This window comes from Phoxinus phoxinus (genome assembly GCF_949152265.1).
Source record: "Phoxinus phoxinus genome assembly, chromosome: 6".
In the NCBI taxonomy this organism is placed as follows: Eukaryota; Metazoa; Chordata; class Actinopteri; order Cypriniformes; family Leuciscidae; genus Phoxinus; species Phoxinus phoxinus.
This window is the reverse complement of record NC_136881.1, coordinates 21,221,891-21,366,069: the sequence shown is the minus strand read 5'-3', so window position 1 is coordinate 21,366,069 and position 144,179 is coordinate 21,221,891. Positions and strand designations below refer to the sequence as shown.

Genomic DNA, 144,179 nt, shown 5'->3' with positions numbered 1-144,179 from the left:
CTATCCTTGGCTGACAGCGTTACATTTTTTACCATTCTTGATGCTTAGATAGTTAACTGTTTATTGAAGTCAAGCGTTTTGTTTAATTATCAATGGCACATTACAACATAAATTTGCTACATTCGAGTAGAGCCGCTGCACAGACGAGAAAACTGATGAAGGAAGATTGTCAGCCGATCGCGTCAGAAAATGAAAATGATGAAGCCATCTTTAATCTGCTAAATTATTGTTTTGTGAATCATTCACGAAATTTAGATGACTGACATTGATACCCGCAATAGCAAACGAAGAAATTTTTAAAAACAGATCCTGGACATTTCAAGGTTTAAATAAAGTGTCGGGGGCAGTTTATTTATTTAAAACAGGGTTGCATCGAGTTAGAGTTTATTTTCTAAGTAAGAAACAGAATCTTATTCTTGCGACATTTTAAATCTGTTTTGCCAAATAAATTGCAGCTAAATAAACAATTAAAACAGTAGGCTAGTCTACAAAACGAAAATAGTTCAAAGCAACATAAATTAAGATCATGCGTTTTTCTTTGCTTCTCTCTCACGCTGGATCTCTTTTATTTTAGTTTATTTAGTCTCCCTGCACTGCGCGCGCCGGGTCTCTCTCGACCCATCATACAGCTGATAATACTGTATGTCGCTGTGTGTCATCCATACAAATCACGAAAAAAACTGTAACAAATGATTTAGCCTTTGTTGCTTCAAAGACACAGAATGCCTGGTTGAATTCACCGTACAATAAAACAAGGTGGATCGAGAATAAAATAGCTCGCATTCGTTTAGTTGGCAAGAACGCGTTTCGTCGATAGTTCATGTTTAGATAATGCCAGATTATTGACACACACACTGCTCAAACATGTTAAAATTCTACAAAACCAGTTGAAACAAATGGATTGAACTTCAACTGAAAGTGTGTGTGAAACCCCTTTAAATACAATACATAAAACTACAATATTTATAATTTAAGGGCCTACATTTGGACACATCGAGAGATTTATCTTTAAAAGTATTTTGCCTTTGCCTGGTCATCAGACTTAGGCTACTCTCCATATGAAAGACAGAACATTTAACACCTCCTGAACCCCCAACCCCCCACAGGCTATCTGAGTTTGAGACCGACTTAAAACAAAGAGAAGTCGCAATTCACACTTAATTCTATAGACATTAGCATTAGGCTATAGTAAAGTGTTGATAATGAAATAATTAAATTATTTAGGCTACATGTAGGCTAGTAGGCTAATATTTCTGTCATAAAAGTTTATTACTAAACATTTAATTATTTCAATAATTGAAGAAATAAAACGGTACCTCGGTTTGGGCCAGCTTTTTCCAAGCAAACCTAAATACAAACGCATGTTCATTTGTTGTCATGAATACAATGTTCAACTCCATGTTAAATTCAGCGGGGATCTTTGGATCCTTACAACCAGGGTGCATGCGATTTGTGAATTAGTCCTATTATTTTTTTTTATATATAAATCTCGAACCACAGTGCTTCGTGCTGCTGCTAAACTAAATAACATTTATAGAATAATTATGAACTTAAATGAAACAATATCGCAACATTTCGACAAATAAATTATCTGATCTGTTTTTACAATTTAATTCAGGGCGATTTAGCCTATTTAATTATAGCGAGATTTTCACCCTTGTCCGTTCATCATTGGGAAGCGCTCACATAATAGCTAGTTTGAGTAGATCTTCTGCACCTTTAGACATAGTCGATTTCTTATCGTGACTGAGCGGAGGCAAGTGGCTTTCGGTTCATTTTTGTGACGCGCAGTTCCCGGAGACAGAGACGACAGATAAACTTTTGTCGTTAGCCTAATATGAATAAAAGTTTACAGTTTTGAACGATGTAGGCTACTCTACTCTGATCTATATGACTAAAAAACTACGGAGTAGCCTAAAGGGCCTAAGTTATTTTGGCTGTCTGTTATGAGAAAAATAAATCCAAACGAACGCGCCGCCGCGTCGCCGAACTCAAATTCAACATGCCAGAATAAAACCCGACTTTAGAACAATGGATAGCGCCACTCGGCGTGGTGTGCCAAAATACTTAATTATAAACTTCAATATTTCATTCAAAATAATCTCAAAACGCTTTGTGACATTTTGAAAGCCGTGCATGCATTAAGGCCACTGGAACCATATGAACAACTGAAACTAGTTCTGATTTTATTGTTTGTCGTTTAAACGTGCCTGTTGCATATCTTTATTTTATATATTTTAAATGGTCTATTGGTTAAGTAATTTATAGCATTGATTAATGTGGAGGGAGGGGGGATTAAAATAATTCAGCAGAAGCAGGGATGTTTAGACCAGAAGGAAATCCCCGTCCCCCCTGGCAAATCGCACCATGCTTAAAAAAACATGCTTTATAGGCTAGGAACCAAAAAAAAAAAAAAAAGGCTATCCTGTATAAAAAAATGTTTTTGTTTGTTTGATTGTCTGCATTAATAATAGGCTATGACATGCATTAATAGGCTAATATACAATGTACAATAGTCTATGTTTGTTCGGGATTTGAACCCGTGTCATCCAAATGACCGATACGTAAGTTCTACCACTCGGCCATGAATTTACTCACTGAGAAATGCCCAGTTTCTCCAGAGAAGGGCTCATCATTCGTCTGTCTCATTGACATTAACCCCACTTACATTTCAAAATACAGCAATAGCTGCTGTTTTGCACAATGTCCCTCTGCGCCACCTGGCAGTCATTTCGCGAATTACTTTGAAATGCAACTGGATTATTTTTGCCGCGGTAGTTTCGCCGCGGTGCCTGGCGCGGCGGTAATAGGCATTCTGGTTGAGTACCATCTGTACGTGCACAGCCGCAGATGTGCAATATGTGCATACACAGCCACACAGGCTCTCTCTCTCAAATATAATGATAATGATATATATATATATATATATATATATATATATATATATATATATTTATTTTTTTATTTTTTTTATCATCATTTATATCACAAAACTGTTTTGCGCATGTGCTACCGCTCTCTCGCGCTATTTCAGTCACAATACAGACAGACAGCAGACAACAACAAGCAAACCATGCAAAAAATTACTGAGGGAAAACTTATGACAGTTCCAAATGATGCAGGAAAAGCTGCAATCTGGAAGCATTATGATCTTGTCGTTTCAACCAGTAAAGAGCCCAGTGGTTACGTGCAGTGTAGAGCTTGCAAAGCTGTCTTGGCGTATGACAGCAAAAAGACTAATAAAGACAGGTAATTGGTACGTTTTTTCTCTTACTGCTGTGCTGATAGGGCCGCTGCGCCTACATGTGTTTGTTTAATATGTCAAGCAATCATTAAATAAAACATAGCATATTGCAAAAATGGTATTTGCTGTGAGAAACAGAATGGACCTCGGGTTCGGGCTTAATATGTAAATGTAACTGTCGGGTCGGGTCGGGTTAAATGATCGCGGGTACGGGCCGGGTTCGGGCTTCAGTTTAAAGCCCGTGCAGACCTCTAGAACAGTCACTGGTATACAGGGAGTATAGCAGAGGGCTGAGAACACACCCTTGTGGTGCCCCTGTACTGATTTTGATGGTGGAGGAGAGGTGGGAGCCCAGTCGAATAACTTGTGAGCGATTAGTGAGGAAGTCTCTTATCCGAGTGCAGATAGGGGTTGAGAGGCTCAGATGGAGCAACTTAGTGATGAGGATGTCTGGCAGGGCCGGAGTGGGACACATTTTCAGCCCTGGAGTTTCATAGACCGGCCCACTTTAGTTCCCAACTGACTATATTCAAATAATGTAATTAAACCCTCAGTATATAAGTCTGCTATAGTGCACTGTTCTGTACAGCCTTGTAATTCATTGTATTTTTCAAAAATAGAATTTTATATTCAGTGCAATAGCCGTACACAGGGTTTTATAAATACAAAGGTCCCAAAAGTGATCTGGCTAGGGGGTTCGGGGGCATATTATTTTCCCACTGTCATTGTCAAAGAACATATGTATATCTGTGTTAAATAGGAATCCATTGTAATAAAGTTATTCTCATTCTGAGCACAGTATGCAATAGGCTATTCTTCTACCTGCTCCCCTCTCTCATCTCCATCTCTCGTTCTTCTTCTCTGTCTCTTTATCTTTACCTGTAAATCTCCCCTTCCCGAAGCTGAGCTTTGATTACAGTCTTTGCAAACTGATTATTTGTCGGTTGTTGAAAACTTCTATCGTAAAACAGCTGTTTAGTTTAGCCACTTGCATCTTATCTCGTGAAGCGTCGTGTTGGGATTCGCGCGCGGCCGTGGCTCGCGCTTCTGTGAACAAATCCCGCTTGCTTTGATCGGTCATCTCAAACATTTTGCCACTGCCGACGAGCGGTGTTTGAGCGCTGAAGCAGCTCAGATGATGAGGTCGGTTATCGTCGCGATATGCGAATCATTGCAGCACCAAATTAGAGTTAATATTAGGCAATTATTTCACAACGTTATACACTCAGAAAAACCGGCTCTGACTCGTAGGCTATTTGGCCGCTTGAGTTTCTAGAGATTTTTATTATTCTGGCCTTTTCAGCGCCTATTATCCATGTTTTGTATCTCTTATTTTTTGTTCGCACATCTCTAACAACTGACTTTATTTTTTGTGGGGCTGCGAGAAAATAATAAAAAAAAATAAGTGGGGCTGCGCTGTGACTGGAGCCTATAGGAAAAGCATTCAACCCAGTGCCATGACAACACCGGCCCTCCTGGCCAATAAAACAGACCGGCCCATCGGGAATTCTCCCGGTGCTCCCGATTAGCCAATCCGGGCCTGATGTCTGGGATGATGGTGTTGAATGCAGAGCTGAAATCCACAAAGAGCATCCTTACGTAGGTGTTTTGGTGTTCTAAATTGTTTAAAGCCACGTGTGTCGTTATGGCGATAGCATCCTCTGTGGACCTATTTGAACAGTATGCAAACTGATGGGGATCAAAAGAGGCTGGCAGGCTAGATTGTATGTGTCGTAATACCAGTTTCTCCAGACATTTCATGACAACTGGTGTCAGTGCAACTGGCCTGTAGCTTTTAAGGTCATCTGGAACTGGCTTTTTTGGCACAGGGATAATAATTGATGATTTCAGACAAGCTGGAACAATGGCCTTTGACAGTGGGCTGTTGAAAATTCTGGTGAAGACTCCTGCTAGCTGGTCAGCACAGGAATTAAGTACTCTGCCCGGCACTCCATCAGGTCCAGTTGCCTTTCATGGGTTGATGGTCTTTAGTGAACAGCTCGGTTTTCCAGGCACTCGTCAATGACGTGCTGAGAGACATGGTAGACCAATTCATATATGTCTACCTGGATGACATATTGATTTTTTCTTCGTCTCTCCAGGAACACGTTCAGCACGTCAGACGAGTGCTTCAGAGGTTGCTAGAGAATGGGCTTTTTGTCAAGGCGGAGAAATGCGCTTTTCATGCACAGTCTGTCCCTCTCTTAGTTTACATCATCTCGTCTGAGGGAGTGCGTATGGACCCTGACAAGGTTAAGGCTGTGGTGGATTGGCCAAGTCCAGATTCCCGTAAGGCCCTACAGAGGTTTCTGGGGTTTGCCAATTTTTACCGACGTTTCATACGTAATTTCAGCCAACTAGCCGCTCCTCTGACAGCCTTGACCTCCCCCAGAACAACGTTCAGATAATCCGATGCAGCCGAGGCTGTATTCGCTAACCTGAAGAGCCGCTTCGTTTCATCTCCCATCCTAATAGCCCCTGATCCTTCACGTCAGTTCGTGGTGGAGGTCGACGCGTCAGAGGTGGGGGTAGGTGGAGTTCTCTCCCAACGCTCTTCCACAGACGACAAGATGCACCCTTGCGCGTTTTTTTCTCACCGTTTATCGCCTACTGAACGTAACTATGACATTGGTAACAGGGAGTTGTTGGCGGTCAAGTTAGCGTTAGAAGAGTGGTGACATTGGTTAGAAGGATCGGGGTACCTTTTATCGTCTGGACTGACCACAATAATCTGGAATACATTCAAACTGCTAAAAGACTCAACTCCAGGCAGGCTCGGTGGGCACTTTTTTTCGGTTGTTTTGAATTTACTCACTCGTACCACCCGGGTTCCAAGAACATCAAACCCAACTCTTTATCTCGTATTTTTGACCCATCCGAACGCCCGTCTACTCCCTAATGGTATTTTACCCGAAACTCTATTCATCTCCACACTCACATGGGAGGTCGAATCGCTTATAGCGAGCTGATAAGAGAAAAAAGCGCAGTGGATTGAGCGCGCCGCGGCACCGAAGCGCGAGCTGGTCGAGCGTATCAGACGTCAGTGGAAAGTTTGTAGTTCAGTCGGATATCAATGGCAAAGAAAGTAAAACGAGGCATGTAGCTTATTATTAACATTAACTGACCAGAGAGAGAGAGAGAGAGAGAGAGAGAGAGAGAGAGAGAGAGAGAGAGAGAGAGAGAGAGAGAGAGAGAGAGAGAGAGAGAGAGAGAGAGAGAGAGAGAGAGCGCACTTCTGTTGAATGCTCTGGATTGCTGATCGTTCACTCGGCACGTATATTTGGATTAAAACTAAATCGTATATGTAAGTAAAACATGAACTGTTACCTTATTTATGTTTAACGACATTATTACAGGACATTTGCAGGTCAAGAAGTTACATGAACTTCAAACATCCAAAGCGCGCGCCCCGAAAACCATCGCCTCAGACAGCGCGCGAACACTGAGTGGAATTATTTCACTATTGCGCTTGTACGGATTAATTCACACAAAACTATGTAAAAACGCCCGTCTTGGCGAGTATCCTAGTAAACAAAGTATATTATATGTCAAGTGAACGTAGACAGTATAATTCAAATGGGGTCCGTGCGTTCGGTCTTAAAGGGGCAGCAGTTGAATTAATCTGCTGCTGTGTTTTAATGTTAACCAGACAAAGGATTAACTCTTGACTAAATAGGCTACCTTTTTTTGTAACTTCACAAAAAGATCCATCTATATTTAATTTATACAGTAATGAATATGCAGTGCATTAAATATATTTGATGAACAAATTAAGTTTACATTTAATAAACAAATATGATTTGACATTCTTTTGGTTTCTCTACCAATACATTTAAAAATGACAAATGCATGAATTAAATTAATTGAAAATAAAAATACAGGTATCGGTTACCGTATCGGTACCGGCGAGTACCAAAAATGAAAGTATCGGTATCGGACTCGGCCTGGAAAAAGTGGTATCGGGCCATCCCTACTCGTAAGAGTTCTTTCTTTAATGGCTACTCGTTTTTCCAGTGATCTGTACATAAGGTTCCTCTTAATTTGCTGTTCAGTGTCTGCAAGACATGTCTATGGAAGCTTGTTTTCGCCACAGAGTGAGAAATAAAAAAGGTAATTGCAACTTTTTATCTCACTATTCTGACTTTTTATCTCAGAATTGCGTGATATAAAGTCGCAGTTGTGTGTTATTAAGTCAGAATTGCGTGATATAAAGTCGCAATTGTGTTTTATAAAGTCAGAATTGTGTGATATAAAGTCGCAATTGCGTGTTATTAAGTCAGAATTATGAGATATAAACTCGCAATTGCGACTTTATATCATGCAATTCTGACTTTATATATTCCAATTGCGTATTATAAAGTCAGAATTGTGAAATATGAAACTAGTCTGAGGTTAAAAAAAAAAAAAAAATGTTCCTTTGGAATTTATAACTCGCAATTGTGAGTTTATATACACAATTCTGAGAAAATATGTCAGAATTGGGAGATATAAACAGAATTGAATTTATATCTTTATAAATTCAATTATAAAGAATTCTTATATCAGAATTCTGACTTTATATCTCGCAATTCTGACTTTATACCATGCAATTGATACTTTATTTTACGCAATTCTGAGAAATAAAGTCAGTATGCTAGATGTAAACTCGCAATTGTGAGATAAAAAGCCACAATTATTTTTTTTATGTTTTATTCTGTGGCGGAAAAGAGCTTGCATACTCAAGTGACCATTTATATTTAACTTTATTTTTCTTGGAAGATCAAAGCACCTGCGACTGTTCACCAACTCTACTAGTGAGCATGCATATATGACGTCACCAAAACACACCACCGCGCATGCACGTAACAGCGTCCACTACGTATTGGACCATCCAGCTATGTCATCGTGCTACAGGCTGCAGCGAGGACCTCTTGGATGGATCTGGCGTTTGTGAGTAGAAGGCTTGGCAGCGGAGGTCTGTGTGGTAGTTTCCTTAGCCGGGTTAGCAGGCCCGACCAGCATCCTCGCTTCTGCTTCCTGCTTCCAACACCTGAGTGTGATGAGAATCACTGAACTTGAGCGGATGCCAAGCAACAATGAATCGCATAGCCGCTTTTTAGAAGGCTCACTGGGGATTACGCATTTCTGCGGGGCCCCAGGTCCAGCTGAGAGCCAATGTCTGTCCAAGGGTTGTCCGCTCGGACAGAAATAACACCACTGGCAGAGGAACAAATCTGGAGAGGCAAACAGATGTAACTGTGCGGCCCCGAAGTGGTCCCTGCCCAGCTGGAGTCTCCACTCTCCCTGGCCATAGGCTATCGTGAGGCTCTTTGGCGGCACGATTGAGCAGGCTGGAAGAAAATAGCAGAATGAAGCGACCTCAGAAGCTTCTGACTCCAAGGAGGAGGTGACATGTGAGGGAAGCTTAGCGCAACGGTCGCAATGTTGTCTTTTCAGACTAGTACCAGCTCGTTGAGCAGCGTGGCTCAAAGCGAGGTAACTGCAACAACTCGAAGTAATGATACCAATGCAGAGTTAAAGCATGCCCTTTGTACGTGGCCCCTCAGTCGGTGTTACTGGACCTCATTCTTGGGGCTGTTGACCCGGAGAAACAAAAGGACTGATTACGGACTGAGGGCTGCAGGCCGGGGTGATCTGTTGTCACACCGGGCATTCCGCTCTGCCACGGTCATCTCAGGACTCGACCTTAAGCCAGTGCTGAAGTAGTCTCCATATGGAGGAAGCCATGCGACTACATCTGCCATATGCCCCAGGAGTTCCGGTTGGTTGAAGGTTGGTTTCCACGTGCTGTTTGATCCGTTAATAACGGAGAAATGTGAATGTTTCTCTCTAGATCTCGCAGCGATGTTATTACTTCAGTGGCGAATTCAAATGCTTTCTTTACTGGATCTCGCTGTGTAGTAACAGCGTCGCATGATCACAATCGGCTCGCGCTGCACTGGTCCAAACTGATAAACGGTCCGTCAACCACACAATAACGATTTGCCATTTGATGTTGGGCACTGTTGTGGTCGCGCCGGTGGATCCACTTGTCCGACACGAATGTTGCGTGGTGTCGCGATGCCTCCTCACATGTGTACGTTGATGGGCATTCCTCTAGTTTACCGCTATGGGCGTGGTTTTGAGCCAGCGGCCAATCTAGAACAAAGGACCCGCGAGAGACTTCCCCCCGTCTTCATGTGCTTGCTTCTATTGGATAGCCGCGTCGCGTACAACGGAATTAATTTGCATAAAGATGGGCATCGGCCAGCTTTTTGACGCGCGGCATTGAAGCGCCGTCTTCCCGGAATGCTTTGCGGGCGCGTCAAAGTCGCTTGACGTCACCCATAGGAATATAGTGGAGTGCAGCGCAACAGAAGTGTCGCACGGACAAGTGGATCACCGCCATTACATTATGAGCGCGCTTGCCACGCGCAACGCGCCTACATTTGAAATAACGAATTTGTAATTGAAATTTGGACACAAATTGGGGCCCCCTGTCAGAGACCACGTCTGTCGGGAGGCCATGTAAACGAAAGACGGGATCGATGAAAGTCACCGCTGTCTCCTTGGCAGATGGTAATTTAGGCAAGGGGATAAAATGAGCCGCCTTCGAGAACCGGTCCACTACGGTTAAAACAACCGTTTTGCCTTGGGAGGGCGGGAGGGCTGTGATAAAATTTAGCACAATGTGGGACCAGGGTCTCAAAGGGACTGACAGCGATTGGAGTAACCCATCTGGAGGACGATTGGAAGTCTTACCAGTGGCGCAAACCGAGCAAAACAAAATCTCGAATGTTGCGAGCCATTAACGGCCACCAGAATCGTTGTTTAACCAAAAAGCTGGTACGGTTTACTCCTGGGTGGCAAGCTACGTTAGAACAATGACCCCATCGAATAATGTCAGACCGTAATCCCTCCGGCACACAATCGATTCGGTGGGCAACCGGGCGGAGGCATTACCCCTTCTAAGGCCGTCTTGACCTTCGATTCGACCTCCCATGTGAGTGTGGAGATGAATAGAGTTTCGGGTAAAATACCATTAGGGAGTAGACGGGCGTTCGGATGGGTCAAAAATACGAGATAAAGAGTTGGGTTTGATGTTCTTGGAACCCGGGTGGTACGAGTGAGTAAATTCAAAACAACCGAAAAAAAGTGCCCACCGAGCCTGCCTGGAGTTGAGTCTTTTAGCAGTTTGAATGTATTCCAGATTATTGTGGTCAGTCCAGACGATAAAAGGTACCCCGATCCTTCTAACCAATGTCACCACTCTTCTAACGCTAACTTGACCGCCAACAACTCCCTGTTACCAATGTCATAGTTACGTTCAGTAGGCGATAAACGGTGAGAAAAAAACGCGCAAGGGTGCATCTTGTCGTCTGTGGAAGAGCGTTGGGAGAGAACTCCACCTACCCCCACCTCTGACGCGTCGACCTCCACCACGAACTGACGTGAAGGATCAGGGGCTATTAGGATGGGAGATGAAACGAAGCGGCTCTTCAGGTTAGCGAATACAGCCTCGGCTGCATCGGACCATCTGAACGTTGTTCTGGGGGAGGTCAAGGCTGTCAGAGGAGCGGCTAGTTGGCTGAAATTACGTATGAAACGTCGGTAAAAATTGGCAAACCCCAGAAACCTCTGTAGGGCCTTACGGGAATCTGGACTTGGCCAATCCACCACAGCCTTAACCTTGTCAGGGTCCATACGCACTCCCTCAGACGAGATGATGTAAACTAAGAGAGGGACAGACTGTGCATGAAAAGCGCATTTCTCCGCCTTGACAAAAAGCCCATTCTCTAGCAACCTCTGAAGCACTCGTCTGACGTGCTGAACGTGTTCCTGGAGAGACGAAGAAAAAATCAATATGTCATCCAGGTAGACATATATGAATTGGTCTACCATGTCTCTCAGCACGTCATTGACGAGTGCCTGGAAAACCGCAGGGGAGTTGGACAGACCGAAAGGCATGACCAAATATTCAAAGTGCCCCCTGGGGGTGTTAAATGCGGTTTTCCATTCACCCCCCTTCCTGATGCGAACCAAATGATAAGCTGTTCCCGCGGCGGTAAAATTGCGGGTGTGTATTTGCTGCCTTTGACCGCTAAGAGGCGCTACAATCGCAGACTTTGAAAAGTGTCAATTTATTCTCTCTATTCGGTAATCTGCCGCCGTGCCGCGGCTCATTGAGAAGGATTGAAATGTGGTAACAGATCAATTCAAGTGAAACATGTAGTTAAATGAATTCATATAATCACAAGATTGAAATTAAATATAGGCCTAATACATTTAATAAATAATGAAAACATTTCAACACAAAACATTGCAATAGAAAAATATTAGGCTACATCAATGAGGCTTTGCAAGAGCAACGTCTTATCAGCGGACTGACGATAGCGCAGTGGACAACGCAACAGCACTAGCTTCACGGAGCTTCAAGCGATGCGAGATCGAATCTCATTAGCTTTGGCTGACAGCGTTAAATGTTTTACCATTCTTGATGCTTAGATGGGTAACTGTTTATTGAAGTCAAGCGTTTTGTTTAATTATCAATGGCACATTACAACATAAATTTGCTACTTTCCAGTAGAGCCGCTGCACAGACGACAAAACTGATGAAGGAATTCTTGTCAGCCGATCGCGTCAGAAAATGAAAATGACGAAGCTATCTTTAATCTGCTAAATTATTGTTTTATGAATCATCCACGAAATTGAGATGACTGACATTGATACCCGCCATAGCAAAGGAAGAAATTTTTAAAAACAGATCCTGGACATGTCAAGGTTTAAATAAAGTGTCAGGGGCCGTTTATTTATTTAAAACAGGGTTGCATCGAGTTAGAGTTTATTAGAGTTTCTTATGTAAGAAACAGAATCTTATTCTTGCGACATTTTAAATCTGTTTTGCCAAAGAAATTGCAGCTAAATAAACAATTAAAACAGTAGGCTAGTCTACAAAACGAAAATAGTTCAATGCAACATAAATTAAAATCATGCGTTTTTCTTTGCTTCTCTCTCGCGCTGGATCTCTTTTATTTTAGTTTATTTAGTCTCCCTGCACTGCGCGCGCCAGGTCTCTCTCGAAATTAAACAAGATTTCAGGGTAAACCCCCATCCTACAGCTGATAATACTGTAGTATGTCTCTGTGTGTCATCCATACAAATCACGAAGAAAAAAAAACTGTAACAAATGATTGAATCTTGCTTCAAACAGAATGCCTGGTTGAATTCACCGTACAATAAAACGAGGTGGATCGCGAATAAAAAGCTCTGTATCTGCTGCTCACTTGCATTCATTTAGTTGGCAAGAACGCGTTTCGTCGATAGTTCATGTTTAGATAATGCCAGATTGTTGACAAACACACTAGGCTACTCAAACATGTTAAACTTCTACAAAACCAGTTGAAACAAATGGATTGAACACTTCAACTGAAAGTGTGTGTGAAACCTCTTTAAATACAATACATAAAACTACAATATTTATAAATTTAAGGGCCTACATTTGGACACATCGAGAGATTTATCTTTAAAAGTATTTAGCCTTTGCCTGGTTAGCTACTCTCCATATGAAAGACAGAACATTTAACACCTCCTGAACCCCCAACCCCCCACAGGCTATGGTTTGAGACCGACTTAAAACAAAGAGAAGTCGGAATTCACACTTAATTCTAGACATAGCATTAGGCTAGTAAAGTGTTGATAATGAAATAATTTAATTATTTAGGCTATGTAGGCTAATAGGCTAATATTTCTGTCATAAAAGTTTATTAATAAACATTTAATTATTTCAATAATTGAAGAAATAAAACGCTACCTCGGTTTGGGCCAACTTTTTCCAAGCAAACCTAAATACAAACGCATGTTCATTTGTTCAAACGCATGTTCATTTGTTGTCATGAATACAATGTTCAACTCAATGTTAAATTCCACGGGGATCTTTGGATCCTTACAACCAGGGTGCGCGATTTGTGAATTAGCTATTATTATTTTTTTATATATAAATCTCGAACCACAGTGCTTGCTGCTGCTAAACTAAATAACATTTATATAATAATTATTAACTTAAATGAAACAATATCGCAACATATCGACAAATAAATTATCTGATCTGTTTTTACAATTTAATTCAGGGCGATTTAGCCTAGACTACATTTAATTATAGCGAGATTTTCTCCCTTGTCCGTTCATCATTGGGAAGCGCTCACATGATAGCTAAACATGTTTGAGTAGATCCTCTGCACCTCTCAGTTTCATACGGATTACCTAATCAGATAACATTTATTAAATATTTAGACATTTAAAGGCTTTAGACATAGCCGATTTCTTATCGTGACTGAGCGGAGGAAAGTGGCTTTCGGTTAATTTTTGTGACCCGCAGTTCCAGGAGACAGACGACAGATAAACTTTTGAAGACTCGAGGCATTTCTTTTTCTCTTGAATTTATTTTAAATTATATATTACCCCTGGCTCATTTTATTTATTTATTTATTTTTATATTTTGTTATTATTACTTTATTTTTGCATTAGCCTACTTTATATTACTTTATAACTCTATCTTAGTGTTGTTCTTGTAGGTGAAACTATTCTCGCTGTTATGTTTATTCAATAAAAAAAATAAAAAAAAAATAAAAAAAAGATAAACTTTTGAATAAAAGTTTGAATATGAATAAAAGTTTACAGTTTTGAACGATGTAGGCTACTCTACTCTGATCTGTATGACTAAAAAACTACGGAGTAGCCTATTAGGGCCTAAGTTATTTTAGCTGTCTGTTATGAGAAAAATAAATCCAAATGAACGCACCGCCGCGTCTGCCGAACACTAATTCAACATGCCAGAATAAAACCCGACTTTAGAACAATGGATAGCGCCACTCGGCGTGGTGTGCCAAAATACTTAATTATAAACTTCAATATTTCATTCAAAATAATCTCAAAACGCTTTGTGACATTTTAAAAACCATGCATGCATTAACCTGTTAGCCTTCAGCGCCACTTTTGAAAAATCCCCAGAAATAGCATACCCAACCTAAAAAAGATTCAATTAATTGACCCTTTGTCCTAAAAGCTCAAGTATGGTCTCATTTGAAAGCTGACACCTACCACTTTATTGGAAATGTAGAATGAATTATTGTCATAATGAAAAAAAAAATTATGAATAGCTTCAAAGTTGTGTAAGTTATTAGAAATTTATTTTTATGAAACATCTTCATGAAAATTAAATTGAAGTTGGCCCGTCAGCACTCTAGAAATGCACTCCAGCTAAAGACACACGTCTGACCATGTTATATTTAAAATTTGAAGGTGATAAGTCTAAAACTCTGTATTTTGTTAAATGTTTTTCAAGATCATCTCAAATGACTTTATTTTGAATTGACTCTAAAATGCAAACTTGTGTTTATTGTCATCTATTAGCATCTATTCAGTCTATTGTCTCTATTGTTTTGTGGTGCAAACGAGCCCCATTCAGTGTCACTCTCTCCTGCACACATTTACACCTTTCCAGCCGGCTTATGGCCATAAATATTATTTTCCTTTGTCTCCATTATAATCGCTAACGACTGGCTAATCACGGTGTTTCACCCCCTAATTTCTTTCATAATCTTCACTTCACATTTGAAACTGTATCAAATGCCTTTCTTAAATAAAGAAATATTTCAGTAAGCATTCCGATTTAGAAAAAAATCATAAAAAAATAACAGCTAGATGGCAGGTGCAACTAGAGAGCTAGCTAGCATGTTAGCTTAGCACACCATCAATACACGACAATTTATGAGATTAAAACCCTGTTTGTGCTCCAAACTTACTATAGTGCAAGTCGAGTGTTTTAAATAATCTTCTATGAGCTTATTTGGCTTCAGAAAAGAAAATCAGACAGAAAATATATGATTTGATATTATTCTGCACTATTGTAAAGTCTATACCGATTAGCATTACATTATACATATAATCTATTATTATAAAAATACCTGACATGGCTCGAAGAACACAGGTAAATCAAATATCATTGCAATCATGTTTATTGTCTTCAAAACATCTTTATCTGCATGTTATAGCGATCTCTGAAAGCTAACGTTAGCTGTGTAACATGATATGTCAGTGACGTCCTGGAAGGTCACAGGTTATTTCTTCTTCGTGAGCTTTCATATTTGGAAAAAACTGTGCAAATGGCGCCCTCAGCCTGCTGTATGGATTGAAAACACAGTACATCAGAGTATCCAGCGCTCTTTATGTATACATCGACGCATTTGGATATAAATTCAATAAATATTATTCCTGTCTATAGAAATATGATGTAAACCTATGATAATATATAAATATTTCTCCAAATCTGCACATTTTTGAGCCAAAAGCCCTGAGGAACGTTGTTTTGTCACGCGTTCTCAAGACAACAGCACCGGAGTTTTTTTCTGAATGGAGCAGCTGACGCTCATAATTCATATTAAAGGTATCGACTCATTTTTTCATTACATAAATCCTGACACAAATTAAGACATAACTGTCACTATAAGTTTCTCAGAATACAATAGTGGTCAAATACTGAAACGTGAGACTTATATATTTTTAATGATGTATAGTTTGTCAAGGTAATAACATTAAATCTGATAGTAACTTTGAACTATTTAAAAAAAAAAAACGCTTCAGAGCGTCCTCGCTCTGGTGAAGGTTAACAGGTTAAGGCCACTGGAACCATGAACGTAACTGAAACTGGTTCTGATTTTATTGTTTGTCGTTTAAACGTGCCTGTTGCATATCTTTACATTATATATTTTAAATGGTCTATTGGTGAAGTAATTTATAGCATTGATTACTGTGGAGGGAGGGGGGATTAAAATAATTCAGCAGAAGCAGGGATATTTAGACCAGAAGGAAATCCCCGTCCCCCCTGGCAAATCGCACCTTGCTTAAAACCATACAAACTCTTTATAGGAACCAACAACAAAAAAAAGCCTATCCTGTATAAAAAAAAAATTTGTTTGTTTGATTGTCTGCATTAATAATAGGCTATGACATGCATTAATAGGCTAATATAAAATGTACAATAGTCTATTTGTTCGGGATTCGAACCCGTGTCATCCAAAAGATCGATACGTAAGTTCTACCACTCGGCCATGAATTTACTCACTGAGAAATGCCCGGTTTCTCCGGTCTTATCCAGGGAAGCGCTCATCATTCGTCTCATTCCTCAATAGAGTAGTAAACACATAATCAGCTTCATTGCACCTAATTTATTTTTGTTTGTTATTTTTGTTATTATTATTATTTTATCACGCTGCTCCCAACGGGCAATAGGCTTGTCGCCCACCGACGTCTAGGCGGAGGCTACAATATGAAATAAAGGCTATATTGTTCTCGTCTCTATTTTTAAATTATGATTCTATTTTTCTGTCCTAAACAATGTTCTATAGTAGCCTGTTTCATCTGTTAATTGACATTAACCCCGCTTACATTTCAAAATACGGCAATAGCTGCTGTTTTGCACAATGTCCCTCTGCGCCACCTGGCGGTCATTTCGCGAATGACTTTGAAATGCGACTGGATAATTTTTACCGCGGTAGTTTTGCCGCGGTGCCTGGCAGAGGTTCTGGTTGAGTACCATCTGTATATTAGCACTGTTTGTTATTTGTTTTTGGCATCTGATAAAGCTTTTGGATTTGGAAACAGTGACGTCAGACTTAACAAGCTTAACAAAACTTAACAAGTTAAGTGAAGATGCACATTTTTAATTAGGTTAGTCAAAATATTATTATTATTCGTTTTTTTTTTTTACATTGATTTATTACATGGAACATATGCATTTTGTTGAGATGTCTTTTCTTGTATAGCCTACATAGCAACAACATGAAATTAATAATAATAAAAAAATATGGTTCCTGGAGGCACCCAAAACAGTTCAACACAGTGCTTAATATAAGAGTTCCTCAGGAAAACTGTGTGGTTCCTCAGAGAACCGCCCCTTTTTAAAGGGTGCCTAGAGGATCTACAGACATTCCGCCGGTGTGGCAAAGTGAAGAACCCCAAAAGGTTCCTCCAGGCACCTTTTATTTTTACAATGTATGGTGATTAAGGTGATAAATGATTGATTTTGGCCTTGAACGTGAATACCCGGTTTGCGATACCTGTCAACAGAATAAATGTATTAATGTAAAATTAATCAAATTTATTCAAACAGATGATTAAAATAACTTTAATCAGAAGAGCTCTAAATTAATTTTTGAACTTTTGTTTAGAACTTTTATTTCTAAAGGAAATTATGTTAAATGAAATCACGTTGACGACTCCATTGCGACCATCTACAAACGTCAAAATCGCCATATAAAATGTTTTGGTTTCCACTGCATCTGTCTGAAAAAAAGTAGCAATGATTGATTTTATTATTGTTGTTGTTATTTTCAAAGCTTTCATTGTACTCATTGTTTATTTAGTTCTAACAAGTTTATTGGTAAAAAGGAAAATGGTTAATGTATCAGCATCAGTTATTGGCAAAAATTAGTTGAAAAATATCAGTATTGTGCATGCCTAATGAGTAAGTACAAATAAAAAGGATTATATACCTGCAGCTTACACATTGTTTTCATTACAGTCCTTGCCCACTAAACAATGGATGTCGGATAGAAATGCAGATCATGTCTATATTGGGTCTGTCGGTCCAAGACCAATTCTGGACATCTATGGTCCAATTCTTGGACGTCCAACCATGACCCAACTTGGACGTCATATTGACATTCAACATTTGACCTTTGAACTGGGTATTTTTTTGGACGAGGTGCAGGAAATTGACATGATTAATATATAATATTTTTTATTTACAAATATCAACATTGTTGTTATCAACATGATGCTGCAACGCATTCTCATCCTTGGGCGTCATATACAGACGCTTTTGACAAATCGTCTACATCCAACGCACATGGCACCCTTTAGCGTCAATATGACACGCACAGAGCTTTGTTCGGTTATGGTTGGGTTTAGGTCTGGGGTAGGGTTAGGGTTAGACCGCTAGGAGGCGCCTTCTGGCCCATATTTATCTGCGTCTCATATTGATGCTAAAGGGTGCCATGTGCGTTGGATGTAGACGATTTGTCAAAAGCGTCAGTATATGACGCCTTGGGATGAGATCGGGCTGGATTAATACATATGAATTCAGATTATTAATAATTATTTAAGATCGTTTTCCAAAAACTCCAAAGGGATGTTTACAAAAAATAAATCTCAGCACCAGGTGATAACTGGAGACGCAGTTTAATATAGTTTTCCTGTAGCTCAAACAGTAGAGTATTGGTGCTTGCAAAGCAAGATCACGGGTTCAATTCCCAGGGAAAGCAAGAACTGATAGTAATATAAATGTGTAATGCAATGTAAGTCACTTTGGATAAAAAGCATCTGCCAAATGCTTAAATGTAAATACAATGGTACAGAAAACACGTCCTTCACCCATTTGAAACATGGGACTACAGTTATAGAAGTTGTATAAAACAACGTAAAATTTGTCTAAATTTGATGTTGAAAAGACGACCACATTTGGACTATAAATAACTCTTACACGGAGGTCCTACGGATGTTAACATTAGACGAGCGGTAGATGTCGAAAAAAGGCGTCTTCTGGCGTTACAAAACAACCCCTTCAGTGGACCGAAATTGGACGTCCAAAAATGTCATAGAAAAGACTCTGACGCCACATTGCGCAGTGGGTGAGCTCAGAATTGGCACAGGCCCGCAACGATTCCAAGAAGACCCAAAATTACGTTTTGCATGCAGAGAATGTGAAGGCTGGCCGGGATAAATACAAGACCCTACGCCAGATCCGCCAGCGCAACACCAAGCAGCGCATTGATGAGTTTGAGTCCATGTGAGTTCTATACCATCCCCCTTAATCAACCTATTCTCTACCTTGTAGTCCTAATGGCTTGATGGGTGGCTTACAAGCACTGCTTCTCCCTGCACTCCTCACCTATAGACCTATAATCCTTGACCTTTGACCCCTTCAGAGAGATTTGGGGGACATGGCTGCCACTCCCTCAAGCTTTACCAAAGCTCTCTCCGCCTGTGATCAGCTTTGTTATGCTGTGTACGTGTATTGAGCTCCTCATAGCCCTACTACAAAATCGTCCAGTTAGGAACAAGTGGTGTATCCTATCTTTATAAACTCTTAAATTATGATTTACTAAAAATATTTGTTTTAGAAGAGACTGAAATTAGTTGACGCAAAATGTATGAGTGTTTTTATGAAATAGCCATTTTTGTTTGTTTTTGTCATTGTTTGGTTGTTGTTCGCTTTCGAGGGAACTCGCGATGCGTCGATGACGCTTTGGGAACGCGTACAGCGTGAACGAATCTGAAGCAGCTGTGTCAACTTAGTCCAAAGTAATGAATGAACGAGCGCCACGTGCGGGTGACGTCATGACCAGGATACAAAAGCGCACTCGGTGAAACCGGCACTTCAGCTTTTTTGCCTCAGCAAAACAATCTGTGTCTGACTGTCTGTCTATTTACTGTTGTCTGTGATTTATATTTATATATATATCTTAGGTGAAATGGCGAAACAATTATACAGGCTGTGTGCTTCTCCTTGCCCGCGTTATTTAACGGGTGGGGACACACACGAGCTTTGTGTAATGTGTTTGGGAATGGAGCATGCGGTGTCAGCCTTCGAGGGGGCTGACTGCCAGCATTGTGAGAAGCTTCCGCTTCGCATGCTCCGCTCCCGTCTGTCACTCTTTGAGGAGAGTGGTCAGGCTCGCGATCCTCAGGGTGCAGGACCCGCTGTTGCCGAGGCAACACGGAGAATGCATTCCTGGGGATCGCAAAAGGATCTCTCAGAAGGGTTGGAGACGGGTCCGAGGACCTTATCTCCTTCCTGTCCTGGGAGATCCAGCGCTCTCTCTCCGGTGTCGGAAGCCCGCTCTGCGGCTTCTTCCGCCCGGGTAGAGAGCCCAATGCTTCAGTGCTCTAGCTCCGAGGAGGTAGATGTACTAAGCATTGGCAGTGACACAATCACTGGAGAAGGGGACTCGCCATCCTCTTCTCCAGCATATGAGGAGCTGGTGGAAGTGATAACTCGTGCTGTGGATAAATTACATATTGAATGGCCAGCCGAGAAAAGGGGCGCTCGTCCGAAAAGCAAATTAGACGAGCGCTTCTTACCATCTAATGTTTCACTTCCACCACGAGGTCTTCCATTTTTCCCTGATCTTCACAGTGAGCTGTCTAGATCATGGGATAAACCATAGTCTTCTTGGCTGTTTAGTCCTCAAGTGCATATTTATTCGGGGATTAGAGGGCTGAGAGAGCATGGTTATGAGTCGATGCCCCGGGCTGAACAGACGCTCGCGAGTTATCTGTCACCCGGTTCAGCATCGTCTCTGAAGACCTCGGCTTTGCCCACTAAGCCATTAAAAACTACATCTACGTTAGTGGGCAAAGCATATACGGCAGCAGGTCAGGCTGGAGCGTGTCTGCACACTATGGCACTGCTCCAGGCATATCAGGCTGAGCTGCTGGGGGATTTGGATAAAAGTGAGGGAGTTGGTCCCGAGGAGGTTCGAGAACTTCGTCGGGCCACAGATTTATCTCTCAGGGCTACTAAGGATCGTCAATTCGGTCGTCGATAGATTCCAGGAGGTTAAGAAACAGTCAGAGGCTTTTAAAAAATTTCTCCCTCGCCGAGTCCAACCCCCTGGGGCTGCTGTGCGTGAGCAGCCCCAGCCGTCAGGCTCCTCATATAGAGGTCAGCAAAAGGAGAGTGTTGCGTCTCGTGCACCTCCGCAAAAATACTGGAAGCAGACGCAACACTCTCAATCGAAATCTTCTAAGCCGAAGCCGGATCTGAGGACCGTTCTTCAGGCTAAGAAGGCGCAAAAGAAAAGGTCCTGACGCCAATGGCGTCAGACCAGTGAGGGCAGCCCCACCCGGGGTGCAGCGGGTCACACCTCAGAATACGGTGTCCGTTCCACCTCGGTGTCCTCAGGGGACCATTCTGCCAACCCCGCCACCCTTGGTGCTTCGGGGCGCAGTGGTTCCCAGCGAATGTCTGGCGCAAGGTCGACCCGACATTGCGTCGGAAATGAACCTTCTGAGGGGGGTTCAAGAACAATCAGTTCGGGTAGTTCCTGCCGGTATGTTTCAGGTCCCCGAGCTGAGTGTCTCAGTTACACCAGAGACCAGCCCCGAGGGGCTGGTTCCCTTAGTAGATTTTCTGTCAGAGTGGAAGATTCTGCCAAATATTTCTCGATGGGTCCTGCATATTGTAGAGAGAGGATACAGAATCCAGTTCGGTTCTCGTCCTCCTCGCTACAACGGGGTGTTGCTCACGTTAGTGCGTCCCGAGCAGGCTCTGGTGATGGAGCAAGAGGTGAAAGCTCTGTTAGCCAAGAAGGCTATAGAGCAGGTGTATTCACCCGACAGGGAATCGGGTTTTTACAGCCGCTATTTCATCGTTCCAAAAAAGGATGGGGGGTTGCGTCCCATTTTAGATCTTCGTCTGTTGAATCGTACAGTACAGAAACTCAAGTTCAAGATGCTGACACTCAAGCAGATTGTGACTCAAATCAGATCCGAGGACTGGTTTGTTACAATAGATCTGAAAGACGCTTACTTCCATATCTCCATCCTCCCTCAGCACAGGAAGTTCCTGAGGTTTTCTTTCGGGGGCAAAGAATACCAGCATCGGGTACTTCCGTTCGGTCTAGCACTATCACCCCGCACGTTCACGAAATGCGTAGATGCAGCTCTGGCCCCGCTCAGGCTGCAGGGCATACGTATTCTGAACTACATAGACGACTGGCTGATTCTAGCGGAATCAGAGCAGATAGCGGTTCGGCACCGAGGTGTTGTTCACGCTCATATGCGGAAATTGGGGTTGAGGCTCAACGCCAAGAAGAGTGTGCTGTCTCCATTACAGAGGACCACTTTTCTTGGTGTGGTATGGGATTCAGTCACGATGCGGGCCACTCTATCGCCCGCTCGTGTAGCTGCTATCCTGACAGCCACGAAAGAGCTAAAGCTAGGCCAGTCACGCACTGTAAAACAGTTCGAGAGACTGTTGGGTCTCATGGCAGCGGCGTCCAATGTGATACCCTTTGGCCTGCTGTACATGAGACCTTTGCAGTGGTGGCTCAGGACCAGAGGGTTCTCCCCGAGGGGAAACCCACTTCGGGTAATCAAGATCACGCGGCGGTGTCTCCGCGCCTTGGTTATGTGGAGGAAACATTGGTTCCTGTCCCAGGGTCCGGTGTTGGGAGCTCTGTGTCATCGAGTTGCTATCTCGACAGATGCTTCCCTCACCGGCTGGGGAGCGGTAATGGAAGGCCGCTCAGCTCAGGGTCTGTGGAGGAGTCATCATCTCTCTTGGCACATAAATTGCCTGGAGATGATGGCCGTTTTCAATGCGTTGAGGCACTTCCTCCCAGACCTGAGAGGCCACCATGTGCTTGTCCGGACAGACAACACATCGGTGGTCTCTTATCTGAATCGCCAAGGAGGTCTACGGTCGCGTCCACTGTACAAGTTGGCGCACCAGATCCTCCTATGGTCCCTAGGGAAATTACGCTCTCTGAGGGCAGTGTATATTCCGGGGGTACAGAATATTGGAGCAGACGTCCTGTCGAGGCAGGAGCTGAGGCCAGGGGATTGGAGACTCCACCCCGAGGCGGTGGAGAAGATATGGGAGTTTTATGGCCAGGCTCAAGTGGACCTGTTTGCGTCTCAGCACACGACGCACTGTCCACTTTGGTTCTCCCTTACTCACCCAGCCCCTCTGGGGCTGGATGCTATGGTACAGACGTGGCCGAGGCTACGGCTGTACGCCTTCCCCCCTGTTGCTCTGCTCCCAGGAGTTCTGGAACGAGTCCGCCAATGCGGAGTAAGCCTTTTACTAGTAGCTCCGCGCTGGCCGAGTCGAATCTGGTTTGCGGACCTGATTCATCTCCTAGACGGTCCTCCCTTGGAGATCCCGATTAGGAGAGACCTTCTGTCTCAGGCCGGGGGCATGATATTTCACCCCCGACCAGAGATTTGGAAACTATGGGTTTGGCCTCTGAGGGGGCCCAATTCGTAGAGAGTGGTCTCTCAGCCGAGGTTGTTGAGACCATTCTAAGCTCCAGAGCTCCCGCTACAAGGAAGTTGTACACTTTAAAGTGGAGAGTTTTCACTTCTTGGTGTCACCAGCGACAGTGGGATCCAGTTTCCTGTTCAGTAAACACAGTACTGGAGTTCCTGCAGGAGCGCTTTGCGTCAGGTTTATGTCCGTCCACCTTGAAGGTTTATGTGGCGGCTATTGCGGCTTTCCACACCCCGGTGGGTGGTATATCTTTGGGTCGAGACCCCCTGATTACTCGTTTCCTTCGTGGCACCCTGAGGCTAAGGCCTGCAACTCGTACTAGGATGCCGGCTTGGGATTTGGCATTGGTTCTAGAAGGCCTATCTGGGGCTCCGTTTGAGCCCTTAGAGTCGGTCTCAGAAAAATTTCTTACTTTTAAGACTATTTTCCTCCTAGCCATTTCTTCCCTTAAGAGAGTCGGAGATCTTCAGGCCCTTTCGGTATCTCCTACCTGCTTGGAGTTCGCTCCAGGCATGGTTAAGGCATTTTTATACCCTAAGCAAGGTTATGTCCCTAAGGTACCTACCATCACTCCTAGGCCTATTGTGCTGCAGGCTTTCTGTCCTCCTCCGTTCACTTCATCGGACCAGGAAAGGTTGAACCTCTTGTGTCCAGTGCGAGCATTGGACACTTATGTTCATCGGTCTTCTTCTTGGAGGAAGGCCGACCAGCTTTTTGTTTGTTTCGGATCACCCAAGAAAGGTCTTCCTGCTTCTAAGCAGACAGTTAGTAAGTGGATAGTTGAGGCTATCACTCTTGCTTATGAGTCCTCTGGCCAGCCTTGCCCTTTGGTGGTCAGGGCTCATTCCACTAGAAGTATGGCGGCCTCTAAAGCCTTAATTTCTGGAGTTTCTCTCCAAGACGTTTGTGATGCGGCGGGCTGGTCCTCTCCGCTTACATTCGTCAGATTTTATAGCCTGGACCTGGATGCTGCCCCAGGGTCCCATGTTCTTAGTGCTTAGTGTTTTATGGATGACAGTATTACACTCAGGCATTTGTAACTATGGCGGTTTGGGTATTCTCGTTCCCAAAGCGTCATCGACGCATCGCGAGTTCCCTCGAAAGGGAACGTCTCAGGTTACGTATGTAACCATAGTTCCCTGAGAAAGGGAACGAGACGATGCGTCGCCCTGCCATACTTCCTGCATTCCTGGGATTGTCTTGCTTTGGCAAGTTTATGCTGAAGTGCCGGTTTCACTGAGTGCGCTTTTGTATCCTGGTCATGACGTCACCCGCACGTGGCGCTCGTTCATTCATTACTTTGGACTAAGTTGACACAGCTGCTTCAGATTCGTTCACGCTGTACGCGTTCCCAAAGCGTCATCGACGCATCGTCTCGTTCCCTTTCTCAGGGAACTATGGTTACATACGTAACCTGAGACGTTTTTTTGCAACTCACTATGTGTAAAACATCATTTTTCTTCTTTCATCTATTTTATGTAATATATATATATATTAATATATTTGTTTCAAGATTTGGAAGGAAAGTCCTTTTAAGGGTCATGTGAAAGTTGTGTGGTACTTGGGAGTCACAGTATCACATCCACATACACTGAAGAGCACTCATAGCACCTCTCCACACCAGATATATCATGCAAATTCGGAGCCACAAATGTGAAGCAAAGAATGTAGGAACAAAGGCACTTGTCTTGTAAATTAACTAAAGGGAAACTATTACTCTTGCTAGCAAGTGCATTTATGCTAAATTACTGTGGATTTAGATTGGACAAGTGCTTCATTGCTAGTTTTATTTATTCAGTGCAAGACGTGAAATAGTTAGAAAGTTATATTCTGTTCATCTGTGATTTTGGGTAGGCATTATTGTGTGAATCTATTTGTACAACTGCATACTCATATCATGTGGTTGTTTTGTAACACACGTGGCCTTTTTAGCTGGGGAGCATTTTATAACATCAGTCCTGTTTTCAGGATGGCTAATCATTACATGTAAAATGTACAATCATTACATGTAAAAAATTGTGACTGATTAGTTAAACACTTGGTGCATCGAATGGCAGAGAGAGGCAAGTGTTGTAATTTAGTTCATTTTGAGTTATTTTTATCCAATTCTTAATATTGCCTTTTGCACTTCTCGGTTTTGGACGTCTCTTGGAAATTGTATTGTAGTTAAATATCATCCAACAATAATGCTTTGGCTGGTTAGGGTTAGGGTTAGGGGTGGTATGAAATTGTGTTGTATTAAGCAGCCTAAGATATGTGGATGATAATTAATTCTATAGATAAAATGCTATCTTGTCAGTATTCTCATATAACTTGTGTTGACAAAAACACAACACAACATGACAAAAATTGTGTTTTTGTCTGATCCAACCGTCCGTTTCATAATGAAGCATATCTGTTTAGAACATATCATGTTTTTTTTTTACTTTTTTACCCATTATTTTTCTTTGCGAGACTTCTTTCAAGATGTGATGATATCTACCCAGATATCTACTTACCCAGATTTTTTTTTTTGTCCACCTTTTCAAAGTTATTATCAGGTCTTGGTTCTGTTGACTCTATTCTTTCACCACACAATATTTTCTCTGCTCAGCTGGTACGTGTGCGGTATTGCAGAAGAAACCCTGTGATACTCAGTATCCAGGACCTCTACTCCTTTTATTTCACAATTTTGCATGATAAAATATCTTCAGCATATCAGTTAAAACATTTTGTTGTGAAAGCTGGCCAATAAAATAATTTCCTTCTTTTCTTTTCTGTTAATGTAATTCCAGTATGGATGTCTAAACATCTTTAAATAGTACAGTATTTCTACCAAAATATTAATTGAACAATTTATATTTTTGTATCAAAAAAAGGAAAGACCAAAGTGGAATGTGTAAATAAAAGTTTGAATATTTGTAGAGGCACATGGAGTGGTCAAAAACAATTGAGTTATTGATATGTACTTTGCATAATGTGTCCTAGATTGAAATGACAGGGTCCGTTAAACGTCTGACTCATATAGATCCTCAGTAATGGCATTGTGAGTGAAAAAGATAAAAATCTGGTGTTTCTTGATTTCAACAGCTTTAAACTCAATTATGATAACCCTACAGTCAAATAAAAGGACAATATAATTAATAAGAAATGGGCAAATTAAGTTTTTCTTTGTAGTTTATTTAATGTATTTATTTTTTTCAAAAATTTGCATATTTAGAGACAACAAACAAAATCTGTAGCATTATTGAACAAGTCATATATTTATCACCAGGATAACCCTTTATAATAAACTACGCTTTAAAAAACTAAAGAATCATTGGCAGAGGTAATTAAAATGACAATGTTAACTACCTAACTTACAGCTTATTTTGGACCACTGATCTCAATGCGCAAGACCTATACGAGTCTGACACTGCTTCACATCCTAAATGTAATGTGACATTAAATTGTGTCCCAAAGCATATTATGTTGAAATGAGTATGCCACAAGTCCCAGAAGAGTCTACTATTTCCGGTAGATTTAAAGTGTAGATCCATGCACACTCTAACTGATAATATTGCCCACAACCCTTTGCACTTTGGAGAAAGATTGGGTGTAGAACTACAAACATAAATAAAATGAACTACAAGTATGGTGGTACAAGTATATGTGAGGCAGACAGTTGAGTAAAGATGCCCTGAAAGGTGTTTAAGATATAAATAATCAATATCTAACCTGATGAACAATATTTATTTAATGTTATCTGTGTTATATTTAATCTGCAGCAATATTGCAAACTTCTATAAAGTTACAAATAGCACAATGGCCTAACAGATACTTTTGGCCACTGTACATTATTATGCAAAACACATCAACATGTTACTTGTTTTCTCACCAATATGGTATGGAAAATGTTATTAAATATAATGTGTGATGTATATATGAAGATGTTAACTGTGACAGGATGATTGATCGGATGGTTTACAGTGACAGGATGCACTTAACTATGCACCAGATTGCAATTTTGTAAGTCCCAAAGCTTTATTACTCTTTCTTACTCACCTGAACAAGTAACTTTTTATTTTTTTTTAAAGAAAAGAAAACTTTCCTGAAAAAGTGTACATACTTCTAGGGCATAGTATAATAGGCGAATAAAGATGCAGCATTGGTGTAGATTCTAAAAATCGTGCTTCCCCCATAATTGTTGAATCACGGAAGCTACACCTGATATCTTGCCAAGAGATTTATTATTTGAACATGTGTCATGTGTCAGACAGAGAGAAACACAGGCATATAAGAATAAGGCTACATGAGAGAAGGTCTTCATTCTAGATTTCCCTATTCCCCATTATCTATCTTCTCACCTCATCATGCTAGATGTAAATGGTTTCTGGGTTTCTCCTTCCTTACCCCATAATCTCTATGTTTCAAAGAACATGTTACATAGCACACATACCTCCAAGCAAAATATAGCCCTACCAGCTCTCTGCTCAGTACACATGTACAAACATAGTCTGACTTCACAAAATACATTATGAAATTATAAAGAAAATTAATAAAGAAAAATAATACTAAAAAATAACATTAAACAGTCAATTTTCAATCGTCAGTCCCTCCACTGGAACTACGACAGTCAGTTCCACACCTTCACTCCACCAGTGGCCACCTAATGAAGCGATAGTAAGGAAAAGCAGACCAAAGAAAGATACGATAGAAAAACAAAATAAACAAAATAAAGATACAATGGAAACAAAAGGAAAACACAAAACAAAAAACATAAATGAAAACAAAACAACAAATAACCCCAACCCATGTTATGTCCCCGTATACTATGTGTCATTTAACCCCAATCATCTAAGAAAAGAAAAATTAATAAGTCTTCACCGATGCCTTGACTCGTTAAGTAAGTACTTAACTACTTCAAGTTCCCGGCTCCAAAATAATAAACAAAAATAAACGTTGATGTTAAAGGATCCTATCCCTTGGGTTGAAAATCAGTAAGCGGGTGTTCATTGTTTGTGAGGTTGTGTTTTGTAAGTAATGTAGCATTTGTAAAATCTCCTATTTCACTCCTTATGTCCCATTCACGGTTTTATCAATTTGTTATCAAAGGAGCATTTCTAAAGTTATCTTTAATTTAAATAATGAATGAATTGATCCCCTGTTATCCAGACCTCTCTTGAGTTAACAAAAACAATCTTCATCTTTAACAACACCATGTCTTGTAATTGTCCAAATGCCATGTCTAATGATCTGCAAAAGTGAAAACTATGCTAGACATAATAATTCACAGATGATTCAGGATCTAAAACTTTAGACAATGTTGTCCATAAGGCAAATAACATTATATTTCTAAAATAAATGAACAATGTTTGTTTTAGTCTCCACAGAATTAAAGACAATCACCCTCATGGTCTCAGCTAGTTCTTGAAAACTCTTTCCCATCAGCTCTTTTGTAAATAATCTCCTTGACACTTGTCACATCCAAGGAATGCGGTTTCTGGTGATCAGGCATTGGAGAGCTCACATTTTTGGGCAGACTGCTGTAACCCTCAATGATGCTGTTGGCCTAACAAACATCTGCTCAACCATACCCATCTCACATAAACACCTCCCTTCAGGGTTGGTGCCCAGTGGCGGTGACACCCTGCCTAGGAAGTCCTTCGTTGGCCATTAGAGAATCTTGCCCGTCTTTGAGAAATCACCTCATGCTCACTGTAACCGCTCTTTCCTATTAGGAAATTTTAACAGGTATTTTCTGGAGCTCAGGAAAGTTCATTCAAGAGCCATCAGAGCCATTTGGAATGCCTAATAGTGTAAACATGGAGACAAAATTAATGACAGTATTTAATCACCAAAATCCATTCGACATCTTCAAACATCAACATATCAATGCTGAGTTTATACTTGGTGAATCTAGTTATTACAACCGTCCATTAAGTGTAATGTTCTGTTACATCAATAACCGGTACCATCCGCCCTGTACATGGTGAAGACAAAGATGAGACAAAGAAGTTACTGGTCATGGAATAAACAAATAAAAATGCTCACTTCTATCATTCAAGGTAGATTATCATTTCTTAAAACATTTAACTCCCAATTGAATGTATCATTTCTTTTAAAATCTCTGTGTCTATAATCTCCAACTGAGACACTGTGCTGTACTATGAATAGCTTGTTACTTATGCCACAGGCTCAAATATCAGAATCTAACTGACTTTGAATGAGAGAAAGACTCTGAGAGAAAGTCCAGAATGCCTCAGAGTAATTCTGCATTTTCATAACTTTTATAATTTCATTCTACTAACTTTTTACTCTGACTTAGTCAGAAATGACATGTTTTCCAAATAAACATCTTCATTATATCTTTAATTTTTCCTTATATATTTTCCAACTCACATTCTTTTGGAGTCATTATCTATAATTTTCATCAGCTTGTACTTGTCAATTAACTATACAACTATTATCATAGATCTCTCCTCAAAGTAATTCCTAAACTTTAATCTTATGATCTTATTTTTTTCTCTTGTTCTTTTTAGACAAAAACTTAAATTTTGTAACGTTAAACAATTATTTACTTTTAATCCCACATTAACACCAGAAAATTCTGTTCAAAAGCTCAGCTTGTTTCTGTTCTTCTCTTCAAATACCCCGAAGATAATGTTTTGCTATACAATTACTTTCGGTCATTTTACCACTCTCTGTGTTTACTAGAGAAGCAACAGGCTTTCTATTTATATCTCTGTGTGTCTGTGTGTAAAGGAGGGTATAGATTCCAAAGGAAGGGGCTGCTACTCCCTTCTCACTCAGTTATCTTTTCCTTCCTTTTTCAGTTTAACTCAAATCAGTGTCTTTTTTCTTCTTTCTTTTTTAAAATTGTTATCTCAAATGAATTTCTTTGAATTTTTCTTTTTCTTTAAGTTTAACTCAGATTAGCATCCTCAAATATTTGAACAGCTTTACGGTCAAAATCAAAATTGCCCACGATTCTAGCTCCTATTTTCATCGATACCCTTCTTCTAAGGGTTCAATCCTCTGCGTATTTAAACGTTTTAGGGTTTCTTCGTATCTCTATATACTGCACTGAGCTAACCCGGAGCACAGACCCGCCACTTTAAACCGCTATAAATCACCGCTTGTCACACTATCCTCGTTCCCTTCTGAAACGATTCTTCGGTGTGTTGGAAATATGTAGAGATAAATCTGCCATCGTTTTTACAGTCTCATCATAATCCAACCACCTCCCAGTCATAACAAGCTAATTGCTAAATCGCTTTACAGCTAATTCTAAATATTCTACTAAATGGTCTTCTTTCTAAAAAAGATCCATCTCCATCCCAGCATATCAAATAGTTTTAGAGGTTTACTTTTCAGAGAAACTCAAATAAGTCAAATTAAATTGAATAACTTAATTTAATTAAATTTTCCTTAATTTTAATTGTTTTAATTTATGTCTGACACATATATTCTTTGGCAATACATCTGGTACTTAAAATAACACAGTTCTTTTAAGCAGTCTCAGTCAATGTCTCAAATCATCCGGCAGACTTAAACTTTTTAGAATAGAAAAAGTCGGTAACGCTTTAGATTACAGCCCGGAAAGTACTGCGTAATTACAATGAAATTACAGTGTAACTTTCGGTAATTACAGTGTACCTATAAAGTACTTATGTGTAAGTATAGGGGAACAATATGTAAAGTCTTGGGAATAAAGGGGTAACAACCAGGAAAATACTGCGTAATTAAAACTAAATTACAGTGTAACTTTCGGTAATTACAGTGTACCTATAAAGTACGTAAGTGTAATTATATAGGGGAACAATGTAAAGTTTTGGAATAAAGGGGTAACAACCAGGGAAAAAAATTTTACTTAGGCAAATTATTTATAATGTAAGTATTTTAGAACTACGGGGTACTTATACTATAATACAATCTTACTTTTGGGAGCAATTTAGCGAGTAGGCTACATACACCTTTTTGTAATAATAGTGTATACAAATACATAAAGGCTTTTTTCAAATTACGGGGTAGCCTATATATCAGTGCATTTATAAAGTAGGGCAATTTGTTTTTATTGCAAAGGTGTGCTGATTAAGTTGTTTCAAGGCAAGTAAAACTACAACTTTTTTTTTTTTAAATGCTGGGGAAATATACTCTTGTTTCTTGTAGTTACAGGGTAAGTATGACATTGCGGGCCGTAAATTAAAGTGGTGCTTCTTACCCTCTTGTTTCTTGTAGTTACAGGGTAAGTATGACATTGCGGGCCGTAAATTAAAGTGGTACTTCTTACCCTCTTGTTTCATGTAGTTACAGGGTAAGTACAATAAAAACACATGTAAACACACAATCTGATATCACTTGGAAAACTTTATTTGAAAAACAACTTATTTCAAAAAAGGACTTTATTCCTTTTTTAAAATCAACTTTTCATTTCAAATACTAAGGGTCCTGACAGAAAGTATAAATTTTTGCATGGCTTCCTACTTCCTCCTCCTCCTCTTGTTCCTCTTCTTCTTTTTCTATCATTCCACTGATTAGCCTAATCTTAAGAATGAGTCTTTTGCTATTCTGTATTATGTATTAAAAGAAAATACAGTACACCCAGAAATGTTCTCGTAATTTACTCATCTTTTCGCTACCGACCAACTGTCACCAGCGTCCAGCGAGTGTCACGGAACACACACAGGAGAGAGAGGATCCAATTGCAGTATTTATTAAGGGTAATCCGTACTCACAGTCAGTCCAGGCAAAGGTCAAAATCCAACAAAGACAATCCAAAGAACACAAGAACACACGAACAACAGGAACAGAAGTGTGGGGACAATATACAAGGACTCCGTGACAAACACTGAAACTGACAGGGTATATATACACAAGTGCTAAACGAGGTGACGAGAAACAGCTGAACACAATGAACACTCAGTGACAGACAGGATTATGGGAAGTGTAGTGAAAATGCCTAGACACCGTGAAACTGAGACCTCTAGTGTTAAACCCAGGGAACCACCAGACACTGTGACATAACCTCCCCTCTACGGAGCGGCTACCAGACGCTCCAAGACCACAAGAAACAAACAAAACAAGAGTCCAGGCGGGAGGAGGAAAGGTGGAGGATCAGGGGGTGGGATGGGGGGCCAGGTCCATGGAGGGGAACAGGAACAAGAGGGAACGGCTTAAGCGGCGGCCAGGGCGAAACAGACAGTCCATCGGGCGGCCAGGGCGAAGCAGACAGTCGGGTGGCCAGGGCGGAGACGACCCCTCGGGCGACCACGGCGGTGAAGACCCCTCGGGCGACCACGGTGGTGAAGACCCCTCGGGCGACCACGGCGGTGAAGACCCCTCGGGCGGCCACGGCGGTGAAGACTCCTCGGGCGGCCACGGCGGTGAAGACCCCTCGGGCGGCCATGGCGGAGAAGACCCCTCGGGCGGCCACGGCGGAGACGACCAGGGTGAAGACGACCACTCGGGCGGCCATGGCGGAGACGACCAGGGTGAAGCCGACCACTCGGGCGGCCATGGCGGTGAAGACCAAGGCAGAACAGAGACAGACCCTGGCTCAGGAACAGTCACAGACACCACCGGCTCAGGAACAGTCACAGACACCACCGGCTCAGGAACTGGAACAGACACCACCGGCTCAGGAACTGGAACAGACACCACCGGCTCAAGAACTGCAACAGACACCACCGGCAGGCGTGACGTGAAGCTCAGGCTCGGCAGGCGTGACGTGAAGCTCAGGCTCGGCAGGCGTGACGTGAAGCTCAGGCTCGGCAGGCGTGACGTGAAGCTCAGGCTCGGCAGGCGTGACGTGAAGCTCAGGCTCGGCAGGCGTGACGTGAAGCTCAGGCTCGGCAGGCGTGACGTGAAGCTCAGGCTCGGCAGACGTGTGTCCCCTCCATGCATGCACTACAACCACCACATAAAAAAGAAAGACAACCCTCTTGGCTGTGGCAGGACTGATGGTGGATGGCTCCGAGACGATCTCAGGGATGACCGCAGGTTGCATGAGCAAGGCCTCCGGGACAACAGCGGGCTGCACAGGTACGACCTCCGGGACGACAGCGGGCTGCACGGCGGAGACGGCCTCTGGAACGACAGCGGGCTGCTCGGAGGGGATGGCCTCCGGGACAACAGCGGGCTGCTCGGGGACGGCCTCCAGGACAACAGCGGGGTGCACCGGGACGACCTCCGGGGCGCGGCCAAGGCTGGAGGTCCTCCTCCTCCGCCGCCTCTGATGGCGAGGAATAGGCTCTGGGCTTGGAAGGAACAACGGAGAAGGGAGCTCTGGGTCGAGCATCACCGGCCCAGGGTGGAGGAGAGGCTGAGGTGGAGAGTGGTGCTGGAAGTCGCCTCTAGTACCTCCCTCCCTGCGGCCCCCACGGGTCCCAGAAAACTTGGCCAGGCGGGTTCCCTTAAATGAACCTCCATGGGCAAAGGCGTTGGCTGACCAGGCGTCTGTGGTGCCAACGGAAAAGGGCTCAGTGGAGGCGACCGCCATGGTCTCCTCAGTCCTCCGAGCCCACAGCGCGAAGCATTTGAACAGCGTCATCCGAGGCTCTGACTCACCAGATGACGGTCCTTGCTTCTGCTGTCTCTTCTCCCTTTTCATAGTGGGGGGAAGGCTACGGGAACCCATACTGCTGGATCCTTTAGTGACGGAGTCCTTCTGTCACGGAACACACACAGGAGAGAGAGGATCCAATTGCAGTATTTATTAAGGGTAATCCGTACTCACAGTCAGTCCAGGCAAAGGTCAAAATCCAACAAAGACAATCCAAAGAACACAAGAACACACGAACAACAGGAACAGAAGTGTGGGGACAATATACAAGGACTCCGTGACAAACACTGAAACTGACAGGGTATATATACACAAGTGCTAAACGAGGTGACGAGAAACAGCTGAACACAATGAACACTCAGTGACAGACAGGATTATGGGAAGTGTAGTGCAAATGCCTAGACACCGTGAAACTGAGACCTCTAGTGTTAAACCCAGGGAACCACCAGACACTGTGACAGCGAGTGCATGAGAGTCGGCTTGGCTTCGTGTTTGGTGAAGCTTCACGCGTTCATTACGTTCTCGCGGGAGTTAGATGTGAAACTCGCGCGAGAACTGCCATCTCTGTTCTTCTGTATTGTTTGTTTTTCATTATTATTATGTGTTATTGTTTGTATTTTGTTGTGAGCATTAATAAAAAATAAAAAAAATAAAAAAATCGACATTCGGTTTCTCGCGCGCTTACGTCACGCGTGTCAAGCGTGAACTCAACCCTCTCATGCACGTGCAAGTGACAGTTGGTCGGAACGGAAGCGATAGTCTTTAAAATGTTTAAATATTTGGTATTTTTCTTACAAACACTTATCGTCTCACTTCAGAAGACATTGATTCATCCATTGGGGTCGTATGGATTACTTTAGTTATTGCTGTATGTGCTGTTTGATGTCAACTTTTAGGAACACATGGGCTTGCATTATGCATTCACAGAGATTATATATTTTTCTAAAAAAATAAAATTGTGTTAATCTGAAGAAGGAAATTCATATACATCTCGGATGACATGAGGGTAAAAGATGAGTAAATGGTGAGGACATTTCTGTACTGTATTTTCTTTTAACACATAATACAGAATAGCAAAAGACATGGGATTCCTTCTTAAGATTTATCAGTGGAAAGAAAGAAGAAGAGGAACAAGAGGAGGAGGAAACCAAGCAAGAGAAAGTGTTGTAAATCCGTTTTAAAATAAGTTGTTTTTCAAATAAAGTTTTCCAAGTGATATCAGATTGTGTGTTTACATGTGTTTTTTATTGTACTTACCCTGTAACTACATGAAACAAGAGGGTAAGAAGCACCACTTTAATTTACGGCCCGCAATGTCATACTTACCCTGTAACTACATGAAACAAGAGTATATTTCCCCAGCATTTAAAAAAAAAAAAAAAGTTGCAATAGTTTTACTTGCCTTGAAACAACTTAATCAGTGCACCTTTGCAATAAAAACAAATTAGCCTACTTTATAAATGCACTGATATATAGGCTACCCCGTAATTTGAAAAAAGTATTTGTATACACTATTATTACAAAAAGGTGCAGTGTATGTAGCCTACTCGCTAAATTGCTCCCAAAAGTAAGATTGTATTATAGTATAAGTACCCCGTAGTTCTAAAATACTTAATAATTTGTCTAAATATTTTTTTTTTTTTTCCTGGTTGTTACCCCTTTATTCCAAAACTTTAAATTGTTTCCCTATATACTTACACGTACGTACTTTATAGGTACACTGTAATTACCGAAAGTTACACTGTAATTTAGTTTTAATTACGGAGTATTTTCCTGGTTGTTACCCCTTTATTCCAAAACTTTACATTATGTCCCCCTATACTTACACGTACATACTTTATAGGTACACTGTAATTACCGAAAGTTACACTGTAATTTAGTTTTAATTACGCAGTATTTTCCTGGTTGTTACCCCTTTATTCCCAAGACTTTACATATTGTTCCCCTATACTTACACATAAGTACTTTATAGGTACACTGTAATTACCGAAAGTTACACTGTAATTTCATTGTAATTACGCAGTACTTTCCGGGCTGTAATCTAAAGCGTTACCCTCTATTCCCCATTATCTATCTTCTCACCTCATCATGCTAGATGTAAATGGTTTCTGGGTTTCTCCTTCCTTACCCCATAATCTCTATGTTTCCTCCTTCCTCTCACCCCTATATCATGCCTTAATGCTTCTCTGAAGTGGTGCAGTAAGATCTAGCTTATATACATCACAGAGAGACTTACAACTTCCATGTAAGGTAACAAAACGTTGCTTTGAGCTTCTTAAAATTGGAACGTATATGTCATTTGTACACATCACCCTTGTTGTTTACTTTGGTGATATACTTGTATCAGTGGAAACATTCCTTTCCCTGCAAAGAACATGTTACATAGCACACATACCTCCAAGCAAAATATAGCCCTACCAGCTCTCTGCTTAGTACACATGTACAAACATAGTCTGACTTCACAAAATACATTATGAAATTATAAAGAAAATTAATAAAGAAAAATAATACTAAAAAATAACATTAAACAGTCAATTTTCAATCTTCAATTGGTCAGCTGGAAATGGTGATGTCTATATTATTTAGAGTCACAAGCTTACCGAGTGCAATAAATTCTTAGGTGGTTGAAGGCTGTTTTATTGTCAAGATGTGCTTGAAGCATTACAATATTGCAGAAAGCAAACATAATTTAATGCAATGGTAAAGCACAACATCAAATAACTTGTCATGAACACTTGACCAACTTAATAAAGCATCCTCTAAATGCGCATTTACATGATAAACATCAAACATTAGCATACATACAACCTGATGAACTGCATGCAGAACATTATCCACACTTAATCCTAAATCTAGCATATCATGTACTTGGAAGCATTTGCAATACTTCCTTGGAAGTATATTGATAGTAAACACACCAAAAAAAATGGAAACTTGTCAACATCTTTTTATATCATTGAAAACTTGTTGGCTGAACATGGTTCAGATTTTTCAGATGTGTCTTAAGCATATTACCATGTAGTGGCAAATACTCTATGCCCACACAACAGCTAATAATGGCACACTGTGCCACAAGGCGAAAGGGAAACGCTCTTCTTCCCTCAAATTAAATAAAAAGTATTCCTATAACAAACATATTTCAGGCAGCATTTTATCCCCATAGCTTAACAAAGCTCACTTAATGACCTTAAACCCAGCCCTCTTAAATGTATCAAAATTATATCTGTATACATCTGTCACGATAGTTTTTAAAAATGATTAGTTTAAATTTATATTTCAGATAAAAAAAAAGTTTAAGAGCAGAAGCAATAGCTTGCAAATCATCAGAACTGTGTGTAAAAATAGCAATGCTTAAAGGGCACCTATTATGCTATTTTAAAGTTCCCTAATGTTGTTTTGGAGTCTCCTACAACAGGTTTACATATGCATCAAAGGTAAAAAAACGGTTTCATTTTCTCATAATTTACATTTGCACATCACCAGATTTTCAATGATTCTCAAACAACTCCCAAATGAATCGATCCCTCCTTTCCGCGAGCTACTCTGCTCTGATTGGCCAGACGGCTCAGTCTGCTGTGATTGGTTTACCGCGTACAGCACGCATCGAAAACAAAAACTCCCATTTGCCAAATCAACATCGGCTCTGCATGTCCTGAAGCTTCCTACACCTTAAACTACAAACAATGACGTCGATTTTACCATATCAATCCGAGCGTGAGTCCGATGATGAAACTAGAAGAACTAGTTATTAAACCCGAACCTCCATCGCAAGGACGACTCGAGCAGGACGTTTCAGTGATTCACTACTCAGTTTGAGGTAACGTTACATTATGAGATGTTGCAATTCCTCACCATCAGCATTAACAAGTGCATGCCCATCAACCGATTATTTTACTTGTAATTTATTTACAGAGTGTTTCTAATATATTGCGGTGAACACATGGAAACTGTATCAATAACAGTGCATGTATGCAATGTATACATTAGCCGAGCTCTGGCTTGAATGACTGATGTAACAAACATTGGTAAAACAAATCTTGCTCCATGCTTAAAGCTGCAGTCCGGCACTTTTTTGGGTTTAAAAATATAAAAAAAGACATTTTTGAAAAAAAACGTAACCAGCCAGTGTTCAAAACGATCTGCTTGCCTTACCTCGATTCAAAACGGTAAGCTTGTAATAATGATTTTAATTCCAGTGGTACTGGTGGATTTCCGCGGGAATTTCGAACATGTCTTTGCGTCATTACGTCACTTCTGTACACATAGAGAAGGAGTCCCCGGCTAGCGTGTGTGGATGATGGAGGTGGAGATTTAGCTTAGCACTTTGTATGGCGGATCCCGAAAGTTTAAAGCGACAATCACCAGTGAAAACTGGAGATTCACCAGTTGTAAAACCCAAAGACTTCGGACTTCAGAGTGGCTACAGAAAAAATATATTGTTCACGTTTTGACGTGATATAAGCAATCGTTAGATTTAATCAGCATGATATAGCCTACTGCAATGCTTCCCCCCACCCCCCGAATTTGGTCAGAACAAAAGTGAATGTTACTTACTTGTTCAGATGAAATTTTCCGATGAAAATTCTAATGTTGACACTTTCAAAAAGTATACTCTGAGATTGCTGATGACAGTAGGCTACAGTATCCACAGCGACGCGGCAGCCTCAATACATTGTGTTCATCCGCGCTGTTTCATGCCGATTTACTACCCACGCACAGTTAATAATTCCGCGAATAACTGCAATTGCAGATTTCTAACAGAGATGGCGACAAAGAGGAAAAACGACGGACTGCAGCTTTAATCTTACCTCAAAGTAGTGAGAACGACAGACAATCTGCATTAATAGACAGCGTTTTATGTAATAGTGGCCCACAGCTGATTAGCAGAAGTATTTCATTAAGACAGTAATAACTAGAGTTAGCCAGTTAGCAGGAGACCTACACAATGTAAAACTCAAAACTAGTATTCTGAACACCGTCTTTCAAGAGCCATTGTAGAGCACAGCGTCTACTCGACATGCATGTCCATATCCACAAGAATCAGCTGCTGGTTTAAGTTTCCCTGGTGTCTGGGAATTTAATAACCAATTTAATAATTTGATGATTTGATTTAATTTGCTATACGCAGTGGGGAAACTCCTTTCCTCCGATTATTGAAGCTTTTATGTAAAACGCATTGCAGCTGCACAGCGAGTGACTCATTGGCTGTGCTGCAGCAACTGCACATCCAATGACGAAGACGCCGAATTGGGCGTGGCTGCGCCTATAAAGAGAGCCCAAATTCGCCATTATAGCAGATTTTCTCTACTTCAGCGACAACCTACGTCTCTGTGTCCTCCGGAAACTTTGAAGCTATCGCCGCCAAAACAAGCCTTATTCTGTTAGAACGAGCCTTCGCACAGCAGACTGCGCCTTCAGCTCGTCTTGGAAGCTGCTTTCTCCTGTCGCTGTTCTCCAGTGGCCATCCAGCGATCGACATATATCCTTTCTATTTGAACTGTTGCAGATCCCATCTGCACAAGGGCAACGGGCATTCGGAGTGTGTTTCATGCCTGGGTCCCTCCCATGCTGTATCTGCACCCATCTCCAGCTCTGGTCTCTTCGGCCCGGCGGTGAAGGGTTTTTCTGAGAGGTTCACAGAAGCGCAGAAGTCGTCCCAGGCTATGAGACACTTTTTGCCGAAGCGCTTGAGCTCTTCGTCGAGTAGGCCCAGAGCCGCGCCTTCTCCTCAGCCAAAGAAGCCAGCAAAGCAAGTCCCTCAGCCCCGCCCTGCGCCCTTTGGCCCTGAAGCACTTCTGTCAAACCTCAAAGGACACCACGTCTTAGTCCGCATGGACAACATGTTGGTGGTGTCATATATAAATAGCCAGTGCGGTCTCAGGTCGGGCAACCTGTACTCCATGGCGAGAGACCTCATTCTCTGGGCGCAGGTCAACCTGAGCTCTCTGAGAGCAGCACATATCCCGGGCATTCAGAATCTGGGTGCGGATATGCTTTCTCGAGACAACCCTCCCCTAGGCGAGTGGTTTCTAAACCCTTAGACAGTTCGTCTGATATGGAGTGTTTTCGGAGAGGCCGAAGTCGACCTTTTTGCCTTGAGAGACAACACTCACTGCGCAGTGTTCTTTACGAAGAACAGGGACGCACTGGCCCAGGCGCCCCCTGTATGTGTTTCCCCCCGTTTCCATGATCTCCCAGGTCATCAAACCGGTCAGGGAGAGCGGTTGCCCAGTCCTCCTAGTGGCCCCCCTCTGGAAAACCAGATCGTGGTTCCCAGAACGGGTTCAGATGGTGGACAGAGTCCCGTGGCCTGTTCCACAGAAGAAAGATCTCTTTACACAGGCGAACGGGACGATCTGGCACCCTCGTCTTGACTTATGGGCTCTACATGTGTGGCCCCTCAACGCGTACCCGGGGACCTCCCTGAGAAGGTCCTGAACACAATTTCTGAGGCTAGAGCCCCATCTACCAGGCGGCTCTATGCTGTGAAGTGGTCAGTGTTCTCCGGCTGGTGCTTGGATAGACACTTTGAACCCCAGTCATGCAAGGTATCAGTGATACTCTCCTTCCTAAAGGAGCTGTTGGATGCAGGCCACTCCCCGCCCACGCTCAAAGTGTACGTGGCAGCCATAGCAGCTTATCATGCACTGGTGGCTGGCCAATCACTAGGAAGAAAGGACTTGGTCATACGGTTCCTGAAGGGAGCCAGGAGGATGAATCCCTCCAGACCTTCTTCTATACCGTCTTGGGACCTCTCCAAGGTCCTTGGGGCCCTGAAGGGTCCGCCATTTTAGCCGCTTCAGTCGGTTGATCTCAAACCAATTTCGCTAAAGACTGCTCTCCTGCTGGCACTGGCGTCTATCAAGCAAGTGGGAGCTCTGCAGGTGCTCTCTGTTAGCCCCTCCTGTTTGGAGTTTGGAATAGGTGACTCCAAAGTCACTCTCAATCCCAGACATGGCTATGTACCTAAGGTGCTCTCAACACCGCTTAGAGGACGAGTTATTACACTATTAGCTCTTCTCCCTTCCAATGAGGATGGGGAAGCTAATCTGCTCTGCCCTGTTAGAGCCATGAAGGTCTATTTGGAGCGTTCTGTGCCCTATAGGCAATCAGAACAGCTCTTTGTCTGATTTGGTGGCCGATGCAAAGGGTCTCCAGTCACAAAGCAGAGACTGTCCAGATGGATAGGTGATGCCATCTCCCTGGCATATGCCTCAGTGAGTTAGGTTTGCCCTATAGGCACTAGAGCCCATTTGACTAGAGGCATGGCCTCGTCTTGGGCTTTATCTTTGGGGTTTCCTATTCAGGACATTTGTGCTGCAGCCGGTTGTTCCCCGCCTTCCACATTTGTGAGGTTCTATAACATGGAGGTTTCTTCCCTGCAGGCGAAGGTCCTTTCTCTATGATTAGACCCGACGACGTCCGGTCTCATCTATGTGTCATCTCACTGTTCATAAGCACACCATCCCTTATTATGAACCAGCCACTGGCTGTTTTTGGTCCCTATACATAATCATACCCGATGGTGTCCGGTCTATTAGTATATTATTTTGGATATGAGATTATTGACATCACTATATATATGATTCAGAATATATATATGATTATGATTAATATATATATTAGGGGTGTACTGGTTCACAAAATTCACGGTTCGTTTCGGTACGTTTTCGATACAGCAAAAAGAAAGAAATGCCAGAGAAATTTCCTTGATTTAATTTATATATTTTTATTTTTATTAAAACTAACATCATAAAGTATATATTTTTTACTTTGAGCAATGATGGAGCTATACTTGACTTTTCTTATAAAACAAAACAGCTCCTTGGACAAAATTAAATGTGATATTGTAGTAGTTATAAACAAAGGTTTATTTTAGTTCAGATTAACATTTGAGGGCCGCAATTGTATTCATAATGTCAAAATAAAACCGACGTAATGTTACTTGAAAGCATTATAGCCTACTATTCCTGCCAAACTTCCATGGTTACAGTTAGTAGTGTTACTACAGTAAATCCATGGTAAATGTTGCTGATCTGTGGACACTGAATAGTTCATAATTCATAAATAATTCATGGCACAATGTTTCTTCCTGGTTTCCACGTCAGCGCTGTTTGATCCGTTAATAACGGAGAAATGTGGATGTTTCTCACTAGATCTCGCAGCTTTGTTATTATTATTTTTCACTGGATCTCGATGTGTAGTAACAGTGCTGCTTGATCAAGATCAGCTCGCGCTCCATTGATCCAAACTGATAAACGGTCCGTCAACCACACAATAACAAGTAGCTCAGTTTCTTTCCGCTTACATTACATTTGCCATTTGATGTTGGGCAATGTTGTGGTTGCGCCAGCGTCTCTTACATTTTGAGCGCGCTTGCCATTTGGATGTGCTACATTTGAAATAATGAAATTTTGGTAGGCAGGAAAAATGGTCAAAAATGGTTTGGTTTGAAAATGCGTAGCGAAAACCGATGGTTCAATACGTTCAATAGTATTCAATGTTCAATACATTCAATAGTATTGAATGGTTCAATACGAATACGTGTATCGTTACACCCCTAATAATATAATATATATATATATATGGATTGGCTTGTTTGTGTGAGCCCAGGGGTCCTGGGCTTCTGTTGCAGCCAGTTACTTGGTGTGGAGTTTTACATTGCGTCCCCACTGCGTATAGCTACGCAATACGAAGTGACAACGTTCTCAGTTACTAACGTAACCTCGATTCCCTGAGAGTAGGGAATGAGTATTGCGTAGCCGGCCACACTATAGTAAGATGGCAAGGTTTTCGCTTCAGTCGATTTAAACCTGCTATAATGGCGAATTATAGCAGGCTCTCGGGCTATATTATAAATGGGCTCTCTTTATAGGCACAGCCACGCCAAATTCAGCGGTCTTGTGTGTACCAATCAGCTGTCAGCGTGCCAACACACGTCAGAGACCGCCGAATTTTGTGTGGCTGCGCCTATAAAGACGCCTTTGCCATTTGGATGTGCACTTGCAGCAGCACAGCTAATGAGTGAGCCAGTCACTCTCTGTGCTCGCTGTGCAGCTGCAATGTGTTTTACATAAAGGCTTCAATAATCTGAGGAAAGGACTTTCCCCACTGCGTACAGCTAGGCAATACTCGTTCCCTACTCTCAGGGAACCGAGGTTTCGTTAGTAACCGAGTACGTTATCCCACAGTCATTTTGCAAACAGGTTATTCGGTCCTTGATGGCATGAGGGTGTTATATTCACTTGTTGGACAGATCAAAATTTTTTAACATGCTCTTGAGATGCCATTTTGCTGGAGCTGTCAAGGTAGCCTAATATATGCCAGTGACGTCACGGACCGTTGAAGTTCAAGATGGCTGCGCCCTAGTAACAAAACAACAAACTAATATCACTGTTTCCCCCCCTTGTAACTACTTCAGCTGTATTAAGTGTCCTACCACAAATAACAATGATAACACATCTGTTATATGACCTTTACTTCCTCTTTCGTGTCAGTTCCCCTTTACAATAAAATAAATTAACTCCTTAATTACTTTAGTACCATCAATTTCAGAAGCATTATATATTTTTTAAAGAAGCAGGAAAAAAAAAAAGTTCTCTTTATAATAAAATGTTGCCAAAAATATTTCTTATTTTGAACATGTACTACCTATTGTACATAACTTTGTGTGTCAATATATACTTTTCCATAGATCATCAATAAATAAACATCTCTGGTTTTAAGTTAAAAAGATTAAATTTGTATCAGCAAGGACAGGTATTCTCTGGCTACCATAGATCACATAAAAATTTAAACAATTCTGAAATAATTCATGCCTGATAAGGAAAACATAATTTAAAAAAATAAATCTGCACCCAATCAGGTCTCAACCTCAGTTGCTTTCAGTAAGAGCAGGATACAACTGGATTACAGTAACATGCACCCATAAACTAAGCCAGAAATGTTCCTCATTAACATTAAGGTACACATACAGAGCTTGAGGCACCTAGAAAGGTTACTACTTTGCACATATATTCAGCTATATTCAGACCATTTATCCTATTATAACACTGACAGAACTACAGAATACCCAAGACCACATCCCAAATTACAAGCAAGCACACCACCACACATTCATGATTAAGCTTTTCTATCGGTAAAATAATAAAACATCACAAAGTAATTAATAAATAATAACTAAATTGGCAACACAAACAGTTACTTTGCTGGACAAGCTACTTTTGCATATAAAGAACCATTCCAAATTTAAATATAACTAGATTATGGAAAAAAGGTGATTAAAAAGTAACAAGAAGAAGAATACAAAAAAGACATAGACTACAAATTCAAGACAGAGTTGGCATTACATCAGAAAGAGGAGGAAAAGGCAAATATCTGCAGGATCATGGCTACAATTCTGAACCCATCACCTGCAAAGAAAATACAAATAAATAAAGCTATTTTCATTATATAACCTCTAAATTTGACAGGTAATAATCTTCCAGAAATAATATGAGCAGATATATACAAATATTTTGTCTTGCCAAAGATATTCTTGTCATAATGGACATTCTAGAAAAACAAAAAGAGTCCCAACCCTTACATGGATTTCATCTAACTGATACCTTGATCTGTTGAATGCAATGCAATGCTTCAAAATTCTAGTTGTCGTCTCATTTATTTGTATAGCACTTTTAACAATATACATTGTCTCAAAAAGTTGTCCTATTAGATTCCATTGTAGACCATTTACACCTATACTCTGACATTCAATCTCCTCTTGTTTGATTGCTGTAAGTTACCAAACTGCATTTTGACAAACAGCAATAGAAAGTGCCTTGTGATTCATTACATGCTCGCCTGAACGTAATCATTAACAAAGTAAAATATTTCAGAAAATATATATCACATGCTTCACAACATTTACACATCTGGTAGACAAATGTATTCCCATAGGTCAGCCCATAAAAAGTAAATATTTAACATGGCACTTTTAATGCAATGGTTAACAAATAGATTTGATCATTCACTCCAGCTTCCTCAATGCACTTAGGGTGCAAGAAGCTGGCAGAGAAAGTGAAAACTTAAGAATACTCCACCCAAATCTGTATATTCTTACATAATTTACTCCTATTAAACACACTGTAACATAGAATTAAAAATTTTGGATGCAGTATCCTTTTAACCTCAGCACTTAGTATTCAGCATGATTATTTTCTGCCAAGATGGCTGCTGCCAACTGCTGGGCGTCATTTACATGAGGGTACCACCCCATGACCAATTGTACTAGCTCAGTGGGAAAAATGTTGCACAGGTTGGTAAAAACTTTCTCTCGTACTTCCTGGTAACGACTCGAGGCGAGTAGCTCCTGGTGCTGGTGTGATGAAATGTGGGGCAGATGGGACGAATGTGGGGGTGGAGGAGCGGAGCAAAAGTCCCATGGCATCCGCCACATCTGTTCACGGTTCTTTGAAATTTCCTGGAAGCTCAAGGGCTCGTAGCATGGTTGTGGGTGCTGTCTGTAATATGGATCCCAACTGGTCTTTCGTTCTTGGGATAAGTAGGGTTTTCTAGGCAGTAATGGAGAGTGCTCATAAAGTCTGGAGTCTGACACACTTTCCACACATGTTGAGGAAAGGCCACGACCCAGTGGAGAGTTCTGGGAGTGAGTGTTTCCCTGGCAGAGAGGAGGGTAGTCTTGAGGACAGCTTGAGCGAGCGCCTACCACTTGATGCTGGAGTTGTGGAGACATGCAGGAGTGCTGGAAGTGGGGGTCTTGCTGATCTTCTAGAGCAAACCTATGAACACTAAGTATGCTGTGGTGGAATCCAGGGTGGTTAGATGAAGCAGGGGAGAGAATGCACCCTCGAGGTATAACAGGGAGTAGCTGGTAATTTCTACGATGATGATAGTGGTAATGACACTTCATACCTTCATCTAGTAACAAATCAGGAGAGCTCATGCACGAAAGCTCAGTGTGGGTTGCCATGCCATAATAATCTGAGCTCATGCTGCCATCACTGCTGCAGTCTGATGCCACTGAGCTGGTCCGTGGGTCAGCATCGAACAGGAAGTGACGCTCTGGACTCCTCTGAGAGGGCCGGCTTAGGCCAGAATATGCCCTAACCATGGAGTAATAAAGTTCTGGAGACTCACATGTTTTGTGGGGCTCTGCATGAGACAACGATGGACCTTCCTGATTATTCAACAAACAAATATTGTGATCCTTTAAGTCTTGGCTATGCCCGTGAGATAAAGGAGGACATCCTTGAGCTGGAGGCAGAGCTAGGTTGTTCTTATACAGGTCTGCTTTGGTTTTTGAACACAGCTTATCCTCCACATCACAGTAAGAGAGGGCATGGATATTGGGGTCAGATTGCCTCTTTGGCTGAGATTGTCTACTGTCACCGGCTTTGTCATTACAGGAACCTTCAGGCACAGTGCTGTGACTCTTCTCTATACATGTCTCTCCCAGACTTTTAACTGTGGAGCTCTTGGCACTGGCCCGGAGCTCATCTGCCACAGCTCGCTGTGGCTGAGTACCACGCTCTGGATGGTAGAACTTACACTTATGACCGTAGGTGCATTTCTTTCCTAATGGAAATAAGTAAACAAATGTTTTAGTTCTTGAGGCACTTTGTAAAACGACATACACTTCTACTTATAAATTAAGGTTGTCAATTTAAAAGGCTGTGTTAATTTCTGTGATTAATATATTTTTTCAATTCCTAAAGTAGAAATGCTAATGTCTCTTTCCCACATACTTTGGCTAATGTTAGAGTATAGGATCACGCTATATCCGTGCACCGCTTAAGAGCTCCACAATGCAAGAGAAATCAGCTGACTGATGGTCTGTATGTACCCAGCCGTGCTCACCTGCTGTTTGGAGAGCTGATAGGCACAATGTACAATACCCAAGTTAACCCTCTGGGGACCGCAAACGCGCCGGCGCGTTTTGCTTGTTTTTTTTTTTACATAGCAGCAAAATAGATTTAAAATAGTCCGTCATTTTTGGTCATACAGACTTAAGAAATAAGCTGTTAAATGTCTACATTTTATGTGTCCACTTACAATCGAAATAAAACATTGTGCTTTTGTAAAATAAAGAAAATAAACAGGGTGTGCTTTCTGCCTCTCTGTCTCCATGAACTTTTTTTCTAATGCACGTCTGTATAAACATATACAAAACTCAGCGAATACTATTCACCCAGGCATGAGCAATATATCTTTATAATCATTTAAGTGTGTACTTTAAATTATCTAATTCAAAACTAAAACAAATATTCTCTGTTTATGTAATCTATATAAAAAGAGCGAGTTCTCGTTTCAGCTCATTATAACTCGTTATCTTTTAATTGGACCACGCCCACGGAGAGAGCGCACTATTCAAACGCAAATGATCTGAGGCAATACATGCAAACATGCAAACCGGCCACATCAGCTCGATAAAACACATCAAGTTTAATCAGATGAATGTACTGTGTCATCTTGCGAGGCGGTGAGGAATAATCCTGGGAAATTTACCTCAGAAGTGCTGGTTTCACTTCGAGGAGCAATGGATCCAGATTAGTAGTAAGTTTTTTTATTCTTATATGCTTTGTTCTAATCGCGATATGGAATAGTGTCTGTAAACCGCAAAAAGACTGTTTAAATATGAATCGCGTTTCTGTGTGTGATGAATGAACGGCATATATGCGCAGGGGCAGGGGCTCAAATGTAAAAAGGGGCATATATATATATATATATATATATATATATATATATATATATATATATATATATATATTTGCTTTGCATCACTGAAATAAATTATATTTTTTTTAAAGTATATTAAAATAGAAAACCATTATTTTAAATTGTAATAATTTTAATTTTTTATCAAATAGCCTAAATGCAAGCTGAAAGCGCATGAGACATAAAAAAGAAAAGAAAAAAAAAAGAATGTGTGTGCAGAAATTTAAAATTAATAGTCACCATTTCACGTGTTGTTGTCAGCCTACACTTCACATAATAGGCCTGGGCTTCATTTAACAAACTATGATAGTTTCATAATGGTAAACGGTGTATCAATATAGACTAAATACATTACAAGTGACTTGAATACTTACCATTAATGCTACTTTTGGTGATGGTTTTGAGCAGTGCTTTAGTCAATTAACATCCATTAGTTCAACGACGGAGATTGATATCGCTTCAATGTAAATTCGTCTGTCCATGAAATTTTCAAACGATTTATAAATGACCGGAAATTATTATTATTTTACTACCTTTTGGGCACTTTTGGGGGCCTTAACGTGCTCAAAAACTCTTGAAACTTTGCACAAATGTCAGACCTCCAAGACATGGAGGATGAAAAATTGCCAGGGGATTTTTGATATCTCGAACGGCTTGGCCGTGGCGAGGAAACGAATTTATGGCGAATATTGGAAACAGGAAGTGTGTTATAACATCCTCATACATTAATTGATCTGGATGAAACTTCAGCAGTGTGTTCGTTGTAAGAGGCCAATCACATGGATGTGACTATTGTGAGCCAAAGTTATAGCGCCACCAACTGGCAGCAGGAAGTGTGTCACTTTCAAAATGCTTTGAATTCACCCTCTTATTTTTACCCGATTTGCTTCAAACATTATGTGTATAATGTAAACACACGACAGATGTAGACCTGTGAAAGGATTATTGATATCTTAAATACTGTCGCCATGGCAACGCTTTAAACTTTTATATTCTTTTTGGGTGCATTTGAGGCTCTTAACATGCTTCAAATTGCATGAAACTCAACATGCATATCACATTTATTAGGTACTAGACATGTGTGAAGTTTCAGAAACGGGCGCGGTGGAGGGGCTCATTAGCGCCACCTTTAGTCAAAAATGGGGTATTAGTTTGACCTACAGTAACCAAACTCGGTACGTATATTCTTCTCTTCGATCCGGACAACTTTCTAATTTACAGTCATTAGCTCCGACCAACAGGAAGTCAGATATTTTGGTTTGAATGTGGACTGTTGGAGGATTTTCTCCCCCCCTTTCTCTCTCTCTCTGTGTGTGTGTGTGTTGTGTGAGGGATTGTAATGTTTGTTTTTCAAGGTTTCAGGGTATTTTGGGGCCCTTAACGTGCTCAAAAACTCTTGAAACTTTGCACACAGGTCAGAACCCACAGCCATCAGGGCCGGGCTGAAGCTGGTACCCGGGCGTGGCAGGGGGGCTCTACAGCGCCCTCTAGAACGGGATCTGAAAACTTGGTCGATAGATCAAACACGCTTGCATGAATTAATATGAAACTCGGTACACTTATAGATTTAATCGGGCCGAACATCTTTCCCTCGGTCAAGTTTTACGCCAGCCCAACAGGAAGTCGGCTATTATGGGTGGATCGTAGAACGCTTGCTCTGGCATTTTAAACACTCCTCCTAGGCAATTCATTCAATCACCAAGAAACTCGGTCAGCATGAAGTCAAGACATTGAGGATGCTAAATTGCGGACGGATTTTTGATATCTCGAACGGTTTGGCCGTGGCGAGGAAACAAATTTTTTTATTTAAAAAGGATGCATAAAGTGTGTTATAACTTAGTTATAGTTTTACCTACAGTTACAAAACTCAGCGTGTATATTGATCTTATTAAGCCGAACAACTTTCTAATTGACAGTCATTAGCTCCGACCAACAGGAAATCAGATATTTTGGTTTGAATGTGTACTTTTTGAAGCATTTTCCCTCTTCCCCTCTGCGTCTCTGTGTGTGTGAGGAGGGGGGCTAGTTTAGTTTAACCCTTTCTCTGCTGTGTGCAAAATCTCTGGCACTTTTGGGGCCCTTAACGTGCTCGAAAAATCGTGAAATTTTGCACACAGGTCAGAACCCGTGGCCATCAGGGCCGGGCTGAAGCTGGTACCCGGGCGTGGCTCGACAGCGCCCCCTGGAATGGGATTCGAACACTTCTCCGTATATCAAACAGGGGAGGGGAGGGGAGGGGGGATCTCTGTATGTGTGTGTGTGTGTGTGGGGAGGGGGGCAGAAAGAGTCTATTAAAAATAGTTATATTGTGCCATCTAGTGTTTTATACTATGTATACATGTGTTTTCTTATTTTAAACAGTTTATTAAACTACACTCATTTCAGTTAATTCAACACGGCATTTTTGTGTATATTTAAACATAACCAAAGTCTACTTTCTGTCACAATTAGGATATTATTTTCTTTGTTAAAAATTTTCTCTGTCTCTGTCTCCCTCTGTCTGTCCTTCCCCTGCCCCTCACTCCACCAGTCTTACTATCTCTCTCTCTCTCTCTCTCTCTCTCTCTCTCTCTCTCTCTCTCTCTCTCTCTCTCTCTCTCTCTCTCTGTCTGTGTGTGTGTGTGTGTGTGTGCGTGTGTGTGTGCGTGTGTGTGTGTGTGTGTGTGTGTGTGTGTGTGTGTGTGTGCGTGCGTGTGTGCGTGCGTGCGTGTGTGTGCGCGTGTGGGGCTGGGTGTCTGTTACAGTGACAAGATTTTAACCTTTTCATTGCTGGGAGCAAATTTCTGCCTGCATTAAAAGATTAAGAATTCTCTTGGCTTGTCTTTTACACACACACACACACACACACACACACACACACACACACACACACACACACACACACACACACACACACACACACACACATACACGTTCATTGCAATCTTGACATTGCAGTATGTTCATTATAGCCTTAATAAAATAGTCAACCTAACATAAAAATTACACTGCTCTGTTTAAATAGTCAGTTGTACAGGATTTGTACAGGAGCTGAGGATTTGTTCTTGCGGAAGCGAAGGAAGCGACTCTTCTTCTTTCCCTCCTCCTTCACTGTCTCCAGTGTGTCTGTGAGTGTGTCGGGGTCCGGGTCGAGGGTTTCTGAGACGGCCCTCTCGGTCCCAGAGCCCGTAACGCTGAGAGAGGCAAACACACTTTACAAACTCGGAGATCGATTGTTTACAAACTTTACAAACTTGGCTCGGAGATCGATTGCTCCTGTCTGCCTCGCTGTGACTGCTGCTGCTGTGAGTTTGTTTGCTGCGTCTAAGCCTCGTATTAGCTTCGTATTTCTTTCTGTTTTGAACCATCATTTATTATAAATTCTAGTTGTTTATACTACTAAATACAGCTTACTCAACATCTCAGATTAACCTGACATTGCTAGCTTCCGTTATTGTCAGCACAACACGCTAACTCGCTAGCCTTTTACCGCACCACCCGTGCGCTCAGTTATTTATTTTTCTCTCGCGCGCCCGCGCCTTTGAGTTCATAAAAGCCCAGGTGAGTAAGAATCAGTCAACAAACACGGTGAGTAATGTCTTCTCCTGTTATTGTCACCTGCACTTCATGTCACATGTTTACCATAGCCTTCTCTGTCGGCAATATAGGATTTATATGTGATAAATGCAAGGAGACAGTCAGGCTGACAGAGAAGATTTCAGAACTAGAGACACGCATCCAAACTTTAATCGAGAATAGTAAGAAGAGTGCTAGAGCTTTGCTATTTTGGATGCGCCTAGCCTAGTGAACTCTTTACATGAGTCGGTTCCGGCTGAAATAGAGCCCGTGCAGCAGGGCAGATGGGTGACAGTGAGGGATCGCTCTAGTCGCGGATCAAAAAAACACTTTTCCGTTCCGATAACAAATCGATTTGCCCCGCTCAGTGAAACACCCACTGAGAATTATTCTGATTGTGCCCTAGTTATTGGCGATTCTATTACACGGAACGTGAAAATAGAGACACCAGCCACCATAGTCACATGTTTGCCGGGAGCCTGACATCAAAGCAAATTTGAAAGTGCTGGCTAATGCTAAACGTAAATTCTCTAAGATTATTATTCACGTCGGCACTAATGATGTTCGACTCCGCCAGTCGGAGATCACCAAAATTAATATTAAAGAGGTGTGTGAACTTGCAAGTACGATGTCAAGCACTGTAATTTGCTCTGGCCCCCTTCCTGTTCACCGGAATGATGAGATAGTTAGTAGATTGTGTTCACTCAATGGCTGGCTGTCTGGGTGGTGTCCACGAAATAATATAGAATTCATAGACAATTGGAAAAGTTTTTGGGGCAAACCTGACCTGTTGAAAAGAGATGGTATTCATCCCTCCTGGGATGGTGCTGCTCTTCTCTCTAGTAATTTGGCTCATAGTCTTAGAGATAAAACATGACAATCTGGGCCTCAGGTCAGGAAGCAGACAGACTGGCTTAACCGACCGTCTGCTAGCGGCCTCACGTCACCAAGGTCAGATAAATCCCATCACATAGAGCCTCTTTCACCTAGATATCATCATATAGAGACTGTGTCTGTTCCCCGAACTTGGAAATCAAAAATACGTTCAAACCCATCTAAGGTTAAAAATGTAATTGATCTTCAACAAATAAAAAACAGATGTAATACAAATGAGCAAATGATAAAGCTTGGGTTGCTGAATATTCGATCTCTTACTTCAAAAGCGCTAATAGTTAATGATATGATTACAGATTATAACCTAGATGTGCTGTGTTTAACAGAAACCTGGCTAAAACCAAACGATTACATTGCTTTAAATGAGTCAACCCCACAAGATTACGGTTATAAACATGAACCTCGTCTGAAACGCAAAGGAGGAGGTGTTGCTGTAATTTATAGTAATATTTTCAAAACCACTAAGAAATCTAGTTGTAAATATAATTCTTTTGAAGTGTTGGTGCTTAATGTAAAAATATATAGTGTAAACGATAAATCACGTTTGAAAATTCTGCTGGCTACTGTATACAGGCCACCTGGGTACCATACAGACTTTATCAAAGAATTTGCGGACTTTCTATCAGAATTAGTATTGGCTGCAGATAAAGTACTAATTGTTGGTGACTTTAATATACACATAGATAATGAAAAAGATGCATTGGGATTGGCATTTAAAGACATTATAAACTCAATTGGAGTTAGACAACACGTGTCAGGACCGACTCATTGTCGTAATCATACTCTAGATCTAATACTATCACATGGAATAGATGTTGATGCCGTTGAAATACTGCAACAGAGCGATGACATCTCAGATCACTATCTAGTCTCGTGTAAATTACATTTAGCCAAGGCTGCAAAGCCGACTCCGTGTTATAAATATGTTAGACCGATCACTTCTGCTACTAAAGATTGCTTTATCAATAATCTTCCTAATCAGTTTCATCATCTCAGCATCCCGGATAGCTTAGAAGAACTTGATATTGCAACAGAAACTTTTAACTCTCTCTTTTCCAGCACTTTAGACACAGTTGCTCCGCTGCGCTTAAAGAAGATTAAAGAACATAGTCCAACGTCGTGGCACAACGAGCACACTCAGGCCCTTAAGAGAGCAGCCAGAAAAATGGAGCGCAACTGGAAGAAAACAAAACTAGAGGTGTTTCGGATTTCATTGAAGGAGAGCTCGATTGCTTACAGAGAGGCTTTAAAAGCTGCTAGATCTGCTTATTTTTCAACCCTATTAGAAGAAAATAAACATAATCCTAGGTATTTATTTGAAACAGTGGCTAAACTAACGAAAAAGAAAGCTTCAAGCCCAGAAGCTTCCAAGAAACACAGCAGTAATGACTTTATGAACTTCTTCACTTATAAGATCGATAATATCAGGGCCAAAATTATAACTATGCAACCGTCTAATACAGTATCGCATCAGGAAGTGCATTGTAGTCTCCCTGAGGGAAAATTTGATTCATTCATTGCTATTGGAGAGGAAGAATTTTGCAAACTCGTCAAATCATCTAAATCGACAACGTGCATGTTAGACCCTATACCGACTAAGCTGCTGAAAGAGATGCTTCCAGATGTCATAGATCCTCTTCTTAATATCATTAATTCATCTTTGTCTCTAGGATACGTACCAAAAACCTTTAAGCTAGCTATGATTAAACCGCTTGTTAAAAAACAGCAACTTGATCCTACAAAACTAGTCAATTATACCCCTTTTCCACCAAGGCAGAGCTGGTGCTGGTTCGGAGCCAGAGCCTAGTTTCAAATCGGTTCTTTGTTTTTCCACCGCCAAAGCACCAGCTCCGAACCAGTAAAACTGGTTCTTAAGTAGCACCAAATCATTGCAGGGTCTAGAACGGAGCCAAGTAAGAACCGCTTGCGTCAGGGGCTGGGGGCGGGGTTACCGTGACCAACAAGACGAATAGAAACTTGTGACCGCCATTTTTAAATAGCAGCTAGTCGAGCTAATAGCAGCTCGATTATAATATCCGTCTATGTAAGTTACGGCGAGCTGCACGAACGCGTTGGATTCCGATGTATTTTTGCAATCCCATGAGGATCCATAGTATTGCAACGTCCGTTATTGTTGATGGCTTGTTCGAGATGCATCGGAGCGGCGCGGACCGATCAGAGCTCCTGGAGTATTTGGAGAGCATACGACTCCTTGTGCTTTTGATCGCTTTCGCAGTGCTTTAATGTCACACGGCGATCGATCTGCGAGAAGCCGAACCATCTCGAACAAGCCTGGTGTGTTTTTGTTTGGCGCTGCCGCGCTAGCGTTGCTGGGCAACATGAGATGTATACACGGTGACGTAAGATATGGCTCTGTTTTGGCTCTCTAGCCTGTGGAAAGGCAAACCGGTTCTTAGAAGAACCGTCAGTAGAACCAACTCCGAACCGACTCTAGCTCTAGCACTGAACCAGCACCCGGTTCTTGTTGGTGGAAAAGGGGTATTACAGGCCGATCTCTAATCTGCCATTTCTGTCAAAGATATTAGAAAAAGCAGTATCCTCACAACTGTGTTCCTTTCTTGAAAGAAATGATATCTGCGAGGATTTTCAGTCCGGATTTAGACCGTACCATAGTACCGAGACAGCTCTCGTTATAGTCACAAATGATTTGCTCTTATCATCCGATCATGGTTGTATCTCTCTATTAGTATTACTTGATCTTAGTGCTGCATTTGACACCATTGACCACAACATCCTTTTAAATAGACTCGAACATTATGTTGGCATTAGTGGAATTGCACTAGCATGGTTTAAATCATACTTATCTGACCGTTATCAGTTTGTAGCAGTAAATGAAGAGATGTCTTATCAATCACAAGTTCAGTATGGCGTACCACAAGGCTCAGTACTAGGACCGCTGCTGTTCACTCTGTATATGCTACCATTAGGAGATATCATTAGGAAACATGGAATTAGCTTTCACTGTTATGCCGACGATACTCAGCTGTATATTTCTTCAAAACCTAACGAAACCTACCAATTCACAAAATTAACGGAATGCATAGCTGATATAAAAAATTGGATGACTAGTAATTTCCTACTACTAAATTCAGAAAAAACAGAGATTCTAATTATTGGACAAAAAACTTCCACACGTAATAACCTAGAGTACTGTCTAACACTTGATGGCTGCTCTGTTAAGTCTTCGTCGTCGGTTAGGAACCTGGGTGTGCTCTTTGATACCAATCTTTCATTTGAAAGTCATGTGTCTAGTATCTGTAAAACCGTTTTCTTCCTTCTTAAAAATATATCTAAATTATGTCATATGCTCTCAATGAATAATGCAGAACAATTAGTTCATGCGTTTATGACCTCAAGGCTAGATTATTGTAATGCTCTACTGGGTGGCTGCCCTGCACGCTTAATAAACAAACTACAGCTAGTTCAAAACGCAGCAGCTCGAGTTCTTACTAGAACCAGGAAGTATGACCATATTAGCCCTGTTCTGTCAACACTGCATTGGCTGCCTATTAAACATCGTATACATTTTAAAATATTGCTGATCACTTACAAAGCACTAAATGGTTTAGCTCCGCAGTACTTGAGCTAGCTCTTAACGCATTATAGTCCTTCACGTCTACTGCGATCTCAAAATTCCGGCCAGTTAATAATACCTAGAATATCAAAATCGACTGCTGGCGGTAGATCCTTTTCCTATTTAGCACCAAAACTTTGGAACAGTCTTCCTACCATTGTCCGGGATGCAGACACACTCTGTCAGTTCAAATCTAGACTAAAAACATATCTCTTCGGCCTAGCATACACATAACACATTATAGACTTATATAATTAGGCTGCATAGTTTAGAACAGCCGGGACCGGGAACACTTCCCGTAAATCCTGATGTACTTGGTACATCATAAGAAGGATGGCGTCTACGCTAATATTAGTCTCTCTGTCTATCCCGAGGTTTACTGCTGTCCACCGGAACCAGGCCGTATCCAGATCTGATGAAGGACCAGCGCCAGGACACGACGACGACGCCGCTGACCTGAAGTGTCAACCAGTCTCTCCTCCTCTCCACTCCGACTTCAACCAACCGGAACTGGACAAATACTCTGATTCATTCTGAACTTCATACACTGTTCACTCATTGGCCAGAGGAGAACTGGCCCCCGACTGAGCCTGGGTTCTCCCAGGGTTTTTTTCTCCATTCTGTCACCTGATGGAGTTTTGGTTCCTTGCCGCTGTTGCCTTACCTTCTGGCTTGCTTAGTTGGGGACATTTAATATTCAACAATATTATAGATCTGCCTTAAAGGTGGATGATGATGAAATTGTTTTTTTTGTATTATTTTCATGTTATCACTGTGAAGCTGCTTTGATACAATCTGTATTGTAAAAAGCGCTATATAAATAAAGATGACTTGACTTGACTTGACTACAGTTCGTACCGTTCACAGTAAGCACCGCTCCACTGTGATGTTTCCAAGCACATTTTTGCGCATTTGAGGAGGATCATTTTTCAATATTGGAACGTGAGTGAAATATAATAAAGAATAGTTTAGCATCCAAAATTTTTAATTATATATATATATATATATATTATTATATATAGAATAATAATATACATGTTAAAAATGGGGGGGGGGGGGGGGGGGGAATATACACACATACCGGTATATATATACAGTGCTATGCATAAGTTTAGACACCCATGCTAAAGTTGCCTAAAAAGAGGAATAAAAAATCATCTTTTGGAAATTTATCTTAATGCCTTAATTTAAAAAATGAGGAAAACTCCAACCTTTAAGGACACCAATTTTCTTTGTGAATGAATAATGTATCGTAAAAAAATAAATGTTCTTCCTTAAAATACAGGGTGCATAAGTTTGGACACCCCTATGTTAAATTCCCATAGAGGCCGACAGATTTTTATTTTTAAAGGCCAGTTATTTCATGGATCCAGGATACTATGCATCCTGATAAAGTTCCCTTGGCCTTTGGAATTAAAATATCCCCACATCATCACATAACCTTCACCACACCTAGAGATTGGCATGGGGTACTTTCCATAAGATCATATCTCAATGCAAATTAAACCAGCTTTTAAGCTAACTGAAATAAAACCATGCCAATCTCTAGGTGTGGTGAAGGTTATGTGATGATGTGGGGATATTTTAATTCCAAAGGCCAAGGGAACTTTATCAGGATGCAGAGTATCCTGGATCCATGAAATAACTGGCCTCTAAAAATAAAAATCTGCCTGCCTCTATGGGAATTTAACATAGGGGTGTCCAAACTTATGCACCCTGTATTTTAAGGAAGAACATTTATTTTTTTAAGATACATTATTCATTCACAAAGAAAATTGGTGTCCTTAAAGGTTGGAGTTTTCCTCATTTTTTAAATTAAGGCATTAAGATAAATTTCCAAAAGATGATTTTTTATTCCTCTTTTTAGGCAACTTTAGCATGGGTGTCTAAACTTATGCATAGCACTGTATATATAAATATATATATATACATTTCTTATATGTGCCCTCGATGCGCACTTTTGCAGAACCCACACTGATGCAAGCATAAAGCAGACTTCTTCTCGACAGTCAAAGCGGAGTTACGTTATTGCCCATTGTGCACAGGAACCCTAAAGGCACCGGGGTGGCGGTTTTATATATATATATATAGTAATCGCTGCTTGCAGCTATATTTAGGGCCCAAGCCTTGAAAAGGCGAAGGCCCTATTGTTTTCCTTCGGATTATTATTAGGGCCCAAGCCTTGAAAAGGCGAAGGCCCTATTGTTTTCCTTCGGATTATTATTATTATTATTATTATTATTATTAGGGCCCAAGCCTTGAAAAGGCGAAGGCCCTATTGTTTTCCTCCGGATTATTATTATTATTTTTCTTACGACTATTCGGGCACTTTTGGGGGCCTTAACGTGCTCAAAAACTCTTGAAACTTTGCACACGGGTCAGAACCCGCGGCCATTAGAGCCGGACTGAAGCTGGTACCCGGGCGTGGCAGGGGGGCTCGACAGCGCCCCCTGGAACGGGGTCCGAAAACTTGGTCCATAAATCAAACACGCTTGCATGAAATAATATGAAACTCGGTACACTTATAGATCTCACCGGTTCATATATCCTTCATGCTCTGACTTTTTACCCCAGCCCAACAGGAAGTCGGCTATTTGGGGTAGTTAGAAAAACGCATTCAATGGAATTTAAAATACTCCTCCTAGACGATTCAACCACTCGCCACGAAACTCGGTGTGCATGAAGTCAAGACATGGAGGATGATAAATTGCGAGGGGATTTTTGATATCTCGAACGGTTTGGCCGTGGTGAGGAAACGAATTTATGGCGAATATTGAAAACAGGAAGTGTGTTATAACATCCTCATACATGAACTGATCTTGATGAAACTTCAGCAGTGTGTTTGCTGTAAGAGGCCCATCACATGGATGTGACTATTGTGAGTCAAAGTTATAGCGCCACCAACTGGCAGCAGGAAGTGTGTCACTTTCAAAATGCTTTGAATTCACCCTCTTATTTTTACCCGATTTGCTTCAAACTTCATCTGTATAATGTAAACACACGACAGATGTAGACCTGGGAAAGGATTATTGATATCTTTAATACTGTCGTCATGGCAACGCTTTAAACTTTTATATTCTTTTTGGATGCATTTGAGGCTCTTAACATGCTTCAAATTGCATGAAACTCAACATGCATTTGACATTTATTGTGTAATAGACATGTGCGAAGTTTCAGAAATGGGCGTGGTAAGGGGCTCAGTAGCGCCACCTTTAGTCAAAAATGGGGTATTAGTTTTACCTACAGTAACCAAACTCGGTACGTATATTCTTCTCTTCGATCCGGACAACTTTCTAATTTACAGTCATTAGCTCCGACCAACAGGAAGTCAGATATTTTGGTTTGAATGTGTACTTTTCGGAGCATTTTCCCTCTGCGTCTCTGTGTGTGTGTGTGTGAGAGGAGGGGGGCTAGTTTAGTTTAACCCTTTCTCTGCTGTGTGCAAAATCTCTGGCACTTTTGAGGGCCTTAACATGCTCGAAAACTCTTGAAATTTTGCACACAGGTCAGAACCCGCGGCCATCAGGGCCAGGCTGAAGCTGGTACCCGGGCGTGGCAGGGGGGCTCGACAGCGCCCCCTGGAATGGGATTCGAACACTTGTCCGTATATCAAAAACGCTTGCATGTAATAATATGAAACTCGGTACACATATAGATCTCATCGGGCCGAACAACTTTCGTGCTCAAAGTTTTACGCCAGTCCAACAGGAAGTCGGCTATTATGGGTTGTATGAAAACGCATGTCCCTGGAATTTTATATACTCCTCCTAGAAAAATGATCCTATCGCCACCAAACTCGGTCAGCATGAAGTCAAGACATTGAGGATACTAAATTGTGGACGGATTTTTGATATCTCGAACGGTTTGGCCGTGGCGAGGAAACGAAATTATGGTGAGAAAAGAGAAACACGATGTGTTATAACGTCTTCATACATTAATTGATCTTGATGAAACTTCAGTAGCGTGTTTGTTGTAAGAGGCCGATCACATGGATATAACTAATGTGAGTCAAAGTTATAGCGCCACCAACTGGCAGCAGGAAGTGTGTTACTTTTGACAAAAGTGGGGGGGTTAGTTTTACCTACAGTCACAAAACTTGGTATGCATATTGTGCACATCGAGCCGGACAACTTTCTAATTTACAGTCATTAGCTCCGACCAACGGGAAGTCAGATATTTTGGTTTGAATGTGGTTTTGTCTCTCTCTGCCAGAGTTCCTCCTGCCATTCTGTGTGTGTGTGTGTGTGTGTGTGTGTGTGTGTGTGTGTGTGTGTGTGTGTGTGTGTGTGTGTGTGTGTGTGTGTGTGTGTGTCTCTGTGTGGGGAGGGGAGGCAGGGCACACACACAGACAGCTCCCCCTGTCTGTGTGTGTGGGGAGGGGGGCATAAAGACTATTAAAAATAGGTATATTGTGCCATCTAGTGTTTTATACTATGTATACATGTGTTTTTTTTTCTTTTAAACAAGTGTTTTAAAGTACAGTAATTTCAATGAATATATATACCACACTTCATAGGAATTTTCGGTGTTGTGTACTTACAATGGCTGCTGATTTCATGTGTCCGTTAAGTCCATGAGACTGTAGGGTGTCTAATTTTTCATTTTAGGTTTCAGAAGGGTGCTCACGCATACTTTGTGGTTGATATGTGCCCTCGATGTGCACTTTTGCAGAACCCACACTGATGCAAGCTCTAAAGCAGACTTCTTCTCGACAGTCAAAGCGGAGTTACGTTATTGCCCGTCGTGCACAGGAACCCTAAAGGCACCGGGGTGGCGGTTTATATATATATATATATATATATATATATATATATATATAAATATAGCTGCAAGCAGCGATGGAGGGCCCAAGCCGGTGGCACCGCCACCTCGGTGCCTTTAGTGCAACTAAAGGCACCGGGGTGGCGGTGCCACCGGCTTGGGCCCGTAATCGCTGCTTGCAGCTATATTTATATATATATATATATATATATTTATTATTATTATTATTATTTTACTACCTTTTGGGCACTTTTGGGGGCCTTAACGTGCTCAAAAACTCTTGAAACTTTGCGCAAATGTCAGAACCTGCGGCCATTAGGGCCGCGCTGAAGCTGGGACCCGGGCGTGGCAGGGGGGCTCGGCAGCGCCCCCTGGAATGGGATTCAAAAACATGTCCATATATCAAACACGCTTGCATGTAATAATATGAAACTCGGTACACATATAGATCTCATCGGGCCGAACAACTTTCGTGCTCTAAGTTTTACGCCAGTCCAACAGGAAGTCGGCTATTATGGGCTGTATGGAAACGCATGTTCTGGCATTTGAAACACTTCTCCCAGAGAATTCATCCGATGACCACGAAACTCGGTGTGCATGAAGTCAAGACATGGAGGATGCTAAATTGCGGACGGATTTTTGATATCTCGAACGGTTTGGCCGTGGCGAGGAAACGAATTTATGATTAAAAAAGGATGCATAAAGTGTGTTATAACTTAGTTATAGTTTTACCTACAGTTACAAAACTCAGCGTGTATATTGATATTATCAAGCCGAACAACTTTCTAATTTACAGTCATTAGCTCCGACCAACAGAAAGTCAGATATTGTGGTTTGAATGTGAATTGTGTCTCTCTCTGTCTCTCTGCTATTCTGTGTGTGTGTGTCTGTCTGTGTGGGGTGGGGAGGGGAGGGGGGATCTGTGTATGTGTGTGTGTGTGAGTGTGTGTGAGGAGGGGGGCTAGTTTAGTTTAACCCTTTCTCTGCTGTGTGCAAAATCTCGGGCACTTTTTGGGCCCTTAACGTGCTCGAAAACTCTTGAATTTTGCACACAGGTCAGAACCCATCAGGGCCGGGCTGAAGCTGGTACCCGGGCGTGGCAGGGGGGCTCGACAGCGCCCCCTGGAATGGGATTCAAACACTTGTCCGTATATCAAACACGCTTGCATGTAATAATATGAAACTCGGTACACATTTAGATCTCATCGGGCCGAACAACTTTCGTGCTCTAAGTTTTACGCCAGCCCAACAGGAAGTCGGCTATTGTGGGTGGTATGAAAACGCATGCCCCTGGAATTTGAAACACTCTTTCTAGAAAATTCATCCAATCGCAACCAAACTCGGTCAGCATGACGTCAAGACATTGAGGATACTAAATTGCTGACGGATTTTTGATATCTCGAACAGTTTGGCCGTGGCGAGGAAACAAAATTATGGCGAGAAAAGAGAAACACGATGTGTTATATTGTCTTCATACATTAATTGATCTTGATGAAACTTCAGTAGCGTGTTTGTTGTAAGAGAGCGATCACATGGATGTAACTAATGTGAGTCAAAGTTATAGCGCCACCAACTGGCAGCAGGAAGTGTGTTACTTTTGACAAAAGTGGGGGGGTTACTTTTACCTACAGTCACAAAACTTGGTATGTATATTGTGCACATCGAGCCGGACAACTTTCTGGTTTACAGTCATTAGCACCGACCAACAGGAAGTCAGATATTTTGGTTTGATTGTGGTTTTGTCTCTCTCTGCCTCTCTCTGACAGAGTTCCCCCAGCCATTCTGTGTGTGTGTGTGTGTGTGTGTGTGTGTGTGTGTGTGTGTGTGTGTGTGTCTGTGTGGGGAGGGGAGGGAGGGCACACACACAGACAGCCCCCCTGTCTGTCTGTGTGTGTGGGGAGGGGAGCAGAAAGACTATGAACAATTGTGCCATCTAGTGTTTTATACTATGTATAAATGTGTTTTTTATTTTAAACAAGTGTTTTAAAGTACACTAATTTCAATGAATGATATGCTGCATTTTTATGTATATTTAAACATTATCAAAGTTAGGATGTCATTTTTTTAGTTTCAAAACTTATCTGTCTCTGTCTCCCTTTGGCTGTCATTACCCTCCCCTCACTCCCACAGTCTCACTTATTTCTTTCTGTATCAAATAATATTACCATAAACAAAAAGTTTGAGTTTCTTTTTCAATCAATGTATTATGTGTAACTTAAAAATAAGCAGATTAAACAGATATGTTTGAGGGCAAGACATGAAAACGATGAAATATAATATAGTATTAGTAAAAGAGTGCAATATAGGGTTGGATGAATCAGATAAATAACATATTTTGTTAAAAAAACATTTGGTTAAATAAAATCGAGTGATACATAGGGCTATATTGCCCTCTCGACAGTCAAAGCGGGTTACGTTATTGCCCGTCGTGCACAGGAACCCGAAAGGCAACGGGGTGGCGGCTTTATATATATATATATATATATATATATATATATATATATATATATATATATATATATATATATAAATAAATATAGCTGCAAGCAGCGATGGAGGGCCCAAGCCGGGGGCACCGCCACCCCGGTGCCTTTAGTGTAACTAAAGGCACCAGGGTGGCGGTGCCACCGGCTTGGGCCCGTCATCGCTGCTTGCAGCTATATTTATTTATATATATATTTATTATTATTTTTCTTACGACTATTCGGGCACTTTTGGGTCTCTTAACATGCTCAAAAACTCTTGAAACTTTGCACATGGGTCAGAACCCGCGGCCATTAGAGCCGGACTGAAGCTGGTACCCGGGCGTGGCAGGGGGGCTCGACAGCGCCCCCTGGAACGGGGTCCGAAAACTTGGTCCATAAATCAAACACGCTTGCGTGGAATAATATGAAACTCGGTACACTTATAGATCTCATCGGTTCATATATCCTTCATGCTCTGACTTTTTACCCCAGCCCAACAGGAAGTCGGCTATTTGGCGTAGTTTAAAAAACACATGCAATGGAATTTAAAATACTCCTCCTAGACGATTCAAACAATCACCACGAAACTCGGTGTGCATGAAGTCAAGACATTGAGGATGAAAAATTGCCAGGGGATTTTTGATATCTCGAACGGTTTGGCCGTGGTGAGGAAACGAATTTATGGCGAATATTGGAAACAGGAAGTGTGTTATAACATCCTCATACATTAATTGATCTTGATGAAACTTCAGCAGTGTGTTCGTTGTAAGAGGCCGATCATATGGATGTGACTATTGTGAGTCAAAGTTATAGCGCCACCAACTGGCAGCAGGAAGTGTGTCACTTTCAAAATGCTTTGAATTCACCGTCTTATTTTTACCCCATTTGCTTCAAACTTTATGTGTATAATGTAAACACACGGCAGATGTAGACCTGTGAAAGAATTATTGATATCTTAAATATTGTTGCCATGGCAACGCTTTAAACTTTTATATTCTTTTTGGGTGCATTTGAGGCTCTTAACATGCTTCAAATTGCATGAAACTCAACATACATATCAGATTTATTAGGTACTAGGCATGTGTGAAGTTTCAGAAACGGGCGCGGTGGAGGGGCTCAGTAGCGCCACCTTTAGTCAAAAATGGGGTATTAGTTTTACCTACAGTAACAAAAATCGGTATTTATATTTATCTCCCCGAGCCGGACAACTTTCTAATTTACAGTCATTAGCTCCGACCAACAGGAAGTCAGATATTTTGGTTTGAATGTGATTTGATGGGAATTTTGCCAGTCTCTCTCAGTGTCTGTGTGTGTGAGAGAACCCTTTCTCTGCTGTGTGCTATTTCTCTGGCACATTTGGGGCCCTTAACGTGCTCGAAAACTCTTGAAACTTTGCACACAGGTCAGAACCTGCGGCCATCAGGGCCGGGCTGAAGCTGGTACCCGGGCGTGGCAGGGGAGCTCAACAGCGCCCCCTTGAACATGGTCCGAAAACTTGGTCCATATATCAAACACGTTTGCATGTAATAATATGAAACTCGGTACACTTATAGATTTAATCGGGCCGAACAACTTTCGTGCTCTAAGTTTTACGCCAGTCCAACAGGAAGTCGCCTATTATGGGCTGTATGAAAATGCATGCCCCTGGAATTTGATATACTCCTCCAAGAAAAATTATCCTATCGCCACCAAACTCGGTCAGCATGAAGTAAAGACATTGAGGACGCTAAATTGCGGACTGATTTTTGATATCTCGAACGGTTTGGCCGTGGCGAGGAAACGAAATTATGGCGAGAAAAGAAATACACAATGTGTTATAACGTCTTCATACATTTATTGATCTTGATGAAACTTCAGCAGTGTGTTTGTTGTAATAGGGCGATCACATGGATGTGACTATTGTGAGTCAAAGTTATAGCGCCACCAACTAGCAGCAGGAAGTGTGTTACTTTCAAGATACTTTTGACTAAAGTGGGGGGGGTTATTTTTACCTACAGTCACAAAACTCGGTCTGTATATTGTGCTTATCGATCCGGACAACTTTCTCATTTACAGTCATTAGCTCCGACCAACAGGAAGTCAGATATTTTGGTTTGAATGTGGTTTTGTCTCTCTCTGACAGAGTTCCCCCTGCCATTCTCTCTGTGTGTGTGTGTGTGTGTGTGTGTGTGTGTGTGGGGAGGGAGGGAGGGAGGGAGGGAGGGCACACACACAGACAGCCCCCCCTTTTCTGTGTGTGTTTGGAGGGGAGCAGAAAGACTCACACTGATACAAGCTCTAAAGCAGACTTCTTCTCGACAGTCAAAGCGGGGTTACGTTATTGCCCGTCGTGCACAGGAACCCGAAAGGCAACGGGGTGGCGGCTTTATATATATATATATATATATATATATATATATATATATATAAATAAATATAGCTGCAAGCAGCGATGGAGGGCCCAAGCCGGTGGCAGCGCCAGCCCGGTGCCTTTAGTGTAACTAAAGGCACCAGGGTGGCGGTGCCACCGGCTTGGGCCCGTAATCGCTGCTTGCAGCTATATTTAGGGCCCAAGCCTTGAAAAGGCGAAGGCCCTATTGTTTTCCTCCGGATTATTCTTCTCTATTATTATTATATTACTACCTTTTGGGCACTTTTGGGGGCCTTAACGTGCTCAAAAACTCTTGAAACTTTGCACAAATGTCAGAACCCGGGGCCATTAGAGCCGGACTGAAGCTGGTACCCGGGCGTGGCAGGGGGGCTCGACAGCGCCCCCTGGAACGCGGTCCGAAAACTTGGTCCATAAATCAAACACGCTTGCGTGGAATAATATGAAACTCGGTACACTTATAGATCTCATCGGTTCATATATCCTTCGTGCTCTGACTTTTTACCCCAGCCCAACAGGAAGTCGGCTATTTGGCGTAGTTTAAAAAACACATGCAATGGAATTTAAAATAATACTCCTAGAGAATTCAACCAATCACCACGAAACTCGGTCAGCATGAAGTCAAGACATGGAGGATGATAAATTGCGAGGGGATTTTTGATATCTCGAACGGTTTGGCCGTGGCGAGGAAACGAATTTATGGCGAATATTGGAAACAGGAAGTGTGTTATAACATCCTCATACATTAACTGATCTTGATGAAACTTCAGCAGTGTGTTCACTGTAAGAGGCCGATCACATGGATGTGACTATTGTGAGTCAAAGTTATAGCGCCATCAACTGGCAGCAGGAAGTGTGTCACTTTCAAAATGCTTTGAATTCACCCTCTTATTTTTACCCAATTTGCTTCAAACTTCATCTGTATAATGTAAACACACGGCAGATGTAGACCTGTGAAAGGATTATTGATATCTTAAATACTGTTGCCATGGCAACGCATCAAACTTTAATATTCTTTTTTAAAGTTTTTGAGACTCTTAGCATACTTGAAATTGCATGAAACTCGACAGACACTTTACATTTATTGCCTAGTACACTTGTGCAAAGTTTCAGAAACGGGCGTGGTAAGGGGCTCAGTAGCGCCACCTTTAGTCAAAAATGGGGTATTAGTTTTACCTACAGTAACAAAAATCGGTATCTATATTTATCTCCCCGAGCCGGACAACTTTCTAATTGACAGTCATTAGCTCCGACCAACAGGAAGTCAGATATTTTGGTTTGAATGTGATTTGATGGGAATTTTGCCAGTCTCTCTCAGTGTCTGTGTGTGTGTGTGAGGAGGGGGGCTTTATTTTAACCCTTTCTCTGCTGTGTGGGATTTCTCTGGCACTTTTGAGGGCCTTAACATGCTCGAAAACTCTTGAAATTTTGCACACAGGTCAGAACCCGCGGCCATCAGGGCCAGGCTGAAGCTGGTACCCGGGCGTGGCATGGGGGCTCGACAGCGCCCCCTGGAATGGGATTCGAACACTTGTCCATATATCAAACACGCTTGCATGAATAAGTATGAAACTCGGTACACATTTAGATATCATCGGGCCGAAAAACTTTCGTGCTCTAAGTTTTACGCCAGTCCAACAGGAAGTCGGCTATTATGGGCTGTATGAAAATGCATGCCCCTGGAATTTGATATACTCCTCCAAGAAAAATTATCCTATCGCCACCAAACTCAGTCAGCATGAAGTAAAGACATTGAGGACGCTAAATTGCGGACGGATTTTTGATATCTTGAACGGTTTGGCCGTGGCGAGGAAACGAAGTTATGGCGAGAAAAGAAAAACACAATGTTTTATAACGTCTTCATACATTTATTGAGCTTGATGAAACTTCAGCAGTGTGTTTGTTGTAAGAGGGCGATCACATGGATGTGACTATTATGAGTCAAAGTTATAGCGCCACCAACTGGCAGCAGGAAGTGTGTTACTTTCAAGATACTTTTGACTAAAGTGGGGGGGGGGGTATTTTTACCTACAGTCACAAAACTCGATCTGTATATTGTGCTTATCGATCCGGACAACTTTCTCATTTACAGTCATTAGCTCCGACCAACAGGAAGTCAGATATTTTGGTTTGAATGTGGTTTTGTCTCTCTCTGTGTGTGTCTCTGTGTTTGTCTCTCTCTGTGTGTGGGGAGGGAGGGAGGGCACACACACAGACAGCCCCCCCTTTTCTGTGTGTGTTTGGAGGGGAGCAGAAAGACTCACACTGATACAAGCTCTAAAGCAGACTTCTTCTCGACAGTCAAAGCAGGGTTACGTTATTGCCCGTCGTGCACAGGAACCCGAAAGGCAACGGGATGGCGGCTTTATATATATATATATATATATATATATATATATATATATATATATATATAAATAAATATAGCTGCAAGCAGCGATGGAGGGCCCAAGCCGCTGGCAGCGCCAGCCCGGTGCCTTTAGTGTAACTAAAGGCACCAGGGTGGCGGTGCCACCGGCTTGGGCCCGTAATCGCTGCTTGCAGCTATATTTATTTATATATATATATATATATATATTTATTATTATTATTATTATTTTACTACCTTTTGGGCACTTTTGGGGGCCTTAACGTGCTCAAAAACTCTTGAAACTTTGCACAAATGTCCGAACCCGCGGCCATCAGGGCCGGACTGAAGCTGGTACCCGGGCGTGGCAGGGGGGCTCGGCAGCGCCCCCTGGAATGGGATTCAAAAACATGTCCATATATCAAACACGCTTGCATGTAATAATATGAAACTCGGTACACATATAGATCTCATCGGGCCGAACAACTTTCGTGCTCTAAGTTTTACGCCAGTCCAACAGGAAGTCGGCTATTATGGGTTGTATGGAAACGCATGTTCTGGCATTTGAAACACTTCTCCTAGAGAATTCATCCGATGACCACGAAACTCGGTCAGCATGAAGTCAAGACATTGAGGATGCTAAATTGCGGACAGATTTTTGATATCTCGAACGGTTTGGCCGTGGCGAGGAAACAAACTTATGATTAAAAAAGGATGCATAAAGTGTGTTATAACTTAGTTATAGTTTTACCTACAGTTACAAAACTCAGCGTGTATATTGATATTATCAAGCCGAACAACTTTCTAATTCACAGGCATTAGCTCCGACCAACAGAAAGTCAGATATTGTGGTTTGAATGTGTATTTTCTCTCTCTCTGTCTCTCTGCCATTCTGTGTGTGTGTGTGTCTGTCTGTGTGGGAAGGGGAGGGGAGGGGGGATGTGTGTGTCTGTGTGTCTCTCTGTGTGTGTGTGTGTGTGTGTGTGTGTGTGTGTGTGTGTGTGTGTGTGTGTGTGTGTGTGTGTGTGTGTGTGTGTGTGTGTGTGTGTGTGTGTGTGTGTGTGTGTGTGTGTGTGTGTGTGTGTGTGAGTGATTTTGGTTGGGTGACAGTTGTAGGTTACAGTTTGACAAGAGTTTATAGTTTAACAAAAGCACAATGTTGTGTTTCATTGCGAGTGTACACAAATATAAGGAAACACTTTGCATTTTGAATGATGTCCTGTATGAACAAAATGACGGAGTATGTTTTTATGTCTCCATTGTTCGATCGAGCCTCACACACACACACACACACACACACACACACACACACACACACACACACACACACACACACACACAGCATTCCAACATTGCAATCTTGACATCGCAGCATGTTCATTATAGCCTTAATAAAATATAATAATAAAATAGTCAACCTTACATATAATAATTACACTGCTCTGTTTAAATAGTCAGTTGTACAGTTTGTGCCGTTCATAGTAAGCACCGCTCCACTGTGATGTTTCCAAGCACATTTTTGCGCATTTGAAGAGGATAATTTTTTTATATTGGAACGTGAGAGTACAAAGTGTACAAAGTACAAAGCCTATAATAAAGAATAGTTTAGCATCCAAAAATGTTAATAATATATATATTATTATTATATATATAATAATATATATGTTAAAAATAGGGGGGAAAAAGAATTTACATAATATATAAATATATATATATTTATATAAATATATATATATATATATATATATATATATATATATATATATATATATATATATATATAATTAAAGCTGCAAGCAGCGATGGAGGGCCCAAGCCGGTGGCACCGCCACCCGGTGCCTTTAGTGGAACTAAAGGCACCAGGGTGGTGGTGCCAACCGGCTTGGGCCCGCAATCGCTGCTTGCAGCTTTAATTAGGGCCCAAGCCCTGAAAGGGCGAAGGCCCTATCTTTTTCCAAAGGATTATTATTCTTATTAGGGCCCAAGCCTTGAAAAGGCGAAGGCCCTATTGTTTTTCTTGGGATTATTATTTATTATTATTATTATTATTATTTTACTACCTTTTGTGCACTTTTGGGTCTCTTAACGTGCTCAAAAACTCTTGAAACTTTGCACAAATGTCAGAACCCGCGGCCATAAGGGCCGGACTGAAGCTGGTACCCGGGCGTGTCAGGTGGGCTCGGCAGCGCCCCCTGGAATGGGATTCAAAAACATGTCCATATATCAAACACACTTGCATGTAATAATATGAAACTCGGTACACATATAGATCTCATCGGGCCGAACAACTTTCGTGCTCTAAGTTTTACGCCAGTCCAACAGGAAGTCGGCTATTATGGGTTGTATGGAAACGCATGTTCTGGCATTTGAAACACTTCTCCTAGAGAATTCATCCGATGACCACGAAACTCGGTGTGCATGAAGCCAAGACATTGAGGATGATAAATTGCGAGGGGATTTTTGATATCTCGAACGGTTTGGCCGTGGCGAGGAAACAAATTTATGGCGAATATTGGAAACAGGAAGTGTGTTATAACATCCTCATACATTAACTGATCTTGATGAAACTTCAGCAGTGTGTTTGTTGTAAGAGGCCGATCACATGGATGTGACTATTGTGAGTCAAAGTTATAGCGCCACCAACTGGCAGCAGGAAGTGTGTCACTTTCAAAATGCTTTGAAATCACCCTCTTATTTTTACCCGATTTGCTTCAAACTTCATCTGTATAATGTAAACACACGGCAGATGTAGACCTGTGAAAGGATTATTGATATCTTAAATACTGTTGCCATGGCAACGCATCAAACTTTAATATTCTTTTTTAAAGTTTTTGAGACTCTTAGCATACTTGAAATTGCATGAAACTCGACAGACACTTTACATTTATTGCCTAGTACACTTGTGCAAAGTTTCAGAAACGGGCGTGGTAAGGGGCTCAGTAGCGCCACCTTTAGTCAAAAATGGGGTATTAGTTTTACCTACAGTAACAAAAATCGGTATCTATATTTATCTCCCCGAGCCGGACAACTTTCTAATTGACAGTCATTAGCTCCGACCAACAGGAAGTCAGATATTTTGGTTTGAATGTGATTTGATGGGAATTTTGCCAGTCTCTCTCAGTGTCTGTGTGTGTGAGAGAGGAGGGGGGCTTTATTTTGTCTTGACATGAAGTCAAGACATTGTGGATGCTAATTTGCGGACGGATTTTTGATATCTCGAACGGTTTGGCCGTGGCGAGGAAACGAATTTATGGCGAGAAAAGAGAAACACGATGTGTTATAACGTCTTCATACATTAACTGATCTTGATGAAACTTCAGTAGTGTGTTTTTTGTAAGAGGCCGATCACATGGATGTAACTAATGTGAGTCAAAGCTATAGCGCCACCAACTGGCAGCAGGAAGTGTGTTACTTTCAAGATGCTTTTGACTAAAGTGGGGGGGTTATTTTTACCTACAGTCACAAAACTCGGTATGTATTTTGTGCACATCGAGCCGGACAACTGTCTCATTTACAGTCATTAGCTCCGACCAACAGGAAGTCAGATATTTTGGTTTGAATGTGGTTTTGTCTCTCTCTGACAGAGTTCCCCCTGCCATTCTGTGTGTGTGTGTGCCCTCCCTCCCCTCCCCACACAGACACACACACACACACACATAGACAGCCCCCCCCCCCCCCCCCCCGTGTTTGTCTGTGTGGGGAGGGGAGGGAGGGCACACACACAGACAGCCCCCCTGTCTCTGTGTGTGTGGGGAGGGGGGCAGAACGACTCTATTAAAAATAGGTATATTGTGCCATCTAGTGTTTTATACATGTGTTTTTTCTTTTAAACAAGTGTTTTAAAGTACAGTAATTTCAATGAATATATATACCACACTTCATAGGAATTTTCGGTGTTGTGTACTTACAATGGCTGCTGATTTCATGTGTCCGTTAAGTCCATGAGACTGTAGGGTGTCTAATTTTTCATTTTATTGGAATTGGAGCGTTTGGCAGGAAATGTCTCATGGCCTGCGAAGTCTTCTGTACCTCGGCGAATCGGTCCGCGAAGTCCTTCACGGATGATCCGAAGAGGCCAGTCGCTGAAACGGGAGCGTCGAGGAACGCAGAGCGCTCTGACTCCACCATTTCAGAGAGAGTCAGCCACAAATGTCTCTCGGAAACAGTAGCTGAGGCCATAATCCTGCCGATGGCGTGTGCGGCGGACTTTGTAGCACGAAGAGCTAAGTCCGTGGAGCTACGTAAGTCCGGAACATTGATCGCGCCCGGGCCTTCCTCGTCTAGCTTGCGGAGGAGGTTGGCCTGGTGGATTTGAAGCACCGCCATGGTGTGCAGCTTGTCCGGCGGCGGAATACACGCGGCCGTTCAAAGCTGACGACGTGCGGCAAGCTTTGGATGGTAGGACTCCCTTAGCCCGCCGTGCAGCAGAGGGTGGGCAAAGGTGAGTCGCTACCGCCTCCTCGACCGGAGGGAGAGCATGGTAGCCTCTGTCTCGAGCACCGTCCACAACGGAGAATGCTGGCGAGGCAGAGGTACGTACCCTGGCTGAAAAAGGCGCCTTCCACGATTTCGCCACCTCTTCATGAAGCTCAGGAAGAAACGGGGCGTGTCTGGAGGGGGGCGCAGCGCGGTCTCCAGAGAGGAAGCAGCCATCCAGCCGGTTGAAAGCAGACTCTTCGGGCGTCGACCAATCGAGGCCGAGGCTCGACACGGCCTGTGTGAGCAGACGCATCAGTTCTGCCTCGATGCTGATCTTCCCTCCTCGGCGTTCCGGAACAGCGGGGGAGGGGAGGTCCACGGAGCTCGCCCATCCCTCGCTCCCCGAAGCGAGAAGCGAACAACAGTCGTCATCCCCCTCAGAAACGGCTTGCTGGTCGTCTTCCATGACGGACAAGGCGGCGGGCTGCGGCCGTTGTCCGTCGGTGAGTGACTCCAACGAAGTGGTGAGAGGAGCTAGCGGCGGCGGCGGCGAGCTCCTCGTGGAGGGAGGTTCAGGGTCCCGCTGAGCGCGGCGCTTTTTGCGGCGCTACAGGGGGTGGGTGAGCAGCTTCCGCGAATGATGCAAGGCAAGTCCGCAGAGTCACGATGGGCATCATGTCACAGTGATGGCAGCCGCCATCTCCGAGAGCGATAGCTGCATGTTCCTCGCCCAAGCAGGAAACACACAGCACGTGGTGGTCCCTGTCGATGAGCACGGCTCGGCAGGAGCCGCAGGAATCACGAGGCATCTTTAGAAAGACACTCGTTGCTCTTTCTGTGAGAAAAAGTGTGTGACGCAGTAGGCGAACACACACACAAAACACACAGAAAGCGAAAGCGAAAAGGATATTCCACGCCGGAGAAGCGCAGCAGGGAACGGCGGCTGAAGGCGGCGGCTTCAGATAAAGGGCTCGTCCTGCTGAGGTGCTTGTTCCAAACGGCTGTGGCGGCTCGAATCCAATCCAACGATGCGTGTAGCTTCGTGAATTTTAGAAAATCAGAGTGGGAGACAGCTATGCTTGTATTTATAGGCCTAGACCACGCCCGTTTCGGCGGGAGGTGACGCAGAAGGGCGCGAAGCGCCTTCATTGGTCAGCGTCACTGGCCTCGCATAGGCTGTGCTTTTCTGGCGGAGCAGCCAATGGGTGAGCGATTTTGCTCCGCCTAAGGTTGTATGCTACAGAAAAGCGTTTTACAATATTTTACAAAATTAAGGATTAATTTTTAGGCTTCAATCTCGAAAAAAAATATCTTTCCCGTAGCGTCTTTCGACGCAGTACGAGAGAACTCTACGTAAGAGAACAACCTCATCTTTGTTTTGGAGCATAATGAATTTACACATAGCCACAGCAAAATGCAGCCATAACACCATTTGATTTTCACACAAAGTCAAATCTGCAGATGACTGCCTCACAAAAATGTAACGCATACAATTTTTATTAAGTCTTTTAAATCTAGACTGAATAACAACAGTGTATTGTATCGAGTAGTTGTTTGTTTTTTATTTTTCTTTGGATTTACTTTATCATTTAAGTAATCATTTGTCTAACCAAGTTATTTTGAAATGTATGTCAGTATTTCTCATTTTAACCGAAGTATAACTATTTTTATTCTGATTAATGATTTTGAAAGATTTCTGAAACTTATTGGGTTTCTGTTTATTTGTATTTTATTTGTATTCTGTTTATTTTTGTTTATTTGTATTTTGACCATTGGACTTATTATTATAATATTTTTGGACATCAATTGAATTGAATTTCTGTGTTTGGTTACACTGAATATTTTGCTGATACTCTTCATGAAATTATGTTTTAAACTAGCAGTTGTTGTTTTGTTGTAATGAAATTTATTTGAGTGTTTCCTGAAACAGTGTAAGAACTTGTAAGATCTCCTTTTATCATTCCTTGACCATATTTTTTTAAGTACATCAATTTAAGGGCTTTTTTGCCGGAAGACTAATTTCAATCTGACCATATCAATCCTCTGACCAATGACAAATGACATGTGTCTGCTTTTGCTGTTCATTGTGCTAGATGTTCTTTAATCACAGGATCCCTGCAACCCAAGTTCACATTCTGTGTCCTCCTCAGAAAGAGGAACCAGCATTTGTTCCAAGATTCAGTGCCTGTTCTTGTGGAGATGTGAAGTATTTGATGGATGATTTGCATAACGGTGCAACCCAATTTGATAGAGCCTACTCCTGCAGGGCTGGATGGTGAACAAAAGACTGAACACTGACAAACTGTTATTGAAACAAACATGGACGAAAAGTCTGAAGATGGAACTGCACACAACAGAAAGCATATCTTTATGGACTGTGTCACCTTTGGATTCAATGTGTGTGACCAACGGGACCAATGGGGAATTGTAGGATTGAAAATAATCCAAGATATTTGAAATGAACAAAGACATCTGCTTTACTGTTTTTCACCAACTCTTTCCGTAATGACCATTTGGAGTCTGTAAAGGAAACAAGGTGCTGATAGTGATCAAGGCCTGTAGGCCTAAGATGTGTGTATTTTGGGGGTATGAAATTGTCCCACCTTTGGTGCAATGAGGGAAGTTGTAATTATCTGATTGGTCAGTTTTGAATGTCTCACATTTGGGTTTTAGTCACATGGTCACGGAAGGGATACAAGGAAGATTTAAATGAAAGGTATAAATATGATGAAATGACTTAAAATTGTTGCATTTTTTTAGTTTTCAGAGAATGAAAAACAGGGAGAAATTGTAGTGGCAGTTTTAATCTTTTATTTCTTATTTTGTTTTCTCAATGATAATATATGAATGCCATATGTTCTGTATTTTGAGCTTTATGTTGTAACGTTGATACAACTGTATGGGTGTGACACTGAGAAAGACCCCAGGCTAGGGAGGGGATTCCTTTGTTCCTGCCCTCTGGGGTGGGTGCAAGAATGCCTTTGATGAGAACATTATAAGACTCCAAAAAAGAACACCTATCTTGGTCTCACTCTGCTTTGCAAACTGGTCTGTAAGGGTGGGGGTTTCACCTCACCCTGCAGCTGGCCTGTGTGGCTAGAATGGGAACTATTCTGCAGAATAAATGTATATTTTCTTTTAAATACAATTTGAATATTGACGTCTCTTTTGCCTAGGAATGCTACGTTTGTTAAATATTGTTTTGCCACAACATATGTTAGACCCTATACCAACCAAGCTACTGAAAGAGATGCTTCCAGATGTCATAGATCCTCTTCTTAAAGGACAAGTTCGGTATTTTACACTTAAAGCCCTGTTTACAGATCGTATCTGATGAAATAGAACTGTTAAGATTAAAGTTTGGACACATGCTCCTGTCCCCAGAATTTTAGGTTTATTTCGCTTCCGATCGTGGTTGTATCTCTCTATTAGTGTTACTTGATCTTAGTGCTGCATTTGACACCATTGACCACAACATCCTTTTACATAGACTCGAACATTATGTTGGTATTAGTGGAATTGCACTAGCATGGTTTAAATCATACTTATCTGACCGTTATCAGTTTGTAGAAGTAAATGAAGAGATGTCTTATCAATCACAAGTTCAGTATGGGGTACCACAAGGCTCAGTACTAGGACCGCTGCTGTTCACTCTGTACATGCTACCATTAGGAGATATCATTAGGAAACATGGAATTAGCTTTCACTGTTATGCCAACGATACTCAGCTGTATATTTCTTCAAAACCTAACGAAACTTACCAATTCACAAAATTAACGGAATGCATAGCTGATATAAAAAATTGTATGACTAGTAATTTCCTACTACTAAATTCTGAAAAAACAGAGATTCTAATTATTAGACAAAAAACTTCCACACGTAATAGCCTAGAGTAATGACTAACACTTGATGGCTGCTCTGTTAAGTCTTCGTCGTCGGTTAGGAACCTGGGTGTGCTCTTTGATACCAATCTTTCATTTGAAAGTCACATGTCTAGAATCTGTAAAACAGCATTTTTCCATCTAAATTACGGCATATTCTCTCATTGACAAATGCGGAACAATTAGTTAATGCGTTCATGACCTCAAGGCTAGATTATTGTAATGCTCTACTGGGTGGTTGCCCTGCACGCTTAACAAACAAACTACAGCTAGTTAAAAACGCAGCAGTCCGAGTTCTTACCAGAACCAAGAAGTATGACCATACTTGCCCCGTTCTGTCAACACTGCATTGGCTGCCTATTAAACATCGAATACATTTAAAAATATTGCTGATTACTTACAAAGCACTAAATGGTTTAGCTCCACAGTACTTGAGCGAGCTCTTAACGCATTATAGTCAGTTCCGGCCAGTTAATAATACCTAGAATATCAAAATCGACTGCTTAAACTAAACACATGCTTTTCCTATTTAGCACCAAAACTTTGGAACGGTCTTCCTACCATTGTCCGGGAAGCAGACACACTCTGTCAGTTCAAAGCTAGATTAAAGACACATCTCTTTGACCTAGCATTCACATAATGCATTATAGACTTCTATAACTCAATGTTAGGCTGCATAGATTAGGTCAGCCGGAACTGGGAACACTTCCCTTAAATCCTGATGTACTCGTTACATCATAAGAAGAATGGCATCTACGCTAATTTTAGTGTCTTTGTTTATCCCGAGGTTTTCCCGCACCCAGCCGGATCCAGGCCGTATCCAGATCTGACGAAGGACCTTCGCCTGGACCCGATGACAATGCAGTGCTGAAGTGCCAACTAGCCTCTCCCTCTAGCCTATCCCTTTATCACTCTACAGATAAAGCATTGTGGAAAATTTGCGTATCTACCCCGTAGTGATAAAATAAAATACTGTATCAAATTTATAGGCAGGACAAGTAGTTTATTTAGGCTTGGTTTGTAGAGAATTACAAACATGCGCACATATATTCAAACGCACATAACTATAGAATTAATTCTTGATGCGCACGTGAGCGCCATCAGTGTTTATCACAGGTTCGCGTTTAAAGTCTGTGTAGAGAGAACGGTGTCGTCTTAGCGGCCCCTAATTTAATAAATTATCCTTTCGACGGAAGTGAATCAATCAAAACTAACTTTAGCTGGAAAATAACATTATTCAAGAACCGCTATAAAGACAAAAATTTTAAAATTATAAGTTTATATCTGTAAAGCATTTTTGAAACAATCTACATTGTTAAAAGCGCTATATAAATGAAGATGACTTGACTACATACAAAGTTTGGTGTCAATATGTCAAGGCATTGCAGATATAAAGCCTGAAGAGTCATTTTGGCATCATGCATCAAATTTGTCGCTCCGGTATACAAAAACGGTTTTGTCTATTGACACGAAATCCAGAACTTTTACTCGGCACGGTTTGGAGATGACACGATACGATTTTGGTGAAAATCGGACGTTCGGTCTAGGAGGAGTTCGAAAAAGTAGGTTTTAAAAGAAAATAAAGATGGTGGACATGAAGTTTGGCTGAATATGGCAATATTGGTATCTATGATTTCAGCATAACCCAAAGAATCTATTAAGATCAGTGTAATTACAATAGGAAAATGTATCCAAAAGTTATAAGCATTTTTGGAAATTTAATTATAACTTTTGACCAAAAGGTGGCGCTGTCTCGTAATCTTGTGAGAACTTTCAGGGCCTTGTACTGATTACCCATACTGCGTTTCGTAATGATACGTTCACGCGTTCATAAAATACAGCATTTTAGCACATAATTCAAAATGGCTGACAGCCAAAATGGCTGATCTGGGAAAATTGGATATCAATCGACTCAGCATGTTGCCCTGAATCTAATGAGGCCACTTTTAGGATTTTTGGATAAACTGTTCAGAAGCTATAAGCAAAAACAGCCATTTTTCATATCTACAGGTGGCACTGCGCCGAAACGCAGCATGTAGCCTCAGGTCTTGCTTGTGATGACATGTACCAAGTTTGGTCTGAATACGATAAAGCGTTGCGGAGATACAGCCTTATGTCTGTTTTTGCAAGGACTAGTCGGTTTGACGAATCGACTATCCTGGGTTTCCCCATACTGCCTTTGCGCAGTGCGATTTTATTCACGCTGAAAGGCAGTCTGGATACCATGGACCAGATTTTCGCCTCATCTAGGGAACCAATCACAGAACGGGGAGGGAGCAGCAAGACGATGACGACATATATGCGACACAACTAAGCAGTTTGTTTATATCCATTTATTGTTTACACAAAAATATCTTACCCATCGTCTTCTTCCTTGTCTAATTTCTGTCACTCTACATACGTCATCTGGTATAATGGAAACGATTGGCTATGAGCTACGTACCGGCGCTTTTGATAGACATTCTTAGCACCCAATAAACGGCGCTGGGCATTCGTAAACCACGCCTCAAATATGAGAAAATGCACATGTGGTTCCCAGACCCAAGTCTCAACGAGAATTGGGTCTGGCGTTAGCCAGGCTACGACTCGACATGAATTCCATAACTTTTTGTTGGCATGGTCTGGAGATGATCTAGTTCAATTTTGGTGAAAATCGGAGCATCGGCCTAGGAGGAGTTTTTCAGATAATTCAAAATGGCTGATCAATTTACATACCAGAAAACTACGTGATATGATGCAATCGACTCGTCTTGAGGATAGGAATCATGAGAAAAAATATTTTGTTTCTAGCCCTTACGATTCAAAAGTTATTAGCATAAACATGTGTGCAACTTTGGACAGTTGGTGGCACTAGAGGAATTGGTTTGGAGACTCCAAATTTACTATGGTGACTGTTCAGACTGTCCTCTATCAGTGTGCCAAATTGCACAACTTTCCCGCAAGCGGTTCTATGGGCTGCCATAGACGACCATTCAGAAGAAAAATAATTATTATTTTTGGTACGCCAACAGATACAATAGGTGCCTCCGCACCTTCGGTGCTTGGCCCCAAATTAATATGATTAGCCTTTTTACTTGACTATGTTATCAAACAGCTAATAATGTGTTGCTAATGTTACACAACCATGTTCCCATTTGCCACCTCAGAGTCAGACAGCTGCCTTCTAAAAATCAGTATCCTTAGAAATGCTTTGAACAACTTAGAACATTAGTGGAGAAAGGCAAATAGTTAATCATAACATAGTAATATACATCATATAATTCATCAGCTATATTGCCAAACGTACCCGAATTTTCATATCAACAGAAAAATATACCAGGATAACCTGGCTTCTCTTGAGACTCCCATACTTCGCAGCATAGTTAATGATATGCTAAAGCCCACTCACATATTGACATGATTGGTTACAAGGTAGTTTGTGATGTAAGAAAAACCAGCGATTTCAAACCGCATTTTTGAGACTTTTGTTCACTGCAGTGTAAGGGAGAAAATACTCAGCAATGGTGTAGACTTATGAATGTGCACATGGTTTATCTAAAAACATATTTAAAAAACACCACATAGACATATAAACAACATTGAAAACTTGATTTTCACCACTGGGGGTCTTTAAATGCTTAAATTCACTTATTTTATTAATTATAGTATATTATATTAATAAAGATAAACCTAAATATAGAGAATAATGCAAATTCATATGCAATAGCTTTTACAATTAATTTGGATGGTTTTATGCTTTATGTAGTCTCAAAAATCTCACACACACACACACACACACATTATGGTCGTCATAAACCTCAGTTTAATTTCTTCAATTTGTTTATTATATTATATTAAGTATATTGTATTATATTATATATATTTCAAATAAGTGCTGTTTTGAACTAAAATGTATCACGTTTGCACAAAATATTAAGCAGCATAAGAACCGTTTTTAACTGTGATAAGAATAAGACATGACTTCAGCACAAAATCTGAATATTAGAATAATTCATACATGTGACACGGAAGACTGGAATACATTTTAAAATAAATCCTGTTATGTATATTGTAGACCATCCATGTGTGGGGTTGCTATTAATTCAAGAGAGTGTGCTCTCTCACAATTATGTCAACAACACAAAAAAAGCTACAAAGCCTGTGTAGCTTTAGCATCACAGGAATAAAATGCATTTTAAAATGGCTGTTTGAAATTACAGTCCAACTTAATATAAATTAAAATACAGTCAAACTCGTGATGGAGGTATCATCTATTTTTGAGTGATTTTAATGTGTTGTAAAAAATAAACTGAGCCTGACAGACGATCTGCGTCATTTTGGGATAGATCTTTTTTACGGTTATTATGAGTTCAAAAGAGCGCAATCACCGTTGACAGACTGAATTCGCTTCTGACACTTTTAATCCGAGCGTACAATGCTGACTTTTGTTAGAAAATAGAAATACGTTCTAAACGAACCGTCCGAAAGAATCTGTTCGCGGAAATGAATTGGACTTTCAGTCACTGTTGGAGAGAGAGGCGAATTCATGAACTGTTCATCTGAATCTTTCAAATGAGTCGATTCCCCTCGAAGGTATCGAATACAACCTGTGGAATCGAATCTTGATTCCTAACTCTTCTGCATCAAGGAATCGATTCTTTTGGAATCGATATCAGGAGCTGATTGGCAAAATACTAAAGAAAAAGTAAAGAAGTTTGTCAGTCCAAGAGCAAACACACTTTACTAGAGCATTGCTTATGTTTCAAAACAGTAGGCTGCCTGTATATCTTCTAAAATGCAGATGTTTAGCCTACATTTACTGCTCTATCATAACAGACCTAGGTTACTTTATCTTTTTAGTTTTCCAATCATAAATACTGTTGCAATATTTATTGAAAATAAGTATGCCATTTCAAGCATATGAATAAGTACACGATTACAGTTGAAAAAATTAACTAGACTTTTTATTTAGTAGTTTATCAATTCCACTAGCAGCTGATTTGTGTATATTTATATTAAATGTATTTCTCTACTACAATTCATAATATGACTATATTTAGTCTATCAAAAACAAAAATGTTCATTATCCCAAATAGTGGGTTAGTGTGTTAGCCTACTATAAATAAATTACTGAAAAAAATGACTTTAAACAAATTCCTGACTGATAAAAAAAAATTGTCATTAAATTAACATTAAGCAATGAGGAAAAGAAACATTTTTAAAAAACACTGTTGTTTACAGTGTATATAAACAAATGTACCCTGACATTATTTGTTTTAGACACAAAAAAAATTGAGTTTGCTTCCAAAAAAAGCAGAGTGCCTCTGTAGGTGGCCATGGAATAAGAATAAGTGCTGGTCCAGATTACTTTTCAGATAAAAAATGTTTTTTTTCTACCTCAATTAAAGTTAAATTAATTTGCACATTTAAGTAAAAATATAAAAATACTGATAACAGGTTTTGTACAAATAAAATGGGTAGGAATCATTTATGTTTCAAGTGCTTTTTATTTAATAATGTTTTATTAAAGTTCGGGAGGAACACGTTCACAAAATTAAACCTTATTAAACACGAGTGGAGCACATTCAGTTAATTAACCCAATTAATGAGATAAGAGGTGTATATATACTACAGACTTACTTCTGTTAATTGACAGTTTATCAGCATTCTTCCACCACCCCATCTCCTCACTTTGATTTTAATAATCTCTTATTGGATGTAAACAACACAATCCAAAATACAATGCAATCTAGTTCTAGATTATTCCCATCACAAATGGGTTTCGCCAAATACGCATAATCTTTACTCTATTTAATTTGATGTAAGTGTGAACTCATGAATTCTGAAAGGTGGAGGGGAGGAGGGCGTGGCGGGGGGCCTCCAACATACATTTTGCCTAGGGCCTCCAAATGTCTAGAACCGGCCCTGAGTAGAAGCAATCGCGTTTAGTTCTCGAGGGAGCTGAATGCGCACATTGTGAGGATTTCAGCTTTCAAGGGAGTTTTTGCATTATTCTTTCAGAGTTACAGAATCTGGCAAATTTTTTGTGCGCTTAAACTACCGTTAAACTACCTTGTGTCTCAAAGCACATAACATTACAGTAATAATGAACATAAAGCAGCCACAGCCATTACATATTTAAACTTAAGTCCACCAGGTTTTGAAAATATATATTTTATATAAAATATGAATAATAAAAAATTTTACATTGTACATTTTCATAAACTCTATAGATCTATAGAAGTTCTATAACTTTTTTTTCTGTTTAACTTTCTGAATGTATTTCACTTCTAAAATCTGCCAAATTTCTTCTTTAAAACAAGACCAATCTTACATCAATATTCCAAAGCATTCTTGAATTACAACCATTTAAGTTCGGAATGTGCATTTTCATGTCTATTAAAAAAAGGGGATGCCGCTTAAGGGGTTAAAGAGCACTGATCTGTACCACCTGACTGCTGCAGATGCATTTAGGTTGATAGTGTTGCCATTGAAACACATTATCTGAGTTACAAACTGGTAGTATAACATCATGAGTTTCCATCTCTTCGAAATTACGTAAGTTATGGGTTGAACACGGCAAAAGATCATTGTTTTTGGTTCAGGAGGAACTGTAAAAGGTGGCTGCTTTTTCAGTTACGGTGTTCAGTAACGTGCTGATGAGGTGTGATGTCAGCGCAAACAGGGTGTCTCAAAAATGCAGTTTGAAATCGCTGGTGTTTCTGACGTCACAAAACTACCTTATAACCAATCACGTCAATTTGCCGGCGGTCTTTAGCATATCATTAACCGCAAACTAGCAGGGGAGTCTTGAGAAAAGCCATGTTATCCCGGTATATTTTTCTGTTGATATGAAAAATTGGGTAGATTTAGCAATACAGCGGGTGTATGATGTATATTACGATGTTATGATGAACTATATGCCTTTCTCCACAGGGATGGGCATTTTTTAAAAAATATTGCATTCGAATATTCGGTCTCATACAATTTTTATATTCGAATATTCGTTTTTTAAGTTGAATTTTTTATTTTGTCAACATTTCTGAACAAGCTTACGATAAGGCAATATACACAACAAGCTTACAATATATGTTAAAGTTTTCTTTTAGTTAAAAACATTAAATAGCATGCCTATGTGTAAACAAAAAATATAAAGAACAAAAGCATTTTTAGCTCAAGCAGCGCGAACAGAAAAAAGCGCCTAATAAAGCAGACTGCGCCAGTTATCGTACAGAACGTAAGCCTACACATACAGGTGCTGGTCATATAACTAGGATATCATGAAAAAGTTAAATTAGTAATTCCATTCAAAAAGTTAAACTTGTATATTATATTCATTCATTACACAGACTGATATATTTCAAATGTTTATTTCTTTTAATTTTGATGATTATAACTGACAACTAATACAAATCACAAATTCAGTATGTCAGAAAATTAGAATATTACTTAAGACCAATACAAAAAAAAGGATTTTTAGAAATGCTGGCCAACTGAAAAGTATGAACATGTACAATACTTAGTTGGGGCTCCTTTTGCCTGAATTACTGCAGCAATGTGGTGTGGCATGGAGTCGATCAGTCTGTGGCACTGCTCACGTGTTATGAGAGCCCAGGTTGCTCTGATAGTGGCTTTCAGCTCTTCTGCATTGTTGAGTCTGGCGTATCACATCTTCCTCTTCACAATACCCCATAGATTTTCTATAGGGTTAAGGTTAGGCGAGTTTGCTGGCCAATTAAGAGCAGGGATACCATGGTCCTTAAACCAGGTACTGGTAGCTTTGGCACTGTGTGCAGGTGCCAAGTCCTGTTGGAAAATTAAATCTGCATCTCCATAAAGTTGGCCAACAGCAGGAAGCATGAAGTTCTCTAAAACTTCCTGGTAGACGGCTGCGTTGACCTTGGACCTCAACACAGTGGACCAACACCAGCAGATGACATGGCACCCCAAACCATCACTGACTGTGGAAACTTTACACTGGACTTCAAGCAACGTGGATTCTGTGCCTCTCCTCTCTTCCTCCAGACTCCGGGACCTTGATTTCCAAATGGGATGCAAAATTTGCTCTCATCAGAAAAGAGGACTTTGGCACTGTGCTTTATTAAATCCAGAGTCAACGCAGCTGTTTACCAGGACATTTTCAGAGCACTTCATGCTTCCTTCATTTTCCAGCAGGATTTGCACCTGCCCACACAGCCAAAAGAACCAAAACCTGGTTCCATGACCATGGTATTACTGTGTGATTTCATGTAATATTCTAATTTTCTGTCACAGAAAATTACAGAAATATGTGTCACTGGTGGTTGTCGTTTGAACCTTTCTGGATCCGCTATCAAATTAATGTTTAATTATATCAAGTGCTGTGAGAAAAGGCTATAAATCTTCACCTCCAACATCCTTACACGCAATATAGCCTACTAGCCGAGACACCTTCTTTATGTGTACAGATGTGACGTAATGACGTAAAGACATGCTCAAATTTCCTGCTGAAATCCACCAGTACCACTGGAATTAAAAACATTATAACAACCTTACCGTTTTGAATCAATCTAAGGAAAGCAGATAGTTTTGAACACTGGCTGGTTATGTACTTGCTCAGAAAATTATTTTGGATAATTTTTAACCCAAAAAAGTTAAGGACTGGAGGTGCAGTGTGTGATTTTTAGCAGCATCTAGTGGTGAGGCAAACCTATCCCTCCCTTTTCAAACTCGAAGGAGAAGCTACGGTGGCCGACATAAAAGCACATATCACCCCACATAGCAAACCCACAACACAGCGAGGGAGAAGATTAGTAAAAGTTTAGCTGGCTAATATGAGCTGTTATGCTGTAGGCTAACGTTAGTATTTTACGGTCAATAGTACTAATCAGCATTGTCTCCCGAACGTAACCAGCACATTTATCCCCACATAGCAAAGCCATAACACAGCAAGGGAGAATAACTAAGTTACATGAAACAATATAACTACATATTTTACACCACTGACAAGGGAAAAGTCACCTCTCACGGTGTCTATGGCTAGCTTCTATGTTATGCTAACATTATGAAACAACAGTTTTCATTTGCATTGTTAAAGTTGGAATACCTTACCTATCCAGCAGAAAAAAGGTGTTGACCCGTGATTTTTGCCTTCATTTCTCCCTTATTTTTCTAAACAATATCTGTGGTCATTCTTTTTCGCGAAATTCTGTGGCGTCTTTTTCTGCTGCTTCTCATTCAAATTAGTGACGAAACGCGCTCTGTAGCGCTGTTTGTTCGCAGTCTGCTACGGTAGAAAAATGACGTCACAATATGTCGAGCTTTATAGAAGGGGGTGCCTGCGCTTATGTAGATATAAATGACTCATTCTAAGGTAATAAAAACATAACGGTTCATTAAGTAAGGTCTTTATACACCACTGAAAACATAGTTATGGATCTTATATTGCATTTATGTCAATAGATCCTCAGAAATAATACACATTGCACCTTTAAGGCATGAATAGTTTTTCGTTCACAGGAAAAATTTTGGTGATTATTTTAATGGATAAAATGATTGACTACAGATGGACTTTAAAATGAATACACTATAGTGCTCATTTAAGGATGTGCATTTATTGGATGGAGCAAGAACACCTAAGTATCTAAAATGCATGTTTAGTTCAAGAGTGATAAAGTGTACCCTCTATAACTTAATGCTGTTGAACTGAATGTATGAAGCAAACTATCTACTAAACTAATCACAACATTAACAGGAACACTGAAATAAGAGCGTATGGTTTATCTGTCAATCCAATGCGCTTGAAAGTTGTAGGCCTATTTGTTACTATAACAAACTGTGTGGTTTTTCTTTCAGAATCATCATTGGCTGGTAGAAAGAAAAATATAATAAGAGTAGTAGGAAGTAGAGGATGGATACCCGACCCGAGCCCGACGGGACCCGCCGGTACCCGACGGGCCGGGCCGGGTTCGGACAGATATTTAGAAATGATGTTCGGGTTCGGGTCGGGCTCGGTCACATCAGCGCGATAAGGCATTGAACATTTTAAATTTAAAACAGCTTATGTAGGTAGCCGATGTGCCTGATGCTTTCACTTGATGCAAACGTTCGTTTTTGTGATTAAAATACATGTAAAATATTACCATAACATCCGTCTTCCTGTGTGCGGACATTTGTTTATGTAGCCGTGACAACGAAACGCGTGCATAATGTGCGCGCGCCAGGTGTTAAGAGCGCTTGTTGCTCCGCGCGCTGATGCGCTTGTCCTGTTGACATTTCCGAGTGCCTTCCAGCGGGCTTTCCACACAAACTAACGTACAATTGTCATTAGTATGAGAAAAAAAAGGGATTTTAACTGTCGGGCTCGGGTCGGGCTCGAACATAAATATCTTTGTGCCTGTCGGGCTCGGGTCGGGTTCGGTTACTGCTCTGTCGGACGCGGGCCGGGCTCGGACTGAAAAAGTCGGCCCGATCCGCACTCTAGTAGGAAGCATTATAGCAATTAAATTTAATTGAATAGTTTAATTGTAGCAATCAGCTGATAATAGTAATGTAATTAATTTGCTTAAAGTGAGTGATAGCTTGGCTATACATACAGTAAATATATGCGCACATATATTCAAACACACATAACTATAGAATCAATTATTGATGCGCACGTGAGCGCCATCAGTGTTTATCACAGGTTCACGTTTAAAGTCTGTGTAGAGAGAACGGTGTCGTCTTAGCGGCCCCTAATTTAATAACAAATTATCCTTTCGACGGAAGTGAATCAATCAAAACTAACTTTAGTTGGAAAGTAACATTATTCATGAACCGCTATAAAGCCAAAACAATCTGTTACCTTAAATTATACGTTTATCTCTGTAAAGCAGCTTTGAAACAATCTACATTGTTAAAAGTGCTATATAAATTAAGATGACTTGACTTGACTTGAGTAAACAGTTGATAGTTTCAGGCAACTGTAAAACAGTATCAAATATGGGTCAACACTTACCGTATGGACAGGGCTGTTTCTTATGCTCTGGAATTATGGGTATTTTTCTTAGAAAATTCTCCAGACTTGGCCCATGACGACCCAATGGATCATCAGGAGGCATAAACCTGGCAGATTTTTTCCAAGATTAATTTTCTAATTTTTATAAATGTCAAAAAAGCAAACTTCAAAATTAAATCCCACAAATATTTATACCTCAAAATTCCAGGTTCAACAGACTTACTTATCATTTGCAAATGAGTACATCAGAAGGCGTTCATCAACAAACTTCTTCCACTCCAGTTTCTCAACAGCCAAGTCTCTGTAGTTGTCATTGGAAACAATGATGCCATCTGATTCATAAGCTAGCTTAACAATAAACCTGTCATCATAACAGACTACTCTGCGGCCCTGGACACGACGTGAGGGTGTGAAAACAAGAATCTTATCCTTTTCCAGCCGTCTCAAAATCTCCTGACCTGTAAGGAAATAATGTGAAAAAATCTGTTTGATTGATATAGTCACATGGATGCTAAACCTAAAATAACAAAAAATGGAAAATAAAATTAAGATACCATAAAATGTATACCGAAAAAAACAAAGGAAAAACTTCACAGACAAGTTTAAATTTCAACATGTGCTCATTTGATTATCTGAGGACAAGCAGGCAAATATTTTTACCTGTGATAAGAGCATCAGGGCGGGACTGTTCTTTCCTCCAGGCTGGCACAAAAACTGTTATGTCTTGATGGCCACGTTCAAGAAACCAATCAACTGCAAGCTGAATGCCATGACAGGAGAACATCTGTTTATTGCCATGGCTATAAAAATGAGAAAGAAAGAAAGAAAGAAAGAAAGAAAGAAAGAAAGAAAGAAAGAAAGAAAGAAAGAAAGAAAGAAAGAAAGAAAGAATTAAAAATACGTAACTCAATACTGTAAATGATAATAACTATTTTAAAAAGTCACTTTGTTGGTTTGAATTCAAAATTGAGTAATGTCAGTCAATGACATAGAGGATATATGTTTGAAGAATAGGGGCCCTATTTTAACAATCTAAGCATATGGTCTAAAGAGCACGGCGTAAGCAAACTTAGAGCGTATCCGAATCCACTTTTGCTAGTTTAAAGTGTACACGCATTGTATCTGCCTAGGGGCGCATATTACTAACGCGCTCTTTAAATAACAAAAAAATATTGTGCCATTGACTTTTCAGTTGGTCAATGGTGCATTCTATTTCAGTTGCCTCAAAATAGCAATGCAGCAACAATGTGCCTGAAGACACCTCGTTTTCAGACCTGCCCACCCATGGGCGCACAAATGGGCGCAAATGCATTTGCTATTTAAACAACGTGGCGTAGGATGTGAAAATGATAATTTCGCTGGGCTGAAACTACAAAAAACACTTGTGTTGTGCCTGGCACCGCATTGCGCCGGGAGTAAGATAGGGCCCATAACCTTCCATCAATTCTGGTTGATCAGTATATAAAAAAAGTGTACCATTAATCAGGACATTTTTTTGATGATTATTGAGTTTCCAGCAGTAAATCCTGCAAGACTTGTAAATGAGTCAGATCATTGAGACTCTCACGTTTTGTTCTGCAAATTACTTTCGGAGCCATTTGCCCAAGCCCATTGGGCCCCAAGCCCATTTGCCATTTGTTCTGCAAATGGCTTTCAACGCCCTAGCTCAGACGTTGAAGCATTATGCTGATTAAATTAAACTGCATAACTGCAAACTGGTTTTTGCTGGATAGAATCAACTCTTACCTACTTTCGTATGATTTGTTTGAATTTGTCTCCACCCCCAGAAGTCCCTCCTCCTAAAATGCCTATAAAAATACCAGGTATATACTGTTTAAATAGACTGTGTTGGACGGACCTACAGCAACGCACAAGCAAAGTTCTCAATAAAGAATAACTTTTGCTTGAAAGATATCGAAATGTCTCCTGGTCTCTGCTTTGACGAAGGAAAAAGTTTACTACCGTTTTGGTGCCGTGACCCAGATGAAGTTCCAGCTTCCTCCAATCTAAATCCAGATTGAAACTTCAAGCTCAACAAGACTGAATCTTTCTCTCAACCAAGGGTTGTGGTGAGTGCTGCTCTATCCAAAAGAACCTTCAAGACCAGTACAAATGTCTGATCCTCTGCGCCGTCAGAGAAGCGTTAACAAACAGCTGCAGGGTTTGGTTAACTAAGTTTATCCTCTAAAGTTGTCTTTTAGAGATGAAAGTTATCCTCTGTTTTTTAGGCAGGGAAGTTTAGCATTACGTTAATATTTTGGTTTATCCTCTGTTTCAGGCAGGGAAGAATAGCAATACGTGCTAGTTATTGTGTTACCCTCTACGTTTGCTAGAGACGGTGAGAAGTTGATTTATCCAATGTGTAGTCATAGAAGTTTAATCCTCTGTTCATGCTGGGAAGGTTAGCATTACGTTCTAATATTTTGGTTTATCCTCCGTTTTCTTGTTAGGCAGGGAAGATTAGCGTAAATTGCTAGTAATTTGTGTATCCTTTGTTTCACAGAGAAGATTAGCATTACATGCTAATATTTTGGTTTATCCCCTGTTTCATGTAGGCAGGGAAGTTAAGTGTGAAGTGTTGGTAATTTGAAAGGTTAACAATAGTTCACAAGTGTACCCTCTTGATCAGAGAAGTTTTAGTGTTTGTTGGTGTGGTGTTGGAAGGTTAACAATAGCTAAGCGGTGTCTGTTGATCAGATAAGTTTTTTTTTTGGGGGGGTTGTGTGGTAACAAAGAAACATCACAAAATGGTTAGAAAAAATGCTAGACTGGTTCCCACAACTGAAAAAAATGGTCTAGCGACTCCTTTGTGGTCAGACATCGAATTCAAATCACTGTTAGGAGTACAAATGAACCTAATAGTCACTGAGAAAGTTAGACACTTAGAACTAACGCAGAAATATGAGATTCATCCAGACAAGACTTGGCCAATAGATGAGTGTAAAAAGGTGCTTGGAGCAAGTATCCGCAAGAAACATTTTAATGGTATAATCTGTTGCCACAGAGAATTGGGTTTAGCACTAGCTACACAGCAGTCTCAGCGTATCTCCGAGTTAGAGGAAGAGAAAAAAGAGCTACGAGCTAGAGTTTCCTTTTTGACTAAGAAATTGAACCGCAACAAAGCTATAGAAAAAACTGATGTAGAAGTTAGTCAGCCGGATAACATTTATCCTGACTTACAAGCTTTCTTTGAAACAGATGTAGCCATGCAATCAGTAACTGATGAGCCTGTAAATTCAGTAAGAGTATGTGGCGGTAGGAGAAGATCTCAGGGAATTGAGGGAACTGAAAGTGTTCCTCCCTACTCTTCTGTTGTCCAAATACAAACTGTTGCCAAAGCGCTAGGACCTAAAGATATAGAGAGACCATCCCAATGCTTACCCTCAGCACATACACATTTTTCTGAATTTAGAAGAACATTGATCAGCAAAATGCGTCTTTACGACATGTGTCTGCCAGAAGTCACACAGCTGATGTCACAAATTCTAACTGAATCTGAATTCAACCATTTTGAGTCTGCTGTTGCTTCTGAACTGCTACATGCCAGTAAAGGTGATTTGAGAGAAGGTGTCTTAAATTCTAAAGAATATCCTGGGACCCAAAATAGATTGGTCTAGAATTACTAGCTGTGTACAAAAGAAAGAAGAAACTGTGAGTGAATATACCGAGAGGTTTTGTCAGTCAGCTGTAACTTACAGTGGAATCGTTGATGACAGTGAAAGTGTGCTAGATGATAAAGGACCCCTAGTTCGCATCTGGGCAGATGGCCTTGTAGCGGAGTACAGAAGAGCTTTGCCATTCCTAGATCTAACTTGGTCTAACAGAACTCTCAGAAGTAACTTAGACAGGTTGGCTACATGGGAAAGAGATGCTGATGTTAAAGCCAAAGTGAGAGTAGCAGCAGCAGCTACATTTAGCACAGCAAAACAAGAAAACAGGTGGTCTAAAAAAGGCAAATGCCACTACTGTGGAAAATTAGGACATTGGGAAAAAGAGTGTAGGAAGAAGTTGCAAGATACAAAAAGAAATGCTATGCATAATGCTGCTCCTTCTCAGCCTGCTTACAACCCTGAAGCAGTTCCACAAGTGTCCACTGAAACTTTAGGACAGCTCGTTCAGGCTCTTCTAAGAGCACAACAAGACCAGGAAAAAACTAATTGTTGGGGCTGTGAATAGCTACCTTTCCCTTGTAATCCTTTGCAATGACAAAATAATTTTTGTGAAAGGTAGCATAAAAGAGAAAGAGATTGACTTTTTGCTTGATACAGGTGCAGAAATTACAGTAATTCCTACAAAATTGGCTAAAGGTTTAAACATCCCGTACCAGAAAACCAAACTTTGTTTAACTGGCGTAATAGGTGAAGATTCTGTTTTGTATGAAACCCTGCCCATAGAGGTACAATTTGGCCCAAAAACTCTGACTACAAAATTGCTATGTGCTCCATTGAATACAGGTGCAATTTTAGGCATGGATCTCCTGAGACAAGTACATCTAACTTTAGACATGTCCTCAGAATTTGCTAGCATTAAAATGTCCTCAGCACAAGTTTCTACCAATAATGTAATCCCTCCAGAGTATGCTTTCTTACAGAATCATCCAATATGGGCTAAATACAAGGATGATTGTGGTTTGTTGACAGGTGTAGAACCAGTTAAATTGACGGGGACTCCACCTCCGGTCACCAAACAATATCAGATCAATAAGGAAGCTATACAGGGGATAAAACCTATTGTAGAAAAGTTGCTGACACAAGGCGTGCTAGTTAAAACCAACAGTCCATGCAATTCACCCATATGGCCCATCAAGAAGTCCAATGAAACATGGAGACTTACAATAGACTATAGAGTAGCCCAGTGTTTCCCAAACCTGTCCTGAAGGACCCCCAACACTGCATGTTTTCTTTGTCTCCCTAATCAAACACACCTGATTCAGGTGTTGAATCAGGCGTCTTTGATTAGGGAGACAAAGAAAATGTGCAGTGTTGAGGGTCCTTCAGGAAAGGTTTGGGAAACACTGGCAGTAGCCAATAAACAATAAATTTGTATAAAAGAGGAGACAAAAGCAGCTTTCACAAAGCTCAAATTGCTAAAAAGCAAGTCACATTTCTGGGACAAACAATTGGTGCAGGAAATAGATCCATTACACAGGATCGAGCGGCTTCAGTCAAAGCCATTACCTCCGCCTACTACCATTAAAACACTCCGCTCATTTTTAGGAACCGCAGGTCACTGTAGAATATGGATTGAAGAATATGCCTTGATTGCTCAGCCTCTCTATGACTTGTTGAAAGGTCATGGTAAAGATTCAGATTCTGTTTGTTTGGAAGAACTTCACCTCAAAGCATTCAATGATTTGAAGAGAGCACTATGTCAAGCACCAGCATTAGGAATTGCCCAATCTGATAGACCCTTTGTGCTTTATGTCCATGAACACTTAGGCTTCATGACTGCATGTCTAATGCAAGATTTCATTACTTCATTACTATTCTGGTAAACTTGACATAGTCGCTCAAGGTATGTGGCCCATGCCTCAGAGCAGTACAGGCAGTACAGGCAGTTCATTTAGCGCTTCAGGCTTCATCAGGAATGGTGTTAGGACAGGCTGTAAACGTAAGATGCCCTCAAACAGTGTCCGCACTAATGAATCAAGCAAATGGTGACTTCGGTCACTTCCTCTCGTTGAGGAAATTGGTTAACAACCCTCACAGCCCCGAATATTGTTTTACAGCGTGCACCCGTCACAAACCCATCCTCATGTATGATATCTGCAATGACTGAAGTTGTGTTAGAGGATGAAGGCGAAATGACTCATGATTGTGTTACGCTTCCTTACGCAGCGACAAGTGAAATAGCAGAAACTCCCACATTTTGTCCACATGTTGATGGTTCCGCTCAAGTTATTGAAGGTAACAGACGAGCAGGATATGCAGTAACTTCCACCACTGAAGTAGTTGTTCCAGGTCGTCTTCCAGATAATTTTTCAGCTCAAGCTGCAGAACTTGTAGCCTTATCAAGAGCATGCACGCTAGCTTCAGGATCGGTTGCAAATATCTACACAGATTCCAGGTACACTTTTAGGGAAATTCATGATTTTGGTGTCATTTGGCAAACCAGACAGTTTCTAACTTCTACTGGATCCCTCATTAAACATGCTGGATTAGTGAAAGATCTAATGTTTGCCATTAAACTTCCAAAGAAATTAGCAGTGATCAAAGTGAAAGCACATCTCACAACTAACACTGTGGAAGCTAAAGGTAATAATCTTGCAGATGTAGCAGCTAAACAGGCTTGTTCCTATGAGACTGTGCAAGTGTGTTCAGGTAGTGCAGCACAGAAGACAATTCTGCCTCCTGAATCAATCATTGATCTGTACAAAATTGCTCCTTTATATGAAGCATGGACATAGTTAGACAAAGGAGCCAAAGTAGATTAATCCGGTTGCTGGACCAAAGGGGGAAAGTATATCGCTCCGGAATCACTGTTGCCATATTTGGCTCAACAAATACACAATTTGGGTCACAGTGGTCCAGCAACAATGAATCACAGGTTCTTAAATCAATGGTGGAATCCAAAATTCAGAAATGTAGCCACCGAAACAGCCAAGAGGTGTGTTAAATGTCAGAAAAATAATGATGTACCAGCAGCCACTACACCAGCAGCACATACCCCAGCTCCACATATCGTTGCCTCGTCGTAAGGGAAAAACTGACGTTTTGGTAGTAATAGACAAGTTCTCAAGATGGGTAGAAGCTTATCCAACAGGGCGTGCTACAGCTGCACATACTGCTAAATGTCTTGTCACTGATTTCATTCCCAGATGGGGATTACCAGATTGCATTGACTCAGATACACACTTCAAGGTACACACTTCACAGGACAGGTAGTCAAGGAAGTCTCTAGAATGTTGAAGATTAAGTGGAATCTACATTGCCCATATAGACCACAAGCATCAGGACAGGTTGAACGGGCAAACAAAACAATCAAAACCAGGCTAAGCAAAATGCATCAGGAAGGAGTATCATGGGTTGAAGCGCTGCCAGCTGTACTGTGTAGTATGAGAGCATCACCTAACAGATCAGTAGGACTGAGCCCTCATGAGATTATTACAAGACGCCCAATGCAGATGCCAGGTGTGATTGATCTTAGAAATGCTGATGTTCACATTGCCTCAGATGCCATGATCTCTTACTACGCTTTAAGCGCAAGACAACTACGCTCATTTCGTATCGTTGTCGCCCCGCGCGCCTCACAAGTGTTCAGTCGACGGACAGCGAGTGGGTCTGTGTACAGGAAAATTACGATGCCACGCAGATGTGCTGTTCCTGGCTGTGGACAAATAACATCTTTGAATACGCTGCCTAGCCTCATTCGATCTCAAACAGCTCATCACCACAGGTACTCACAAATCAGGCAACCAACTGGACCTGGTTTACACACGCAACTGCATCACAGACAACATTTTGGTGAAACATCTCCACGTTTCTGATCATTTCCTCATTACTTTCAATCTACAAATCTCTACACATGCTCCACCAACCCCCCTACCAGTTACTTTCAGACGTAACCTGCGCTCACTCTCTCCCTCTCATCTTTCCTCTGCTGTGTCATCTTCTCTTCCCTCACAATTCTCATCTCTGGATGTTAATACCGCAACATATACTTTATGCTCCACTTTAACCTCTTCTTTAGACAATATCTGCCCTATCTCCTCCAGGCCAGCATGCACTACTCCCTCTAACTCCTGGTTATCTAAGGTTCTTCGTGAACACCTCACCAAACTCAGGGCAACAGAGAGGAACTGGCGCAAATCAAAAGACACAACTGACCTTAGTATGTATCAATCTCTGCTCTCTTCCTTTTCTGTTGATGTTCATGCTGCAAAATCTTCTTTATTTCCACAACAAGATCAACAGCACCGCTAACACACGAACACTTTTCAAGACATCCAACTCCCTCCTTTGTCCACCTCCACCACCACCCACCTCCTCTTTAACTGCTGATGATTTTGCTAACTTCTTCACTTACAAAACAACAACCATCAGCAGTCAGTTATCAGCTCCACACACACAGGAACCCAGTCCAACCCCTCCCACTCCCAAAAACCTTCTCTCCACTAACCGAGGAAGAAGTATCTAAACTTCTCCTCTCCAGTCACCCTACCACCTGCCCTCTAGATCCCATCCCCTCACACCTTCTACAAGCCATCTCTCCCACACCTCTACCAGCACTCACACAAATCATCAACTCATCCCTCCACACTGGCACTTTTCCTACAGCATTCAAGCAGGCTCGGGTAACTCCACTGCTTAAGAAACCGACATTAAACACATCACTCTTAGAGAATTACAGACCTGTCTCTCTCCTACCATTCATTGCGAAAACACTTGAACGAGTTGCCTTCAACCAAGTATCATCTTTCCTCACTCTGACCAACCAACTAGATGTAAACCAATCTGGCTTCAAGAAAGGGCATTCAACCGAGACTGCATTGCTGTCAGTCACAGAAGCCCTACGGATCGCAAAAGCTGCCTCCAAATCATCAGTTCTCATTCTCCTGGATCTGTCTGCTGTCTTCGACACTGTGAATCATCAGATCCTCCTGTCCACCCTCTCATCACTGGGCATCACAGGAGCTCCTCTCCACTTGTTTGAGTCCTATCTCACAGGTAGGTCCTTCGGGATCGCTTGGAGTGGCGAGGTATCCAAAGCACATCAACTGACTACAGGGGTTCCTCGGGGTTCAGTTCTTGGACTGTTCCTCTTCTCCATTTACACCACATCACTGGGACCCATCATACAGACACATGGCTTCTCTTACCATTTCTATGCTGATGACACCCAGCTCTACCTCTCATTTCAACCTGATGATCCCACAGTAGCTGCACGTATCTCAAGCTGCCTGGCGGACATCTCGGCATGGATGAAGGAATATAACCTGCAGCTCAACCTGGCAAAGACTGAGCTTCTCGTCCTCCCTGCCAATCCGTCTCTACAGCACAACTTCACTATCCAGCTAGATTCTACTTTAATCTCCCCATCAAGGTCGGTCAGAAACCTTGGAGTAACATTTGATGAGCATCTGACCTTCACAGACCACATCAAAAGACAGCTCGATCATGCAGGTTTGCACTGCACAACATCAGGAAGATCAGGCCCTTCCTAACGAAGCATGCGACACAACTTCTCGCCCAGGCCTTGGTTATCTCTAGGCTTGATTACTGCAATGCTCTTCTGGCTAGTCTTCCATCATGTGCAACTAAACCTCTACAAATGATTGAGAATGCTGCAGCCCGTCTTGACTTCAACGAGCCCAAAAGGGCCCACGTCACTCCTCTGTTCATCTCTCTGCACTGGCTACCACTCGCTGCTCGCATCAAGTTCAAGGCATTGACGCTTGCTTACAGATCGACAACAGGCTCAGCTCCCTCCTACTTTCACTCGCTCCTACGAGTCTACATCCCTACCAGAAGCCTGCGATCGGTCAATGAGCGACGGCTCGTGGTACCATCACAGAGAGCCACAAAATCACTCTCCAGAACATTCTCATTCACGGTTCTATGCTGGTGGAATGATCTCCCTACCCTCGTCCGGAATGCAGAATCCCTGACTACATTTAAAAGACAACTGAAAACTCATCTCTTCCGTGAGAACTTGACATAAAAAAAAAAAAAAAACTTTAATCCTCCCTTGTTTGGCTTATGCTACTCTGAGCAATGCCTGAACTTTGTATTTTGAGCACTTCTTGCGTTATTTTTGCCTCTTTACGATGACTCGCTTGCTGTAGTCCTCAGTTGTAAGTCGCTTTGGATAAAAGTGTCTGCTAAATGACTAAATGTAAATTTGCCTAAGCCCATTTGCCTTTTGTTCTGCAAATGACTTTCAACGCCCTAGCTCAGATGTTGAAGCATTATGCTAATTAGATTAAACTGCATAACTGCAAACTGGTTTTTGCTGGATAGAATCAACTCCTCCCTACTTTCGTATGATTTGTTTGAATTTGTCTCCACCCCCAGAAGTCCCTCCTCCTAAAATGCCTATAAAAATACCAGGTATATACTGTTTAAATAGACTGTGTTGGACAGACCTACAGCAACGCACAAGCGAAGTTCTCAATAAAAAATAACTTCTGCTTGAAAGATATCCCAACGTCTCCTGGTCTCTGCTTTGACGAAGGAAAAAGTTTACTACACCCTCTTATCCAGTAACAAAATAAAACAAAACAAAGCATTTCTGGTGTAGGATTAAGGCAATGGATCAACAGGTGACTAAGTTGAACAAAAAAAAATTAAATACGAGTTATTTCTTCACAATTAAAAGAGTTACATACATAGCCCTTTGTATCATTATCAGACTTGATACTTAATGCTTCCTCTTTACTCGCGCTTCCTTCCTCCAGCCTGTGACCTGGAAACTGATAAAAGTTAGCCATCTTGAGTACATCTCAATTCTCTAATTGCACTGTGAGGAGGCAAGGAACGAGGAGTGGGGAAGCTTAAAAGCTATGAGAGAGGATGCACAGGTGTAACCTATACGGAAGTGTTTCTTGACGCAAAGTTGAACATTCTGCCAGTGTTACACCTGGCCTGTGCCGGGCCGTGCAACAGAGAGGGAAGACCACGCGGATTATTTTATTTAAAGAAAATATATTTATTAAAGATAAAGAATGAGCAACGTAAAGTAAATAAAGTCAGTATATGTGTTAGTCTGGAGAAATAAAAATGTATGCAATCAGGGTATATGAAGAGTAATGCAAAAAAGGAAACAAAATCAGCAAAACGGTGCGGGAGAGAAGGAGAAGCGGCGACCCCTTCAACCCGGTCTGGAGAGCTTTTTAAAACCCAAGATGCTGGAAGCAAATCACACGCGATCCTGGAAGCAATCACGCACAACACGCCACACCTGTGCTCCGCTCACCTGTAGGGGAGATACCATAAACAGAGGAGGAGCCGACAGATCTGTAACACCCCCTCCCTTAAGACAGAGGCCCCTAAAAGGCCTCTGCAAAAAACCCACACACAACAAAATGACAAACATTTCTGATTTTTTAATAATTTATATAAACTATAAGTGAGCACTTAACTTTATTTCAGGGATGTTGACAGCCCATATACATGGACAGGCCAGAAGAAAAAGGCAGAAAGAAAGATATAGGATCAAACAAAACATTCACTCCAGCCCACCCGGAGTGCGGGACAAAGCGTCAGCCATGACATTGTCCACGCCCCGTGGGTAAATGATTCAGGTCTGACACCTGTCGAACAACCCTATAAGGACCTGTGTATTTTGCAAGGAAAGGAGAATTTCGGCAATAAAGCCAACACCTGATCACCAGGACTAAACACCCTTTTCTCAGCTCGATGGTCATACCAACTCTTCATTTGATTATGGGCTTTAGTTAGGTTGTCAGTCGCCATCTCACAGGCTAAAAACAGCCTACGACGAAAACCATTAACATAGTCCAACAAGTTAACAGGAGACTCAGGACACTAAGAAATCTAGTTGTAAATATAATTCTTTTGAAGTGTTGGTGCTTAATGTAAAAATATATAGTGTAAACGATAAATCACGTTTGACAATTCTGCTGGCTACTGTATACAGGCCACCAGGGCACAATACAGACTTTATCAAAGAATTTGCGGACTTTCTATCAGAATTAGTATTGGCTGCAGATAAAGTACTAATTGTTGGTGATTTTAATATACACATAGATAATGAAAAAGATGCATTGGGATTGGCATTTAAAGACATTATAAACTCAATTGGAGTTAGACAACATGTGTCAGGACCTATTCATTGTCGTAATCATACTCTAGATCTAATACTATCACATGGAATAGATGTTGATGCCGTTGAAATACTGCAGCAGAGCGATGACATCTCAGATCATTATCTAGTCTCGTGTAAATTACATTTAGCCAAGGCTGCAAAGCCGACTCCGTGTTATAAATATGTTAGACCTATCACTTCTGCCACTAAAGATTGCTTTATCAATAATCTTCCTAATCAGTTTCATCATCTCAGCATCCCGGATAGCTTAGAAGAACTTGATATTGCAACAGAAACTTTTAACTCTCTCTTTTCCAGCACTTTAGACACAGTTGCTCCGTTGCGCTTAAAGAAGATTAAAGAACATAGTCCAAAGCCGTGGCACAACGAGCACACTCAGGCCCTTAAGAGAGCAGCCAGAAAAATGGAGCGCAACTGGAAGAAAACAAAACTAGAGGTGTAGTGCCTTCCAGTAAGTCACTTCGGACGCCTCAGGTGTTTCAATAGATTGTTTGTTTTATTCCAGTTTAGCATTTGATTCTCTCGATAAATAAACTCACTCCAACTTGTAATAACGAAAACAAAATTATGGATGACGAACGACGTAATCCATCCAATACTTCCAATGCGCTAAACTGATAAATAAACAGACAAGTAAATAAATTGAAAACCATATGCCTGCTGGCGTCCATGCATTTCCAACATTCAATTCCAAACTGTTCAACACATGGATTCCTCCTTTGTCTACCTCTATGCCACTAATTGGCACAGGTGTGCAAAATTAACTCCTTCTGTTCCAAGGTCTTTCAAGGCTGCAAGGTCATGATTCACCAGCAGGGGTCATTAAATTAACTTCAACATAAATGTCACAAATGGCTCCTACACACCGGCCCTCTTATTGCTACCGGCAAAATAGGTACGATAACAAAACAAAAACAAAAATATGGAGCCATATCACAATATACACAGTAAAGATATAAATCTGTCAAATCATCAATAATCAGAATTGTCCACACATATACAAACATGAATATTTCATTTGAAACACGTCAAGTTTCTTTCAATTCATTCGTGACAATATTCATTTTGATTCAAATTAAAGGTCCATCAATGCAATAGCAATGTAATCAATGCTCCTTTGTTAGAGTCCTTCTTGTCCAGTGTATAACGTAAACGGTTCATTATGCCACGAGAGGCATTGAGCGTTCAAAAAGTTCATTTCAGTGTGTATGTACGCATGTGTGCACGTTGCAAGAAATTCCTTGCTCGAATAGTCCATAGTCCATTGTGCGCGTGTAAAGATCAGTATACATGTCAGTTCCTACAAGGTAAAGTAAACATTACATATACATTGGACATTCATATCCACATGTCATTTTCCAACAATAAGCAAACCTTTGTAATCGGTCTGTCTATAACGCTTGTCTTTGTTTTTAAAGTCAAGCTACGAACGATCCCTTTTGAATCTTTCTTTGTGTCAACAACTCTCCCCAACATCCAAGATCCCCTAGGGGCAGTAGGGTCTGCAATTAACACAATGTCACCATTTGCATAGTTTCTTTTCTCTCTAAGCCATTTTTGTCTTTCTTGTAGGTTTGGAAGATACTCTCTAACCCATCTTTTCCAAAATATATCAGCTAAGTATTGTACTTGCTTCCATCTGCGTCTACCATACACATCTGATTTCTGAAATAAGCCGGGCGGTAATGTGGGTTGTCCTTTGAGAAGTAAAAGGTGGTTGGGTGTTAAAGGTTCGAGGTCGTTTGGACTATCTGGGTTTGAGGTAAGTGGGCGACTATTCATTATGGCTTCTACCTCACAGATAAAAGTGTGAAGGGATTCGTCGTCTACTATTTGATCCTTCGTAAGTGATAGAAGTATTAGTTTGACCTGTTTTATTAACCTCTCCCATACTCCTCCAAAGTGTGAAGAGGCAGGTGGGTTGTAAGTCCATTCTATGCCCTTTTGTTGCAAAGCAACTTGGAGTTTGTTGCTTTGGTTCCATTCCTTTATGGCATTCTTTAGTTCACGATCAGCTGAAGTCAGGTTAGTTCCATTGTCGGATCTTATTTGCCGTACTTGCCCTCGTCTGCTTATAAATCTGCGGATAGCGTTGATACATGAATCAGTGTCGAGTGAATTGGCTATTTCCAAATGTATTGCTCGGGTTGTGAAACATGTAAAAATTACACCATATCTTTTCACTTCACTGCGTCCTCTTTTTACTATAATTGGACCGAAGAAGTCTATTCCAACAAAGGTAAATGGTGGTAAATCTGGTGTTATTCTTTCTTTTGGCAAGTCTGCCATTTTTTGTTCTCCTAAATTTGAATGTAGGCGTCTACAGAACACACACTCAGACCGTATTTTTCTAGCAAGGGACATTGCTGCTGGAATCCAGTATTGCTGTCGCAGTTTGGCCAACATATGGTTCCTTCCACAGTGACCTAGTTGTTCATGAATGTGTTTCAACACCAGTTTGGACACATGATGGCGTTTTGGAAGAATCATAGGATGTTTTTGATCCTCTGACATAGCCATTCTGCTTAATCTCCCTCCTGTACGAAGTACTCCATCTTGCAGAATAGGATCAAGCCTACAAATGTGGCTCTGATGACTGACATGAGCGTTTTCCTTTTGCAAGGTTTCGATTTCTTCTGGAAATGCCTCCATTTGAGTAAAGCGTACAATTGCATTTTCTGCCTTTTTCACATCTTCTAAAGTAATCTGCTAAAGTAATAAAGTGATTTTTTGACTCTTTGCATTTTTCTTTCCATCAGACATTGTTTCTCTGCATCGGAGTTTTTAATACTCATGTTGGTAAGTATTTACGTCTTTTAGCTTAAGTAGCCAAGCTACTGCTCTGATTAGATTATTCCAATTTGAGTGATAGTGTATGAATGTGTGAGTAGGATTTTGTTCTTCCTTTACGATTAAGTTCATGATGAGAACGTCCTTCTTCACTTCCACATCATCATCATCATCTTCTTCATGTGTTTGTATGGCAATGTCAGAATTTGTCCACTCAGATTCCTGACATTTGAGAAATTCTGGACCATTCAGCCAAACCTTTGAATTCAGAAGAGCACTGGCCTTGAGCACACGAGATGCACAATCTGCTGGATTTTGTTTAGTGTTTATGTATCTCCATTGTTTTACTTTGCTCATTTCTCTGATAGTGTTCACTCTATTAGCCACGAATGTTTTAAATCTTTTGTTCTCATTCTGAATGTACTTCAATGTTGATGTACTATCAGTCCAGAAAATGGAGTTCTTAAGAGCAAGTTGTAACTCTGTTCTGATCAGTCTATCCATTCGTACTGCGAGTACTGCTGCAGTGAGCTCCATTCTTGGCATAGTAGTTTGTTTCAGTGGTGCAACTCGTGATTTCCCCATTATAAATGAGGTGTGCACTTCATGTTCTGAATTTGTGAGACGAAGGTACGTGACACAGCCATAACCACTTTCGGACGCATCACTAAAGTGGTGTAGTTCTGCAGATGTTATCGGATCAAAGCCCTTTGGCTTGAGACATCTGTTGACACTGAGCTCTCTAATGCAACTTAGACCTGCCATCCATTCATGCCACAGCTGTATGTAGGGTTCTGGTAAGGCTTTGTCCCAGGCATAATTCAGCTTGCAAAGATCTCGCAGAATGTTCTTAGCAGTAAGGACGAATGGAGAGATGAAGCCAAGAGGATCGTATACTGAGGATATGATGGACAGGATTCCCCTTCGAGTACATGGCTGATGTTTCAGGCTTACTGCAAAGCTGAGTTTGTCTCTTTCTATGTGCCATTGTATGCCAAGAGTTCTTTCTGTAGGAAGATCACTGTATTCCAAGTTAAGGTCTTTGACCTCCCTTGCTCTGGCTGCTTGTGGGATGGACATTAGGACTGTTCTGCTGTTACTTATCCATTTGTGCAAACGAAAGCCTCCCATTGAGCAAGCTCTTTCAAGCTCTTTGCACAACGTCACAGCATCAGCTTCAGTGGCCACCGATTTTAAGCAATCATCTACATAGAAATTTTGCTTTATTGTTTCCACTGTTTCAGGCAAAAAGAGATCTTTGAAATCTTGGGCAGTTTGTCTGAGGGCGAAACTAGCACAACTTGGTGAAGACGTTGCTCCAAATAAGTGCACTGTCATTCTGTGTTCTTTCAGTGGTTGACCTGTGTCACCACTTGGCCACCATAGAAAGCGCAAAAAATCCACGTGCTTCTCCATAATTCTCACCTGGTGAAACATGCTTTCCACGTCTGCCATAAGGGCGATTGGCTCCTGGCGGAAGCGCAACAGGACGCCTACCAAGTTATTGGTGAGATTTGGACCTTGCATCAATTTGCTATTCAAGGATATCCCCTGAAAGGATGCGGAGCAATCGAATACAACTCTCAGGGAGCCCTTCTTTGGATGGTGCACTCCATGATGTGGAATGTACCACACCTTTCCACTTTGTGTTTCCAGTTCATTAGATGGCACAGATTCTGCGTGGCCCTTTTCCAGCATTCCTTCTAGAAATTCAGTATATTCTCTATGATATTGTTCATTCTTTTCAAATTTTCTTTTCAGAGACATAACACGTTGCTGTGCCTGTTGGTAATTGTTTGGCATCATTACATCATTTTCTTTAAAAGGTAACGGTAAGTAATAATGACCATTTCTTAGATCCTTTGAACTTTCCATCATAGACATGAACTGTTTGTCTTCGACTGACATCTCTGATTTCTCCTCAGCTGCCAGTTCTGGAAAATCTTGATGATACTGTTTAATCAACAAGTCATTCAAATCTGCTACAGATATGCGATTAACAGTACATGAGTGACTTCCTTGCATTTGACATGTTGTTTCTTGCATGAGCCCATTGACAACCCATCCTAAGGGTGTTCTAACAGCATATTACCTCTACTGTTTATTACCTTCCAAGGCTCCATAAGCTTTGCAGCATTTGTGCCTATTAACAACTCAATGTCAGCATCCAATTGTGGAATCTTCACCTCACGTAAGTATTTCCATTTGTCTATTGATTCTTGTATTGGTATGTGTCGTTTTGAAACTGGTAATTTTGTTTGAGTATAGACTTTTGGGAGTTTATGATACAGAAGGCCTTCCATACTGCTGACTTCAAGACCAGAGACTATACTGCTGCAGACATTTTTCTCCTGTCCCATTGTGCACAAGAGTATTGTGGTGTTCTTACCAGTGATGTTTAACTTTCTTTTCAATGAGTCCGTGCAAAATGTAGCTGAGCTACCGGGATCCAAAAATGCATGAGTATTTATGACTTTATCTGAATTTGAGACTTTTACTTTCACTGGCACAATAGCAAGAGTGCATTGTTTTGATTGACTGAACCCCATTAGGTCATCTTCTTCAACAGAAACCATAGCACTACTCAATGGTTTGCTTCCGGTTATGGCGCAGTCATCTTTAATTCCATCTTTTTCTTTGCCAGTGTGAATGTGAAGGATGGTTGGATGAGACAGAGAACATGTTTCACATTTCATTCTGTTTTTGCAGGTTTTGCTAACATGTCCCTTTGTTAAACATCCAAAACAGATCCCGTTTAGTTTCAGGAATTCTATTTTCTCACTATTTGGCTTAGACTTAAACTTTTCACAATTTTCGAATGTGTGATTTCTTTCACAAAATAAGCAATGCCTTTCAAGCGCACACTTATTTACATTCAGTTTGTGTACATATTGTGACTCTTTCTTTTTTATTTCAGGTGCCTGAGCAACTGTAGTGGCAAAGCTGGTCCTCCCACTAAGTTTGGTGAATGGGTTTTGTGGTTAAGGTCTTGACGTTACTTTGCTCTCTGTTGAGTTGTGTATGTCACCGAAAATTGGATCAAGCATTGCTCTGGACTGTCTTTCAATAAAGTCTATCAAGTCCTTGAATGTTGCTCTGTGTTTGTTATCTTGCATGCTACACACACTTGCTCGCCATCTATCTCGCAGCCTAAATGGAAGTTTAGACATGATGAGTCTTAAGTTGGTGGAACTTTCAAGCTCTTTTAGGCCATCAATGTCTTGCATTGTATTGTAGCAGGTATGCAAAAAGAGAGCATATGATCGCAACCCATTGCCATCCTCTGGCTTGATGGTTGGCCAGTTCAAGGCTTTATTCATGTAAGCAGATGCTATTTTATAGCAGTCTCCAAAATTGTATTCTAGTTGCCTTTTAGCTTCTTTATACGCAGTGGAGGAATCCATATGCATAAAGCTACTGACTAGGTTTCTGGGTTGGTCTCTTGTATACTGTTGTAAGTAGTATAGCCGGTCATCCATATTAGTTGTTTTATTCTCAATACATTGCTCAAATGCTTTGATGAACGTCCTATATTGAAGAGCATCACCATTAAATATGGGAATTTCTCTATCTGGCAGAAGAGAGAGTGTTTGCTGTTTCACTAACATTTCAGTGATTTCAGTTTGTCTTTTTAATACATCAGTGACGCTTGTATCATTGCCATTTGGGTGAATCGCGCTTCCTTTTGGTGCTGAGACGCTCTGATTTGCACTTTGTTGAGCACCTACAGTTTGCCTAGGGTCAGATCGAGGAGCTGATCCTTCTCTCTGGGTTCTCACTGGTCTTTGTACTGTTGCAGTGGTATCATATTCCATTGATGTCCTGTATTTGTATACGCCAGACACTGAACGTTGTTTTTCAGCTTCTCTGAATACTCTAACCTTTGCCTCTGCAGCAGCAAGTTCAGAATCTATTACCAATTTTTCTTTTCTTGCTTTTAATTTTGCAATGATATTTGCTTCTTCGATATCAAGATCAATTTTGTCATTCAAAGCCTGCGCCTTTGCTCTAATAGCCGCACATTCTGCTTCGGCCTTTAGATGAGTGAAAGATTCTCGTGACGCGCGACTGAGGGCGCTTGTTGCTTTGCAGCTATGCGTGACACTGTGCGCTACTTGAGAAGCGCTATCTTGGGGCTGAACCACACCAACATCGTCCTGCTCCTCTTCTTCCTGCTCTTCTTCTTTTTCACCATCTTGATCAACCTCGAGCCAGTTCGTGACACCTTCTAAGAAGCTTTTGAAAAGTTGATATCTGGGTTCGTACCAGTCTAAGTTATCGGCCTCCTTTTCATATGTATCTTTCGTCAATTTTTGTACAGTTGCTTGTAAATTAATAAACTCAGCGAAAAATCCATCAAACGAGTTAACTTGTTTCCTAACAGTTTCTTTGTCCTGTCCAGCTTCAATAAGACTATTGATTTCATTTTGTTTGCGGGTTAAAATACCAAGCTTCCCCCTACGTGTTGCAATTAACTTAAACAGTTCTTTTTCTTCATACAAATCCTGCTCTTCAGGCTCTTCGTCTGCCATTTTTCAAAGATTAACTCAAAAGTTCAACACACAAGAAATCGATAGCATTTCAAAGTCAACACATAAATGAGAAGACAAGCGAAAGTGAAAAAGCCCATTCAGTTTGTGTTGTAAGCACGGTGGCTCACGTTTAATGTCATTGTATGAGCGCAGCGGCTCGCTCCAATTCAGCGTTTTACTCACGAACGTCCAAGGAGATAAAGGTTAAATCCAGCGGGAAACGTGTATTATCCACATACTTTAGAGAATACAGCTCCCATTCTTCCAAGTATCCTATGGGCAAATCCGTAAATGAAACTTTCCAAACGCAGGTGACTTCCAAATGTTCCAATGCAGCTGGTTTTCAAATATGTAGTGCCTTCCAGTAAGTCACTTCGGACGCCTCAGGGGTTTCAATAGATTGTTCGTTTTATTCCAGTATAGCATTTGATTCTCTCGATAAATAAACTCACTCCAACTTGTAATAACGAAAACAAAATTATGGTAGGGATGGCTGACGCGAAACAGTCGTTCCGAAGCTTTGCGAGATCCCGAAGCGCAGATGATTCGAAACACTGATCCGAAGCGTGATTCAAAACACCCATGTCACGTGACTATGGCCAAACGAAGCCTCGAAGTGTTTCACTAAGTGTTTCATCAGGTGTGATCCGCCGAATCAGCGTTTGATTGACACGGTCGGGAACAGACCACACAAGCGCACATCTGTATAAAAGTGAAATTAACGCATATTGACCTCGTGGGTTTTTGTGAGAGTAGTTTGATTTTGAGATAGCGGATTTTTGGTGATATAGTGACATTTATAGTGCGATTTGTTTAGTTATATTTAGGCTTACATTTAAATTTACACAACACATTGACTGATAGGCTAGAGGCACAGAGTATACATATAGTGACACATTAATAGATACATAGATATAAATATAGACAGCTAGATTAATAGATAGATAGATAGATAGATAGATAGATAGATAGATAGATAGATAGATAGATAGATAGATAGATAGATTAAAATAGGCTACATATATAAATACATAGATAGATTATAGATACATATTATATATCTAAATACATAGATAGATTGTAGATACATATTATATATCTAATTACATAGATAGATTGTAGATACATATCTAGATAGATTTGGATAGATAGATAAAATGGAGGCTCCCCAGAAGAGATGCCGTACATCTGTGGTGTGGGAGCATTTCCATTTAGAAACCCCAAATAAAGTGAGATGTGTGTATTGTGATCGGCAGCTTGCCTACTGCAACAATACATCATCCATGATGCGCCATTTGAGGAGCTGATGCCACAGTGGAAGTGAAAAAATACATCAACGATGCGTATTTGCCCAGAACTCATGATCCACTAACTTACTGGAAACAGAGAGCAGTAATCTTTCCTCATTTGTATGTCCTGGCTAAAAAATGTCTTTGCATACCAGCAACAAGTGTCTCTTGTGAGGATTTTTTCAAAGGCTGGAGAAATTATCTGTAAAAAAAGAAGTAGGCTAAGTCCTTCCACAGCAGAGAAATTAATATTTTTGAATAAAAATATCTAAAAAAGTGAGACATTGTGGCTTGATTTATTTTATTAATATTCATTTTGCAGGACCAAAATAACTTTATGCACAGTGAGGAGCCTAGGTTACAAGCTTCACATATTAGAAAAATACAATAATAAAAAAAAAAACACATTTTTTTTAATGGCTCGTCAAGGTTGTTTCAGGATCAACACCTGCAAGTGACCACTAGGTGTCACCGTGGAGACGGGTGTCGGATTGATTCGAAGCCTCGAAACAATATGAACCATTTGGTTCAACTGTTTCATTGCTTCACGAAGCCTCGATCTGCCCATCACTAAATTATGGATGACGAACGACGTAATCCATCCAATACTTCCAATGCGCTAAACTGATAAATAAACGGACAAGTAAATAAATTGAAAACCATATGCCTGCTGGCGTCCATGCATTTCCAACATTCAATTCCAAACTTTTCAACACATGGATTCCTCCTTTGTCTACCTCTATGCCACTAATTGGCACAGGTGTGCAAAATTAACTCCTTCTGTTCCAAGGTCTTTCAAGGCTGCAAGGTCATGATTCACCAGCAGGGGTCATTAAATTAACTTCAACATAAATGTCACAAATGGCTCCTACAAGAGGTGTTTCGGATTTCATGGAAGGAGAGCTCGATTGCTTACAGAGAGGCTTTAGAAGCTGCTAGATCTGCTTATTTTTCAACCCTATTAAAAGAAAATAAACATAATCCTAGGTATTTATTTGAAACAGTGGCTAAACTAACGAAAAAGAAAGCTTCAAGCCCAGAAGTTTCCAAGCAACACATCAGTAATGACTTTATGAACTTCTGTCACAGGTCGAGGTGGGCCAAGCCAGACTGCACCCACCCCTAGACCAGGATCACCCTGAGGAGCGTGTCAAAGGAGGAGGCAGGAGACAGGAATAAAAATAATGACAGGCTTTATTAAATATAAAAACAATTTGAAAATCCTAATCTAAAATTCCTCTTCCTTCCTCTTCCCAGGAATCCAAGGCAAGTGGGGGGTCAGGCTCACTTCCTTCTGGCGCTGGTGCCAACTCGCAGTGGTAGGTACTGAACAGGTGGGTATCGCAGGTGAGTAATTGAGTCAAGCTTACTTCCTTCTGGCACTGGTGCCAACTCCCAGTGGTAGGTACTAAACAGGTGGATATCGCAGGTAAGTAAATGAGTCAGGCTTACTTCATTCTGGCTCTGGTGCCAACTCACTGAACAGGTGAGTATCACAGGTGAGTATCGCAGGGGAGTAGGTGGATCAGGGCTCACAGGAGTTGTAAAGGGTGGGCACTTCGCACCATACAGGTGGGTTTCAGGGCTACAGCAGACTCAAGTCGCAAGCGGAGCGGGGCTTTGGCTGGCACAGACAGAATCAACACTTCAAATAGAGGTGAATAGCTCTCAAATGGGTGGCAGGAGACAGAGTCAATAGCTGAACAGGGCTTTCACTGGGACAGACAGCATTCAAACTTCAAGCAGAGGTAAACAGTTCTCACGTGTGTTGCAGGGGACAAAGTCACAAGCTGAGCAGGGCTTTCACTGGGGCAGACAGCACACAAACTTCAAGCAGAGGTAAACAGTTCTCACGTGTGTTGCAGGGGACAAAGTCACAAGCTGAGCGACGTTCGCTGGAACAGACGGAATCAACACTTCAAATAGAGGTGAACAGCTCTCACATTGGTGGTAGGAGACAGAGTCATAAGCTGAGCAGGGCTTTCACTGGAGCAGACAGCACACAAACTTCAAGCAGAGGTAAACAGTTCTCACATGTGTTGCAGGGGACAGAGTCACAAGCTGAGCGACGTTCACTGGAACAGACGGAATCAACACTTCGAATAGAGGTGAACAGCTCTCACAGGGGTGGCAGGAGACGCAGTCATAAGCTGAGCCGGGCTCTCACTGGGACAGGCAGCATAAACTTCAAACAGAGGTAAACAGTTCTCACGTGTGTGGCAGGGGACAAAGTCACAAGCTGAGCAGGGTTCTCACTGGGACAGACAGCATAAACTTCAAGCAGAGGAAAACAGTTCTCACGTGTAGTGTGCGCACGGGGGCTTTTCCTTCTGACATCCAACAGGTGACTGCAATCGATCTTGCTAGACTCTTATGATGGACGGTAGACCAGCATAACACATGGGGAGTGCACGGCGATAAAAGGTAAATCTTCCACACACACACGACAGTCCAATTCCAAACATGCAACGTGATGGGAAACGTCAATTTCAGCACTACAAATCCACTCTTCAAGTGCAAAGTAAGGCCAACACTCACCCAGAGGTCTCGATCTGAAGAGCCGATGATAGTCAGAGTTGGGACAGATGCGGTGAATAATTTCCTCACCACTACAAGCGGCTTCACTTCGCTGGTTTCAATGGCCGAGGGGGAGGCTAGAGATCGACAAGGAATCAGTCTATTTCACTCAGTGCGATGTATACAACGTGATCCAAGCACTTCAAACCAGTATCCAATTTAGTGTAGAAAACATGCGTTTATGAGATTCAATTTGTCAATCACTCATCTCACTCTTTCCCAGTCCAGACGACGAATTCCACTCTTCAAAACTGCCCTCGGATCCCACAAGCAACACTCCGCTTCTTTCACGATGGTCCTTCAGCTGCAACACTCCACAAACATTTCCCAACAGGAGAGAACCACACCAGATCGCCGGGGGAAGACAAAGAAACAACCACACAACGCGGAGGGAGAACACACAGCCTTCTCTTTCTCTTGTGTTTTATCCTCTCCAAACACTGGCGCCACCTCAATCAGGCACTCAAAGTGAAGTCCCCGCACCTGTTGCCAATCTGCTATTTAGTTGTCATGACGACAGACACACACACAAGCCCGGGGACAGTGTTACACTAAAAGTGTCCCGGCGGGAACACTTCTCTGATGGGATTAGTTCCGGGGATTATTTGTCACCCCGTGACACTTCTTCACTTATAAGATCGATAATATCAGGGACAAAATTATAACTATGCAACCGTCTAATACAGTATCGCATCAGGAAGTGCATTGTAGTCTCCCTGAGGGAAAATTTTATTCATTCATTGCTATAGGAGAGGAAGAATTTTGCAAACTCGTCAAATCATCTAAATCGACAACGTGCATGTTAGACCCTATACTAAGCTAAGCCAACTAAGCTGCTGAAAGAGATGCTTCCAGATGTCATAGATCCTCTTCTTAATATCATTAATTCATCTTTGTCTCTAGGATACGTACCAAAAACCTTTAAGCTAGCTATGATTAAACCGCTTGTTAAAAAACAGCAACTTGATCCTACAAAACTAGTCAATTACAGGCCGATCTCTAATCTGCCATTTCTGTCAAAGATATTAGAAAAAGCAGTATCCTCACAACTGTGTTCCTTTCTTGAAAGAAATTATATCTGCGAGGATTTTCAGATTTAGACCGTACCATAGTACCGAGACAGCTCTCGTTAGAGTCACAAATGATTTGCTCTTATCATCCGATCGTGGTTGTATCTCTCTATTAGTATTACTTGATCTTAGTGCTGCATTTGACACCATTGACCACAACATCCTTTTAAATAGACTCGAACATTATGTTGGCATTAGTGGAATTGCACTAGCATGGTTTAAAGGGGTCATGACATGAGAAACCAAATTTGCCTTGATCTTTTGGTATATAAGAGGTCTTTGTACCATTTAAACGTCCTGCAAGTTTCATAGCTTAAGACGTCCTCCCCATTATAAACGAATCATTTATTTAATCAAGCTCTAAATACAGCTCGTTCTGGATCCATGGTAAGAAGTGACGTCACGGTACGAAGTGATGTACCAGCGTTTGCATAATGACCGCCTCCAGCAGAAGACAGTTACGCTTAAAGCGCAAGGCAACTACGCTCATTTCGTATCGTTGTCGCGCCCGCGCGCTGCGCGCCTCACAAGTGTTCAATCGACGGACAGCGAGTGGGTCTGTGTACAGGGAAATTACGATGCCGCAGATGTGCTGTTCCTGGCTGTGGACAAACAACATCTTTGAATACGCTGCGAAAGATCCAGTCGTCAGGGGAAAATGGATGCACTTTATTTTTTGCGGACGTCTCAGTCACGGCAGTGTTAGTTTAAGCGTTTGTTCTGTACATTTGAAGGATGACTGTTTTGAGCTTTGCCAGAAAACTGTTGCTCAAAGATAAGTCCGTGCCGACTATTCTGGGCTCAACATCGACGACGCAAACTGTAAGTAATGTATTTAAAACTTTAAACTACTTTTTAAATACGCTGAAAGATCCAGTCGTCAGGGAAAAATGGATGCACTTTATTTTTTGCGGACGTCCCAGTCACGGCAGTGTTAGTTTAAGCGTTTGTTCTATACATTTAGGCTAAGGATGACTGTTTTGAGGAAAAAATCCCAATATGATGCTTGGCTTTGCCAGAAAACTGTTGCTCAAAGATAAGTCCGTGCCGACTATTCTGGGCTCAACAACGACGACGCAAACTTACTTTTTACCATGGCTAATATAAACAGATTTGTATAAGAGAATCTTGAAAATATGTCGCCTTTCTAGTAGGCCTACATGTGATTAGTTAAATAATGTTTTAAAACTGTTAGCAAATTAAGCTATAGGATAATTATGCAACAATAATCCGTTTTCAAGTGTCTCGGTTTAATTTTTTTTATTAATTCAAAATAGTTTCACTTTCCATGTGGACACGAGCTGATCCAGTCTTCGTTGTTGTGGTGATGGTTCATTTTCCTCTGATTCCGGCTCAAACATAATAAGGTTTTATCATTGCAAGAGCCATCGCTTCGCATGCATCACCCACTATTAAACAGTTGCGCCGAATCCGCAAATGTTCTGGCTGGGGGCGTTAATAATTGATGCACAGGCACTGACGTTAGCCAATCATATCAGTGGGCGTTAACACTGAACTCTTAAAGGGGAAACACCCCCCAAACAGACTGTTTGAATCAGAGGATGAGAAACAGGGTGGGAAAAGGTCATAAATCACTACATTTTAAAAGTTTTTTGTAAAAAAAACTATAGTAATACTATAATTGCACCTAAGGGAACATAATAATAAAATTAAAAAAAACATGTCATGACCCCTTTAAATCATACTTATCTGACCGTTATCAGTTTGTAGCAGAAAATGAAGAGATGTCTTATCGATGAAACCGTCTACATTGTTAAAAGCGCTATATAAATGAATGACTTGACTTGACTTGATTGAGATATATAAGCTAAAAAATAAAAACAAATACAACAAATATTAATAATATATTTATTAAATGTATTCAAATATTATGTGAAGGAGGATTGCAACTTATAATGTCCTGGTTGCGTATGCAACCCACAGGGAACGGAGGACGTATGAATGGGGATCATGCTTAGGGAGCCTGTCTTCTTCGTACTACTATTTAATCAAGCCAATTCAACATTGGTGTGTGATTACACGATCCGCCCCGCAGCGTGGATTTAAACACGGAAGTTAACACACGCACCAGTTGCTTTTTCGCTGAGGAGCCAAACGGCCCCTGGAGTCAGCAGTGGTCCAGCAGTAGTGGCGAGTGGGTTGCATACGCAACCAGGACGCTCCCTTTCAGTCGAGAACGTCAGACATAGTTGACGTCGACTGAATGGGGATCTATTTGAAAGCGCCACTAGTGCTGCCACCTTCCACTGCCTAAACAGAAGCCTCCTGATCCCCCCGCGATTTAAGGCGGAGAAGGGACAGGTCTTAGGCCAGGGAAGTCACTGCTGTTCCTACAGGACCACTGGGAAAGCATTCCCTGTACATGGAAGGAAGGGACACTGCGGAAGCCACATCCTGCTCACAGGGAGATAACATGTGAAGAATACACATATGGACTGGGCAAATTGACAGGCAGTACAACATATCAGGTTCAGGTGTTCTCCATACATTCAGGCAAAACACAAACAATAAACATTTGACAAAAATAAAATAAAAAATAAAATAATAATAATACATACATATATATATATATATATATATATATATATATATATATATATATATATATATATACACATACACACATACATATACATACACACACATATACATATATATATATATATATATATACACATACATAATAGATGACTTGACTAGCATAGTTTCTATGTCATCTATGCATTTTGTTCCTCTCATTAACGGCCGCTGGGACAAAACTATTTTTATACCGCTTAGTTCTGCACTTTGGGATTCTATACCTTCGTCTGGATGGCAGAAGTTGAAATTCACTATGCAGAGGGTGGGCATCGTCATTTAAAATTGACCCAGTTATCTGCTGTAACTGTCTGGTATACAGAGATACTGGGCTAAACTGAGATACTCCAATCAGCTTACTAGACCATTTTACAATTTGATTTAGGGAATTTCTGTTCTTTAAAGATAGATTCCCAAACCATGACACCAAAGAAAAAGATAAAATTGATTCAATAAAAGCTCGATAAAATAAGACCATCATGGTTTTGTCAACGCTAAAGTAAGACAGTTTCCTCAGACAAAACAGACGCTGGTGCACCTTTTTGCACACAGCTTCACAATTTGCCTCAAAATTCAATTTTGAGTCGATAATTGTCCCAAGATATTTGTAGGATTCAGTACATTCAACTGTTTTACCTTTAATGGATGTGACTTCATGCGTGTGAGTATGTTTTCTAAAATCAATGATCATTTCTTTTGTCTTTATTATGTTTAATTGAAGGTAGGACTCCTCACACCACGTGATAAAGTCATCGATTATCGGGCCGTGACAGGCCTCATTGTCCTGAAGCCTACTAACAATTACAGAATCATCTGCATATTTGATAATGGTCCTATTTTCATATTTACTCTGACATATGTTTGTGTAGAGAATAAACAGTAAAGGCGAAAGAACACATCCTTGAGGGGAGCCAGTTGAGGAGGAGACTCGGTCTGACAGTGTTCCATTTACCTTAACTCGTTGTGTCCTATCAGTTAAAAAATCAAGAATCCAACCCACAAGATTTTTACTCAGGTCGAATTGTTCTGCCAGCCGACTGATTAAAATATGTGGTTGAATTGTATTAAAAGCGGACGACAAATCAACAAACAAGAGTCTAACGTGAGAGCCAACTCCTTCCAAGTGTTTAACAATTAGGTTCAACAAGGTAACTAGAGGTCGACCGATAGTGGATTTTACCGATAACGATAGCTAGGTTGGGCCATACTTGCCGATAACCGATTAATGAACCGATAGTTTTTAAAATTGATACTGGATAAAAACAAACATAACACTCCAAGTAAAACAGTGCTGAACTTTATTATAAAAATAAATAAAAAACTGTATTGAACCATGAAAACATGCTAAATGAAATAAATATATAAATGTGAATAAATATTTAAGTCAATAAAAGACATTAATTCAAACTGAAACAAAAAGTAATACTCTAAATAACAAATAAAACCAGTTACATTCAAAATGTAACTATTTAACTGTTCTTTTCAAGCCAACTTAATTAATAAAAAAGTAACAAAATTTGTATTAAAATGTGAAGATAAAAAAAAAAAACGAAATCGAATGCTTTTCTGATTCGTAATGTTTCTGTCGGCTGTATGAACATCAGTTTGCTTACGTCTCTAGCTTTAAATATGCAACTTCTCTGCATATTTAATGCATAAAAGTGACCAGCTGGATATGAACTAATGCTAATAGAGGTAACAATTGTGACATTAAACATTCGGGTCGGACTTACGTTTATGTTTGTCAGTGTTTTAACCGCTTGAGGTAGCCTACTACTAATGTTAGCGTCCTCTCAGCCTCGAAGGCAAACAAATACTGTTGTGCTGTTCTTTCTCTACTAATGCAGCATTTAGTCAACAAATTAATCACTTTATAATATGACAAAATGTACTGTATACATACATTTGAGCTGTCGGTGCTTTAAACGCGCATCTGATGTCAGGGCTCTCCATGCAGCATGTGCTCTCAGTGCAGCACGCAGCATCACGTGTCGAAATAAACAACACGAGGCACAAGTTTTTATTACACCTCTAGAGGCCGCTCTTGTACTGCATCATGCCAGCAGACCCTTCTCAGCTCTTACACAGTGTAATGAATGACAGCGCGCGCTTCTCAGCCGCTCCAGCAATGGACGCAACCAGGAAAAACTATCGGTATATATTTTTTGCCGATAACGATAGTTCCACCAGTCAACAATCGGTGCCGATTAATCGGCAAAACCGATGAATCGGTCGACCTCTAAAGGTAACTGTAGCATCTTCTACTCCTCTGGGTTGCCTATAAGCAAACTGCATGGGGTCCAGTACATGCTCAGTTTTCAATATCTGACCTTACCAATTTTTCTAAGATTTTCATTAAAATCGACGTGAGAGCAATCGGTCTAAAATCATTACAGGTTTTAGGGCAACTTGATTTAGGAACAGGAACTACGACTGCATCCTTCCAAACCTTGGGTACATGCTGTGTCTGTAAAGATTTAGTAAAAATAAAATGGAGCATAGGACTCAGTTCTTTTGCACAAGATTTAAGTAAGCGACCACATATTTTGTCAGGTCCGTGACTCTTAGTTACTTTTACTGAGCGGAATGCTTTTTCCACTCTTTTTTGGTCTATTTCAGGGTACTGGTCATCTTCAAATTTATTTCTCAGATCCTGAATTTCATTACTAAAATCAAACGTATCAAAGCGGTTAAAAAAATGGTTAAGAGAATTAGCAAGCTCAGTAATGGTTTCTGGAAGCTCACTTCCATAATGGTCTTTGTCTGTGCTTTCTCTCTTTTTAAAACAGTTTTATAAGTAGGAAGTAAGTGAACACAGTTATGGTCAGCAGAGCCTAGTGGTGGTAATGGGAGTGATTTATAGGCATCCTTTACCGACCCATAACATAGATCTAATGTCTTATCCCGCCTGGTTGGACATGAGACATATTGTTGGAAGTTTATGAGTGACTTTTTAAGGGAGACAGGATTAAAATCCCCCAATATGAAATTTGGTGCATCAGGTGAGATCGATTGTAGTTTTTGCACTACGTCGAAAATGGTGCTAGAGGCAGAGACAGCATTTGCCTTCGGGTGAATGTACACTGTTGTCATAAAAAGTTGAGGAAACTCACGGGGCAGATAAAAAGGACGCAATGATATCGACAGGAGTTCGACATCTGGCGTGCAAATGCGTTCTCTGACGGCCACAGAGCTGCAATAGCGTTTATTTAAATATAGACATACCCCACCTCCTTGAGTTTTCTTCGTCACTTCAGCTTTCCGATCCAGACGGAGTGGCGCTTCAAATCCCTCGATAATCAGATCGTTATCCTGGTCGTGCTCAGTGAGCCATGTGTTCAGTAAAAGCCATGATGCAGCAGTCTCTGAAGTCCTTCTGAAAACGAACGTTTCCCTGGAGTTCGTCCGCTTTGTTCCTCAGGGACTGAACATTTCCCATAATAATTGAGGGCAGGGGTATCCGGGTGAGCCGCTGTTTCCTCACGCGTAGTTTAACACCACTTCGTTTACCCCTCTTCTTCTTCTTCTTCTTCTTATCCCTCGTTGTACCACGGATTGAATGAGAAACTCTCAGAGGGACATCTGGTGACTGTAGTATACTGTCTGTTCCGCGAGCCAAACTCGCAAAGTTCAGTTGCAGCAGTGCATCTCTGGTGTACTGTATCCTTGCGCCATTGGCGTTACATACAAACAGTAGATAGAACAAGATCCACAGGGCGCTTAGGGACAAAATCCATTTTTATATTAGAAGCACTAGAAGTAGTCCATAAAAACAGCTCTCGAGACACATACAAATAAATAAATAAATAAAAACCAAAAACACTTAAAAAAAACAAGTAACACGAGGATACCAAACTCTCACTGGCAGTCGCCGCGTGCACATGCGCCCAAATAACAACAATAATATGGAATGTCACTGGGGAGGCTCCAGCCTATAACTGGGGGGAGCTACTCACCAGACAGTGACGGCAGAAACTCTGCCAAGGGAAGACATGGGCTCGCCGTAGGAAATCGTATCGTGGAAAACTACACATATGAGATCACCGTGGGGATCTCAACATACATAAGTTTTTTTTGATTGACAGATTGACCTTCCGGTATAGGGGTCAGGGATTAACCTTTGACCTGCTACATCTCGATCATGTATTTTTGACAGTTAGTTTGACCTATTGACTCTACCTATTATATTTCATCATGTGTGTTTTTTTTTTTGTTACAGTTAGTTTGATCTGTTAACCTTGCTACCCCTCGATCATGTGGTTTTGATAGATTTGCCCTTTTAACCATTCCTAGTATATTTCATTATGTGTGTTTGACAGAAGGTTTTTGTTCGTTTGAAGACGGCGTCAAGAAGGATTATATAGGAAGTGTGTCACAGAATCCCTCCCACCCCTCCGCATTCCAGAGCGCATTGGGTTGCTGGGCACTGTGGAAGTGATAAAAATATATTTTTCTAATAATGACGTATATTTCACACAAAAGTTGAAAAACATTCTTTAAAAGTATATAAATGAAATATAAAATAAAACGTATAATATTAAATAAATATCTTACTAAAGTTGAAAAACATTCTGTTCATTTAAAAGTATATACAGTAAATGAAATATAAAATAAAACTTATAATATTAAATTAATATCTTACTAAAAATCTACAGAACCAGTTTAGATAAAAATCATCTAAAATGTTTAGAGAGTTGAAGAAAAACATACAGCTTATGAATGTCTGACAAAAGTGCAATGTTTAGATAAATCATCTTACAATCTTTGCAAGTCTTGACGGTCTCTGTTTTTCCTGAAGGGCCTGTTTTACCAGCAGCGTTTGCCCCTTCGGCCTCTAACTCACGGATCAGAATGCATCTCAAAGCAGCAGTCAGGGACGAGGGCGTGTGTGTGTGTGTGTGTGTGTGTGTGTGTGCGTGCGTGCGTGCGTGCTTGCGTGCGTCAAAAAAAAGCATCGTATCTCAGTTAGAGGGCTTGGTTTGTGACAGTTTTGACATTTCTATCAATGAATTACAGGCTGTGGGTGCCTTAAGCACTGCCTAGGCCTGAGTTATGTGATCTGAGCCGCTTCCATTACTGACTCCATCTAGTGGACACACAACACTGTTTTTCATATAGTCAAACAGAGCTTATAAAGACACATGCATGCAGGGAATCATCATTTTGGACAAACTTTTGCTGACTATCTGTACTGAAAGCTTCATCATCTCTCCATCAAAGAAAAATGGCTAACAGTGAGTATTTTCTCTATGCTGTTTTATCTGCTATATTAATGTTTTTAAAAAAAACATGCACCATTGTTTTATTTCCATTATACTATTGTCTTTTGAAGAACAGTGACTGTTTCATTTTTATGCTATGGTGTTTTTAACTGCTTTATTTTTTTATCCGCTGATACAGATATCTGCTATATTATTTACGGCATTTTGAGCTATCGTTATTAATGCATAGCTTTTAATATCACACAGTATTATCATCGTGAAACTGTTTTTGTAAAAAAGCTTTTATGATGAAAAGACGAAACCATCCTACAGAAATTGTCTATTGGCTTATCATAACATGCTTCGCTGCTCTTACACGCTGTTCTATGCTCTATAGCAATTATGTTTTCAGAAAAACTATAGTGATGATTTTGTGATATAATGCCGCGCTATTTCACCATAAAATCGGCGTTTCACCATTGCGTTATCCCATGGGCTTTTATTATGAAAACACCCGAGATCCTGTGTAGGAAGCATTGTTTAGCTTAGCACCGCATTCTACGCTATTAACTGCTCTTACACGGTTTTATATGTTCTATATCAAATGTTTTTTGGCGTCGTATATGTTTCAGAAACAATACATAAGTAGATTGATGGTTTTGTTGATATAATGCTGTGCTATTCTTTTTTTTTCTTCAATAATTTTCTTTACAACAGTGCAAACACGCATCTCTTAGAAATCAGAACATGTCTAAAATTGTGTATGTTATACAAGTAAATTCTTATCTTGCACAATCATAGGACAATAATAGAAAGAACGAAACAGAGAAAAAATAATAAAAAATAAAATAAAATAAACAAATATATAAATCATGGTACATGAAAGATCTCATCATATTTCTTTAAAAAAAGTAGTACATTTTATGTTATCAATTAGTCTTAGTGATTTAATTCAATATTTTACTTCACATAAGAAATCTATAAAAGTAGGCATTTTCTGAGTGGATTAGCCTGACTACGTCAGACTTCCTACTTCCTCTAATTTCATTTCGCTCCTAGTCAGTCTGAGACAGAAAGCAGCCTGTCTTTCAGTTTTCCCAGCGGCCTTCGGACGGCCGCGCCAATCAACGAACAGAGCCGTGACGTAGACGCTAAGCGCCGAGTTTTACATTGTAGGTTAGATAAATCGAAAACCGAAACTTATTTCTATGTTCACATGTATGAAATCAACGTCCCGTTCTGTATCAGAAAGTAATTTTTTGATTAATAAAAAAGAAAAGAAAGGCCTGCCGTGTTTTTCATCGTAGATTTAAACGTGCCTAGTCTGCATGTCTCTTTAACATTCTCATCAGTGAGCCGCTATCAATATGCGGGAGACTCCCGGAACTTCCAGGAGGCAATTTTTTTGGTGCTCCCTCAGCTCTTGGTGCCCTACGCACAGTGCGTGGTGGGAGCGGCGGCACTGTCTGCAAAAGTCGTTTACAGCCATGTTCACTCCGTTATTAATGTTATTAATAATATTAATGTTAGTAATTATTTTGTATTTGATATATATGTATATATATATTTTTTTTTTTAAGTAATCGTGTGTGTGTGTGTGGGGGGGGGGGGGGGGGGGGTAGGGGTTCATCAAACAAGCATATAAAACACCTCACCAAGTGTTTTCAATCATAACAGGATTTTTGCTCCCCAGGTTCAAATATTGAGCAGAACACGTTCGACGCCATTAATACATGTGAGAACTTATCTTTCTTTATAAAATGTATAAATTAAAATTAACGTATTTTAATTTGACATCTTTTTTAATTCACAGTAGCTACTCGGGTGATTGATTCAGACGATCCAGCCGATGGTAAAACGTAATGTTTTTTTAATGCTTATGAGAAATCAAATTTATTATTTAATTTAGATTTCCTTCTTTTCGTCACACAACCGGGTTCGCGGTGGTCGACCTGACTAAAGACAATGATGATGATGATGATGATGAGCACCCCACCGCCATCGTAACAGATAGACGAGACGTAGCCGTGAATCAAATAGCTTTAGACCGGAGTCTTGGACCAAGCGGCGAACCATCGAGAAAGACTAGAAAAACTGCTGATTCTAGCCCACCAACCAGTCCTGAGACCGCATTGTTTTATGGTAAGGCTATCTAAATTTTTTGCATTTAAGTCAAATTAAGTCATACCATTAAGATTTTTGTTGTATTTCTACACAGCAGGGTCGGATAGAGGCCATGATGACGAAGACGACGACGAAGACAAAGAAAACATCGAGGTTGAAGAAGTAACGGCCGCGTCTCAGCCGGTTGATGAACCATTCAATGAGCGTTCCCTGATTCGTACACTCATTAATTCAATAGAGGCATTGAGCCAACCGTTTCGTGAGCACACACTATGCCTCACCACGCAATGCGTCTAATCTGCTACGGGTTTTGATTTGTGCGTCACGAAACTCACTGCGCAGCGCAATCAATTTACTGTTTATATCAGTGTGTGTGTATTTATTTATATTTATTATTATTATATTATGATATTTATTTAATATGTCGGTATGCGTAATTGTCAAAATTCCCTGAAAGGTCCTCAAAAAGCCTCCTAGGCTGATTTGAACAAAATTTAAACCCAGATCATCTTCAGACCATGTCAGAAAAAGGTTATGGATTTTGTATTGATTGACTGAACTGTATCAATGAAGTTGATGGCATGATGCCAAGCTGGATTTGGTGCTAGCCGTATCTGTTTGTCAAAAATTAAATGCAATTACTTGATTGTGATTGTTTTCAACCATTTTGACTGAAATACTTAACTAATGTCTTTAAATTACTCATTTCTACAGTTGGTCTGATGGCTCATTGTCATGCTTGCTTAGCTCCTCATTTTGCCTCTGTTGTGCTTGGCTCATTAATTGCCCCTTTGCTGCTACATTTGTGATCAATACAATTACATTACAATTACCACAAGCAAAATCCCTACTACTTCAGGTCTGGTTGTATAAATGGATTCTTCAATGTTTGGATTCTTACCTCATGGCCACATTGCTGCCATCAATAACAATGGGGCGCAGGTTATCCTTATCATCCACGGGTATCTGAGAAGGGGACTCTGACCAGTGAGAGTCAAGTGAGTCAGAGAAACTGCAGGAAGAAGATGAGGCAGAGGATGATGATGACGTGGAAGTGGACTGGGAGGGAGACTGTGTCCTACCCTCATTCTCCGGCTTACTGCCTAGTTTCACCAGCTCCCCAAGAATATCATTGATCAGTGCATCTGAACCTAGCTTGTTCAGAACCAGCCGAACCAAGTCTTCTGCATAGCCAAGCTTAAGGGCAAACTCCATCTTTGTCTGATATTCCCTGAATGTATTCACAGGACCTGGCTCTTGGGGTACCATATTTGGAACTTTTGAATCCAAATCTAGACATGGAGACCAACAGAGTAATGGGTGGACTGCATGAATAGACCCATTGCTAAGCGTATCAATAGGAAGATGACTATAGCTCTGCACAGGCTCACTTTTTGGCCCTGAACTTTTCTCCGAGTCATCTTGTGGTGAAGAACCACAGCTCCTAATGCAGGGGGCCACAACGTCTCCTGTGTCTGATGAGCCACTGTCCATAATAGCTCCAGTGTCAGCTCCAGTCTGCTGGTCTGTGGCGTTCACATGGAGGTAGTCTAGATCCAGCTCCAGTTCGAGGATGTGGCCTGTTCCATCATCCAGATGGTCTTTCAGGCCCATGAATCAGCCACAGACATCCAGCACCGTTCTGACTGTGAGTCTTGCTGAGCTCTGCCACCTGTTATTCAGCCCTCAGGTTGTGTTTCTCATTTGAACCTAGAGAAGGAGAGAGGGATACTTTAAGGGACTGCATAATAATTCAGGGAACAGAGAAATGTGTTAGGTGCTGAACTTCTAAAGCATGCTTGAACAGCTAGTGAACAATATATTAGGTGGGGCTGTGCCATATTCAGTCAGTTCCAATAGTCTGATGGTAGCCAGGTCTTTTAGCGTTGTGTCTGTAAATGATACCTTATGGATCTGTTATTTGTTTGAATCCCTCTTTGTTTGTATCTTTGACTTAACTTTGTAAAGCGACCTTGGGGTTGGAAAAGCGCTATATAAATAAAATAAAAAGTATTATTATTAATAACCACCCAAACACAATTAAACACAAACTACCAGTGTTCAGTGAAAAAATCAGTAATTATGTAATACCAATATTAAAAGCTTTCCATTTCCATTTGAAATTGAACTCAAACTGTTTCTTTACTTTTTCAGACAGTTGCTTCATATCCCTCACTCCAGTAACTGTCAATGCTGGATCTGTCCCTGTTGTTTTAACAAGTAATCACAGAAAGCAAAATAGGGTGACCACTGTATAGGGATCCACTGGAGGCAAGTTGTAGAGAACCCAAGTGCAGTTTATTTAAACAAAATAACAAGGTCAAACATAAAACAAAAGCATTGCGTGGCATGAAAACAAAATGAAGACGTGAACATGGACTTACAACTAGTGGCATACAGGAAACAATACTTGACAAAGACACATGGCAAACATGATTGATTGATTGATTATTCCCTTAGGGACATTTTGTTGCTTGTGTTTCAGCATGCGTACATACAAGACCAACAATATACATAAATAAAAGAGAGAAAAAATTTAAAAAAAAACTAAAAACACTAATCCTCACTGAGACCCGCTCAGTAAACACCAACACTACTTATCATTTAACAATTTTACTGCCTATGGCAGGAAGGAATTTTTCCCCCAATTAAAAAAAAATGCTGGTATGCATTGTAAGCACAGGGGGGAGCAAAAAGGTCAGGAAAATGTGCCATCAAAGAAAAAAAAAGTTTGCAAACAGGTAATATATAAATAAATGTCTCTTAGCATCTACCGATAAAACTGTATAGGCAACTCTATTGATATCAGATAGAGCCGGCTAGAGCGCTGCATAATAAGTAGCCTGTAGGGCTGGGCGATATGGACCAAAAGTCATATCCCAATATTTTTCCCGCAAAGTGAGCGCAAATGTTCAGTCAAAGTCAAAGCCAAATATGGACTTCACTGTATAAATTATACATTTATTCTTATTAAAGTTACTATTAAAGTTCTCAGTCAAGAGCAGTGTGTGATGTCCTCCTTGTTTTTTTGGGGGTTTTTTACATTAAATGGATAGTTCTCCCCAAATTTTTAATTGTCATCATTTACTCTCAAGTTGTTTTAAACCTGAATAAGTTTATTTCTTCTGTTTAAGTTATTTGGAAGAATGTGGGTAACCAAACAGTTGATGTACCCAAGTGACTTCTATATTTATTTCCTATGGAAGTCAATGGGGACCAGCAACTGTCTGGTTACCCACATTCTTCAAAATATCTTCTTTTATGTTCAGCACAAGAAATAAATTAATACAGGTTTGGAACAACATTAGAGTGAGTAAAGAATGACAAAATGTTTATTTTTGTTGTGGACAATCCCTTTCCCCTGAACAAAAGGACAAGCGGCATCATGTTTACTATTAGGGATACTGTCTCTTTAAGACCTGAAAGCAACGCTTCTAATATGTACGCATATGACAAGCAGATTTCTCTAAATTTTCTCTTTCAGTTTAGACATAACCAACTTTCTTTATGTAAACCTTGAGTGTATTTGACAGTATTAGCTCAAAAAGACTCGAAAGATAACTTAGTCCAGTATCCAGGTGCTATTAGACAGGCTTTTGTGCATTTGCGCGTCGAGTGTTTGCTGTTTGCGCTCAGAAAAGCGCTGTGAATGACATGTTTAACCGGCAAGGCTTTAAAGCACATGCAAATAATGAACTTTTGAGAACTGCAGTGTCCTGTTCCACTGCGTAAACATTTAATGTGAGTATTTGGTGCGTTGTACACTGGGCTGTTGAGACGGAGACTGCTTCAAAAGCATGCAGCAGCTTGCTTGTAGCAAGGATCACAGCGCAAATGTTAACTATATCAATATGCGATATGGTCTAATTCCATATCCCATTTAAAAATATATCAATATATTTTTTATATCGATATATCGCCCAGCCCTACCACGCTGTTCCCTTGAAGGGCGGGGGCAATAACAAAAGAAACAAAACCCGGCTTATCCAGTATGGAAATACACACAGACAATGACATGCCCATTCTGCAAGCTATATATACGAAAAACAAGCCGATTTCAACCTCAAAATGTACTTTTAAATATACAAATACAGCTATCTAAAACATGGAGAGGCTTCTTCGTGATCTCAACGAACAGATTCTGCAAAAAAGCGAAAATCACCAATTTTGAAAAAAAACGCTTCTTTCTCATTTTGCTCGAAAGTTGTGCTGCCGACTTGTGTCCCTACTTTCCGTGATCGGTCACATATTCAAACGCACATAACTATACTCACAGGTTTGCGTTTAAAGTCTGTTTAGAGAGAACGTTGTCGTCTTAGCGGTGAATCAATCAAAACTTACTTTAGCTGGAAAGTAACATTATTCAAGAACCGCTATAAAGCCAAAACAATCTGTTACCTTAAATTATACGTTTATCTCTGTAAAGCAGCTTTGAAACAATCTACATTGGTAAAAGCGCTATATAAATGAAGATGGCTTGACTTAATCCATATATTTTTCTCTAGTCTAGTGTACTGAAATGTTAATTTTTAACATTTTATAGGCCGCCTGCTTTAGCATATTGTTATTATTATTTTATGCAGCCCTACAAGTATATGCCTACAAGGCACAACAAACCTGGTATTCATTATATACAGTTGGTACTCAATCAGAATAATACTTTTACCGCCGCCGTCCCCGCGGTGGTAAAATTGGGATGTGTAATTGCTGCCTTTTACCACTAAGTGGCCCTACAATAATAGACTTTGAAAAGTGTCCGTTTATTCTCTCTATTGCGTAATCTGCTCGTTGAGAACTGGTAGCAAATAAATTCAAGTGAATCAGTTAAACAAATGAATTATCCCCAATACTGAAATTACAGTACAAATTTAGAACTGAAACAAATAGGCTTCTATTATTGCAGCAAATTAAAAAAAAGTAGGCTAAACGTTAACATTGTGTGCCTAGTTTTTCTAAAACTAATTAATCATTTAGAAAGGCTATGCATTTCAAGGTTATGCGTCATAGCCCTACTTTGTGTTATTTTAATAGGCCTATATATATGAACTGAAACATAACAGTAAAATAAATTAAATTAAATGATCGTAAAATTAAAACATTGTCAGGACTTGCTAACTTGCTTGTTAGTCAGCAGCATTTGTGTTTTAGCATTAATTCATATTTAAATAGGTGTAGCCTACAGTAGGTTGTTATGCATCATTTTCTTTAATAAATAAAGAAAACATTTAAACATAAAACATTTCAATAGAAAAATGTCACACATTTGCGTAAGCATAAGAGGTTAAGCTCAAGCGTGTAAAAAAAGAGTTTAGACGATACCTGCGTGGTCAACGCTTCAACATGTGCGTCACGGAGCTTCAAGCGATCAGCAGTTCGAATCTTAGCTCTATCCACTTAAAGGGACACTAAGTATCTTTTTAGGTATTTTATTATCTAAAATCAATATTTTTATTCATAAACATGTCCTCAATGGTGTACAAATACCTCTGCCAATTATCTGACTTATCCTTATAAATGAAGAATTTATTATCTTATATACATGGGACGGGTAGGTCCACGGAGGCTTCCATGTAGTTCCGCCATCTTGCAAAACTATAATAGCAGAGAGGTACAAAAAGTACTAAGCCAACGCGTTTCCACAACGCGTTTTCGTTCAGAGCCAGCCGAAACCAGCAGAAACGCAGGTGCAGAGCAGTGAGAGGCGCTTGAAACTGCACCGGCAAGTTTAAAAGTCTGGATTGCATTGTTATTATGGACCATACATATGCCAAACCACAGGAGAAGAAAACATCGGGAATGCATGGGATATCCCCCTTTCTGGTCAATGTATCCCTGCCTCTGCTTAATTATTTTTAAATGTATCCTCCCCTCAAAGTGAGAATAGTGCTACTACACTAGTGGCGAGACGGATCACAAAACTTATCACGGATCCGTGGTTTGATTAAAGTCAATTTTATTTTAAAATGATTACTCACTCACTCTTGAGCGTCTGGCGCGAGTGATTTCAATGTAAAGACGCGTTTATGCGCGTCTAGAGATCCTGCGGCGCGGTGTTTAGCACGGCGCGGTAGACGCGAGCCTCATTCTACTCCAGTTTGCGCAAATGAGGCGAATTGCTATCACAGATAATGTCTTTTCTATCATTTCACTGTAGCTCAGCATCGCGATGTAAAGTTAACGTTATTGCATGATCACAGTTCATATGTGTGGGGAAAGATAAGCTATTAGAGTAAAACTATTGCGTTAGGCTACTTCAGTTAATAAGAAAAAAGATTTTACAATTCCTGCAAATGCAGTGAAGAAGTTCATGTTCTCATGATTTATTTTTATGAATAACAATGTTTCAAAACACCCCCCTCCCATTGCAAAATACAAATTCACCACTAGATGGGAGTAATTCCTACTTATTGTCCCTTTAATATTGTTTGTAGTTTAAAAGGATATTTGTCAAAAATAAAAACTTCTGAAATGTTCATTCAATGATTCGAAACATTTTTCGGAGCTTTGTTATTCATTGTCTGTTATTTTTATTAATAGGCATTTATACGATAACATTGAAGCCTATGGCACATGCGGTTAACCGATGTTGGCCGACAGCATTGTTTTACCGTTCTTAATGCTTAAATAGGTAACAGATTATTAAAGTCGTTTTGTTTAATTATTAATGGCACATTAGGCCACAACATACATTTGCTACATTCCAGAAGAGTTTGCCAACGCTGTACAGACGACAAAACCCGAAGTGCTGTTGATGAGTGCTGTACAAGATGATGACAATTATTGTTTTGTGAATTATTCACGAAATTGAGATGACTGACAGTGATACCTGGCCATAGCAACGAAAGAACATTTTCCAAACAGATCCATACATTGAACAAATCAGAAAAAAAATATGATTTTGTTGACTTTTTGTTGACAAAAAAAATGACTAATAGTAAAAAAATAGTATTGCTTTCAATATAAAAACCAATGAAAGTGTACAAGAACACTAAACTTAATTTAGTTTAAAACCCCATCACACATTTCAAGGTTTAAATAGAGTCGGGACAGGTCGAGTTTAGCGTTTCCACATGCGATGCAAAATGAGAAATACAGAATCTTATTCTTGCGATAGGCTATTTTTAATATTGCCAAAGAAATTGCAGCTTTGCTGTCTACAATTAAGATATTAGGCTACTAAATGAAAATAGTACAAAGTGAAATAAAATTAAGAACAGGCATTTTTCTTTGCCTCTCTCTCACGGACGTGCTATAGTCAATTTTTTTTAGCAAGTTTCTTTGGTCTCCCTCACTGCGCGCGCTGGGTCTCTATTTGAATTAAATGTTTCAGAGTAGAAACACATCATACAGCTGATAATACTGTAGCCTATATGTCACTGCGTGTCATCCAATTACAAAAAAACAAATGTAACAAATTATTTAGCCTTTGTTGCTTCAAAGAAAAATAATGGCTTGTTAAATTCACCTTCTAATAAATAACAAGTTAAAGTGCTCTGTGTGTTTAGTTGGCATGGATGCGTTTCATCAAAAGTTCATGTAGGCTATGCCAGATTGTTCGCTATCATAGCGGGCTACACACTGCTCAACAGTGTTGGGGAAAGTTACTTTTAAAAGTAATGCATTACAATATTGCGTTACTCCCTTAAAAAGTAACTAATTGCATTACTTAGTTACTTTTTTAGAAAAGTAATGCGTTACGTTACTTTTGCGTTACTTTTTTTCCCCCTCGGCTGAGCTTGTTTTTTTTTTAACACAAAAGTTATATTTTTGAGCAAATGTAAAGACCCTTTCACACCAAAAGTGAAATAATAATTCTCAGGCTGAAGAAAATGTGTACAGAGGAGGAAAGCAAACAAGCAAACCTTTCTATCTATCTATAGTCATTTTTGCTTATTTAACTGCATCATCGAAGGTCAGAAGCAAGTACATTGGTCAATAAAGTTAGATTAAATGCATAAAAATTTATGTTTTATTTAACATATTAAGTTATTGGAGGTTTGCATAGTTTTCTTATTCTGCATTTCACTGATTTTATTCATTTTGAGGAATATTGAATAGTTTTTTCTCTGCACTTTGATTTGTCTCAACATGAGGACAGGCTGTCAGTCAATAAATAGGAAAACAAAGTAACTTGCGTTACTTATTTGAAAAAGTAACTCAGATATTTTGTTGTAAATTTTAAAAGTAATGCGTTACTTTACTAGTTACTTGAAAAAGTAATCTGATTACGTATAACTCAAGTTACTTGTAATGCATTTCCCCCAACACTGCTGCTCAAACATTTAAAACTCTACAAAACCACTTGAAACAACTGGATTGAACACTTCAATTGATTTTTAAATGAAAAACATTTAAATAGCTACACAATATTTATAATTTAATTAAGATAGGGCTTATTTGGACACATCAAGAGATTTATTCTGAAATGAGTTTTGCCTTTGCCTGCTCCGTATCATCAGGCTGGCTTACCACTTTCCATATGAAAGACAAGACATTAACATCTCGTCCTCCACCCCAAGATAAAGCCACTGCCCCTCCAAACCCCCCACAGGCTCTGAGAGGAGCGTCTGAGACAAAGAGAAGTCGCAATTCACACTTAGAGTTAGACATTAGCATTAAGGGTTGATAATGAAGGAATTAAATCATAGGCTACATGTAGTAACATTTCTATAATAAAAAAATGTATTAGGCTAACTAAATATTTAATTATTGCAATGGTCTAATTGAGGATTTAAAATGCTACCTCGGTTTAGGCCAGCTTTTTCCAAGCAAAACTAAATACTTTAAATTCATGTTAATTTGTTATTATCATAAAAAAAAATTCAACTCAATATTAATTTCCACAGGGATCTTTGGATCCTTAGTTAAAAAAACCAGGGTGCAATTTGTGAATTTAAAAAATATGCAAATAAATCTCGAACCGCATTGGGTATTTCGTGCTGCTGTTAAACTAAATAGAATTATTATGAACTTAAATGAAATAATATTGCAACATTTCGACAAAGAAATTATTTGATCTGTTTTTACATTTTAATTCAGGGCGATTTACGTTTAATTTGAGCGAGATTTTCACTCTTGGGTTTTCCGATCCTCATTGGGACGCGATCAAACACATTATAGCTAAACATGTTTGAGTAGATCCTGTGTTTCTAGGTTTAATATGGATTACATAATCAGATAACATTTATTAAATATTTAGACATTTAAAGCTTTAGACTGATTACTTATTGTGACTGAGCTGAGGCAAGATGATCCAAAATGAGCGAGTGCCTGCGGTCACCCGCGGATACGAGTCATCCAAAAATATTTTTAATGATATTCGGGTCGCGGTCGGTCGGGTCGTTTGAAATAAAGATGCCAATTAAACCATTGTAATTTATATAGTAGCCTACTAGACATAATGTTCTATGAAATACATAGGTCTCTACACTTTATTGGCTGAATGCGCGAGGATGACGCACAAGCTCAGTCTGCAGAGATGACAGTGGGAAATCCTTATTTACCTGAATGTTGAGCGCGTTATTAACTTTTGAATAAGAGCTGAAGCGGGACAAAATGCCCGATTTCCCAAAACGTTGAACTGAGCAATGCCATTGTGCCATTTTAATAGGCTACTTTTAAACGCATATAGCTCAGTAATGCGAGTTGTATGTATTTTCTGAGAGGGGGCGGGGGGGATTTTTGTTGGGAAATTCGGAGGAGAGACGCACACTTCGATTAGACTGGATAAACACATGCAGCATCTTAATTGTTAAGAAAATGAAACGAAATAAATGAATAAATCAAGCCTTTATTACAAAACACAGCATTCAGAAAAATGCGCACCCCTAGTTCCTACGTCTATGGCCCAATATGCGGGCCAGGAAGCGGGTCGGGTACAATATTTTCTTTCTTTTGTTTGCGGTCCGAGTTGCGGGCGGGTTGAAAACGTTGGTCGGGTGCGGGTTGTTTATACATTGACCTGCGCATCACTGCCGCCGTGTATCGTTCAATCGTTTTTTTCCCCCCAAATTAAAACCAAAAATAAAAAAATGAAAAACGACTTGTTTTTGAGATTTGAGATTCTGAAAACGAGATCTAAATTTTTAAAGCAGGTGAACACTTTTACTTTTAAGTATTTTAAGCGGTTGCTGAATTGAACCTTGTGGGAGCGGGACGGAAAAAAACAGTCCCGCGCAGACCTCTTGTGTCCCGAATAAATAATAATTTAAAAAAAGGAATAAAGTTAAAAAGTTGTACAGTCCATTGGTAATACAATGCTAAATCAGATATATGTACAATAACATGTCCAACAATCGATTTAAATAGTAGGCTACATGGGGTTTAATTTATCGTTAATAAGATGTATCCGCGGCATTTTCTCGTGTGCTTAAATGGTCCAGTGGTAGAACATTCGTCAAGTGTGTAAAATGTTCTGGGTTCTAATCTGCATTTGTATAGGTTTTTTTTTTTTTTCGTTTTTTTTTTCTTCATCAAAACCGATTATGCTCATCAGTGGTTGTATATAAGTAGTAGAGACACGTTTGTGTGCATTATATTTTGTGATTTCACCGTAACGAATAGGCCTATTCCATGTAGCTGGCCTGCCATCTACTGGATAAAAAAAATATTGGCCCGCGGCCAAAGTTACTTGCCGACCCCTGGTGTACATGAATAAAAATTTACAGTTTTGAATTGTGTACAAAAAATGGTGGAGTATAGGCTATTAAGTTCTTTTAGCTGTTATGAGAAAAATAAATCCAAATGATAGTGCCGCCACGTCTGTTGAACACTAATTCAACATGCCAGAATAAAACCCGATTTCAGAACAATATAGCGCCACTCGGCATGGTGTGCCAAAACACTTAATTATAAATAGTGATGCACCGATGTGAAAATTGTGGCCGATACCGATAACCGATATTAATATTGCTGTTATGGCCGATACAGATATTTACTGATGTCGATATCTCTGTATAGAATTTTTTTATGATAATCAAAAAAGGAGCTATTTTACAAAACACATTTTTTTTTTTTACTTTTGTCATTTATTTTCAGAAATGACTGATATTGGGAACCTTTACCTGTATGTAAAATATGTCATCAGATTTTCAGAAGAAAAAATAAATATTTATATACAAATATTTTTTTATAAAGGATACAAGTGTGTCATGATCTCAATCAGGCTATCTCAATGTCTAAGTGTTTTGTAATAAATATTAAAATAAGAAAGAATAAATAGGCAATGTAAATAGCCATGTTTCCATTACAGATTTGCGCAAATGTTTTGCGCTATTATCTAAATATCGATAAAAAAACGATTGCGAAATGACGGCGTTTCCATTAATCAATGTTATGCGACGAAAATGTCCTTTTTTAGCTATCACAGCCACCGCATTAGACATTAATATTATTATTGGAAGGAGACGTGGCATGTTATCCAAGCATTAGTGCAGGGAAAGATACTTATTATACTGCGAACGACACATATAAGGAGTTTCTGGGTGTCTCGCCCTCATTTCTGCTCCGAGGTTTTGATTGTGGCATTTATTTGAGGTTTAGAATCCAGTATTCCTATAGGCTAATTATTGTTTCTTTTATGAATTTAATAAAGAACTCTGTCTCGTTTTCCAAACGATCCACGTTGGCTACTTTTGTGTCCATTTGTAATTGAAAAACGAAAAATTAACGGTTGTTGTCTTTTTAAAACGCAAATTTAAACACCAACATTTTAATTTGAACTGGCTACACCAACTGCAGAGCAAAAAGTAAATATCGACGAATTGTCTGATTTTTGTTTAATGACTTTTTGCCCCTTAATTAAACATTTAAAATATTCACAAATTAATATGGAAAACATATCGATTTTACTGGTTTTCTAAGGCCAAATTAGAACCTGGAATTGATATTTTTCCCGCAGTGCTGAATGAGAAGAGCCATTAATATTATGAATAAACTATTGTTTTCTAAGTCAGCTAAAAACATCTCGATCAGATGTTCAGAAGATGCGCTTTTAAAGGAGAACTCCAGTCAATTTTAACATTGAGCTAATTTTTTGTAAATTTGGAGTGCTGTCAATATAGAGAACAACGACAAAAATCGGTGTTGCCTACACTGTGTTATCCTCTTTTTAAAATGTGCACCCTGTTGACTTCAATGGGGCACGTTATAAACCTGCTTTTAGCCTCTTAACATCTTTGATGTGTCATTACAAGTGCCCAGCCATGTTAGATGATTCCTTCAGAGTGAACACGAGTGAATCTGACTTGCAGTAGATGTGAAAGATATGAATAAAAATTATGTTATTTCAGCCAGCGCAAATACCTGTATTTACATCCGGTTTTCGGTCGAAGTCCAAAGTAGTCGATTGTCGAGTTCACGCGCATAGGTTTAGTTACCTATGATCACGCGCTTGAACTCGACAATCGACTACTTTGATAGTCCTTTAAGTCGGCTAAAATTATCTCGATCAGATGATCAGCAGATGCGCTTTTAGAGAGAAATGCACCTTTCATACGGATTACATAATCAGAATGTATTAGCTTTCGATTTGAATTTTTTCGTTTTAAAGTGGACATTTCAAGCTTTAGCTACATAGGCTATATTTTGTTTCAGTTCTCGCGCTCCAGTTTACGGAGATCATGAAAGCGCGTCTGATTGTTTTCTTTTATTTTACAAAAGCACAACGTTTTCTTGTTATTGTGAGTTTACACAAATAAAAGCAGTTACGAATAATGTATTATTATTTTCTGTATGACCAGAAATTATAGAGTATTTTAAGTTGTTTCCACTGTTAAGAAAATGCAAGTGTTCGCGCCCGCGCATCCGTGCCATGCAGTGCACGCTCCACACTCAGCTTTGTTCCTTTTTTGCATAATAGCGTCTTCTAAATACTTCACTGCATAAACTTTCAATTATTTCCATGGTTCACGTCAACACAAGCTGAACACTTGCTACGTGTAGGCTAGAATAAAGTTGGGCTGTAGCGACTGCTGTTCTTTGCCATTCCTATTACGACCAAATAACTACATTCTGACTGATACATGTCAACATTCGGCCGGGTTTTATCCGGTCCTTGTCCTCACCTATCGGCCCGGGTCGAAGAATCTCAAACCGGACATTTTGTCCCGAGTCTACACTCCTGCCGTTAGAGAAGATACTGACATGCCTGTTCTTCCTACCGCTAAGATCGAGGCCCGATCTCGTGGCAAGTTGAGGACACCTTGAGACGAGCTCAAGCTACACAACCAGGTCCGAAAGAAGGTCCTGCCAATCGGTTGTTTGTCCCCAAGGCAGTGAGGTCCCAGGTCCTTCTGTGGGGACACTCCTCTCGCCTCACCTGTCACCCGGGCGCAGGTCGCACCTTGGAGTTCATCCAGCGAAGGTTCTGGTGGCCCACCATAAAAGAAGAAGTTGGCACCTTCGTCAAGGCCTGTCCCGTGTGCTGCCAGGGCAAATCTTCTCACCTCCGCCCTCAAGGACTCCTTCACCCTTTATCTATCCCCCACCGACCCTGGTCCCATATCTCGTTGGACTTTATTACTGGCCTTCCTCCGTCCCATGGTAATACTACTATCCTAGTCATCATCGACAGGTTTTCTGTCGAAATTCAAGTTTCAAATTTCAAACCATCATTCAAGGTTCGTCCCCTTGACTAAGTTACCTTCGGCAAAGGAAACGGCTGAGCTGGTAATTAACCACGTGTTCCGAGTCTTCGGCATTCCTCAGGATATGGTTTCCGACAGAGGCCCCCAGTTTGCCTCGAGGTTTTGGAAGGCCTTCTGCCAGCTCATAGGGGCCACGGCCAGTGTATCTTCAGGGTAACACCCGGAGTCCAACGGCCAAACCGAGAGGATGAATCAAGAGCTGGAAACCGCCCTCAGATGTATGGCCTCCAACAACCCTTCCACATGGTCGTCCTTCATCGTTTGGGCAGAGTACAACACCTTGCGCTCCTCCTCCACGCACGAGAGTCAGTTTGGCTATGCTCCCCCATTGTTCCCTGACCAGGAGGCAGAAGTCGGAGTGCCTTCAGCCTTGAAGTTCATCAGACGCTGTTGGCTTACATGGAGGAAGACCCGTCTCAATCTTCTACGTTCCTCACAGCGGTGCCAACGTCAAGCCAACAGACGTCGCCGTCCCGGCCCCAACCTGCGCCCTGGCCAGAGAGTCTGGCTCTCAACAAAAAAAAGAGTCTCGCAAGCTGTCCCAGAAATACATCGGCCCCTTTAAGGTTGCCAGGAGAGTTAACCCCGTTACATATCGCCTGCACTTACCCAGATCCCTTAAGATTAATCCCACGTTTCACATCTCCTTATTAAAACCTATTGTTTTTTCTCCCCTTGTCCCGGAGGGAGACCTCCCCCTCCGCCCTGTGTCATCGGAGGCCAGCCGACTTATTCCGTTCACCGGATACTGGACTCCCGCCGGGTGCAGCGGTCCTGGCAGTATCTGGTGGACTGGGAAGGCTATGGTCTCGAGGAGTGCTCCTGGGTTCCTGCCAAAGACATACTGGACCCTGACCTCATTCAACAGTTTAGGGTTCTCCACCCCGAGAAAGCTGGTGGAGAAAGAGGGGGGATTCTGTCAACATTTGGCCGAGTCTTATCCGGTTTTTGACCACTAGAGGCCCCCATTGTGCTTTTTTGTCCGGTACTTTTGTTTTCCCTTGTTTTCAGTTATTATTTGCACCTGTGCCTCGTTTCCCTTGTATGTATTTAAACCCTTAGTTTTCCTTAGTTCTTTGCTCTGTGTTTGAATGTTAGCACCCAGCCTCAGTGAAGCTGTGATCGTGTATTGCTCCAGTTGGACTTTCGTTTGGTACTCTGTTTTGGTAATCGTTTATTTTTGGATTCTTTTGAGACTTGTTCTGCTGTACCTACTTTCCTTGTGGATTTACCTTTTGACTTGGTGGATTACCTTTTTTTCCCTCTTGGCATTACTTTTGACATTGTGGATTTATATTTTTTGCCTGAAGAACTTTACCTTTTTTTTTAATTAAACACCATCTCTAGTACTGCTGTGTCTGCCTCATCTTCTGGGTTCTGCTGACTATTAGTGGCTCAGTTTGCTAAGTGACTGTTTCTCACACCGGAGACCCGAGTTCGTGACCGGGTCCTGACAATACGCAGTTATATTTAGCCTACCGTGAGATATATGTGCGTCCATTTCGCTTTGGACGCGCAAATGCATTCAAAATGTTCAAGCATCAAACTAGACGCGAATTTGGCACTCTATTCGCGAACGCAGCATAATCCTACAGGCACGTCAAATACACAGGAATGATTATCGACCTGTGTGACATTTTGAAAAGCCGTGCATGCATTAAGGCCACTGGAAGCAGGATCGAAACTGCCACGCGCTGCATGTTATCTCTCAATACAGGAGCAGAAGTTTTTAATGTTTTTAAAAACGCTTTCTGTATAGGGAACCCCATAAAGCTTTTTTTTTTCTGTTTTTAACAGATTACGGTTTCTGTTTTTAACTCTTTAAATTACGATTGAAATTACGATTGAAATGATTATACAAATGTAAATTCAGTCATTAGGCCTACTATTTGTTCCTTAGTGTGAAACTGAAATGCATAGTCATTTTATTTTAAAATATATATAAGCAATAAATATAAGCAAAAAATAAATAAAAAATAACTATGAGGAGTTTTTATAGTTAACTCTGTTAACTCTATAACAGAGTTTTATAACTAGACAAATCTCTTTGCATTAATTAAAAAAATGTACACATCATGTTTGTTCGGGATTTGAACCCATCTCATTTATATCATTGAAACCTAAGTTCTACCACTGGACCACGAATTTACTAGAAAGTTTAAAAGTTAAGTTAGAAGTAGATATTTTTAACTTTGGATTGTATTTTTCGGTTCTAAAAGTTAGTTCTATTCGGTTTAAAATGTATTACACATTTAATTTTTGCTTTTGTTAAATTTAACCATCTGTTGTAGGCATATAGGCTTTCTTTATTTAATAATAAAATTACTCTATTACTATAACATGCAGTTTCAACTACACCAAATATTAAGTTTTTACATTATAGCTTCAGCAATGTCAATCTTTTTTTTCTTTTTCATGTTTGTTGTTGGCTTATTTCGAAATTAGCATTGTAGTATTTCATCCTTACTGTTAATTGACATTAGCCACACTTACGTTTAAAAATGCGGCAATTGCAACTGTTTTGCAAAATGTCCCTTTGCACCACCTGGCGGTCATTTTGCGAACCACTTTGAAATGGGACTGATTTATTTTTACCGTGCTGATTTTGCCACAGCGGTAATAGGCATTCTGGTTGACTAACTACTGCATATATTTTATTTTATTTTTTTGTACATTTTAAATCGCAATTTTAACCAGACAAATCTAAAATGTATTCCCAAGATCATGCAGCCCTATAGTTTCTCTTGATATCAGCATGTTCACAGTTGTTGTTGTTGTTTTTTTACAGGGACCAGATGCCACTGATGAGTCATGTTGACTAAGGGTGCTTTCACACCTGCCTTGTTTAGTTCGGTTGAATCCCACTAGAGTTCGTTTTCCGAATTGGTGCGGTTCGTTTGGGCAGGTGAGAATGCAGCAATCGCACTCGGGTGCGCACCAAAAGCGGACCAAACAAGCGTACCGAGACCTCCTAGGAGAGGTGGTCTCGGTACGCTTTCAAACAAACTCTGGAGCGGTTCGTTTGTGGTGAGAACGTGATCCGACCTCGAACAGACCCAACTGCCAAATAACTGCGCATTTTTTTACTAAACCAGCTGCCGTAGTCAGCCGCGCTGTGCATTATGTCAATGTTTAGCAACATTAATGCACGCGTTGCCTCCTCCTGAAGTGACTCGCTGCGTGCATTGCATAAAACATTATTTTCAAGCCGCATTCTCGCTTCATTCTCAAATGTTATTGTTTGCCTAAAGTGGTGTAGACAAACTAATATAATAAACTATGACGAGGGATACAATCAGCCCACAAAGTCATTTCTCCATAGTAAAAAGCGGCGTGTTGTCTGCCGGATTTTCCTCCTCTTTGTCTACTTCCGTCAGTTCTGTTGGAATTTTCCCGCACGTTAATTCTGACAATCAAAGTGCAGTTATGAAAATACGTTCAAGACCCATCTGGCCAACGAGTGATGTGGATGTTGTCACGTGACTGCATTTTGGTTCGTTTCATAAACTGATTCGGACCAGAGCAATCAGTGTGGTGTGAAAAGGAACCAAAACGCCTGAAAAATGCTACAAAGTATAATTTTTCTCCCTTGGTCCGGACCAAATGAACCGAACTACAGATGTGAAAGCACCCTTAAACATTCACATGAGTCTTTGTAAATGAACATAGTAAAATGAAAAATCAAACAGATTGACAAATGATAGGTATGTACTACGTTTCAATGGCACAAAGGTGTGTGACTGTTCAAGTCTCTATCTTTAGGTAAATGTGTTCAATAATGTGCATTTTTGTCCTTTGTTGTGTATCATTCCGGGTCACTTGACTTTTACCCTGTTCCCTGAAAAAGTGGAACGAGATGCATTGGGAGATTCTTTTATCGTGATCTGCTGTGAATATAGCGTGTAATAGAACCCGCCATTTAGAATTTCAGCCGCCGCCAGCCAATAATTTCGTAAGCCAAATTGAGCCGCCATCTGATAAAGTTTGGCTGAGCCGGCTAGAATTATTTGCATAAAAATTATAATTCTATCACATAGAGACATACACACACGAAATATATAAACAATACACAAGATCTATTTTCCCACTGGATTCATAACAGCACAGTCTTGTGCTCGTTGCTACGATACACAGACTCAGTGAATTGACGACCAATTAAAATTGCTCGTTTTCCGTACAGAAGAAGCAATGCATTTTTTCTCGCACTGAGGTGAAATGGTGGAAAGATGGAAGCAAGGTAATTTTGATCACCCTTCTCACATACTTTCCTAATTCCTACTTACTTTTTTTTTTAACTTAGGCCTACCCAGACTTTTGTTCTGTTGCACAAACACCTGAATCAAAGATTGATGTTATGAACCAAATATTCTGGAACGGAGAGATTAATAGCACTGAACGTGATATTACTGCAGTAACAAACCACCGTTTCCACATTGCTAATTCATGACACATGCTTCAGTGTACATTGAAGTGAAATGTGCAAAACTTTGTCCAAAATAATACTGATATATAATGAATACTGAATACTGTTTATATTAAGGCGAGAAACGGCAGGCAAAAACATCGGGGGTTTTTTACTGGTCAATTTTGAGATTTTTGGATATTTGTCTTCAATAACATGTCTTCTTTCAGACTTGTGGTGAAAAAAAGTCTGAAATACACATTTAGATCTTTATTTTACTACACTTCGTCTGTTTGCGTCTGTAGATTTCTCATAAATTCAACAAAAGTATAACATAGACATCTGTAGACATGAAGTGGCAGCTTCAGCCATTTGCAGCTATGAAAGGTTTGGCGGCTGCAGCAGCCATTTAGGTTTTGGCTGAGCCGGCTAGCCAGCCAATAACTTCATCAGCCAACCATTATTCTCAAAACAAATGGCTTCGGGCTCTAGTGTGTAAACACGTCGATAGAATCGACCCGGAGGTAATATAGCCTCGGTCAGTGACATCATCAGCGCGCACCCGCGACACGAGGCTGTAATTAGATGAGCCACAGGTGCATCGTCAGGATATTTTGTCTGAAGAGCAGTCCTGGGATATCATCAGCACGGCAATGCAGCGCAGCATTTCACGCTTTTTCTCGGAACAGGGTTACAGTCAAGTAACCCGGAACGTTCCCTTTCAAAAGCTACAATTGATGCTGCGCTGCTTAGCGCATTGGGAACGAGAATGCCCACGCCGCCGTGCTTGAAGGTGTCTGGACTCCTTACGGTTGTGTAAGTGTGCTCACAAGAACACAGGAAAGCTCTAGACATTAGCTTGTGATGTCGACTCAAGGACGTGAGAGCCCGGAGTGGCATGAACATCCAAACTATAAAATCTTATGAATGTGTGCGGAGAGGACCAGCCTGCCGCATCACAGACAAACTGCAAGGGGGCTGTATACTACTGTATATTTATTCAAAGATATGTATAGGCTGCATATCACTGAAAACACACACACACACACACACACACACAAAGCATCTACCATCAGTTACTCACCCTAAGACCAAAAGTTGTGACATGCTACTTGGGGCCATACACTTCGACATCCACCTCAAGTATGAAATTTAGTTTTAGTCATATTTTAGTCACCTGAATTGTTTTAGTTTTTGTCTACTAAATATCGTAAGATTTTATTCGACTATATATACAAACGATTTGGTCAACTAAAATCTAAAATTCAGTAAATACGAAATAAAATAAGAACAAATAAATACAATAAAACAAAGATAGAAATTAAATAAACAGTGCAGTTTGTCATGTATGACCATCAAATTTTGAAGATTGTACTGCAATTACTATGGTACGCAATAGTAACTGCAGAGCCACAGTGCTGATGTGTTTTTTTATATAAGTTTATTTACATAGCACATTTCATACAAAGTGCTTTACAGAATGAAAAACATAGCAATCATAAGTTTCATAAGAAATAAGAAAATAAAAAAGGTTGATAAATTAGTTAAAATGAAATTATACTACATTAAAATTAATATGAGGGACATAAAAGGAAAAAAAAAGATTTAAATAAAGAACAGTGCCCTGTGATCTGGCCGGGCTCAGCCTGAAGGAGCGACGTGGGACCGCCTTCCCTTGGGCTCACCACCTACAGGAGCAACCGTAATGGGTCGGTGCTGAGAGGATCAGGCGGCAGTCGAAGGCGGGGGCCTCGACAACCCGATCCCTGGACACGGAAACTAGCTCTAGGGACGTGGAACGTCACCTCGCTGGCGGGGAAGGAGCCTGAGATTGTGCGTGAGGTTGAGAGGTTCCAACTAGAGATAGTTGGAATCACGTCTACGCACGGCTTGGGCTCTGGAACCACACTCCTTGAGAGAGGATGGACTCTTCACCACTCTGGAGTTGCCCATGGTGAGAGGTGGCGGGCTGGTGTGGGTTTGTTTATAGCCCCCTAGCTCAGCCGCCATGTGTTGGAATTTACCCCGGTGAACAAGAGGGTCGTTTCCCTGCGCCTACGGGTCGGGGATAGGTCTCTCACTGTAGTGTTTGCCTACGGCCAAACGGCAGTGCAGAGTACCCGGCCTTCTTGGAGTCTCTGGGAGGGGTGCTGGAAAGTGCTCCGACTAGAGACTCCGTCGTTCTACTGGGGGACTTTAACGCCCATGTGGGCAACGACAGTGTTACCTGGAGGGGCGTGATTGGGAGGAACTGTCCCCCTGATCTGAACCTGATAGGTGTTCATAGGGCTGTAACGATTAATCGCGATTAATCGAAATCCAAAATAAAAGTTTGTGTTTACATAATATATGTGTGAGAATTGTGTATAATTATTTTGTATATATAAATACACACACATGCATGTATATATTTGAGAAATATTTGCATTTATATACTGCATATATATTTTTATATGATTTATATTACATTACACTATTTTATATATAAATAACACATTTTTATTAAATATATACATGCGTTTGTGTGTATTTATATATACAAAATAATTATACACAATACACACATATTTACTATGTAAACACAAACTTTTATTTTGGATTTCGATTAATCCCGATTAATCGTTACAGCCCTAGGTGTTCAGTTATTGGACTTCTGTGCTAGTTACAGTTTTGTCCATAATGAACACCATGTTCAAGCATAAGGGTGTCCATCAGCACACGTGGCTGTAGGTCGATGATCGACTTTGTGGTCGTTTCATCTGACCTGCGGCCGTATGTCTTGGACACTCGGGTAAAGAGAGGGGCGGAGCTGTCAACTGATCACCACCTGGTGGTGAGATGGATCTGATGGCGAAGGAGGAAGCTGGACAGGCTCGGCAGACCCAAGCGTACTGTAAGGGTCTGCTGGGAACGTTTGGCTGAGTCTCCTGTCAGAGAGATCTTCAACTCCCACCTCCGGCGGAGCTTCGACCGGATCGCGAGGGAGGCTGGTGATATCGAGTCCGAATGGACCATGTTCTCCACCTCTATTGTCGGTGCCTGTCGAGGCGGCAATCCCCGAACCCCACCAGAAGTAAAGGATGCCGTCAAGCGGAAGGAGTCCTATCGGGCCTGGTTGGCTTGTGGGACTTCTGAGGTAGCTGATGGGTACTGGCAGGCCAAGCGAACTGCAGCCCGTGTGGTTGTGTAGGCAAAAACTCGGGCCTGGGAGGAGTTCGGTGAGGCCATGGAAAAGGACCATCGGCTGGCCTCAAAGAGATTCTGGTAAACCGTCCGGCGCCTCAGGAGAGGGAAGCAGTGCCCTACCACCGCTGTCTACAGTGGAGTGTCTACAGTGGAGTGTCTACAGTGACCTCAACTGGGGATGTCGTCGGACGGTGGAAGGAATACTTTGAGGATCTCCTCAATCCCGCCGTCACGTCTTCCATTGAGGATGCAGAGGCTGAGGGCTCAGAGGGGGACTCGTCCATCACCCAAGCTGAAGTCACCGAGGTAGTCAAGAAACTCCTCGGTGGCAAGGCACCGGGGGTGGATGAGAGCCGCCCTGAGTACCTCAAGTCTCTGGATGTTGTGGGGCTGTCTTGGTTGACATGCCTCTGCAGCATCGCGTGGCAGTCGGGGACAGTGCCTCTGGGATGGCAGACCGGGGTAGTGGTCCCTCTTTTTAAGAAGGGGGACCGGAGGGTGTGTTCCAACTAGAGGGGGATCACACTACTCAGCCTCCCTGGGAAAGTCTATGCCAGGGTACTGGAGAGGAGAATACGGCCGATAGTAGAACCTCGGATTCAGGAGGAACAGTGCGGTTTTCGTCCAGGCCGTGAAACACTGGACCAGCTCTATACCCTCTACAGGGTGCTGGAGGGTTAAAGGAAGTTTTCCCAACCAATCCACATGTGCTTTGTGGATTTGGAGAAGGCATTTGACTGTGTCCCTCGTGGCGGCCTGTGGAGGGTGCTCCGGGAGTATGGGATCCGGAGTCCTTTGCTAAGGGCTGTCCGGTCCCTATACGACCGGAGCAGGAGCTTGGTTCGCATTGCCAGCAGTAAGTCAGACTTACTTGTTCTTGGACTTTGGCAGGGCTGCCCTTTGTCGCCGGTTCTGTTCATAATATTTATGGACAGAATTTGTAGGCGCAGCCAGGGGCCAGAGGGCGTCGGGTTTGGGAACAACACGATTTCATCTTTGCTCTTTGCAGATGATGTTGTCGTGTTGGCCCCTTCAGACCAGAAACTTCAGCATGCACTAGGACGTTTTGCAGCTGAGTGTGAAGCGGCTGGGATGAGAATCAGCACCTCCAAATCAAAGGCCATGGTCTTCAGTCGGAAAAAGGTGGCTTGCCGACTTCAGGTTGGTGGAGAGTTCCTGCCTCAAGTGGAGGAGTTTAAGTATCTTGGGGTTTTGTTCACGAGTGAGGGAAGGATGGAACGGGAGATTGACAGACGGATCGGTCCATCTTCTGCAGTAATGCGGTCGATGTATCGGTCTGTCGTGGTGAAGCTCTCAATTTACCGGTCAATCCCACTCTCACCTATGGTCATGAGCTTTGGGTCATGACCGAAAGGACAAGATCCCGAATACAGGCGGCCGAAATTAGCTTTTTCCGCAGGGTGGCTGGGCGATCCCACTGAGCTCAGAGTAGAGCCGCTGCTCCTCCACATCAAGAGGGGTCAGCTGAGGTGGCTCGGGCATCTGTTCCGGATGCCTCCTGGACGCCTTCCCGGGAAGGTGTTACGGGCGCGTCCCACTGGGAGGAGACCCCGGGGAAGACCTAGGACACGCTGGAGAGACTATGTCTCTATGGAGAGACTATGAGACTATGTGACTATGCGCCATCACATGGGTGGTGATGGCGCAATGGATAAGACACATGCCTTTGGTGTGAGAGACCCGGGTTCGAATCCACTGTGAGACACCAATGTGTCCCTGAGCAAGACACTTAACCCCTAGTTGCTCCAGAGGCGTGCGACCTCTGACATATATAGCAATTGTAAGTCGCTTTGGATAAAAGCGTCAGCTAAATAAATAAATGTAAATGTAAATGTAATGTCTCCCGGGTGTCCCCCCAGAAGAGCTGGAGGATGTGGCTAGGGAGAGGGAAGTCTGGGAATCTCTGCTTAGACTGCTACCCCCGCGACCCGGCCCCGGATTAGCGGAAGAAGATGGATGGATGGATGCCGTGTGATCTGTAAAGCCCAGAAACAGTGCTCGACCAGGAAGTGTATGCATAGTTAAACAGACTTAAAAGTAGATAACAACAGGCAGATCTGACATCCTCTGGAAGCTGGTCCAGCTCTGTATGGCATAATAGCTAAACACCATCTCACCATGTTTTCAATTTACCCTAGGTGCTATTAACTGACTTGATCTTTCCTATCTAAGAGCTCTATTTGGTCTATTTTGGTATTTTGGT

General features: G+C 41.0%; 1 protein-coding gene across 1 annotated transcript; it reads right to left on the bottom strand.

Moving 5' to 3' along the window:
- Positions 1–44,974: 44,974 nt before the first annotated feature.
- Positions 44,975–122,335, bottom strand: LOC307000515 (putative ribonuclease ZC3H12C; the record flags this gene model as incomplete). Its single annotated transcript, XM_079616158.1, has 5 exons — positions 44,975–46,374; positions 86,754–86,860; positions 86,977–87,211; positions 87,414–87,553; positions 121,623–122,335. The coding sequence occupies 5 exons, from the start codon at positions 122,333–122,335 to the stop codon at positions 44,975–44,977; spliced, it is 2,595 nt and encodes an 864-aa protein (XP_079472284.1).
- Between the last annotated feature and the right edge of the window lie 21,844 nt (positions 122,336–144,179).